A 144,179-nucleotide genomic window follows, 5' to 3' on the forward strand; every position below is an offset into this window, starting at 1 on the left:
GCATTTTGACAGAGTCCATCTTTCTCTCCAACGTTTCGAATTTACTGACGACGTAGACGGTGGTCCTGAGAACTCCCATCTGCTTAGAGTGCAGATTGAAATTCGTCGATCAAGTTCAAGGGCGGTCATTTTCTCGACTTGTATGTACTAAAGAGCTCAGGTTTTTTGGTTTTTTTATGCTTTAATATAACAAATTATGAATTAATTTCAATTACTCAACCTTAATTAATTATAGATTTAGTAAGTGTTCAGGTTTCAATGGACTACCTGGTAGAATAAATGTAACAATCGGAACAAATAAGAAAAAGTGGATTGAATTTGAAAAGCCGTTGTCAACTGAAGATCATTGAATCTTGAGCATAGCATTCTTACAAGCAACTAACACAGGATTAAGGGGATTATATAATTATATACAAAAATATAAGAAATTCCAAATCAAACTCAACATTTTAACAAAAAAAAAAGGATTATTCTATAAATGTTCTCTGAGTAAACCTTTTAAAACTTTAGGTGAATGGTATATTGAAAAACAGATTAGGATACAGGGTGTCCACGATAAATTGGAACTATTTTAAAACCTGCTGGATAAAAACGGAATTTGGAGTGTATTTGTGAATATGAAAAAGTTAGACATGATATTAAACAATAAATTTATTCAACATGTCCTCCCTCAGCATCCACCATCGTCTTGTGGCTGACCTGGTACACTGGAAGAGATGTGAAAATTGTCGAAATCCCCTTGAACATACTTTTTTTTAAAGTATAAGTAGGTTAACAGCAAGATATCAATGCTTTTTATTAATTACACAAGCCAACATAGAAATACCCACATACAATTCTAATATAAGTTTGTACATTGACTACGAATCTGTTATTAGTTCTTTCATATCTAATCGGTTTTTTAAGAGTTTTTAATTTGAATATTTCGGCCCATTATATTGGTTTGATGCAATTTTTGAGCATAAAAAAAATCTAAATTTAATTTAATTTAATCATTGCAAAATTTTGTTTCAACTTCAAATTTTTGCTTATATTTGATATGCAATTATTCAATCATGAGATAATTCACTTTAAAGGGTAAAAAGCACCATTGTGTAAAAGTTGTTTGTTTGAAAAGGAATAGCGACTAAGTTTTTCAAATTTTTTTACGCCAAATTAGTTCATTTGAAGCCTAACTAACATATTTAAGGTTTTATTTACATAAGAGTATTTTGTTCAAAGAAATCTAGTTCTGCAGCAATATTGATTTTATTTTTATAAAAAACTTTAAAATAAGGATTTTTTTTAATTTGAATTTTCTTATTGTTGCATATGAAAATATAAGAGTACATTACAAATCAACATACAATTATGGAAATAATAAAGTAATTATTGTGTAGATTATTGATCTTTTTCTCCCTCAAAGGTTGGCTTAAGCCAATAAAAAGCGTAAAAATACTTCAAAATCCTTGAAAACCAGATTTTATACGAAAAAACTCAATATTGATTGGTAATCAGAGCACAAGTACTACTAAAATTGAATATGGAATTTAAAAGTGTTTTTTATTGAAATTTTATTCCCTTGTATAAAATTATCAATGAAACTTAATAAATAAAAACCTCAGCCCATATAACATTATTTATTTATTTCCAATTCCAGAAGCAACATTAAAATGGATCTACAAACAAATACACAAGAAAATTATTCATTTTCTTATGTTCATTTTTGAAATAACGGGCTTAAACACAATTATCCTTTTTCATTTTAATTATTTATTAGCATTAAATATAATTAAATTAATTATCGGATTAGATCATGTCAAATGCATTGTATGTTTAATGAGCTCATTGTAAATATATCTTTCTCCTCCATTTAATGTTTTAAATGACAGTTGAAGGAGTGATAATGCCGGATTCCATGTTCACGTTTAATTGAAAATCAGCATGGCTTAATTTCTTGTTTGTAAATGATAACAAACATATTACATACATTTATATTCATACTTTTTACATTTTTTTTTAATCTATTGCAATTGCATTAAAAACTTTTTAAGTGTGCGTGCATGCGTAAGTAAAAAATGCATTTACTTCAAAATGATAAAAAGTTTATATTCATCCCAGTAGACAGATTTGCAACCGTAATGGATGTATCCATTTTCAAAATATAAGAAAACGAGATAAAAAGTTGGGGAACAAGGAGATTACATTTTTGTTAAAAATTAAAAAACAGACATACGGCTTTCTCCGTCTTTCTACATTCTTTAGTTGTATTAATAGCTACAAGTGGGATGAAAAATATGTACACTCTACCATTAATATAAGGCCAAATTCGAAAAAAAGAATTCACTAGAACAAGTGACTTAACAATTCCGTATGGAGCCATAAGGACTCATCTTAATTAACTTTTGGCCACCCCAGAGTCCAGACCTCACCCCTCAGGACTACAACTTCCGGTGGCAAGGGGAGTTCGAAGGCTACAAAGTCCATCACAGCAAATATTCCTTTGTGAATAAGGAGTTGATGAAGATGAGCAACATCTCACATGTGTTGATGGCCTTCCATCCCCACTGAGAGGCTGTATTTACGGCCAATAGAGGCCAGGTTCACAAATAATGTTCCTGTATATATGAATATTAAATAAATCTCTCTTTCATGTACCATGTTCGAGGTCAATTGACTTAATTCTGATTCAAAGAAAGTTCAGCCTGCAAGGAGGTGCAAGACCTGTCCACTACCCGGTAACATGTACATTATACCTATTCAATACCTATTTCTTGGACTTTCATATATTTTGGCATTTTTCCCCATACTTTAAGATGTGAAAAGCTCGAAAAACATTTTTTAGGGATCTAAATATGTCTTATACCCTACCTCAATGCCCTTAAAGATTTTCCAAAATGTCATTTTTGATGATTTTGAGTTGTTTTTGTACAAAAATATAGATGAAAAACGCGATTGAATGTCCAAAAACACAAAACACTAGAATAGGATTATTTATGAACAATACTTTCTATATATTTTATTATCCAACAATCAAAATTCCCCACCACAGTGAAGGTAAAGTACTAGATGCGTGGACCACAGTACTAAAAATGTATACTCCAATCTATCAATGTTCTTTGCGGTATTTCTTACTTTTTTATCATTTCCCAAATACAAATTTGAAAATCAGAATGGTTAATTAATTACAAATGTATCTAATAAACATCATAACAGTTAAGCTGATCACCACCCAAACATCCTTTAAACTGTCAGGGTTTCCAAGTTATTTTTCGATTGTTTTTTTGTTTGTTTGTTTTTTTACATAGAAGGAGGACATCTTTTAAAAAAGATAATGATTATCCAATTAATCAGCTTATATGTTGTAATTGACTGAATTAAACCGAATATTTTTAGACGGTTTATTCCATGGAATGATAACAAAATACAAATAGTGACTCATAATATTGTTGAATGTAAGGATAGAAATAAATGACTAAGGATCTATCTTGGAATAAATATATTCCAAGAAAATAGAAATAACGAGTAAATATTACGTCTATTACTCTAATATGGAATTAATATTTAATGAATCAATTCTGATTTTCAAATTTGTATTTGGAAAATTATCAAAAAGTAAGTAATTGAATTAAGTATCCAATCCTTCAAAATTATTTTTCTAAAATAAAATGGGTGGATATAATAGAAAATAACGTTGATAGTTGGGAATATGCATTTTTAGTGATATCGTTCGTGCACCTAGCTTGATCTCTTTACTTTCATTGTACAGTGCAATTTGTATACTTTGATAATAAAATATATAGCTAGAATTGGCACTGGATAGAGCGCAAAACATTTGTCTAAAATAAAATCGAATGATGTTTGTGTTAACTTGACCTCTCAAAATTTATTGGGCGTACCAAGTTTCATCAAAATCAATGAGTAATTTTTGTGATAATCCATGTGACTAACAAACAAGCTAACAGAGGTAAATACATTCAACTTAGTTCCGAAAGTAAAGGTATCACTCAAAAATATTAACAATAGAATTTTTGAGCTTTCCACTTCTTAAAGCATGGGTAACCGTGGGAATCCCTATTAAAATCAAAAAAAAAATGAAGTCAGCTTAGTGTTTTCACTATACCAATATAAATATCGGTAATTATGTACTTCTGCATACTTTTTGACTAAAAATGTAAAACAAATATGTCGTTAAAGGCAATTGACATGTACTTACAGAGACGTTCTCAGGATTTTTGTTTGGAATGGGAGCGAGCTCAGAAATTTGGCAATTGTTTTGGAGTGTAGGGGATTTTATTGAGGTCAGAAAATTTAAGAGATTGAGTCATTAACAGGCCAAATTTGTTTATGACATATTGGAGCTACAAGTACTAGTTTAATATAATACTGTTTTAAATGTGGCAGGACCCATAGTATAACGAACACCCCTAGTACATACAGTTATAACCAGAGGTGGGAAAAGTCAATATACTGCGTCTCCAAGCCGAGTCTAAAATCTTTTCTCACAAGTCCAAGTCCTTGAATATTTTCTTCGGCTGAATTTCGAGTCCTTTAATATTTTCTTGGAATCCAGTTCAAGTATATAAAATATAATGGTGGGTTGCATCCTGTTTTGGGAATCGGTGGTACCCGAAAACACCACCAACATTCGGGGTAGAATTGGAGGGTTGTAAGGGATTTTTAGTAGTTTTTTTCATTTTGATCTAAGGAGTATTAATGTTTTCATATTAATAAAATATCACAGGCGTCTATTATGTAGCATCAAACTTGTTTACAGAGTGCATTGGACGAGTTTTGTTAAACAATTAAGGTGACTTTGTATTTTTAGGGGGAAATATTTATTTATTCATCAATATTTATGTTGTCCGCTTCAAAGTAATCCCCCCTCAGATACAATACACTTGTGCCAACGCTTTTTTCAATTCTCAAAGTACTTCTCACAAGTAATTTTCGGTATACCCTTGAGCTCTTTCTACAATAATCGTTGCAAATCTCCGTCCTTTCATAGGTTTCTTCGATTTTAGGAACAAGAAAAAGTTGCATGGGCCAAATCCGGTAAATATGGTGGCCGAGGCATGATTGTGTTGTATTTTGTCCAAAAAGATATCACAAGCAAAGATGAGTTGGAAGGGGAATTATCGTGATGCAAAAGCCATGATTTTTTTTGCCCACGATTCCGTAGATTTTCTTCGTATTGCTCTCGCAATACGACGCAATACTTCAATATAAGACTCTCTATTGACAGTATGGGCATATGGTAAAAACTCCTCATGCACTACGCCCCAGTAATCCAAAAAAAACAGTGACCAAACTTTTAGATTTGAGGGTCTTCATTGGCATCTTTCCGGCCATTTTGGAAGAGTTTGTGTAGTGTACCAAGAACGCTACCGGAGTATGGAAGTAACGGATAGAAGGAATAAAGTAGACAATAACAATCATACAGTAAGTTATATTTGTCAGGGATTACTATTTAAAAGAATGTATATTAAACTATTATAATAAAATATATACAAGTAGACACTTCCCCTAAAAAGTTACATTGATTTACTATGCCATTTCAAGTGTTTTGGAGCGCTTAATTTCATTTTTTACATAAAATTTTATGCACAGTATTTTATCCATGCTTTTCAATAGCAAGAAATTCCCAAATACGACAATATTTCTAACAGTTATGCTTTTAACGAACAAACTAAACATATTATGTAGCGAAACAGTAAATATATGCTCATAGCAAGAGTACCAACATAAAAAAAATCGAGTGTACCAAATGTATGTAACCCAAGAAATTTGAAAAGTTTCCTTACTTTTTGAACACACCTCGTATATAGTCTACTCTGATGTATATTCCATACCTCTTTTATATAAGAAATAACAGTGTATTGATGAAATATCGCAGGCGTTTTGTATTTAGCATCGAATTTGTAGGTATAGCTAAGGCACAGGCAGGTAGAGCTATAGAGATGGAAGTAATCTCTAGCTCATTAGTCATAACATCATATTACTATTATTGTTTCATGCTATTAATATTAGTTCATTCTTGAAGAGAGAACATCTAAGTACTGAGTAACTACGTATGAGAGTATTGATAAAAACGGTGATTAACACTGAGGATTTGTTTGTGGAGTTATTGCTATATTATAAAGGAAAATATGCTTTTTAATCGACGCTTTATTAGTTTGTGCAATACCAGTTGTTACTGTTAGCTGAGTAATAATTTCATAGAATTTGCTAACCTCTGCAAACTGATATTAGACCCTTTTTTGTTTTTTTTAAAGGAAGGTGTCGAAGATACAATAAAATAGGTTGTGAAGTTCAACACGACAAAACGAGTAAGATTAGGGCTCTCTGATACACAAAATACTCGTAAGTACAGTGCTATAAGCATACCGTTTGTCATAGTAATATTTTATTCAACTCTATCAAAAACAACATGTTCAATCTACAAAGCATAAAGAATATTGTTTTATTATAATTATACCTTATAATATCAACAATTATATCTCAAAATATCATCCTTCTGCAGCCACTATGGTCTCCAGTCTAGGCATGATGGCCTTGTACACCTTGATGACGTAACCATTGGACATATCAGCCCACTCTTTTTCAACAGAGGCCTTTAGTGAATCAACGTTGCAGTGGTGTACTTTGAAGGCATTACTCTCCACGAACCCCATATTCCTTAGTCCAGTGTCAAGCAGAACCGGTGATGAGGGGCCCAAAAGTTTGGAGGCCAAAAATGAATGTGGTTTTCCTTACACCAAGCTTGAGTTGTTATGGGCTTATGGTCATATACTGAGTATTGTTACTGTTCATCAGTCTCCTGGCCTTATGGACTAGCTCAACAGAGCAATTCACAGTGTCCACGACCTCCTTTATAGAGTGATGGCTGTGGAAAGATATGCAGTCTGTTCCTGTTTTGCCTCCACTGCCGTTGTTTGTTGACGTATTCCTATCAATAAATCAGTGTAGGAAAGCTGATAAATTTTGGAACAGTTTTCGTTTAATAACTCAATATTGGTTTCAAGTAATAATGGCTCTATGGAGCTCTAATTGATGTGGTGAGATTTGCTTTACGCCCACTTTACTTAAGTTTTAATTGCCCTGATATATCTAAATGGGTACATTTGTAAGAGAAACGTTTACATACATAGGAGAAAATCTAGTATCAAAACGATATACAAAACAGAGTAGGAATAGAAGTTGTACAAGAGTGGCTATAGATATCTCAATATTCAAATATTTTCAATTTATATGCTAATCTTATTATAACATATACGTATGTGTATATATATTTAAAGACGAAATAAGAAGGAGAGGGACTATTAGATAGAAGTTGAAGCAACAGAATCTCAATAGAGGCCATTGCATGCAATTAGTATTATTTTTCTTTAAAAGGAAATGTATACATACATATATTTCCATCCTTTAGAATATGTACGACTATATTTATCATATATTTTTTGTTTTCTCTGACCCAAATGACAAATTGTTAAATGAATTTCCATTCGCTAACTTTTCATAGTTACATCATGACTTTTTTTAGATTTCTATTATTGATACATACTATATACATACACACACTCAAATGGGTCAAAAGATATGTATTTAGAAAAAGTTATAAGAGATTAAGGTAGGGATAAGTTTTATTATTTATTACATAAGCAGTATATATATATATCTATTTGTACAACTTTGAATTAGTCAAATCCTCTTGTCTACAATCATAATCAATAGAGTTGTTACTTTTAAGCAATGCCGGTATGTAAAAAAAAGGTAAAAAGACATGGGACCCTTACAATTTGAAGAATGTTTAGGAGGAGAGAACACAGAGAATATACAGTAGTGGAGTTTGTTCGCCTGTCAAAAAATGGGAGATGAAAAATGATTGGCACGGCTATTTTGAAAATGTGTCGAGTGAGTATTTTACTTTTGTGGAACAATAGACAATGGTACGAACTTTCTGAGCAATAAAATGTTATAATCGTTACGGATCGGACAAGGTTTCAATAAAACAAATTTCATTTCATCGAATAGGGCATCAATTAAGAATTCAATGGTTACGGGCAGCTCGTTATCAAAATTTGAAACATTATACTTAATACTTAGATGATATTAAAAAATAATGAAAACAGCTTTGGAAAGTAAGGAACACGGCTGAGATTGCAACTACAAAAAAAACTTGTTAGCTAGAAAATTTATAATTCAAATTATCAAACATTAGATTTTGATCAGATTAAAATATTTACAGACATATCTATTTAACTTTTTTCATATTTTGCAAATGAAAATGGCTGTGGTTATAAGGTATATTTATAGGTACCTATACAACATAGAAAATGCAATAACTATCAAAACTTTGATATTTATGAGTGCAAACATTTCTTATCTTGTTTTCCTAACCAAAATGCTTTGTTTCGTTTATGTTTCTTCTTACACATTATATATGATAAGTGGGGCTTTATGCATTTGTCTATCTTGTTTGTCTGCTATGAGACTTAATCAAATCAATTTTTATTTGGATAATTTTTTTGAAGAAAAAAAACCCACAATAAACGCGGTAACCCTGATCATTCCAAGAATGTTTTAGAGGAGAAAAAATGAGCTGTCATGTCGTTTTATTAGATTACCTTAAAAAAGCAGTTATAAGAGTAACGAAGTATAGAAAACCTTAATTCGATCCTTAATTCTACTCTGAAAAATTTAGCCCCTAGCACACAGATGAAAATATACTTGTATTTATAAAAAATTGATCACTTGGTTGTCACTTCTTCACTTAGTTTTAACTTTAGCCCCGGATTAAAGATATCTTTGGAACACGAAAAAAAAAGGCTAAATGAATGGCATTCGTAGTTATTTTTCCATTAATTGTTGAGTTTTTTCTCCGTTCAGGTGCGCAAAAATGAATTAAAATCATTTCCACTAAATTTCACCTATTTATCATCATTTTCTTAATCCTAAAAATAATTACTCATAACATTCTTAATGATGAACTTTAGAAATAAAAGCAAATACTAATTAAGGTAAGGCAATGAGGAGATTTTAATTACTGCAATTCCGTAGTTTGCAAAACCACTAAATGCTAATAAATCATTAGCCCTATTAAAAATTAATTATTCCTCCTAGGGTTATATTTAATTTTATTACACTAATTGCAAAAGGTTCACTTATGCATATATAGTGTATACACATATGTACCCACGTATGAAGAAACAAATTTTAGCATTAAAGATGAATGCAACAAAAGCTATATATGTATATGCATTATTTTCATTTGCATCCCTTCATTTTTTATTTATATTTGCCTCCCATTTTGCAATGCATAGTTAGCTTTGCAAAGAATGTCATTTAAACCCTCATTATGTAGTAGATCAAGTATTTGTAGTAAATACAAATAATTAAGATTTTGTTGAGTTCTAACATATACAAACTTTACCATCAAGGATTTAACTACGTGTTTTTACACTCGCAAACACAACTTTCAAATATTATATTAGGATAAACTTAATAAAAACTTATGGTACCTATATGGACTTTTGTCATGTTTAGATATCCTTGGCCACCCAAACCCTTTTGAATTCATGAATACATAAAGTCAACAGGTGCTTTTAATCAGTAAGGTTCAACTGACGAAAACAGCTGAAGAGACTTTTGTTTATTCCAAAAAGCGAGAAATTTTGACAAAATTGTCAAAAAATCAAACATTCCACCTCTCCCCCCCACATAAAAATTAATACCCAAAAAATAAACTTTTTTCACCCTGATAACGTCATCATTCTATAATTTGTCCCCAACCCCACTTGCAAATAAAGGGTATTTCATTAGGGACGTTTCAATTTTTTATTTAGTCTACAAGAACGCTACTCTAAGTAATAATTACTTAAAAAATAAATAAGATTATAATTAGCCATGGGATTTTTATAAGAGCGCAAAGAAAATGTGGGATTGAGGCATATGGTATTACTGAACCAACACTTTTGTAAATATCAGCTGCGTTTTACATGATTTTTGGGGGGAAAACGAATTAGAGCTATTCAGAGGACAACCTTTTACATTTAAAATCACATTATTGGATCAAAAATATTATGATTTTATTTAAATTTATTTACGGCGTGGTTCATTGAAATATGAACACTTACTAACTCAATAATTTATGAAGGTATAGTGATTAAAATTAATTCATATTTGGATATATTAAAGCATAAACAATTAGTTACAAAACAGAAAATAGCCTGGGCCAATGCCATCAAGTCCATGCAAGAGATCTCAGGGTTTCACGCCAGACTATCAAAAAAGTGGTTGGAATGAGCATTGTGAGGGTGGAGAGGCCCCTTTTAACACCAGCTATGAAAGAAAGCTATATCAATCCCTGATGCCGACCCCCTCGACTACATCTTTTCAGTACATGTCGAGGGAGTAGACCTTCAGTGTCCATCATCGAAATACCTCGGCATTCAAAGCCAATGTCAGTCATAACAGAGGACTACATCCTCTGCAGATACCAGGCCTTCCACCGCCACTTGGAAGCCATCATTGCCGCTAAGGGTGGCTACATTAATGATTAAGAGATAAATTTACATATATTTGTTACATAATATTTATTTTTTTTGAAATTATATTTTGTTGAATTTTAACATTCAAAGAGTTCATATTTTAAAGAACCACTCGGAATATTTATGTCATTGTGCATTTTAAATCAACTTTTTATCAAAGATAAGTGAGAATGCTTACTATAGAGGGGGAAGTGAACACCACGACAACCTATTAAATAATGAACAAAAAAGAAGAAAGTGCACGCGCAACATCTGTTTTTCCTTTTTTTAAATTTCTATACTTAGTTTTTTCTTTACACAGATCCCTTCTTTGATTACAATATATAACAAATATATGTACCACATACAAATTTCATTTAAAACAGTGCTGTTAAAGCAAATTACGATCAAATTAAGCGTCTTAATATTATAATCACACTTTAGTCAGAACTATTTTTAGTTCCCTTTATCGACGTTCAAGATATCATACCTCTACAACGCCATAAGTATCAAATTTCATAAAGGAGTTTTGGAATTTTCCATTTGAGCTGCTTGACGATTTTTTCGCTCAAAAACTTCATGGATACATTGGGCAATAGATAATCAATGGATCATTATTAAACATAAAAAATGGAAATTACATACTAATGACCTACTAGTTTTAATAACGTATTGCCTCATCAAAAAAGAGATACTTGATGTAAAAAAAAAAATACTTATTCAATTTTGAAGAAGTTCTTTCTGTAGAGAATTTTTTTTTCTTTTTTTTTTTAAATATTAGGAAGAACAGTTACTTTTCATACAAAATTCTCGATTTCTAACCAATAAACCAATAACTCAAAAACCTTCCATTTTAAGTGATTTAAAAAATGCACCCATTTTTTTTTTTTTTTTTTTTTTTTTAGAAATGGATAAGGACTCTAATTTTTTTAATAAGAAAATTATGGCTATTCGTTAACCTATTGGACCCATAAAAATACTTATTTATATGTAAGAGATGTTAACTGTACTAATATTTGGAAATTTTATTGTAAATAAATTCACTTGGATTCAATGCCTATGTGACTTTATTAAAAGATTAATTATTTTCTATGCTGATTTTCATAGTGCAAAGAGAATTTACTCAGAATGAATTATTTTATATTAAAAGAAAAGAAAACTCAATTGACAAATCAGATTATTGACAAGATTGTAATTAAGGCTCAAGAAAAGATATTATAAAATGATTTTTGTTTCTTAAATAAATCCACGTTCTTATAAACTAAAATGGTTAAAAGAAACTTTATAACCATCAAAAGTTTCTAACAGAAAAATTTGGTTCGATTTGATTTGAGATATTCAAACGATTGTTGAGGTATTTCTACTAAAGTAACTTCTTGGTGGAATTATGTCTAAGACACATATCTCATTAACAGGTTTGGAGTTGTTATAAAAATAATTTTAAGTACAGTTGTGTAAGTTTCAGGTTAAAAAATCCACGGATAGAACCTAGCTTAAAAGGATTGGTCAAATTGCATTGTATTCGGGATATAGATTTAGGAACTTACGTCCCTCTCCCTAAATCAAAAATGTTGATAATGGTAAACCAGTGGCAAGTTGTTTATGCCCCTTCGTTTATTATTTTAAATACCACACATCCCAGAAGAAAAAAAAATGATTTTTTCTGTTTTAAGATTTAAAATTTATGTTCCAAAAAGAACAATAAGAATCGAAATTAAGGTTGACAAAAATATTTTAGCCTTAAAAAAGTCTTAGAAACGGCTTAATATGTTCTGAAGGAAAAAGATATAATTTAGTGGCTCAACGGAAAGAATATCTAAAATCTATTTTATAAAAAAATACAATATCCGAAATCCCTCTGTAAAACTTTTTTTTTTTTAAATACACTATTGTAAATCTTTAGCGTATGGGTGGTTATATTTTCAACTAACCCCCCTTGTAAAAGTCGTTCCACTTTACCATTATTAGCTACCATATGATTTAGGAACTTGAAGGAATAGTCAAGAATGGAACCTTGTTACATCGTCCCTGAGCCGGTGCTAGATTTTTTCTTTGGGAGGAGAAGATTGTGATTTTTTTTTTTTTTTTTTTTTTTTTTTTTTTTTTTTTAAATTTTGTGGCTGACATCTCATTTTATCCCACTCTCATACGAAATGACTTTTTTGGAACCTAAAATACCCTTTCTTCATAATCTTTCTGATAATATAACTAGGCTTGTGCCAGTCCTTATTTATTCAGGAAAGTACAGTTTAATATTAATACCGGCTCTATCATTCCTTCGAACTGTTTAAAAAAGGAGAAATAAAGTTAAGCCACGTCATCAAGAATCTAATTTTATCAGTTTTAGGACTGATATGCATGACTGAATTTGACCGGTTCGAGACTGGACGGGACTGCAGTCTTCAGAACGGGATCCATACGATACTAAATATTTATAAAAGGACTGTTTTTTTTTTGTTTTTTTAGAATTTTTTTTTACTTTTATTATTTATAAAAAGGCAAGCCTTTAGTGACCATTTTAAAATAAGCTGAGTTTCAAGATTTCAATTTAAAAAGTTTTAGTAAAGTAATATTTTTTTTTATTTCTTAAAAATCCATATGTTTTTGTTTCTTTCACTCAAATATGAAAAAAAATAAAATTATTTAGAACTCAGACAATGCATGGGGTTGCTTTAAATGTTGTGTTGGTAATAATTTATTCGGTACATTCCAGTCTGAGGAACGGTCCTAAATTGTCGGTCCTTGGAATTTTTCCAAAAAATGTCGATGGTTTATTAAGCCATATAAGATATGTACTAAGGGTATTACGCAAAAATTATTTTGCAAAAAATATTCATGTTTTCATTATGATGTAATCTAATGCGAATAAATTATTGTTTTTATTTAGTTATAATTTATTTTATTGTATTGTATTATAATTAAAAAATGGAAAAAGGCCTTCATTGACGTAACGAGGGATCGATTTTACCTTTCTTTAAGTACTAACAAGTAGGACTGAACTGCAGTTCTCAGTTCTAAATAAGGACCGATACAACATTAGGTGATATCCCCACCCCCTTGTGTCAGAAGCCTTGTATTGAGGTAAAGACTTTTATACATTATATATGGTGATGTAAATCGTGTGTATTTTTTTGCTAGTCCACTTTTTTGGAATTGTTAATCTGAAGAATGCATTTTCTTTACCCCAAGCTTTTGTCATTATTATTTAACTTCTGAGTAGTAAACTTCCTTTCCTATTGCATTCAAAACCTGATTGAAGATTCGCATGTGTTGACAAAAGACGGAGAATAACCCTGAGGCGTGTTGGTCTCCGAGTAGAATTGATGATGGACATCGGAATAATTATTTCTTTGTTTCCTTCTCCCCTCCCCCTCCTCAGCTGATCTAATGAAACGTCATAACAGCTAACTGACATAGTTATATAAGTCGTTTTATTATAATATAATGGAAAAATTAAAATTAAAAAAAGACCCTGAATAACGTTACGAGGGATCGATTTTACCTTTTTGAAGGACCAACAAGTGGGACTAGACTGGAGACTGCAGTCTTTGGTGCTAAATAAGGACCGATACAACACTAGATGTTAAGTCACACGCCCCTTGTGGCAGAGGCCTTACATCGAGGTAAAGAGTCCATATATTGAGAAAATTCTTATATCATATAGGATTGAATTAATACAAACTATTATAGTCGTAGCGAGCAACCAGTGATTTATGACTATGTAACAGAGGGTAAATATTTACATACTAAGAGCCCCTTTTTGAAAGAAATGTATTTAATAATAAAAAGAAATGAAGGAAAGGACACACAACATCCTTAGTATATAAATGTATATGTACAAGCCCATAAAGAAATATTCTCTTAATGAGGCTTTGTAAAAAAAAGAAACCTCACAAATATATATATAAATGGTTACAAAAGGTACATATCCTTTCAAAAAAATAGTATTTTTAGGAGGTTCATTGTTTGTGTTCATAGATATTGAGAGTCCATTACCTTTCATTTTTTTTTTTTTTCCTTTGAGCTAAAAAGGTAGAACAAGACCCTGAATGATTTATTAGTACCAAGTAGTATTTTACCAGTATGTAGTACTGTTGGTATAGGTATATTTTAATAGATATTGTTTTCGTTAAGAAGGAGGAGTAGAAAACAAAAACAAAATATCAGAACATAAATATTGTTAAAAAGATAGATAAAAAACAACACTCCACACTTCTTTTGTTTGATTAGCCATTCTGAGGATTTCATGAGGAAAGATAGTAATAATGAGAATCTTTGACCTAAGGACAACATCGGAACTCTAGAGATTTTTCCTTAATATATATTTATTTTCAAATATGTACAAGCATCTTGACCTACAAAACGATTTGCTTTGTAATTATATATATTAAATACCAAATAACGAAAAGAAAGAGTTATTGGTTGATAAAGAGTCCTGATTGAGAAAAAAATATCTAAGGCAAGTTTTCACATCTATCGGACTTGTATGCGTTAACATTTTTGGAACGGAACAACGGATAATAAATATATTTTTAAGAAACCTTCATATTCACATAGTTATTTTTTAAAGGCCCAAAATCAGTTGGTATCATTTATTTCATTTTAACCAACTATGGAATTACTATTCAATAACTGTTCCCAACTTAACAATAACTCATTATAAACTCAACCAGTCAACATTCAGAACACTGAGTAGGTAGGGGGAATGAGAAATCGACAGTTGACAATAAAATATTCTGGAATAACATCCCATAATGACATCACAGGGAACAAATCATTCAATGAATTATTATCTTCATTTTTATTTCCAATATTATGAAATGAATACTTCATACTTTTATAGAATTTCTGAAATTGAGACATAACAAAAATGGGACGGAATAACGGGTCTATCTCTGGAGGTATAATTTTAAACTTCAATGTTTATTTATATTGTTATAATGTAATTCCTCCAGTTATGTTATTTAATTATTAATTAACCCTTCATTGTATTACTTAAATGTAACAGTCAATAAAAAAATCATTAAATGAAAAATGGAAAAACTGTTAAAAATTGAATTCGAGTAAGGCTTGGTGGTTGTATCTAACAGATGGTTATTTAAAAAATGAATATTTAACATTCTTTTCAGTTAATAAAACGTCTTCATATGAGTTATAGGGGAAAGTTTAGTGAAAAGGCATCTTCAAAATATTTGTAAAAAAACACGTGGTTCAAAAGAGGGGTGTTGAAAAGAACATTTAAGTCCACATGGGGGGGAGGAGTTGTGAATCATATGACCTGCAGGTTTATTCATTCCTCTCATAGCAGCTTTTAGTTTATCTAAGGAAATATGATCAGGTTGAACGTTGGTAAAGAACTGATTTTATTCTCTCTCGTTGATCTTTAAGAAGATGATCTTCAATCTGGTATATATATGTCAGTACATTATATCACATTAAAACTACAAATGAATAGAGTCCCCACAAGTTAAAAATCAATTACTGACGCTTAAAAAAAGTTCATTTGGCTTAATAACACAGAAAAAATTCAGGGGTTATTAATTTCCTAACAAATCCTTTCAAATCTGTGTTTTTTTTTATCCTTAAACTTTATTTTCACAAGATGGAATCTCCCAATATGAAATTAAAGCCGATATTAGAAATCAAAATATAATTTTGTTGATAATATATATTTATTTTCATTTGATTTATTAATTATTTTCTCACTCAAAAGTAGGGTCGAACCTACCGAATGGATAAAAATTCTCAAAAACCAGATTTGATACCGAAAAAAAAAAAATACAAATCGTGATTCGTCAAGCCCTACTCCTAAAATTAGATGTAGAACTTGAATTATTTTTGAAGTACCAAAAAAAACCCCATATTGGTCGAGTATTAACTGAGGTGGGAATTTGGACTCAAGACAGGGAACTTAAGTCCATATTTTGAAGACTTGCAACTCTCCTTGATCTCACACTCTTGAAACTCGACCCAATATCCCAACGACGCCCCTGGATTTCAGACCATATTTAATAACTTATTTATACTAACTTCACGAAAAGCCTGAACAGTAAATATAACCTATATGATAATTATGGGCTTGAAATGAACTCAGATGAAATCTGAGGACTTGAAATGGAATCAATGAAAATATTCCAAGGCTTGGACTTGATTATGACTTGTGAGGAAAGACTTAAGACTCAAGTTGGACTTGACTAAGACTTGTGAGCAAAGACTTGGACTTTCAGTATTAGGACCTTTTCTTACCTTTAGTATGTATAAATTAATTTTTGATACTCACTTCTAGGAGAAAAGTATTACTATATGGACATGAGTAGATATTGTTTCTTATCATTTTCTGCTAAACTTTTCGGATTTTCCTCCATTTAATTGCTAATTGTATATTTATAGAATACATTTGCAAACCCTTTTCCATTGTACGTCAGAGAACTTTAAATTAGTGATGGGACGATTTAAAAAAATGTCAATTCTCAAAAATATTTATTTTTTTGGAGAAAAATTTCAAAAATCCGCAACAGCCACCAAAAATAAAATGTTTTCGAAAAAAATTTCAAATATTGAATTTGATGGAAAAAAAATTAATTAAATTTCGAATAGTTGAATTTTTGAAAAAAAAATTCAAATATTAAATTTTCTTGTAAAAGCAAATATTCCTTCATTTTGGAGGTAGTTATTATTTATTTTTTTATTTTTTTCATAGCTTAGTAAAGTCATAAATAAGAATTGCAAATGAAACATTATTTTCGCCATTCCGATTCCAGAAAAAATCAGTTGATACACCAATCCCCGATTAATTATCCAATCACTACTTTAAATACATTTCACGTGTCTTTTTTGGGTCTAAACATAAACGCTTATAGCTCTTTGAAGCATGAGTAACATACTGAAGAATAGGAAACCTCATTTTAATAATGAAGGATTTCAATTCATCACCCTTATCTCCAAAGGAAGTAATATTTTGATGAGTCTGTTCAAAATGATGAAGAGCTCAATTAACAGATCCATGTAGAAATTCACTGTTTGTTCTTTGTATAAGAAAACAAAACGATCATACAAACTTAAGGTGTAAAGTGATTCATTGAAGCTGTCTTGTTTATTTTACTCATTGTGTCCTCATTCTCAACTTCTCATGAATTAAATAATGATCCTTTATGTGATCTAGCATTGTGTTCATTCTCTCGATACGAATATTCAGTCTGTGTGAAATTAACAAACCCGAGTTTGTTTTGAAACAATGAAAGAATATTTGACGATACAAAGTCCTATTTTTTTTCTTTTTTTTTCAAATCTCACGTAAAAGGATCATAAAAATCCAATGAAGAAATTTAATTACTCATCTTTACGATTTCCTTTTACAATTATCCAATAATCACTAATTAATTCAAATGAAACAGTTCAGAGTTGAATAACGATTACATCAAAGACTCACTCTTGTATTAGAAACATTAATTACGTCCAGAGAAGGAAGAGTCCCCCCCCCCCCCCCCAATTAAGCAATTTTTGTTTTTTATTTGAAAAGTTAATATTTGAAATTTTATTAAATTTTCTATACAAAAATTTAATATATTAAACATTCTTTTCAAAAAATTTAATATTCAAACTTTTTTTTTCAAAAAATTTAATTTTCTGAAATATTTTTCAAAAAATTTTATAATTGTAATTTATTGTGGATTTTGAATCTTTTCCCCTAAAAACATTATTTTTGAAAATTTACAATGACGATTGAAATTTTTTGCTAAATAATTTTTTTTTTTGAAAATAGCTATGGATTTTTGAATTTATTTTTAAATAACTGTGGTTTTTTGAATTTTTTTTTTCGAAAAGCTTATTATTTTGAAAGTTTCTACGAAAAAAAAAATTCTAAAAAAATTAATTTTCGAATTTCTTTCAAAAAAAATCCAAAAACCAAGCCCTCCCGAAAAAAAACCTGCGGACACCCACGTGATTGAAGCTATAAATAGCCTAATGGACATTCAATTTTTATTGTATATTTGAAATTTTGGAATTATGTAAAATATAGATTATTGTGTATAATTACAATTTATTCTCTTTAAAAAGAGTTTAATATTAAGCATGACCCAATCAGAGTTTGGGACTTAAACTCGAATTTAGTGAAGCTCCTGTGACGCTATAAACAATTTCCAACAATTACTTAAAAGTTACACAGGTGGGAAGAACTGACTAACTCCAACTAACTGATTTTGGCGCTTTTTTCTATTTCTTTTTATATATACACAAGGGCGTCCGCAAAGTTATATTTTAGGGTGAGCTTGATTTTCGTATTTTTTTTTTTAATTTGAAAATTTAAATTTATAAAAAAAATTCCTTAATTAAATCTTACATATTAATTTTTTTGGAAAAAAAATTCAAAAATCCACAGCCATTCAATATAAACTATATTTTTGGAGAAAAAAAAATCAAATATTGAATTTCGTGGAAAAAATTTCAAAAATCCACAGCTGTTCACAAAAAATTACATTTTTTAGAACTAATTTCAAAAATCCACACCTATTCACAAAAAATTAAATTTTTTATATAAAAAATTTCCAAAATGATTTTATAAATATAAAATTTTATTGTAAAGAAAACTATTTATATTTAATTTTTCGGAGAAAAATTTAAAAACCCCTATTTATTCATAGAAAATTAAGTTTTGCAAAAGAAAATGGAAAAATTGAATGAAATGTTAGACATTTCATTATATTAAAAAAAAAAAATGAATTGTAAAATTTTCTAGTTAAAAGTACAAATTCCTTACTTTTGTGGTCTACAGCCGCTCCAGCCCACCCCCTGCAGACGCCCCTGAATATTAAAAGTAATTAAGTGTTCAGACTCAAAGTAAAAAGACACAGGAATCGAATTGGACTTGAGTACAAAGACTCGGGACTTTACTCAGACTTGTAAAAAAGGATTCGCAAACAGCTCTCCTAAATGATCTTTCAATATTGATTAAGGATTCATAATAGTGCATATTTTTAGATTTGCAAGGTCTAGTCAAAGAATGGTGTGGAGTGCCTTATAAAACACACTGTATTTTGTCAACAGCTATCGATGTTTCTGCATCTATTACCATTCGTATCAGTTTCGATTGGTTGAATTAGAAATAGCTCTTGCTAAGCTGTGAACAAGTGAATAATTTTTGAGTAATTGTCCCACATAATTGATTAACCAGAAACAGAGTTTGGGCCTTTTTCTGTTACTTTTTTTTGTAAAAAGGTTGCGATATACAGGAAAGGTAAGATCGTGTTAGCAAGATCAGGCAGAAGTTTTCATGGGACGGTATATAATTAAACTTTTGAAATAAAATGGTTTAGATTATATGCAAGGGCCAAAGAGTCAATTCTCCTAGAATAAAAGAAAATAGAATCCAATATTCTTCCCTCCCTCCCCCTTAGGGCCATTTTATAGCCACATAATATCCCAGGTTTTCAAATGTACCAATTAAAAAAAAAAAAAAAAAAGTAAAAGCATAAGTGATTATCTATTAATAAATAAATATATATGCGACGCAAACACTCATTTTAGTGACCGTAAACTGTTTACACAACATGCTTAAGACTCCTCAAAACATATTAAGCTTTGATTAACATATTAATAAAATATACATAATATATTGTATACTCGTATGTACAGGTATAAAACTTTTATTATTTTTATTTTTCTGTCTATAGAGAGAAAAACCCCTTTTTAGACAGAATTCATAATTTTCACATAACATGAAGAAGAACTCATAAACTCCAGAATATATTTCTTTTCTTTTGTTGCAATATATCCATGCATATACTTAATAATATAGCCTATGGGCACATATCTGTTTGTAATTTGTTTCTTGATATAGGAACACGTACGTACATACATTGCAATCGGTAGTTATTGATAAGATAATGTTTTGAATCGGAGAGGTTGTATTGAATTTTTAGCACCATATGTATATGTTGAGATGGAATTTGTTTAATAGTGCGAGGAGACGGTGTGAGCGAGACATATGGCATTACTGAATTAATACAACTGTTAATATCAGCTGCCTGTTTTATTCTATTTTTTTTTAATGAAGGAGGGGATGAATTATAAATATAAAGAGATACTAATAGTATTAGTACCAGCAAAATATTGTAATTCTATTTGGACTCCAATATATTTATTTTATTATGGATTTGTAAATCAATTTACAGCAAAAATAGGCGATAATTCTTCTTTTAGAAGGAGATGCTAACACCACCACGACTTATTAAATAATGAAGAAGAAAGAGAACACGCATCAACCGTCATTTTTTTTCTAAACGCTAAATTTAGTTTTTCTTTATACAGATCCCTTCTTTATATAAAACATTACATCACACGGTGTAAATTCGACTTTGTTTCCCATCTCTAAATTATAAATCTATATAATACTGTCGATGTTTTTGCTCTTTTCCCTTTATCAGTGCTCTGAATGTTAGTGGATGGAATTTGAATAAGCTCATGTTCAGCTGTAAACAATTCCTAATACCAATTGAATAATAAAACCATGGCTAGGAAGAATTATTAAGTAAAAGGGCATTTTCTTTATTTTTTTGGAGGAAAAGTAGCGAGATGCAAAAAAAAAAAAAAAAAGTAACGACGTCACATGTAACTGGTATAGAGCATTTTTATCGACACTATCAATTGCATACTAATTATTGAAGGAAACACCATTTTGAGGCTCAAATTTGATATTTTTACTACATAAGAAGGACGAATTTCCAATAAATTGAATAAACTCCATCAAATGGATCTAAGAATATAAAAGATGTAACACTTGCATTAAATACTACTTTATGCCTATTAGGGCTGCTATGGTACGATGTTGTACCGCCGTTTGGTTCGGTACGTATTTAACTTTGGTACGGTACTTATATACGTAATCACATATTAAATATTTTGATATTAAAAAGTCATTTTTTTTAATTAATAGATTTAGAAAGTTAGGTAAGATTTTAATCCATAAGCAACTTTTATATAAGACATAATTTATGTGTTTGCTTACACAAAAAAGAGATGATGCCCTACAAAATGATAAAATACATCCCAGTTGATGAAAACCCAGTGGTATGGTGGAGGGATAATTTAAGTAAATTTCCCCATGTTTTCAAATTAACTTGCCGATACTTCGCTACTACTGGTACATCTGTATGGAGCAAAAATATTTTTATCGACAGCTTGCGATATAGTGACAGCTAATCGAACTTGTTTATTACCGAAAAATATAAACAAGCTCATTCTTTAGCAATTTTTTTTATAAATAATAGTATTATATAACACGTGTAAATTTTATATAAACCATTATTTTGTATAAAAGTATATTTAAGAATAATTTATTTGTACAGAAAATAAATTATTAAAAAATAAAATATTGAAAAAACTTGAAAAACTACATTAATTCCATTTTGATTGAATATTTTACCGTAACGAACCAATAATCACTGATATTTGAATTAAATCAAAGTAATATGTACAGAAAATCCTTATGATATATCTAAATTTGTATAATTTTTTTTAATCGATTAGGGAAAAAAAAGTGGGATGATTAGGGAAAAATATCTTATTATATAAATTCTATTAGTAAATTTTTAACTACAATATAGAAATAAGATTGATTAACAATGTACTAACATATGAATGTTCTGACCGTTGATTAGTTGGTTTTGAATTAGTTCTCAGGAGCGTTCCAGGATTATATATATATATATATATATTTTTAAATCCAAAAATCCATAGTTATTTACAAAATAATAACTTTTTGGAAAAAATATCAAAAATTCACAGTTATTAAAAAGTAAATTCTTATATTATTTTTTTTGGAAAAAAAAATTCAAAGAAAATTTAATTTCATGGATAAAAATTTCAAAAATCCAGAGTTATTTACAGAAAATTTAATTTCATGGAGAAAAATTTCAAAAATCCATAGCTATTTACAAAAATTAAATTTTTACGAATATTGCTCCAATACTAGATACCTAAATAACACTATTCAAGAAAAATGAACTTTTTGACCCTTGGAATAAAATGATGAGTTATTGATTGTTTTTACCTCGAGAAAAATGAAAATGACCTTATTGACCATAAATACTTTTGTAGCCATCGGAGTGTTATTGTTTTTTAAATATATTTAACAACATTTTCATAATTTTGTGTTATTTTTCCCTTTGAAAGATTAAATAAAAGAAAAAATCATAAATGATAGTTTGTAGTTACATTTTTTCAAATTCAATTTTTGAATGTATCATTTTTTGAATCGGAGAAAATGCTTTGTAAGTACAATATATAAGTCATAGTTTTTTGTAAATTAAAAACATACTACTTCAAAAAGAAAGTAAATTAAAAAATTAATCTTTTCAAAAGCAATATAAAAAACTTATTTATTTAGCTATCAAGGCTTATTGAAATATATAAAATGTTGCTTTCCAAAGACCACAATGACAGAAACGTTGGATTATAAGTGTTATTTTTATAGTTGTGACGGTAAAAGCAACCAAGACAATATCATCTCATTCCAAGGGATTATTTTTTTATTGACTGTTAAACACTCTAGTAATGTGAGTCATATTTCTAGAACCACACTCAAAAGGAGAGTAAAAAACATACCACAGAACCTCATTTATGATTTAATTAATTGTTGAGGTATTAAGAGTGAAGAAATCCCACTACATATTATGTGTAAATTCTCAAACTCAAGCAAACTCCAAAGTGGGTAAATTGTCCTAAGCCCACGAACTTGGTCATCTCAACCATTGGTAATATGACTCTACTCGACGCAAAACTCAAAAACTGGAACTCATCCGAACTCAAATTTTTTGACTCGAATAGTAGTTATATAAAATGAAATTTTATAAGTACATACAATTTACAAAAGAAAGTAAATACTTTCTCGATGAATTTATGACTTGAGATAAGAGATATTATTGCGTATATTATGCAGTGTATGTACAATATACCAGATATATAACTTAAAAGTATTTTATCACATCAAAAAATTATAATTGTAAAAACTCCCATGTTATTTATGGGACGATTCACAATTTGTTATTTTTGGATTTTAAAATGTAGGATTAAAGCCTTGGATTAATTTTTCTATAAAATAGCAGAGTATAATAGAGTAATAATGATGTATTAATTTTTTGGAGAGTTAGTGTCCATTTTTATATATATTGATAATAATTAATCCGTTTTTGACTGTCAAACCAAGAGATTTGGGGGTAGACAATTAGTCTCTTTCATCCAATTAGTCTTCTTTTGAGTTTCCATTCTTTATGATAGAAAATAGGTTCGTTCTTTAGCCAACGAAAACGACTCCAAAGAGTCTAGCAAAGAACTCGATGATTTCTTCTCTATAGCTCTATGTAATTAATTCCCTTAACAAAACAATCAATAATTACATGTCGCTATGTCTTTGTCTGTTGATAATAAAAATAATTACGCTCCTTTGTACATCAATGTCATCGCCATTGACAGGACGCCGCAATGTCTGGTTGTTAAGGTTACTTATACCTATTTTAAAGAACAATAATAATAGTAATAAAAACCTCATTGTTTTTAAAAAAGTAGCCTCAAGATTTACGATGATTGGGAATTGAGCGCTCGCAATTTTGTTTTTTGTTTCTAGTTTACTTACTCCTAGAAGACGACTCCAAAGAGTCTGGCCATTGGTAGGTAATTAAAAAAGAAAGAAGGAGAAACCCCATTCTCTCCAGGTGGTGTCATCGAAAATAAAAAACAAAAATTTACTCATTCTTGTCAGACGAATTGGGATTTCAGTTTAATTTGAGAGTTTTAAAAATGCAGAGTTGTTCCTGGCTGTTTTTTCTTCTATTATTCTTAAGCATTGGAGCCATTCTGTCTGTGTCCTCTCCTATTGACATTCTTGAAGAGGAGGAGTTGCTGGAAGAAGAGACATCTGGTGGGAATGAATACTATGACGATGATGAGGATCACCATGTCGTCGTCCTTCAGGATCAAGCATCAGCAACAATTGACGAATATTCGGTTCAGACCGGTAAGAAGGATGAGCCGGCTCAGAAACGCTCTCTTAGTTTCGAGGAGCGTAAACGTAAATACCTAAGCATGAGTCCTGAAGAGCGAAAAAAGTTCCTCGACAAAGTGAGGCGATTTCGTGAAAATAAACTCAAGCGTAGTCAAGCCTCAGCCTCTGTTTCAACTACAACAACAGCGCCAGAGGATGTGCAAATGACCTTACACGAGGAAAAAGAGGTAGTTGACTCTCTATACGGGCTGCCCGAAGAGATTAAGGCTGAGATTCTAGAAAAGGAACGACAGCAAGTTGTCAAAGGCGGAGCTCCAAAACGGGACAAAAAGGAAAGACGGAAACTACGAAAAAGAAAGGAATTTCGTAAATTATTCCGTGAGTTTATGGAATGGCAAGAGGTTCGAGAAAGGAGACGAAGGCAGCGCCGTCGAAGGAGGAGAAAGAACAAAAAGAAGCAAAGAGGTCGGCTTAATCAGAATGGTAATGCCAGGAGAAGGAATGCGAATTTACTTAAAGAAACCATTGAAAATCTCATGAGACTTTCCTCTGTGGAGGAAGAAGAGGTTCAGTACATCTCATAAGTCATAAGCGTGATTTTATTTTAATATATCATGAAAAAATGAAAATCCATTCTGGTCAGATCGAATTCATTATTTTATTATTAGTTAACTATTTACCGTATCCAATTTGCCAATGTATTTTACATTATGTATATTGTTAAATCCTATGTATTTATTACACCTGTCAATTTGACACTTTGTCCTAGTCTGTTTTTATGTTTACATTTGTAACTAATTCCTGGTTCATCTATATATATATAATTTATTTGAAAAATACGTATCCCAAAAAAGAAAGTCATTATATTTCGTAACTTGAGGTAAAGCTTTATACCTTGCTGCTTTCACGCATGTAAAAGAACAACGAAAAGGATCCCATTCTTACAAGAGTAGCATGAAAAAGTCTCCGTTAGATCGTCTCGGAAATGAAATTGTTTCCTCACTCCCCCTACAAATGTCTCTATTTTTCAACGTTATTTATTTCCCTTTCTGGTTTCTTATCTCACTCCTTTCAACCATCGTGAAATACACGTATCTCAATTACCTATACAAATTCATCCTCCTTACAGTCTTAATAGCCGTTGTCATCATCGAAGTCATTCGACTCTATCTGGGCTATCTTGGAAATTTACAAGAAAAAGTTCCAGAACTTGCTGGATTTTGGCTCTTGAGCATTATTCTTCAACTTCCTCTTCAAGGATTTCTTCTTTTGAATGAAGATCTGATCATACTTCCTATTGAAAGGGCTGGTAATATCGTTATGATATTACTTCTCATTTCACAACTATTAGCGGGTTTATTGGCACTAAAACGGATCACGCGACATCAGGCAAAAAAGTTCCATCTCCATCAATTTCAATTGGACAAGGAATAAACAACTTACTCGGCGAATTTGGAAGAATAAAAGTTCTGTGATAACTACCCAATGTTTTGTTTTTAAAGAAATATGTATACATTTGTTTTTTTAAAATACACTTACAATGGAACTTTTTGTTCTAGCTATCTTTAGAAACCATCAAGAGTGTCTTGAAAAAAAAGTAGTATACAATTAAGATCCTTTTATTATTGTAGAGTCTTATTTATCCAAATGTACTAAAAATAAATGAAAATATTTTATTCTAAAAATATTTTGACAAATAAGAGCATTTTAAAATAAAAAAACTAGTTACAAAAATACACCCACCTCCATTTTAGAGGATCCTGATAGAATTCATAGTTTGTTAAGGATAATTACACAAAACAACAATATATTTCAAGATACATATGGTTTCATTATCAAATTACAAAATAAATCTATGGGTAATTAATAATAATTAGATAATATTCGAATAAAAAAAATAACAATCACGTATTCTTGTATTTTGAACATATAAATTTATCCAGAATATCCATGAATACTAATCAAGTTTTTTTGTGATAGAAAAAACAAATGGAATCAGTAGAGGGCAAGATATCAAAAACAGGTTGATGGGTTGCAAAATCGTTCCAAGATTCCATTTCATATTTTGATTCTGTAATTTGAAGATATTTCGATAATATAATTGATTAAGGCATAAATATTTATATAAATATCATTGTGAAACTTGACCCAATGTTCCCCTCTAAATAACTAGGATCCATTGTTGAGGACTATTGCGCAAAAATAAATGCAAATACAATTAACTTACATGATTTTGACTTTTAAAATCCTTTACGATTGATAGCAACTCATCTATTTTCACCTCTATTCGTTCTAAGCGATCCCTCAACATTTGGATATCCTCTGGCAACTTAGTTTGGAAAGATTCGGATTCCTCTTCATTATTTACTATTGGATCTTTTTGATCAATTTGTACAACGGATGAACCATCGAAAAATTCTCGATCTTTTCCGTAATGTGGTTTAATCGACTCCTCAGGGGCATTAAATAAGAATGCCCGTCTATCAACTACCTAAAATAATATATATATAAATCAATTATTATAGTAGATAGTGTTAGCAGATGTCTAATATCTGCTTATAAAAAAGGTTGATAATAATTCAGTATTATTTAATCCAATATTCTGATAAGACATGAAATTCTTCCGATCCTACTAGTATTTTTAACTTTGGATCAACTCCATCTCATTATTGCCCCTAAATAATTTAAAAAAAACCTAATGTATTCATTCTTTTCAAAAATCATTTTTGTAAAAGTTAATTATTTTATTACAATGCAATATTTCAAACCAAGATTTAGATAACTTTTATTAGACAAATTATGTGATACATTCAACTGCAAAATCAAAAGAGTTCAGCCCAACAACTAACTCCATCTATTAATTAATTGTAGAAAATTTATTTGCCAATACCTCATTAAAACAATATTTCCAATATCATGAATAGAAACTCTAAATATTACAATATTTGTGTTATATAATTATTTTTTAAAAATTTCATATCCTGGTTTATTTTTAAATGTCTACTATTAATGTGTGTACGTGTAGCGAATAATGATAGAATAATTAGCTATTACTTTTTAGACTTTTTTATATTGAGAAAGAGAGGTTGTGATAGTATTTCTTAGATTAAAAAGTTCCGTAACTGGTATATTTTTATGTAGAGATAGACAGAATTGCCAAAGGAAAGACGAGGTTCTTCGGAATACCAAGTTTTTTTTCGGGAGCTCCTCCGGTGCGCTGAAGTTGAATAGCCGTAGTCGATTATGAAATATGTACGAGTATATCGTAAAAAATATCATTCCGTTTATCTTTGTATCAATAGAAATATTAAAATATCGAAGCTCTTATTTCCCTTTTTACTAAATAAGTTGTGTGTCCAGTTTATATTCAGATCTGTGGTACTTAGTCAAAACTAAAATAATCTAGTTACTCATTTGATCTGTTTTGATGATCGTAAGCAAATCAAAGTTGAGAAGAAAAATATTGCACTTCTTTAATCATCACTCTTTCTTTCTTTCGTATAGCTTTATTTTTGTTAAAGAAAAGGGCTATTTGCAGTCTAATTATGGTTCTGAGTCCAGTTTGGGAGCACTTTGATATCGACTATGTAGACGAATGTTTAACAAAATATAAGATCTGCTGGAAAAAGCTTTATATCGGGGAAAAAATCTGTTCCATTTCTCCACTACCCCATAAAGGGATCTTCTCCAGTCGAAGCATAAAATTGAATTCTTGGCTATGATTCAACAAGAAACGAGAAAATCAGAAAGTATATCCCTGTTGTGTTCCATACTTATCAAACTGTTGATGAAGATATTAGACGATTGCCGATTTACCATACAAATGTTATGATGAGCGTGGGAGAAACTTTTGCATTGATTTGTCTTGATAGCATAGATGATTGTGATGAGAGGGATACTTTTGTAACGAATCTGAAGAATGATGGAAAGGAAAATCATTCAAATCAACAAGTATCAAGCGGGAAAGTTTGCTGGAAACATGCTTCAAGTACATAACAGTCAAGGAACAAGATATTTAGTTATGAGCTTAACTGCCTACAAATCCCTGTCACCACAACAAATCTTGGCTATTGAAAAATTCCCCTCTCCCAAAATTTCCTCTTCTTATTTTTCGGATTTTCTTTTCTATTTCGCCTTTTCTTCCATGATGTCTTTAATGCGATGACGAAGAAGATCCTTAGCCTTCTCCCGACTTGAATTATCTGGGAAACTATGAGCTTTGAACCTGTATTACAATATTACTTAATTACATTAATTAGAAAACTCTTTTTCTTCAGCTGACTATACAGTCAGCTTTTTGACCTGACTCTTCTTGTATGGCTTTGATCACCAACACATTTAAGTGGTAGATTAAGTTGTACTGATATTGAACTATCATAAAACCCTACATTAAGCATTTGACTCCTTACCTTGGATCTACAGCAGTAGAAAGGAGGAGTTTCTCATTTACGAAGTTTAAGTTTTGCTTAAGAATCCGGACTCCTGTATCATCGGTTTCGCATAACGAATAAATATATTTCTTGAGCGCTTTGATGGTTGGCAAAATCTCAGATATCATAAGACTTCGAATTGCTAATTAAAAGAGTGGCTTCTTTGAAAATAGCCAAGACGCTTATCACCCTTGACATTCATCTCCATTGATAGGGAGAGAGTGATGTCAAAGTTAACTCAGTCTCATAGGTGATTTATATTATGTCACCTTCGACTCCGGCTTCATCCGAAAGTAAGTCTGAACTTCAACCTTCGGCCCTACTTCGGTTCACCCTCCTTCGGTCTATCTTTATTTTTATGCAGCATTGCCTTAATAACTATATTATGGATTTTTTGATAAAAAATGGAGACAATTTTTTTTATTGCAATGAAAATGGTTGATATTTGTACAAATTTATCTCAAATATATTACATTAGGTTTGTTTGGAAATAAACAATTCTGCCATCATACATCGGGCGCTTCCCCCACCACATGCCTCAATAGTACTCAAATCACTTGATATAATTTGACAATGTTTTTCAATAGCCAAGATTTGTTGTGGTGACAGGGATTTGTAGGCAGTTAAGCTCATAACTAAATATCTTGTTCCTTGACTGTTATGTACTTGAAGCATGTTTCCAGCAAACTTTCCCGCTTGATACTCGTTGATTTGAATGATTTCCTTTCCATCATTCTTCAGATTCGTTACAACAGTCTCCCTCTCATCACAATCATCTATGCTATCAAGACAAATCAATGCAAAAGTTTCTCCCACGCTCATCATAACATTTGTATGGTAAATCGGCAATCGTCTAACATCTTCACCAACCGTTTGATAAGCATGGAACACAACAGGTTTGAAAATGAAGTCTTCACAGAACTGAAGGAATAATTCCTCGTTTGTTCTCGGAGAAAGAGAAGCATATGCTTTTTTGTTCCGTCTATCAAGAACCATGCTTCCAGTGCCCTCCAAAAAAGAATTTTTATCCTCTCCATATGTGTAGTCAATAACTTTATCAATGGTGTATCCTTTTTCCATCAACATGTCAAGTATGTCTGTTCTTCGTTCAAGACGTCTGTTCTTTGCAAACATAGGATAAAGTGCCACAAATCCATTTTGATGAAAGGATATCCAATTATTCGGAAAGACGGAGTCAGGAGTATCAGGGTTCTCTCTGTCTTGAAATACAACCACATGGATTTCATGATCTCTCAATTTAGCCACAAATGAATCAAACTCTTTAAGAGATTTTTCTTTAACGTTGAGATTGGAACATGATTTTTGATAATAGTTATTCTTTGAGGTCTCCTCATTCATTCGAAAATTGGAGGGTCGGATCATGAGAATATGATTAGTTGTTTGCTTCATGATGAGTGTGTATTTGCCAATTTTGGATTTGGGTATAACTTGTACAGTAATTGAACTGGGCAATGCTATATCAAAGAAGAAACTTTTTTTTCAATTACAAAAACAAGTTTTCATAAAAAAAATTATGTGAAGCAAGTTATCTTATAATAACACTTATTATTAAATCTGGGAAATCAATAACATAGAATTATGTTTTTCTTATAATTAAATCATGTTTGATATCCAAATGATACATTATGATGATAATGAATACTACACATTTATTTTAATAGGTTACTGAATACTCATGGAGTTTGAATCTTTGGTTATTTAAATAAATATGGCCGTTAAGAATATCAGTAGGTATTTGTTTATGAGAAAAAATTACTTACAATGTTATGAGGGGAGTTAACATTTTCATCCTCGGAGGAATCAGACTCGTCACACGTTGATGAAACGGAATGTTCTGTAGAATCTGTTGGAATCATTTGGAGTTCCTTCATTTTTAAAAATACCAGTGACATAACATTAAAATATATCACCTTCAAGAAAGTAGTCTATCTGTAAATTTTTGATTGAGTAATCTGATAGGGATGATTCATTGCCTTGAATTGAAGTAGAATCCTCGTCCACAAATTCATAGAAAGGTCCACACATCTTCAAAAAACCTGCAGTCTCCTTGTTAAGGCTCATTGTTTCTAAAATCAATTTGATTTCCTCAATGTAGCACTTCATTGCCTCGGAGCGAGACATAGAACCCAGGCATTTCCATGCTATACGCTCTTGCATATTCGATCCCAACAGGAATTGTATAATTTTACCGTCATAGGGACCGAATTTAGACTGCATGGAATAGGAATAGAGGCGTAAGCTCATTTCTTCTGAGGGTTGAAAGGGTCCATCTATGGGAAGGAACTCTATGATGCGAATAGCAGCCTCGAATTGCTTTTCCAATTCCATTTCTATACAATTATGGTAAAGTTCAATTTTGAAAGAAGTTTATGTTTTGCACCTTACGAAATAACGAGCACTATTAATACATATTATTGCTTCATTGCCTACACAAAAATATACCTACTATTTTGGCAGCAGCTATTGATGTATTTGCTTCTTTTCTTCTCATCAGTGCTCTGAACGTTGATTGATCTAATCAGAATAAGCTCTTGTTAAGCTGTAGCAATCCTCAACAATTATTGAATCATAGTTCCATAGTTAGGAAGATTTTGCTAAAGACCAACTGATTCTTTCTGTTTCTTTTTTGACATAAAAGGTTGCGTGATACAATAAAAGTAACAACATAAAATAGAAACAGCTCTTGAAGAGGGATCTGATAACAGTTCTAAAATTTGTATTCTATCTGGATAAATTATCAATAAATTAATACAGCCTATATACCTATTACTCAGCCCACTCCAACATGAATATGTCCATTGATTCTCAAGTGTCCTTATAAAGTCTTATGTAACTCATCCTATGATATCTTTTGAACCCTGAACGGAGTATATATATATGGGATATGTATACTATATAATATTATTTAAAAACATGAGATTCTCTCAAAAAAATATTTTATAATATTAATAATGATAATATAGCAAACATTTCGTAACTGAGTTACCAAAATACTTACAAAATTATGTACTTCGCGTCAGAATATACATAACATTCAAAATGCAAGTTAAAAACATTTTATTTGACTACGTCATAATAATTATAAACACGTTGAATAAATTCTTCAAAACAACATCAAATCAACAATTACAAAGTAGCTAAAATGGGTCGATCCTCTAAGGATAAGCGGGATATTTACTATCGACTTGCAAAGGAAGAAGGATGGAGAGCACGAAGTGCTTTCAAATTAATTCAAATCAACGACGAATTTAATTTAATCAATTCTGATGTGCAGAATGTCGTTGATCTTTGTGCAGCCCCTGGCTCTTGGTCTCAAGTTCTTGCTAAGAAAATTACTGGCAAATCCGTGATTGTTGCTGTGGATTTACAGGCTATGGCCCCAATCCCAGGGGTCATTACTCTTCAAGGGGATATTACAAAAGTGAGTTCTGTTGGGTTTTTTAATTTCAAATTTCTTCATATAAATTATACATCTTTTTTTATCTGTTGCCTTTAGTTGTCCACTGCTGAAAAAATAATATCCTACTTTGATGGATCCCTAGCGGAACTCGTGGTCTGTGACGGAGCTCCTGATGTCACGGGTCTTCACGATATTGATGAATATATTCAAGGACATTTACTTCTTGCTGCACTCAATATCACCACTCACATTTTAAAACCAGGAGGTTCCTTTGTAGCCAAAATCTTTCGTGGCAAAGATGTTTCCACAATCTATTCACAACTTCGACTTTTCTTTGACTCAGTGTATGTGGCAAAGCCACCCAGTTCTAGAAACTCGAGTAAAGAGTCCTTTGTTGTATGTCAAAATTATAATCCTCCTCCGGGCTTTGTACCCTGCATGATTAATCCATTCTCAAATAGCCTTACCCTTGATTTTAATAAGGATGCATCAGATGTAAATCGAATTATTATACCTTTTATTGCTTGTGGGGACTTGAGTGGCTATGATGCAGACAAAAGCTATTCTTTAGAGGAGTCCTACTCTTACAAAAGCCCCGTTCAACCCCCAATAAATCCGCCGTATAAAAGCGCCCTTGCCAAAAGAAGAAACAAAGCCGATGAAGAAATAGGTGATAAGATGGAGGACATGAATTTAAGGGACGCATCTTGAATAAATGTTAAATATGCTTATATCGTCATTTGATCCCATTAGGTATATTAGTAAGCATTTGTAATCATCAAACTTTGGATTATATGTTTCTGAATATATACGTATTTGCTATTGCTACCGATTTTAGATCTGTGTTGTAGCTTGTAGATATAGCTTGAACGGATATTATCAACAAATAGCAAAAAATATATATATTGGAACAAATTATAGACATCAGGCAAACAGTAAAATATATTTCTTATATTCGTATCACTATTAATAAGAATTTCTTGGTAGTGCAAACAGAGGATATCAAACTAAATACAGTACAAAACATGAATGACATGATAGGTTCAATGAAAAGAGGCGCCCTTTTCAATCAAGTATATCATTATAAGGAATATATTATAGTGAATTAATTATTCATTGCTTCTATTCAAAAAGTCTTAGTTCTTCAACGCCTTCAATTATATTGTTATCACAGAATATATAGAAGCCAAAAGTTAAACGTTATATTCATCAAAAATTAGAGGTCATCCTTTGGTCTATAAATATTTGAATCCTTGTTGAGAGGGGGCTCATTATTCTGTATGGACTCATCCTTTGAACTACCTTGATGGTTTTTTGTTTCCTCTCTTTTTAGCAAATCTGGATCCGTAACGATATTTTTATTCCCCAAGGATTTAAAGTCTGGTTGTTGCTTGTGCCTCAATTTGTGTGTATCGCCAAGCTGACTAGTTTTCTGTGCCCAATTATTATCGATTTTCTGGTCAGAAACATCATGAATAGCAGTGTTTTCTGATTCGTTCACCTCCTTAGACTCATCACTAGAAATACTACTACTACTCGACGATTCATCATCCTCCAATTGATCAGATATTGAAAAGAGGTAGCCTTCACGATCTCTTCGTAGTTTCTCAATTTCATAGTAAGCCATGCCGTTCTCAATCTGTAAGTACAAACTTTTTTAAAACAACAAAACCTAAAACAAACATAAAAGTATTCATTACCACCAACACACGAAGCATTTGATTGTTATCTTCAACCTCAGAAGGAGAAAGATCTGGAAAAAAACCTTCTATATTTTTGTTGGTATTCGATTGAACGGAGGGTAGGGTCTCATCAAATGTTCCTTGTTTCTCTAATACATCAATGTTTTCTTCCGTTGAGCCTATTTCGCCTTCATCAGGATCTTCATATTCTCCTTGCTGTGATAAGTCTTTTTTAACAGACAATTTTCCATCATGTTTACCAGGAAATACACCCCAGTGATTTAAATCTTCTCCCATATCTATAACCCCGTTATCTTCCTTATGGCCGATATATTCTCGATTTTTTTTTAGCTTCGGATTCAATAGAAGCAGGCTGTTTTTTAATGGATGGATAAACTTGCTCAGATATTACAGGATCTTCCTTATTTGTTTCTTCTCCTACCTTCTTTTCCTCATTTTCCAATGACTCTTCAAGATTACCGAGCAACTCCTTATCCTCTTTGATAATTTCCTCAATATCCTGAATACCTTTGTCGACATCTTTTATTGCTGTTTTGATTCTACCCATCAAAGAATCAACTGAATTTGTCAACATTTGAGCAGCTTCTGACTTTTGAAGTGGTTTTAAATGCAATTTCAGATCGTCGGCAGCTTCTTTGATAATATCATCTACACTTTGTTTGGCACTACCCTCGATTTTATTGATAATCTTCGACAGATCCTCGGGAGAGTAGATCTTTGATATTTTTTTCATAAGATCAGAACTTATGTTAATTAAATCTTCAACATCATCTTCTTCCTTGGGAGTAGTAGGAGCTTCCTCCTCTTGAGAAGACAATTTTGAATCTGTTGTCGATGGTGGTGAAGAAATGGTGTCAATAAATTCATTCATATCTTTTTGGGCATTTATCACAGTAAATAAGGAATTCCCAAGATTTGTTTTACTTGAAACAGATTTTTGAACTAGAGCTACTATTTCATCAAAGAATTTATCGGATAATTTATCATTTCTGAGAACATTCATTATTTTTTTCGAGGATCCCGGAACACTTCCATATTTGTCTTCTTTATTGTTCTTGCTCTCCATATACTTTGAGAATTGAGTAGAAGAAAGTAAGGGGAAACAATTGATAGACTTTTTCTTTGCTTTGGGAGTGGGCCTCATTTGAGGCAAGGAACAGGTTCTGGATGTTTTAACAGTCAAAACATATTCACAAAGAGCAGGTTCTTCCACATTCGTCATTATTTCTGAGGGAGTTGCCGGATCACACACATACTAGCAAAATAACAACATATATAAAAAACGACTAGGAGATTTATATTGTAGAGTACATACCCGAACTTCCGCTTTCCGGGGTGTCCCAAGATCCTCACAAACACTTCCGTTAATATAATATTGACTAAAGTGTCGCAGTAGCTTGTTTTTGTACTGCTCTTTCTCCGAGTATTCAAAATCGTAGTTTCCTAAAAAAAGGATGTCTCCGGCGGGTTCGTTATCTGAGGGGAAAACAAATCAATTTATTTATATATTGATTTGCATGATCTAATATTCATTTACTTTCTGTATGATACTGTTTGATATATTGACCGTAACAAAGTTCATAGACCCAGTATCCCTCTGCTCTTTTCAAACAGGGGTGGTCTTTGAGGGGCTCAAGAAGCGTCATAACGTCCTTTACCAAATCTGGAGAAAAATCCGGAGTTGGAGGCTTCTCTGTTTTCTCAGATGCTATTAGTTGGGGAGAGGGGAGAAGGCAAAGAAAGGGTTGACCCATGTTGTTCCGCATAGAAAAGTTAATCCAGTCTGTTGGGGGGTCCTACACAAAAACAAATTAGAAACACGAATAACCTTGAATAAAGAATTAAATTACTGGAATCATTTCTTCATTTAGAGGATCGCTCAGGAAGTTGATGGAATAATGAAATCCTTCCACCTCATCTAAATCGAAAAAAGAACTCCCGTTCCCATATTTAAAAAGGAGGAAGAAAAGCCAAATCACAAAGCATCGGTCTTGCATTTTGACTTGCTGATGGACCGAGATCGATGAGGATGTCTGACTTCTGGAATAATGGCGCACTTAAAGCTTTGGCATGCGTACAGTACGGCACAGCTTCAGTTGAATCGAGTGGTTGCGAGTGCGTCGTATTGCTTGAATTTAATTTTAATAATAGGATTCAGGAATACTTTGGGATGTTTGGTGATTGAAGTGATGAAATATGACGTTGCATACGTTCTGACATCATCTCACACCAAAAACCTACAATGTTAAATATTGAATTGACATCATGGAGTAGAAAAATACAGACAAGGGCACATTTTGCCACAATGCAACCTCTCAAAAACTATTTCAGACTACATGAAGATCAGATGAAGATAATATAAAATGAGTGATTGGTTATACATATTTTTTTACAATGAATCTTTGACTCTTGAGTCCTTTAAGAAAAATAAGCTGAATGCGTGATTATTCCAGGTGTCTAGAATTCATTGATTAAACTAAGTTTGAAGGTTGCACTACATTTATGTGACACCAGTCATGATCACGAATATTTTTAGATGACATGCTCCAGAATTCATATCAATATTTGTATAAAAACTATTTTCATTTGATGATGCATGCAGAATCATGCTATTCAGTTTCCCACATCGAATATTGAAAGGTTTCTCGAATCAGGCTTCACCAGATAATAATGCCTTTTTCCTAAAGGTCCTATCCCGTTTCCCTAAGTCACACCCTTTGAGCTTTGCCTATGGCTCAGGTGTATTTCAACAGTCAGGAAATGCGGGAGGAATGACGGATCTTATTTTTACGGTGAGGGATGCAGAGTCTTGGCATAAAGAACACATGAAAAATTACCCTGATGATTATTCCGGATTTGCAAGGGTGATACTAGGTTGAGTTTTACTAATTCCTAGCTTATTCAATGCTTGATTTTTTATAAATGCTTTCAGGACCTCAAGGAGTGGCAAATATTCAAGAAAATAGGGGCGCTAAAGTTTATTTCAATACGCATGTACCCTGGGGGCCGTCTGGTCTATTAAAATATGGCGTTGTGTCTCGTAAGGATCTTATTAGAGATCTTTTAGATTGGGAAACATTATACGTGAGCGGTCGTCTTCATAAACCCGTCAAACTCATGGAGCTTACACAATCCGATCCTGAACTAAATCAAGCCATTCGGTAGTCATATTTAAAAAAAGAAAAATGATTACTATTTACCTAATATCTTGTTGTGATACTTTTGGGAGACATATTGTTAATTTATAATCATATAGATAAATAGTAATCAACTTTTTCTGCAGTATGAACCTCAAATCTGCCCTACACACCTCACTCCTCCTTTTACCTGAAGTTTTTCTAGAAGAGGATCTCTATCTAACACTTGCAGGGTTATCATACACAGGAGATTTTCGTATGATTGTGGGAGAGGATAAAAACAAAGTTGCAAACATCGTTGAACCCCAAAAGGAACGCTTTCGATCCCTTTACGCAAAGCATTTGAACCATTTATCTGACTTTGTGGAAAAGACTTCGGAAGAGTCTCATATATTTCATCAAGATATTTCCCAGTCTGGCAAACATTATCATTTAAGCCTTTTACCGCGACATTTACAATGGTATTTAGTACGTGCAAGAAATTTGCGGGATGGTCGTCGTTGGGACGTTGAGGATGTCCTAAGAACGGCTGCGAATGATGATGAAGAAGAAATTGCGAGTCTTATACGTATGGGGCTTCGCTCCATTGTCCAACGTCATTCCATTACTCAGGCCCTCAAAGGTATAGTATCAGCTGGACCCCTTACGTCAATCAAATATAGCGGTGCTAAACTTAAGAAAATGATAAAGTCAATCCAGTGAAATCAGTGTTTTTATCATATCATTTGTAAAATTTAAATATGTTTAATTCCTACGACCCAAATAAGTCATTCGTTTTAATATAAAACTCAATTTTTAATCTATAAAATGATATTTTACTAACTAAAGGGATTATGAGTTATGATGCGTAGGACTGAGAGTAAAGTTAAGAAATAATTATATACTTGATAAATGTATCTGCATATGGATAATGCAAGGCTCAACAGGGGCGTCCGCTGATTATATATTTTTTTTTTTTGGAGGGGGTTGGGGGGAATTATAGCTATTTACAAAAAAAAAAAAAAATTTGGGGGGGGAAAAAAATCTAATGTTAAAGCTCTGTTGCATAAGTTGGCCGAATGACCTTTTCTTAACAAAAGAGAAATCTTTTAAAGAAAATAACCTAATTTCTGCTTAAAATAGTCCTTGTTCAATTGGCTAGTGTTAAAACCATAGAGAAAGAATCTTTCTCTATGGTTAAAACAATTACAATTATGAAAATATACATCACACAGTAAATGTATCATTGAATATGTTGAGTTAATGTGACCAACCGCAATCTTTTTTTCAGTCATATCCTCTTTGTGCATCCTGTTCGGGGATTATTATTTTTTTTTTTATGAATTAATGAAATTGAAAATAAATAAGCTTCAAAATAAAATAAAATATCCAAAATATATTTTCCAAAAAAGAATCAAAATTTATTAATATTTCACTTTAAATTTTCTAAATATAAATACTATATTTTGATTTAATCGTTAAGAAAAATATATATGAAGACGAGCATTGTGTTCTAGTTCGGTTTTAATCATTAATATAATAATCATCTATTGTACCATAGAAGAAATATAAACTAATAATAATAGTTTATATTTACTAAATTTTAATTTGTAACCTTTACCATAAATATATATTACACAATCCGATCCTGAACTAAATCAAACCATTCAGTAGATATATATGAAGAAAGACAAATTAAATCAGTGAGAATTTTAAACTTTTTTTTTTCTACAAATTTGGTGTCAGGCCGGGTTGTACTTATTAAAATTACTTTAAATCCTTTTTTCTAAATACTTATTTCTATTAACCTTGAGATCTAATTTGATTTGTTTCAACTTGTACAATTTGTTGGTACAAGTAGCAATTTGTAATAAAAGAGAGGTTTCGTGATTGACAAAACAACTTGGTTGCACAATAGGAGATGACATCAAATTGTAAAAAGAGGAGTAAACATATTTACATTGCCAAAGCAGAAAAAGGGGTGGTGAGAAGTGAGAACGTGATCCAAAACAATCGATGATAATAGTTCATGCCTCCACACAGAGTTTTGATCCTACCCTACTACTACAACTATTATATTCCAATGTCAAATGTGAGAAAGGGCTACACTCATGTTCCGTAGAGCCTTTTTATTCACCAAGGCTAAAATCCTCTTCTTTCTTCTATCATTAACCGCTGTTCTGATCATCCTGCATGTACCATCTATCAAACATTCTGAAAAGAAAGGTAATTTACACGAATTATGCATATTAATGCAATGACCCAGTTATTTATTGATTCACGCTAGTTATGGTGCCCATTTGGCCAATGAATCAAAGCCGAGATGTGGATACCTATGTCAAGTCGAATTTCCTTCTTGAGCCAGATGATGTGTGTAGTAAATCCAAAGAACTGATTGTATTTATCACTTCTTCCCCTAGAAATTTCGAAAAGCGTGAGTCTATCAGATCCTCATGGGCCAAAGATGCTCCCTCTAATGTGGGCGTTATTTTTGTACTTGGACAATATCAAGGTAATCAAACTGTTACTCTCAATATCACTCTAGAATCTGAAAAGTACAAAGATATTCTACAAGGGGATTTTATGGACTCTTATATATATTTGAGCATCAAGTCTTTGATCATACTTCAATGGTTCGTGGATAAATGTCCCAAATCTCGATACCTATTGAAAACGGATGATGACGTTTATATTAATATTAAGAATCTTTTGGATCTAACTCGTACGAATCAGGAAAAGGATCTATTGATTGGATCTCTAATTTGCAATGCAATCCCTATCAGAGATCCCTATAACAAATATTACTCCCCTCGCTTCATGTTCAGTGCTCGTAAATATCCAACCTACTTATCGGGTACGGGATATGTTTTATCAAGCTCAGCCGTAGAAAAACTATATAATGCTTCCTTAACTACACCAATTTTTCATTTAGAAGACGTCTACATCACAGGCATTCTTGCAACCAGTCTTTCCCTGAAGAGAGTAGATCACTTGGGATTTTCATATGTTAAAAGATCGTTAAATAATCCTTGCAACTATAATTCTTCAATATCCTCTCATGAACTCTCACCTCAAGAAATGACTTCCATCCATGAAAAAATCTTGAATCTCACTAAAAAATGTCTTAAAGTGAAGAAAAAGTTTTTAAGACCCTATGGGCATCCACTTTGTTCCAAGAAAAAGTTTTCTAAGACATAAATACATATTCATTCATTATTGTGGTATATTATATGAATATCATTATTGTTATTTACCTATGTAGTTGGACAATTAATATAGTCATTTGTCGTCCTATTTAAAATTATCAAACCTATAACAACTTCCACTTAGATTTGATCCCTATTTGGGATTGAGTAACCTTAGATTTCTCAAATACATCCGTCCACTTTCACCCTTGACAATATATGACCTATGATTCTTACGAGTATAATCGATAATCCCAAAAATATTGCATTCTGCCTTAATAGGATTTCAAACTCGGACATGTTGTCCAACTTCAAACATTAGTAAATCTCGAGCACCCATAGAATTCATATCTCCAATCCACTTTCGTTTTCTCCCCGCGATCTTAATTTTAGAGTCAGATATTCTTCTGTTATGTATTTTATCAAGGGGCTTCCACTGAAGCGACCCTCAAGCAATTATTCTCGTGGTTCACAAGGTTTGGAGTTCCTCGAATTGTCCACTCAAATAATGGGCCTCAGCTCAGCGCTTCATGGTGCAAACTTAAGTTGACCGAATGCGGAGTAAAGCACACTCTCTCTCCCCCATATCACCCAGAATTGAATGGTCAGGGAAAAAGAGCAGTCAGAATTATAAAGGACAAGGTGAAAAAGAACCCCAATAGCTCCCTAGATGAACTGTATTTTCATATCGCTCTTCACCGCTCAATAGAGGGTGAACTTCTTTAAACTCGTCCAATAAGAACCCGTCTAGATGGTTTCATTGGTCCCATGTACCACCTCTATCGAAACCGGTATCAAGTTCCTCTATTGTAAATAATAAAGGCTACACCAAAGGAATGAAGGTCTGGTGTAAAAGTTACAATAAACGTGAGGACAAATGAGTCCCGGTTACTCTATTGGGCAAGATTGGCTAACCAACCTGGACCGTGAAAATCCGAGACCAAATCAAGATATAATAATTAACTTTGCCCACGGCTCAATAGTCTTGTCTGAGGTGTCTAAACGTAGTAATTGCCGTTTTCTTGGCATCACCATTGGTCGTTGGTAATAGGCCTGTCTGAGGTCTACTTTAGAGAAAAACTTGCTTCCCCCAATAGCTCTTCAGAAATAATGAATATGAGGCATTGGATAACGGGATTGTCGAATATTAAATTGTCTTAATCTCCACCATATGTCAGGAGCCATACTTCTTCTCAACGAAATTGATTGGTGACGACCAATTGGACTTTGATCACTGGATTATTCCTGCCGAGAGTAACTTCGACATTTCCTTTCTAACACATTTCTTCCTTCTCATGTTTAGACTATGCAAACAGGTGAAGCAAGGAGATCCTGCAGTACACATTATATAGATGACTACATGACTGGGTCATTGTGAAGTTCATACTCTGACTGAGGAGCGGGGAATTGAGAAACTAGTTCGTTAACAATGTTACAACTCACTCCAATTGAAGATGATAGTGATGCACTCTTCTCTAACGAGCCGAGCTCCATATTCACACAGAGTCTAAAGGGACTCCTAAAATCCGCTCCGATGATACTATAACTAGCATCGGCGACAATAAACTACCATTGTACCTCTCTAAAGGGTCGAGCCTAATACAGAGATTTATCAATCCACCCATTTCTATTGGAGCGCCATTGGCCGCTATGAGTTCATTGAAAATTACTTTATCAGGATCTGGAGTAAATTATGTTGGAAGTATAGACCACTGTGATTCCGTATCAATGAGAAATTTGATTATGTTATAAGTCACAAACATGAGTTTACTGGGAGAATTATATATTTAATGTCAGGACGATTGCCCGACGCCATATTAGCTTTTTTGAAGCAGGAGTTTGGACACTTATGTGGGATCTCATATTTTGATGCCCACTTTTTATTATAGAAACATTATTTTTCTTTGCGGCTTCTGGTTATCTCTGAGCGTATATAACATACTGGAGGTCTCCGGCATGGTTGAAATGAACTTTATAATTTGTCTAAGCTCTATAGACTGCACCGAGAGTCAACTTCCTTGGGTACCTGGAAGACTCCTCACGACAATTTGTTTGATTATAGTTTCCCACAGATTGCTTATGTTCTAGAGATAATTTATCGGACGACTAACAATCTCAGTCACAGAGTGAGCACGAGGATTCTCAATTAGTTTAAAAAGTATTTCCATCTTATCCTGAGTTGATATTTCGTATTCTTTGAGTTTCGGACTTTGGGTTGAGTAAGGAGTATCCCTAAACTCTCCTTCTCATCGTCGAAGACATCAAGAACTTCCGATAGCAAATGGTAATATTTTTCAGTATCTTCTTGCACAATGCAAATTGAGCCCCAAGTTGGCAAAACTAGGACTTTCGTTTGTCCGGCTAAAACGGGATAATTTTAACTTGCCCTACCACTTAAGCGACTTTTACAACTCTACCGGTTCTAGCCATCACGTCGGAGTCACCCAAATTGGGAGTTTTAATATGTACTCTTACTCCATTAGATTCATAAAAATTAACTAACTTTATTCTTGTAAAATCTACAAATATTATCGTTGAACCCTAAAGTCCTTAAAAGGAGAATCTGTCATATTTACTGGTGTAGCTAATCGCTACATATATCATATGAATATTATTCTAGTGACGCAATTAATGTAATGTATCGCTCTATTTACAATTTTCAAACCTATAACAATTTTAATATCTAGGTCAGGGAAAAACCAGAACCAATACTCAAATTACAAATCATATTTTTATATTGTTAATAATACTATGAATTTAATTATTAATATATCCTATATTTACATATATTTCTTTGTATGACAAAATCATTTTTCCAAATTTATTTGAATATAAATTATGTATCAATATAACCTTTGAAAAGGGTTTAATGGTCGTCTAGTTATGCGTTACTCTAAGAAGCAAAGTGTACTCAGAGCAATTATAATTTTCTAGGAGTTCCTTAGAAATATTTATTAAAGTAATTTGGTAGGGTTCCAAGACTTTCTTTCTTGCAGATACGTCAGAATAAAAATCTTTTCAATTACATTTATGAACGTGCATTTTTTTCCCTGTTCATAAAAAATGAAGAACGTAGCTTTGAAACATGGAGACATGCTAGCTTATATTTTTATGCTTCTTCAGAATTACACCTTCCAATCCTCCTAAAAATAAGCTTATCTTGGCTATATAAAGGGAGTCCCAGAAAAATAGTACCTTATTGAGTCATTTAAGACATTAAATTTGTCTATAAAAAATGAACAATATTAGGTTTGCCTCAATATTGTTGATCTCTTTTTCTAAATTATATCATCATTGAGATATCATTATATTGGTTATATTTAGGGCAGTTGTGCCAGAACCATAGAGGCCCACTTTTTTAGACTCTAGTAATAATAGTTATCTAATATAATATAATTGTAAGGTTACGTCACTATGACATGACTATTATATAATTTGGTCCCACGTGCAAATTCATTACTAGAGAGGGGTGTCTGCGGGAGTTTAAATTTATTCAAATGTTTAGAAAAAACGAGAATTTGATAAAATTTTCGCAATTTTGGGGATGAGGGACTACATCCCATCGCTAGTACAGGGAATCTTGTGTATTTAGCATATTAAGTTCATTTAAGTCTAAATTGTATATACGTTAATGTACCTTCACCATAGAGAAAGAAAAATATGACCTCCACTAAGGTATGACGAATGAGAATATGCAATAGTGAATCATCAAATAGGACCTCTTATTTTCTTAGATAGATCATTAGTGTCAAAAAAAAATGGCAGGAGAAAAAAAAGTAAAAGTTTTTAATTCAAAAAAATGGCAAGATCCTTTTAAACTGATATAAATTAGTATACCTATCGACAATATAAAATTTATTAAGATGAAATAAAATAAACAAATGCGCCAGCGGTTCGAATGGAAGAAGAGTTAATCATTTAATTATCCCACTACTGATGGATTGACGAACAAGCATTAGCAAAATATTAGGCAAGAGCAGGGATTTCCACTTCGTTATGATCTTGCCATTTTTTCCTAAAATCATGATAATTCCAAGGGAACCGAAATTTTGATTTCCAGAAAAAAAGACACCCAAATGATAATCCATGTTTAATCAATTATCGATTAATTTAAATATATTTTAAGAAAAACTCACAAGTATGAATGTGAAGTTAATTTTTAATTACTAAATAATTGTGTAATATCTTTATGATCAAATATAGACAAATAATGATTATCATATTAACTTTAGGGGGACAATTTCAATTTTACCCGAATATTACTAAATTATTTAGTTTTAAACTTTTTTGATCTATTCGTCTTGAAACGATGTACCTCTGAATAAAAAGCACCATTTTTCCTCTTTAAACAAACATAATTCAAGTTATAAGTGTGATGCACATATTTTATAATGATTTTAGAATTTTTTAACATCCCAATTTTCAACACCGAGGGCTTATAACAGCTTTGAACCTTAAAAATAGCCAAGAATAATATGGCCTTTTTCCAACGGCTACGAGTTTCTGAGATAAAAAACAGGCCATTTTTGGAATCAGGGATCAAACTTTATTAAATCGAGTATATACTTCTTTCCCCCATTTTTACTGTTGGACAGTGTTATCAGTGATCATCACCATACTCACCATTACTCATAGCTATAGACTTCCTTGAATTACTAGACTTACGATTTTAGAGCGACTTAATATCAAAATTGAGCTATTTTAATTTAAAGAAAAATAAAAATTTATAAGGATGATTCAAATTAATTAAGAGTTGTTTTACATTTATAATTTTGCTATATCAAGATTTTTGAAGGATTTTCTTCGTTTAATTTTGCCATCAGTATTGGTTGTTTTAAACATACCTAAAGACCTTTAAACGTCCACATTTTTAGTTGGAGCAAAGTTCAAGTTGAAAAGATCTTCGGGAGTCTAGTTAGAAAGAGACATCTCATTATCACCACTATTGATTTTACGTCCAATCTTTTGCATAAATGGAAGTTCATGATTTCGCAACTTGGTGCAAAAGTATTTTTCCTTTGTTGGAAGATTCAAGAGGGATTATTCAACTGTCAATTTGGGACTAGTGATCCATGATTTTTACAATGAACAAAATTATGGGGGAAAAAATGTCATATCAGTTTGAGGGAGTTATCACATTACCTAAACATCTATCAAGAGTCAGTTCGTACCATTCTGACTGAAAATTTGGGCATGAGACATATCGCTGCACGGCTTCTTCCAAATAACTGAATCTTCTGCAAAAACAGTACCGTGAGCAAGTCTCTTCGGACATGCTTCATCGTGGGAATTCCAACCCGACGTTCATGGAACGCATCATAACTGGTGAAGAGACGTGGTTCATCAGAATGGTGATTGAGTAAAAAATATAGTGGTGAGTTTTGGGGGAAATTGTCTCAACTTTTTGATATTGCTTTATGTGGTTGCTATAATAGTAAGAAAATAAGTTATATTAAAATTAAAAACTGTACTTGTGAGGCATTCAGAAAAATTCCATAAGATGAATTTATTTCCTACATGAGCTCCAAGAATGAACCCAAATTATATTAATTACTTTCCATTGGTTTAGATGCAGCATATGGCAATGCATTATTAAGGGATCTGAGGTTGAAACGTGTAACCTGCTCTAAAAAGCCTGAAATTATGGGGAAACATAACAGTGATTGTAAAACCTGGAGCTAAATACCTAAATTATTTCTTACTTATTTATGGAAAAGCTGAGAAACCTGTAAATGAATTGTTTTCATTAATAGATGAATCTGGAAGTATTGATTCAATCAGAGCTATTAATAGTAATGGGCCCACACTTAATATAAGGCACAGGGGTGGTATTATTAGACTTCTGGAACAAAAATTGAATACTCCATTGGGATTGATAATTTCATATTGTCTTCTTCATTTCAATTAATTTTATTATGGAAACTTAACTTTTAAAAGAGTATTAGGAATCCTAGTATCAAACTTGTCATAAAGATCCAATAAAGTTTCAGGCAATAAAAGGATAAAAAATACTTCATGAAAATTTGCTTAATTTGAGGATTTACATCCAAAAAAGAAATCCATCAAAAGAACGTACAAAAATGGTTGTCAAGATTCTTAATAGTATGCTCCAACATTTTTTCAAATAAAGGAGTATCCTTATATTAGGTATGGTTCTAAACACTTTTTCTTTGCTTTAAGTCAAGCAAAGAAACATCCTAAAAAAAATACAAAAGGATGTTGCTGAAACTTCATTCAATTTGAACAGCACACCCCAAAAAATATAAGTTTAAATGCTTTATATGGTTCGCATGAAGATACTAGAAGGAATGTTCCCAACATCATCATAAAGGATAGAAAAAGAAGAGAGCCGGAATCAATAAGGCAATATATACGACCCAAGGATCACTTGAACTTAAATGCAAATAGTTATTTGGAGTTAGTAGACTTATATACAATTTCAAAAAGTTTTGTAATTGAACCTCCATTAACCTTTGACATAACGAATGAAGAACTTCTGAGAAAATTTGGATCTTCCAGATATCCCATGCCATTAAAAAAATGCAGAAAAATATGTTACAATAACAAATCAAGACGCCAGAGTAATAGTTGATAAACTGTAAAGACACCAAAGATTTCTAATGATTCATGGTCTAAATTATTTAAGAACTTTCAAAAGTCAGACTTGAAAACCATAGCTCAATATGAGTAAATCTTACTATAGCTAATTTGTTTTAATTGTATACACATTTAAGTAAGGCACTTTTTTTTATTCATATATTATTGATATGTTATGGAAGTTTATAACAGAATAAGTATATATATTTTTTTTAAATCTATAATAATACATATATTATGGTTCTAGGTAATTTGTCGCTAACATTTTTGCCCCCTGCATTTTTCCGAACTACATTTTTGCGGCTGGTTATTTTTCCTAGAGAAGATTTTGTGGCATGACATCTTCGCCGTCTTTTTATGTTTTTATATTATCAGTTCGAACTTTAATGTTGTATGTCAATCAGATGAATTAATTATATAGCTAGGAGAAGAATCAAAAAGGAATAATGATAAAGATGTAATAATTTGTAATCTTGTGTTGTTTATATATTTAATATTATAAGGAAAAGTAGTAAGGAATCACGGAGGGATGCTGAGTCTATTTCGAAAGGACTCATTGACTTGTGGCGCGTTAATGAATCATAGTTGTGGTCTTAGTTGATTTTTAATTGTATAAATCTTCCTAAATTTATAAAGGAGTTCTGTTTTTTCTTAAAAGAGCGAAGATGTTACATATTTCATAGTATAGATTACTTCTTTAATTAAAAGATATACATTTCCAAGGGTTTTTGTTCCATTTTGTATTTTTTAACTGATCACAATTTGAAATATTAAAATTCGAATGATTTTATGCATCATTAACTTAAATACTTTAGACGAAAATGTGTTTGTAGGTTGAGCAAATTTCGGCATTTTTATTCTTATACTAAATTGTATACTCGAATATCCTTGGTTTATAGTTTGTAATAACAGAGTTGGGCAAGTAAATACAACTTAACTTAGCTTAGATAAGTTAAGTTATTTAACTTTTAACTCAACTAGTTAATTATTTAAACAGTGTTATTTTCCCTATGACTTAACTAGTTTTTTTAAACTGTATTATCTTAATATTAACTTAACTTGATGAAGTTAAATTAATTTTGTTATTCAAAGTTGAAATACTAAAATACTGTCTTTAACTAACCGTTAGTTCTCGGATAATTTAGTTAAGCACTGTGTCGACACTATTTGTTTTATTAAACTTTTCAACTAGGTCATTCCACATCAAATCGATAAAAATGATATTCACTGGAGAGACCGATGTAATAATCTTTATTATGAAGCCTTGATAAATCTCTCAATGGACTAACTTAAATAGTCATTTTTTAATATCGAAATAAATTTTATCTTAACCAAGGTTGGGTGAGTTCATTTAACTTAAATTACTCTAAAGTGAATTAACTTAAACTTAACTAGTTAAAAATAAATAAATTAGAAATTAAGTTTAACTTAAATGGTTAACTTTCATAGAAATCGAAAATAACTTTAATTCAACTAGTTATAAAATACAACAAAAGAATAAAAGATCTATCTACTAAATGGGTTTTAAAGTAGATTGATATATTCAAATGCATTCAAAATACAACGATTTAAAAATAGGGTAGGTGGTGTAAAGGCCGAAACTTTAAAGGCCTCTACGGGAAGACAACAAAAGGGCTGAAATTTTGGATTTTTGAGTTTTTAACTAATATTAAAATATGTGCCAAATTAAAAAAAAAAAGAGAAGATGGTGCTGTTTGGAATGACCCATATATTCAGAATTTTGCTCTACCTACGTACACATTTTCATCCATAGTATTAAAATGGAATCGAATGCATCTCGATTCTTTAATTTCAACGGTATCGGTCTTGCTTCAGCTTTATCAGTCTCGGTTCTGAGTGTTTACTATCCCAAATTTTCCTCAGGAGCCCCAAAACCAATAGAGAATTGAGGATTACTTTTAGTCTACAAATACATAGACCCACATGTTCCGTATAAAGGAGGCCTCAGCTAATAATATATTAGTGAGCCTTGGCATAGTAAAGTTTGGGAAACCCTTGCTTAAAAAATATTATAGTTATCATTTTTAAGGCCCTGACAAGCTTAGTAGTGGACCTGGATCCATAATCTAACCCACCCTTTCCTTCTTTCTTTACAGCGTTTGGTGCCTAAAACTACTTTTTAGATCCATAAGAACCCCTTAGCTATGTAGAACTCAGATACAACTGTATAACCCTGGTAACGTAAAAAAAAATCATTGAAAAATGTTGAAATTGCACAAAAGAAACTCATAAAATTGACTTGTTGATAAAAGTTAATTTATTTTTTATAGTATGTGTAATGTATTTTCCTTATACATTCTACATAGGAACAAAAGTACAAGAACCAAGACTGGTAATCAATATATTGCAATGTCGGATCCGGTTCTACCGGTTCAAGAACCGGAACAACTTGAAACATTAGACCGGTAAGGGCACAACCTTGCAAATTAGCATATAAAAATTTGAATTTATATTAATTTGGACATGTTTGATTTTTTTTAGGTAAAAATATTGAACTCGTGACCTTATGGGTAAAAACTCATTTTGTTGAATGACACAATTATCTATTAAGTTGTTTTTTAAAGTAGATCGATTTCTTCAAAAACATTAAAAAGAAAGCGATTTAAAAATAGAGTAGATGGTGTGGTGTCCGAAACTTTAGAAGCTTCTAAATCCTGAACCGAAGGACAAAAAGGCTCAAATTTTGGGATTTTAACTAATATTAAAATATGTGCCAAATTTGAAAAAAAATACATCGAAGATGCTATTGTGAAAATGCCCTATCGTGTAAACTTGTTAGAATATTGAAGATATTAATTTTTAGAATGGAATGTGTTTAGATAAAAATTTATAGCCATATTCAAAAATATAAAGTTTAGATTCACTTTTAGTTAAAATTTTCCGATTATGTAAACATAGTCCTAGCCTCTGTGGGCAGTTGGAAAAAGTTATCAGACGGGAAGTTGAACCCCAAATCTGAAATTATTTGAATTGCTTTATCTAAAGTCTCAAAATCAAAAATATTCCTAAATGAGGAATAAATCAAGAAGGTGTACTTCTGTATCCGCCTCTTGGAGGCCCCATAATATTCTTAGATAGAGTGTTGACCCCAAAGAAGGGTTAAGATTTGAAGGCATGTTAGCCGTTGTCAAACCAAAATGTATCTTTCGATACCCTGAATCCTTCCAGGACGCATTAGACAATGCTCGATCATTCCAAACATTGTCCAACATCATCTTGATTGAGCAAGAGACAAATATATGATGGCTTGGAGCCGAGCCTAGTGATTCCTCCTCCAGGATTGCTATTTTTAGGGGCTCTTTTAAAGTAGAGACTACAAGTATCTTTCTAGTGTCCTTAGAGCTTTTCCATTCTTCTCAGGCATTGCACGGAGTAAAAACATAGCCTTTCAGTATTCAGTACTTTTTTAGTATTCTATAAGTTAATTTATATAATAATGTAGTGCCATGCATGTAGCTATGTCCAGCTTATATATCCATGATGATTTAACCGGAAATGAAGTTCCATTTAAGAAAACTCTCGGGACTCATAGTGCATAAGTGTGATACAATCCTCAACTCTTAAGTATTTATATAACCATAAACAGTTATCATCTTATGAAATATATTGAAAAATATGAATAAACAGTACCTAACTTTTACATTTATAATAATTTATTGCACATTCCAATCAGTTAGTTCTATGTATAATATTGAATCCCTTTAGTTTAACAAACCCATATGTCTTAGCCTTATTCTAATATATCTACTTAAAAAATCATTTCAGATCTTCACAGAATGAATTTGGCTCTTGATATCGGAACATAAATCATACGTTTTTCAAAATCGATGAACATAATCGCATATCGGCTATGACGTCACGCTCCATCGACAAAGGAAAAAGCGTGGTGAAAGACAAACATTAGAGCAAATATGTGTAATTAACATACCTTGTATTTCAAGTTACCTTGGTAATATTTACAAATTATATTTCTACTCAATATTAAATTTATTATGACATCAATTCTAATCCATTAACACTACAAATCATATCTGTGTAAAATTTAACTACCAGTCACGGTTGGATTTATATCTAAATTGTTTTTTTCTTCTTCTTTTTTTGCAGAAAATGAAAACATTTAAAAATACAAGTACGCATCTAATCATTGTCTCTTTTATCCGATTATCCAACCTTACGCTGCAGATTTGACATAAAGTAAAGCAGGTTTTTTGAATGGCGATTATACTACATGGCACATGCCTTGTTTTTAGATATTTACGTAATATGTCATTGCCCTCGGTGCCTCGATCAAGTCAAAGAAATGATGGGAATTAACTAATATATTATATATTTATTTATTTGAATATAATTATAATAATTGCTTAATGAAAATAAATTAATGTTCTCAATCATAACATATAATAGTTCTATGAATGTCTCAAATCCAAAAACCAATGATAACTACAACATACATACGATTAAAGGCCACTTTTCATTCTGGTTCAACCCTCCCTTCGTAAGCAAATCATTATTGTACCTTGGACAATAAGATCGACAAAGGAAAGCAATTGCAAGAAGTATTGTTTAAAAAATATCGTGTAAATATTATGTATGAAGGTAATATATAATTTTTGCCATCAAAAGGTAACTGCACGAATATCATTACTTTAAACAAGCTCTCCCCATGTTGATTTTTAAGTCGTATTATTATAATTACTGCATTAATTAGCACCACCGCATTATTTGAGCTGATGAACGAATTAAAATATGTGAATGTAAAAGTAGGGAGAGAAAGGATGAACAAAACTAAATAAATAGGTAAGAGATGAGACTCATAGAATTTAACAATCTTATTTCATATTGTGTTTATATATAAATATATGTATATGCATAGTTTTTTATAAGACCAAAACATAACTGGACTTTTATCTTGTCATAAAAATGCAATATGTAATTCAAAATTAATCTCTTCACAACAAAAACGACAACAATAACATCTCATCAATCTTATTTCTCGGTTTGTCGGAATGGTAAATATATATGTAGGTAAGGCGTGTGTAGTCTTCTGTCTGTCCGTATTTTTTTTCTTCCTCGTAGTTTAATATTATTTGTATATCCATTGTTTGTTTTAAAAATTCCTTTTTTTTTTAAGCACTACAAATAAGATGTTGACTAGACATCAATAACGACTAACTTCAACTGTTGTTGTTCATGATTTCAATATTGTCCGGTGGACTACCTCTAAGACTAATATACAATGAGTCACTTGGCACTAATTTTTTACTCACATTAATAGAAGGTTTATTGAGTAGGGGAGTGTTCGAAATAGATGAACACTTGGTAGAGGATAAAGGCTCCTTCACCTCATAGAGCGGAGATAGATGAAATTTAATATCATCTATTAGGTTATTTGCAGGGGGCTCTGAAAGTTCTCGCTCAACAGATGAACGTCCACTTGGAGGAAGTCTTTTTCCTATACTTTTAACAGATATACTTCCGAATGAGGATCTTCTAGAAGAACATGCAGATGGTGCTCGAAAAAGTTCAGCCTCCATATCTAGCTCCAGACCAGAGCAGAAACTACTAGAAACAAATTCGTCATCGTGAACAGGGTGTGTCTCACTTATCTCAGCATCCCATTCCAATTCCTGATCAGATTCAGGTGGTATGGACATTTTATACTTTGACTCCCTTACATCATGCCATCCCTGTGTAGGAGACTCCCATTCCAACGAATTGACGCCTGAGGAAGAAGTTGGATCAAAATCAAGACTAGATAGTGCTATCATGGAGTAGAAATTCTTATTCAGGCTTTGATTAATTCGTAGAGAATGTGGGACTTGATCCTCTTCTGTTCCTTCATCGTTCTCATTTTCTTGCTGTTTACAATGGTTTACACTAATGGATGGAACAACTCGTGACTCGGATTGAAAACTTAGCTCTGAGGTCAAAGAATCGAATGAAGCTTCTCGAATAAGTTTACGAACTTCTCGAGCTCCTTTAATCAATTCTACCATGGACCCCGTTGCGCTAATAATAGAGTCAACAGATTCCTCACGTTCATATCGACCATAGGTAATACACTCAGAACAGTCACATGCATCTCCACTGCTCAAAGATGAAGGACCATAAGTGGCACCACATAAATGATCTCGACCATCCCCTGGAGACCGTTTAGTAGCTGTAAATAATTTTACGGAGGGATAATACATATTGGACCCATTGAGTGAGGGATCCGACATGCCTTCACCCTCCGATCTATCTGCAATGAAGGATCCATTATTGCTAAGCCAACTCCCGCTTCGTCTCCGTCTAGGATGGTTAAAGTTGGAGTTTAATTGTAAGTAAATAAAATCCTCTGAGTCAGAGTTCTCATCATCTGCAGAGTCAGGACTTGAAGTGGGAGGGAGACGAGATTCAGTTCCTCTTTTTAAAATAGGAGAATTACAATTAGACGACACATTACTATAATGAACCCCTGCTTGTTGATTCATATATTGATGCTTTCGAAGACGACAGGTCCCTCGCTGACAATTGGGACATGGGGCGATGGTTCCCTGTCTCTTTCGGAGAAGAGATGTGGGAGAAAGACTGAAATTGTTCGGCTCCTCTTTAAGTAGAAAAAAATCTTTTTCTCCTTCAGAGAAGAGCCACCGAAGCCATGACACATGTTTACCGGGAAGATTTGAATTATCATCAGATCTTTTTTGAGAGCTCTGCTGTTTTTCCTCCTTTTTTCGAAATAGTATCCATAAGGAAATCCCTCCAGACCCCAACAAGAGGAGAAGAGCTCGGGGTTTGGTTAGGGTGGAGCAAATGTAACCCTCAATGTCTGAGCAAAGTTTATAGATTTGAAATGATGCAGCCCCAGCAAAAGATATTAAGTCCGTTTCAGACGCACCATGATAAAGGCATGTTTGTGACCAAGTGAATCTAGGTAAGCAGAGAGATGATGCCCGGTCCATCTTGCTTTATTAGTTGACAAAGTCTTTTTCATTGACACCAGTGCATTGCCTGAAAATATATAGAGAGAAGTGGTGAGTAAAAGTCAATACCTTGCAACAAAAGTATCAAATAGTAACTAACAAGGAAAAAATAAGTAATCATACTAATGCGATAATTGTAATATAAAAAATAAAAACCCTGCCCAACTTCATACAAAGTATAAAGGAAAGTTTTGCCAAGAAAAAATACTACATAATATATTATAATATGCATTTCAATTAGGCCTGCCTTAGTTGAAATTTGTATTTTATAGAACATAACTATCAACACAACTTACACATTTTATGTCCTATGTGTAGTCGTTCAAAAAAAGTTCATACTCATAATCGCAACACTTATTATTCCCTAATTTATTTGTCAACCAAATATTATGTATTCAGACTCACTGAAGCAATCAGTAAGAGTTAATGAATGGATAATACTTATCGTCAGTTTCTAGTCCAAAAATATGAATTCAAGTATAATATTCTACCGATAGAGTGTTGATTTTGTGGTCTACTTGTTTTATCAAGATTATTTCAATGGCTCTATTTTATATCTTTTTTAAAGTACAACTAATGTTTCTGACACATATGTCAAAATTATATGAAATGATACTTTTTCCATCACAATTCCATTCCTACGATAATAATAGCAACTATAAATGCATCATATTTGGCAAACATCTTGAGGAAAAAGAAACAAAGATTTGTTTCACATGACTTAAGTATATGTACGTTAGCTACGTAACAAACATATTACTCCATAATGAAAGTCTATTAATTTAAAAATTCCATCTATTAGTATGATTATATTATTATTCAATTATAATTTAGAAAGTTCTCATCATCATTATTTAAAAAAATTGTGAGTGAAATGGGATGGGGAAGGTCAAAATCAGTTAGTACAAGTGTTGGATAGGTCTAAAAAAACTAAAGAGACTGCATTCCGGTCCTTATAAAATGTGTCTGTTCTAGGACCGGTCTCTTAAGGGAACTACAACAGCTGACACGACATAGTTACTTACTAAACCATTTCAGTTGTTCATCATTGCATCTTTCAAAGAGTCAAGATACATGAAGTTTGAAGTATAAGGTGTACGGGTAGAACTTATTTTTATACTTTCTAACTATATTTCATTATTTTCTTCCTTGATACATTCTTCAATCCCAGCTAAGATTGAAGGACCGACTAATCGGTCCTTAGGATCGTTGAATGGTAGAAAAGAAAGGATAAAAAAAGAGACTGATTGGACATTTTTTATATATAAATGGACATGTGGGATTACGATTTGAATTTCGATCCATGTTATGGATTGAAATATTGATCTAGAAAAATAACTTAAAACTGATCCGATATAAAAAAATTGGTCTCAGACTGGGTCTCAAAACTAGTAGTTATCAAATTATATATTATAATTGTTCATAGCTTAACAAGAGCTAATTCCAATTCAACACATCAACTTTCAGAACACTGGAAGGGGGTTGTGGGTGGAGGAGAAAAATTGATAGCTAACAAGATAAGAGAGCGTAAATTTGTATGCTAGTGAGAGAGGTAACGCCGTGTTTCATCATTGACATACATATATTTTCCCCTTGTTCCTAATAAGATCTTTCTAAGAAAGAAAAACGTCAAAAGAAAATATGAATAAAGAAGGAAAGGCATGAATTATTATAATCATATGTCAATGACGAAGTCAAAAAAGCGAGAGATTTGACTTGATAGTATGTAAATCATTGTATCAGTGGAAGTTTATTAGATTTGTCATGATTATATATAGTGTACAAGTAGATTATACAAGTTGATATTTGTGTAGTCTCGATTTACAAATTCGAAAAAATTTAAATTTTCATAACCAAACCTCATCAAATGTTTGAAGTTGTGTGGCGCAGTTCTTAGATGATTTTCTAATCAATCATAACTTCTTATGAGATTTTCTAATTTCTAAGGAGACATGTACCACAGCTTTTATAACGAATTGCATGGTCTCATTATCAAAGTACACATTGCAATATAAATTAATCAATGTGGGGAGTGGGATACGTACTTCCAAGGACCTCTTATTTCCTGGGAAATAAAACAATTATTAATAAAACGGAGATGCAGTCATGTCTATTTATAAAAACATCAACTCTTGCTTATTTCAATTTAAAAGTATGTTCTATTTAGAGAATTAGGTTATTTCATTATGTGACCATGAGAGTATTCAGTGAGTTGATTTAATTTGACATAATTGAGTTAATCATCTGGCTTTTTTTGGAAATTAAGAATTTTCGAGACCAGGACAAAAACCTTTTTATTTCTTAAATTAGTAGAGATATTTACAAATCCATTTAATTACAAAGGTAGGGAGCCTCCAGAAACCTAATTATTTAATCTAACCACCCTAAGCCTCAACCACAGCCTCCAACCTGGCACGGAACCTGCTGCACGCCTTGATCAGGTGATCTTTATTCATATCGTCCATTATTGAGGCTCTCAGAGAAGCCAAATTGTTGTGATCACGCTAGTTGGACTCCTTTTCCAAGACGCCCCACACGAAATAGTCCAAAGGATTGTAGCCCGGGGAGTTAAGGGCCACATTTCCTTAGGCCAGAACATCTCCAAATTGTTCGAAAGCCAATTTTGTACCAGATGGCTGGTATGAGCGGGTGCGCCGTCTTGCTGGTAGAGATATGGTCTTCCGGTTGCTACCTGCAAAACTCCTTTGTGACTTTGTACACGGTGGCAGAGGACAACTTGAGAAAGACGATGATCTCTTTGGGCGCACAGCCTAGACGGAGGGCAACTATGATCGCTGCACGATGGACCTACTCGGAGGATATTTTCAACGTTTTATAGATAGAACTTGTACAAAATTGTCTGCTGAATCTGATAAACTGGTTTTTAAAGCTGTGTCACTAAGGGTTCCCAAGAAATAATTGTTCCAAAAAGTTCTTAATTGTAAAATCTCCCAGGCGTTTAGATAAACTCATATTAATAAAGAAAAAAAAGAAGCGGGAAGTACTTTATGTAAAATTTAAAAAAAAGGAATGTGACCTTAGATATTTAGCAACGAGCTAATGTACAATTATGTATCGGTTATTATTATTTTTATTATTCGCGAGGAGATAATGTCTAAGTATTGAGTGAGTAGCTATGTGTGAGTGTGCTCATGAAAAACAGAGGGCAACACCAAGAATTTGTAGGGAGTGTTACTTTATATATTATTAAAGCAAAATATGTCATTTAGCCGACACCTAATAACTCCAGTCAATGCCAAGTACTTTCGCTAGTAATAAAAATGAACCAGAATTTGTGCTCATCCTTTTGACCCTTATTGTTTGATAATTTATGAAATTTAAAAACTTAGTTTTGGCATTATATTTAGTAAAATATCGAGTAAGCACAAATTTTTACTTTGATGTATTATTAATAGTCAAGACTCGTCCCAATGACGTGATCAGAAATAGAAAGAGAGAGATTTATTTTATAAATCTTGTTGCCAAACATTATTCTAGCAACATTGCTTTGAACATTGCTAATATGCTACATAAGTCATAATCCTTAATAACCTATATTTTCTATCAAATTAAATATTAATTATTGTATTATATATGAAGGATGCTAGTATTGCTAACTATTCATTTAAATTATTTTTTTGGTTGTAATTTGTAGAAGTTACGACTTGTTCACGGTATATACATTAATCATTGTACATCTATTAGAAGGGAAAATCCAGACATCCCGCTGCGGGAGAGAACTGATGCACTTATTAAATAATAGTTAAGATTTAAATCTTAAAATAGATGAACAAATATACACCGCAATACTCCATTTAGTCTGGATTCGATCCGTCTAGTTATCGTGAAAATTCAGTTTTCTCTTTACAAAACTCTTTAAGTAACAATATCCACTATTTATATACACGCTAAATGAATATAATATCATGTAGTTAGTTGCACAGATAACCTCAAATAATTCAGTATACCCGCAGAATCCCGTTAACATGCATACATACATAAATTAAAACATATATTGAGCTGTGGACAATACAATTCTATCAGCATGAACTCATTTTCAATTGTGTAGACTCAAAGGCTGGGTAGGACATAAATACAATGACAAAAAACATATCTATGAATTCCTACTCAATGATTCCAACAATGGAGAAATTACATATATATTGGCTCTTTTCCAAAATGTCTGGACATCCTAATGAAGTAATAACTCCTCCTTGACTAAACATTTATCTTGTTTAAGAGTTTGCAAAAAAAAAAAAAACTGAATATATGAAGAAATATGTACGAGGGTGGTCTGAAAAGTTTCCAGCCTATACATAAAGATGGCAGCACTCGTAAATCAAAGCTAGTGACAACCTAGTTTCCACCATTTTTGACGCTCAGTTGTTATGTAACCGTCGTTTGCGTTAGTTGATGCGAGTGTTTTTGAGAAAAAAAATTGCATTTTTATTTTACAAAAAAGTATCCTTGAGAGTCTACACACTTCTCCCAGCGATGCTCCCCCTCTGTAACCCGTGTCCTGTCTGTAACTTTGCTCGGAAAAGTGTGTAGAATTACAAGGAGACTATGTTGAAAAATAAAATATAAATCCGATTTTTTTTTGCAAAATCACTCACATCAACTCACTCAAACGACGGTTACAAAACAACTGTACGTCCAAAATAACTGCAAATTTAGTCAGTAACTGCCAACAGATGCTATATAGATGTGACTAACTTTTATTTACAAATGCTGCCATCTCCAAGTTGCAGTAGAAAACTTCTCATAGCCCCCGACTATCCATGAGTATAATTAATTAAAACAAAAGTACAAAACAACAAACTTTGAGAAGAAGGTACATTGTACATACATACAAGAGATGCCTTAAACTTATCACATTAATTCACTTGACTGTATACACATCAACTATACATTGATATATAAATAGGAAGCAGTCAAATTAGATAAGAGTAGCAACAAAAACGAAAATCCTTAGTATAAGCCAGAAATAAACAAATGTAGTTATGTAGTATACACTATACACATTCAGAAAGGGTCAATCAGGAAAGGATTTGCCTTACTTTTTCAAGAGGAACAGTCAACTGACGTAGGCAATTCCTTCTTCCACTAAATAACATAATACCTTTGTACGCACGCTCCAATATTGCATCATACTATTGAATTTTAAAAGGTCTCCCTAATTCACGAGTGTTTATTTTCCTAGCTCCAAGAAATGGAGTGGATCCCTGATAATGTTCACATCCCATTTGAAAATATTTATATGCTGGTATATATTAGAGTTAAGACTCTATCAGAAACAGAATTTCCCCTCAGTTTGGTCTTTAGTGATTTTTTTTTCCTATACCGTTCTGGAAATTGTTAAACACATAAAAAAAATTATCTTTCCAAAAGAAAAATAAAAGTCATTTGTCAATTTTTGTGGGGCAGGATCAAAGCGATTTTTTTGTAGACCAAATTCTACTCATCGAAGTTGGATCGAATTTGCTAAAATTATAACAGATTTCCAGATCCAAACTCAACACTTGTATATATTATACTGTTTACAAGTTAAACAATTTTATAAGCAAATATACAAATTGCAGGCAAAAAATGGGGTAGAATATTCAAAATGAAGAATGTACTGTACTTGTGGTGATGATAATGCAATGTTTGAATATTTTTTAGATTATAAATGGGGTAATACATGACGGTTTAATAAAAATTATTAATTGATTATAAGTATTCTATGGCATCTAAGGGTCCACATTTCCATAATCTCTAATAATTATTTATATACATTATTCCATACTAGCAATAGTACCCGGCATTGCCCAGAGTAATTAAGCGTCGGCTAAAAGACAAATTTTGTTTAAATAAATAGAAAGTAACTCCCTAATAAATTTTGAGTGTTACTCTTCGTTTTCATGAGCACACTCACACGTAACTACTCAATACTTCATCAGTTCATATGTGTTCTACTCTCAAGAATGAGAGGATAATAACAAGGGATTGATAATATTGAAATAGGGACGACTAAGAGTACTTTAATACTCTAGAGCGCTCACTAACAAAAACAAAGACAGACAGTGTTCACGTATGCTATATACAAAGCACCTGCGATAGTTATTTCATTTTTACGGACCAGCATATATATATTTTATTCAAATCTTAACTTATACTAAAAAATGCATATGAATTATGAACCACATACATAAGAGCGCAATAACAAAACAAACAGAAACAGTGGGGCATCTACGATGCTACATTCACACGCCTGCAATATTTCATTAACACGACTACATTGTTTATTCATTAGATCAAAAATATGTGGATGATATACATCAGGGATCACTATATACAGTCCACCGTGGATACACGCTCGATGCTACATGCACACCCCTGCACTATTTCATTAATACGACTACATTGTTATTTCTTAGATCAAAAATATGTTTATGATATACATCAGGCGGGACTATATGTATATATACCGTGACTATTTTTCATACAGACATTGCTTTATTAATATATAGAAATGTATATTAAGTAAGTAGTTTACATAGATCAAAATGAAATGATAGCATCAATGCACACTTGATAATTAAAATAATACAGTTTATTAAATAAAGCAGTGGTTCTCAAACTCCCCCTAGCCTCCAGATAAGGGGTCGGGTAGATGGTACTTAGTGTTGAGACTCGTTTTTCCAGGTTTGTTCTTAAATGTTATGTTTTTTCCTAGACCGATCTGAAACCGGAGTCTCACACCTTGGACCACCAAAAATGAAATTGTAAACTGAAATTAAAATTGCGCGGACAGATACAAAATAAAATAGGAAGTTCCTTTTCTAAAAAAAAAAAAAATTGTCAGACAATTCAAGACCATTTTTTATTGCAGACAGAATTTACTTCAATACCAGTCCAAATCGAAGTTGGACTGAATTAATTTAAAAATTATAAGGTGGCCCAAGGATTTCTCAAACAGACACGTGCGTAGTAGTACGCAATGTAAACGTTTGAGAGCCACTGAAATAATGCATTATGAGACATACAAATTGTAACTTGTACAAAATCGTAACTAAAATATATTTCCACCATCCGAATAAAAAATAAAAGAACTATGTGTATACAAACAAAGAAATATGAGACAAGTTTGAAAAAATCATCACTGTGAGTCGTTTTAATGCTTCATCAAATAAGAATTTTAATTTACTGTAGGCATCTAGCGAGAGAAATAAAGGATGAGGAAATGATTATGGATTATGTATACGTCTCGTACACCTATTGGATATAATATGTACATATAAGGCCAAATCCTAAATGAAAATATGTGAAAATTGCCCAGTCAATTACATAAGTTTTACTAATATATGAGCCTGTATGTACAAAGAGAAAAGTATTAACGCAATATCAAAATAAAATGAAATGCAATTGCAAGAAGGATTAAGCATAATCTTTTCAATATCGTATCTTGACCCGTACATTTATAAATTATAATAGTATACTGTTATTATCACGAGTTGAAATGACTCGTTATATCCCTAATATTCCCCCTTCAAGATATATGCTATGAATCATTTCGCAAGGGTGTATATACAATAGAATATTTACTGTAGAAAGTGAATCATTTCCTCTCTTTCGTTTCCACAAATATGAATTTTAAACGCAATGGATTCATTAAAACTAACGTAATTTCCCTAGTCATTTAGTTAATTCTTTCTATGGAATTAGGGATATATCGTAACCAAAAAAAAAAAAAATATCATACTTCATCTTATCAACGCATCCCAATAGGACACAAAATCCGTTTGCTAAATCAATTCAGACTCAAAGAATCTCAATCATCCAAGATCCAATCGAGGTCGGTGTTAGGGCATAGGGGGCAAGTGCCTCAAGCCCAGCTCTTGACTGGATTCCCCCTACGCTATGCAGAATTTAAAAAAATGTAAAATATACAGCGAAAATATTTTTTTAAAGGGCATAAAAAGAAATGAATTGAAATTGAATATTATTAAAATAATAAGAAGTCAAAGAGGTTTGTTTTAGAGACCATTCTTAATACACATCATCAAAAATTCCGAATGAAAAGCGTTGTAGAAATATTATTAATAATCTCAAACACGATGGTGACTGTGTGATTTTCTTCTCTGTCGAATAATTTACGGAATGTATAATTAATTCATGAATAAATAATCTATTATTCATAATTGCAATATAGGGCAATTTATTGTAGAAAAAAATAAATGTATATATTTGATGTTTAAAGAATTGTGGTAGTTTCCTGATTGTTTTAAAATGGTTCGCTATATTTGAAGGGTTGAGAACCAATGCTCTTGAACAGGAATGTCCATCCCGTAGTCTGCTTAATATTAAGTGCGGCCCACAATCCATTTTCACTTCAAGTTGTATTTTATAGCAAAATAGTCAACATATCGTCAAAATGGATAGACCACCCATAATACATAAAACTAAGCAAATAAAGGAATCTAAAAAAAAATTAATAAGAGAACCGAAGGATTTTTTTTCTAAAAAAAGTACAGCAAATTTTTAATTTTTTCAAAAACTAAAATGAAAATTGGATGATAAAACCATTAGGCAGTATTAAATTTTTCTGATGAAATAATTTTCGATGATTGTATCATAAATCAGTATAAAAGGGTTCAGGAAACACCACAGGATGTTAGTTGAAATTCAATATTCGAAATGGTGAGAAAGCACTCTTTGGAGACTAGAGCCATGGCTGTTGGCATGATAGAGGGTGGATCAAGCCAGAGAAATGTTGCTCTAAGGTTACAGATTCCTCTCAGGACCATAAAGAATTGGTGTAAGAAAAGGAAGGATGGACAAACCCATGCAAATCAGAAGGGTCGAGGAAGGAATTTTTTTAGCAAAGTTCCCAAACTGGTGAATTCAAAGTCTTTGACCAAAAAGAGGCAATCCACAAGAAAACTTGCAGCAAGATTGACTTCAAAGGGCTATCCAATATCCAAACCATCTGTCAACAAACTACCTGAGGCACTCTTTGAATGATTTGCCATACAAACCTCGCATGCACCCCAAACTTTCAGAAAACCAAAGGAAGGCCCGGCTTCAATTCTGTTGTGAGCAGAAACACTGGACTACAGATGACTGGAAATGTATTCTCATCAGTGATGAAAGTCCGTTTGAGCTATTTCACACCCCAAATCCCCAAACAGATCGGGGTCGGCCAAGAGATAAGGGAGATGTGGAACACACTCCAACTTTAAAATTTCCTCTGAAAATTCAGGTTTGGCCCGTTATCAGCCACCAGGCAGTGTCAGATCTTCCCATGATTCCACGAAATCAAACTGTGACGGCCGAGTACCACGTAACGGAGATCATCAGCAAGTATCTGATGTCAGCTTTGTTTTGTACTGAAGAAACTGGACCTCCTTTGAAGAGGAAAATGTTGTCTGACACATCAAGAGCCATTTTCCAGAAGGATAGTGCCCAGCTCACCACTCCAAAAAGACAAAAAAGTGGTGTTCAGATAGCTTGAATTCCTGCCAACAGTCCTGATTGGTCTCCTATTGAAAATTTGTGAGCCTAGGTTCAGAGGGAACTCAATGAAAATGTGCCAGCAACTTCAGAGGAGGAATTTAAAAAAAACCTGGCAAAAGCTTGATAGAAAATTTCTCCAGATACTTTGAATAATCTGTATGAAGGGATGCCAAAACGCATAAAATAATGTATTAAGCTTAAAAGCCGTCAAATTGGGAAGTAAATAAAGTTTTTCGCCAAAAAAAAAAAAACTTGTTTAGGTTATTTCATGATTTTTTTTTAAACCACCATCAATTTTTAGACATACTGTAGTATCACTTGAGCAGCCAGGGAGTACTTTAGCTCTTCTAAATAACCTCATCTAATGTCACATTTATTTTTTTAAATTTTATATGAAGTACTTCCCGATTTTTTTCTTTATTAATATGACTAACTAAGCCCCTGCGAGATTTAATTCATTTTATACAGTGCTCCCTGATTATAATAATCCTTTTTTTTTTACTTTAACCTATATTGGTACTGGGTGCGGCGAAAAAATCTTTAAATTTTCAATTTAGATCTTTATCTAGATGTATTTCAGTAACCAGTTGTAATAGGGTATGTCAATAAAATAAAAATAACTAATATGATGTCTTGGCTACCCTAATCATCGAGGTAGCCCCCCTTAACAGCAATGATGACTTCTAGTAGGCCACAGAAGTCCTTGGACCCATTGTGGATATAGTCCTTAGACATGGCATCACACTGCTGGTTAACGGTGACGGGTGACGGTCGGAGCAGGCCACATTTTCTTTGGTAAGAAAGGAAACCCATGTTAACAAATTATCCTACGTTGGCTTCTTGGCAGTGTCCAAAAGTGCACAGACCGAAATTCGTTAGTCTCGTTCAGATGGCATTTTCTCGGGTTCTAGGAACCTCAGGAATATCCACACACTGGCTGTGTGCCTAACTGGAGGAACATGCAGCAGCTTCTAATTTTAAGGCAATGAGAATTGAGAACTACTAAATCCTACCTTCCTTGCCTTGAGTGTCCATTTTTGTCTAGAATCCTTTAGGAAGATCTAGTTTTTTTGTTTATTTTTAATATATGACCGGAACAATTTTACCACATTCACAAAAACATTGATTGATGTAGCAAAAACGAAGTGTAAAGATTTTTCCCCCGCATCTGGTATAGGAATTAGGGAGCAGCATAAAAAGTGCACCCGGTGACGTTTGCTTATAAATAAATTATTTTTACTCGCTATCTGGCTCGTAAATGTTACTTTTTAAACCCTTTTTCACGATAATTAGCAAGATCATTTGCAAAAGAAATCAATTAAGTTAAATTGTATCGCTAGCAAGAGTTGATGTCATTACTAATACCCAGAAGTACAACAAAGTTAAATTAATAATATTAAAGGAGATAATTAGTTCAAATTGACATCTATAAAAAATAATGGTAATCTAGTATCCTGGATTAAAAACATACCTAAAGTTTCACTAAGTTAGTTCAATTTGGAAAAGGAGTAATGCACTCAACTATAATATTAGTGAAAATGATGCCTTGTGAAGCGGCGCTGTATAATTCAGACCTTTTTAAGGACGGCTCACACAGGACTGATTTTAAATTCACTCTACATATAATCACTTAGGTAATCATGAGAAAAAAATATCATATTTAGTTAGATTAGAAACTCATTGCAACGTCAACGATAATTATTTTCCAGAGAATCATACTATTAAACTGCATATCAATGAAAAATGTTCTTAGAAATGCCATAGATAAGTATGATTAAAAAAAATAAAAATAATAATCTCATGTAACATGAGGCGTATTGTTCTTCAATTTATCAAATGAGTTGCCATATCAAGACAGACTCTACAAAATACAAACTAATTAGAATAAAAAGGAAAGAGGAGACAAGATGGTTGAAATAAAAAGAAAAGAAAAACGATGTATATGAATTATGTTCAGAGTTCACGTAACCTCGATCAAAAAATATAAAATATAAATACCCTTCGAGGATGATAAGGGCTATGCATTTTTGTTTTAAAATAACTTTAACCATTTTTTAGAGTATAATCATGATTCAGATACTAGTAATAGTTCATGTTTCTGGTTTGTTCTTAAGAAAAATACATGACCCTATCGGAAACGTTGACTTGAATGAAATAATTTTAGATGAATCTTAGTCAAAAGACTTTATAAGAATGATCTGCACAAAGTCATGAAAATAGCACATATACAAAATTTTAGACGAATCGGAATTAGACAAAAACATTCATGATTGATATACTTGATGCCTCTTTCCCTTATATTCTCTATAGTAAAAACTACTTACTACATTAACAATTACTACTGTGTGCCCATAGAAAGCAAAATTGAACGATGAGTGCGTATGTAGGTAAGAGTCTCATGAAAGAAAGCTGCTCATCATATGATGTAATCAAAGGGTATTTATTTACGTGGTCAATTTCCTTAAATCAATATATCATCACTATATTGTACAATTGAGCCCAAAAGTATTCGTGCCCCTTTCAATATTTGCCATATCTATATTGGAAATCCTTAACAATTGTTTTTAATTTCCTTTTAGTAATATTTTTGATAAAAATAACTATTTATTGACTAAAAATATCAACTTCTTATAATAAATATTTTTTAAGCCTCAAAAACAATTTTTGCTTTTTTCGAAAAAACAACTACTTCCAAAAGATAAAAATAAAGACACACATTTTCTGGGTTTTTTTATCATGGTGAAGTCTGGAAAGATTAAAAGACTTCTATAAAATACTCGAGAGATCAAGAATTTCCTTGAACTATCTACTGAAGTATAAAACTGTGATGAACCAATTTCTTGCTTCAGTCTTATTCAACACTCAATATTACACAGACCAAGGAGTACAGTGAGGAAATCCGCCACCTTATAGTCAATTGCCATAATGAATGTGACAGCTAACAAGACATTTCCATCAAGTTTTCCATACGAAAATCATATGTCCTAAGCAGCATCACCAAATTTTAAAAAAATAGGCCATGTCAAGAATCTTCCTTGACATGGTGGGAAGTCCAAGCTGAGTTCCACACAAGTGAGAAATGCAGTCCGAGAAGTTGCCAAGTATCCGACAACAACTCTCAAATCCACCCTGCAGGGGTTGAAAGAAACAGGAACTTTGGTTATACAATCAACTGCACAAAATGGTTTTGCACACAAGAATGGGTTCCGGGGTTGTGTACCAAGAAAGACTCCACTCCTAAAGAGTAGACACGTACAGGCCAGGATGAAGTATCCCAATGAACACAAAGATGATCAACTCAACTTTTGGCGCACTTTGCTGTGGTCAGATGAGACAAAAGTGGAGTTGTTTGGCCACAATCAGTATCGGCACATTTGGTGACAGAAGGGCCAAAGCCTTCAACCCCAAGACCGCTATTCTAATAGTGAAACACGGTGATAGAAGTATCATGATTTGGGTTTTTTTTTTTGCTGTCAATGGAACTCGAAAACTTTACAAGATTGATGTCACCAAGAAAAAGGAAGACTAAATATATTGAGATTTTTGAAATGAATCTGCACCAATCAGCAAAGATGCTTACGCATGGAAGACATTGGTAATTCCAGCAAGACAATGACCCAAAGAACACATCTAAAAAAGTTCAAAAATGGCTTAATAGGCATAAGGTTATGGTCATAGACTGGCCAGCCCAAAATCCTGATATTAACCCTATTGACAATCTATGAACTACATTGAAAAAGCAGTGTGGAAAATATATCCAACAAATCTTAATGAAAGAGAGTCTGTCAAGAAGAGTGGGCCAAAATCGATTCCAGTTTTTGGCTGAAATTGGTAAGGACTTATCTCAAGCAGATTTAATATTTGAAGAAAGCCAGAGGCCATGTCATAAAGTATCAAGTCATTTTGCTCTTTGGGTATGAATACTTATGAAACTCCAAAAATGATATTTTATTAATTTACTCCGAAAAATGGTAAAAATATTATAATTTTTTTAGTTAAAAGTATTTTTTGATTGACTAGGGATATTTTAAATGAGTTTGTAGATCCAACATGAACATCCAATTGTGTTTTCTTGCTATTTTCAGAGTGTACAAACTGTAAATTGCATAAGCAAATTGTTCAAGTTGTGAATCAAGCATGAGATATATGATTTTAAATGAAGAATTTAGAGTAGATACTGGTGATGAGGATAGTCCAATAAGGGATAAATGAATGATGTAATCTTTGACTTTTGAATGAAAATTACTAATTAATCAGGCATATTCTACGGGACATTATGATATTCAAATGCTCACTGTAATATTACACGTCCATACATTATAACCAAGTAATTTTAATAAATCAATATGAATGATGGTGTAGTTAAACAAGGCGTTATAGGACGTAGAAACTGTAACTTTAACAAGTAACACTTGTATAGAAATCGCAACATGTATACAACATAATATATACGGTAAACATCACTACCTTGAAAGAGGTAAAATGCAATATCATGTTGAATACAAGGCATAGAAGGATTGTATATTTATTTATTTGTATGTCACGATAGCCTTAGCAGGATCTAATCCCGTGTGATCGAATTGGTTGTTTTTTTTTGGCTATACAATTGAACATTGCATGTAATTGTAGCACTTTCATACCAATGTCATTTCACAAAAAGGTTGAACAAAGATGTTAAGTTTACAATCTTTTTTTAAATTTTTGAAATGGTCATTACTGATTTTGATAATTTTTAGTGAGTGTGTTTATCCCAAACAAAGAACACTGTCTGAAATTTAAGACTTATACGAGCATGTGGTCCCATTTCGGAGTCCCTCAAAGTTTGACCCTTTTCGAAGGATACTCGAACTTCAGCGGGACAAAACTCTGCTCAGAATCAACAAATTTTATAAATGTTTGTATTGAAATACACAAAAGAACAAGTTATTTAATTGACTTTAAATTAAAAAATAATATTTATGGCAAAAATATCATTAAAAAATTGAAGTGAAATGTTAAAAATGCTACAAGTTTTATTTTGCCCACTCATATACTATGACTATGTAAAAAATTAGAGTGGGATCTCTATGGAATAATCTTCTTTTAGGCCTATATTTGGATGATGAGGTCATATTTGTCATAAAAGTAAATTGTTTATTTTTCTTGAATTAAAAATTGATGATTTTTTTTTTTTTTTTTTTGTATACCGAAGGTGAATACAAAAAATGATAATTTTTGTAATTACTCATGCATTACTATCTTCAACAAAAACTGTCATTATATAATCACAGAACATTTATTCCAGGGCCAACTAATTATATATTTGAAGGCCACATTCAGAAATCATAAAATGACCTCTAACTTTTTAGACGACCATGCTGGTGAATACCAACACTGTAAAACCTTCGTAAGCCCAGCAGGCCACAAAGGGAACATTCACATTGCTCAAGTTGTTAAATATTTTTATCGCCACTAGTCATGTAGTTAAGAGCCAGCAAACAGAGTTCAGGTGAAAAAAAATTATTATTTTTGTATACGCAGGCAAACTACGAAAGTGAACAGAAGCTTTTAAAAGGGAGTTTGACAATTGAAACCATTGAGGAGTACCTGACAATTTCATACATGTATACAGGAAACTGATGTATTACTTAGAGTTCATAAATAAAGCGATGCAGTGTAGTCGAAAATTGTATTAGTGGTTCATAAGAAATCATTTATCTACTCTGGATTACTCATGGGTTATGTAACAGTGAGATATGATGGTCCATTAATGAGGACTTTATATAAGAAAGTAAAGAAATAATTGTGCCAGGTATAAAGGAAATATTTGGAATATAAGATATTTAACAAAGTGGAACAACAAATGAATCAAAAGCTATTTATTACTAATACATTCATAATTTTCTGAACATAATTTATGCACTCTGAACAACAATAAATATAACTTCTCACTGCAATATTACTCTTTAACCTGATGACAATCACTATTCACAAATCTAAGTAAATGAACTAGCATGACTAGTGGCTATGCTCTACCCAACATAATAATTTAGACTTTAGAGATGTTCGGAAATTTTGATTGTATAGACTATAGATCAAGTTGTAAATTTGTGAAGTAAACTTATAAATTAGTTAATTTAATTAGTTTCATAAATTAATAGTATTTAATACCAATAATTGATAACCATTTAGAAGAAAACTTTATGAACATTCAATGTAAGTTTTAGATTATAAATAAGTTTTATTTACATAAATTTTATAAGCGGAGTCGGTACAGATTTTCTCACGCCTGACTCCACCAAAAAATTCACTGACTCGGACTCTACGATATTGATAAAATAATGAAATACTTCATTTTAAAAGAGAAGGCTGTATGATGAATTATAAAAATACATATATGTGACATGATAATGTATATTTATAAGATGGAAGGGTTAGAAAAGAAGGACAGAACATGGAATTAAATATTTTTAATAGAAAAATTGGGAATATATTATAATGGTAAATATGACCTTTTTCAATTATAGGCATAAAATGAAGATGATTCCATTGAGATCCCCCTCTATTTTTTTTATTGGTATAGTGTATAAGTAGGTTAAACTTTAAACAAAAATTGGCAAAATCAAACTTGAAACTTTGCTGCAGTGCCATTTTTAATATTTGTAATGGTGTTTAAATTGTATTTTTTACATAAATTAAATTAAAGAACTTGCTCTTGTGAGTATTTTAAAGTAAACATTTTTGGAATTGGTTGAGTTTGAGTGGAGTGATGCCTCACTGAAGTTTGTGTATCCTTCGAAAAGGCCAAACTTTAAGGGACTCCGAAACGGGTCCTCGTGCTCACTTAGTTATAAAATTTCAGACATAGTGTTCTTTTGTTGATATAAACACCCTCACCAAAAATTATAAAAATCGGTGAAGATGATGTCGTGAGAGTGACATGGAATGCCCCACGGTTAAGTAATTTTAATAGATCAAAATGACTGATGATGAAATTAAATAGGACGTAATAATACGTAAAAATTGTAACTTTGTCAATCTGCTTACACAAGTAACGCTTCTATAGAAATCGCAACACGTATACATAATATTTATTATGTATTAATAAGGTAAACATCACTACCTTCAAAGGGGTAAAATGTAATATCATGTTGAATAGAAGGATTGTATATTTATTTATTTGTATGTTACGATAGTCTTAGCAGGATCTAATCCCATGTGATCGACTCGGTTGATTCTTTTTGTTGTACAATTGAACATTGTATGTAATTGTGGTAGTTTTCATACCATTGTCATTTCACAAAAAGGTCGAACAAAGGGGAGCTATTAAATATAATTTCTCTCTTATAACTTCATAATTAAAATAAAAGCCCCATTCTTTATTTCGAAGCATTCATGTAAAACATTAAATTATTGATAATATTTTAAACTAGTTTGTAATAATAAGAAAGAAATAAACTCAACAAGACTATAATAATTATTTCATTAAATATCTCTTATCTGTAGATATCTAATATGTATCATATTTCAATAAATCATTATATAAAGAGTATTTAAAGTATTTCTTAACAAACGAACTCTATTTCAATTTTTTTTTCCCACATGTGGTTTTCATTTAAAATAACTCTGTACTCAAACAGATATTGTACAAATAATGTATCATTTATACATAAAAAAAAGAAGGATTAAACACCTTTATTCCATTTCTAATCAAAAAGAAATTATGACCATATGTTTATATATAAATATATAGTCAAATTCAAATAATAGCTGTATCTTATATCCATCAAAAATGTTGCCAATCTTATCTCAACACAATTTTATTTACAAAAATATGCATACCCTCCTACATAAAAGCAAGCTAGAATGATTTTTCTTACTATTTCGAGGGAGATCGAATGATTATATATGCATATATATTATTAGTTTTTTTAAGGGGGGTGCTTTGTTTTTGGAAAAAAATTTAAAGATTAAAATTTTTTTTTGAAAAAAGTTTAATTTTTGGGATTAAAGTTTCAAAAATCAACAATCATTAACAAAAAAATTAAATTTTACGGAAAACAATTTAAAATATGAAATTTTTTGGAAAATTATTTAAGATATGTAAAGGTATAAAAAAATTCAAAAACCCAAAGCTATTCACAAAAAATTCAAAAATTATTTTTCAAATATAATTTTTTTTTAAACATTTCAAATATTATATTTTATTTGAAAAGAGTCATATGATTAGGCTAAAATTAAGTATCCATAACTATAGCTATTAATATGATGTTCTCAAACCATCCTAAAAAATTGAGTAGAATGGAATGAAATATGTCTTTAAATTTGATGTCAAAAAATAATGGACATATTTTCTCCTTTTCTTGATTTCGATTCAAGATTGTTTTTGTGTTAACTCAGCAAATGTATACATAGATAATAGTTATTTAGAAACCACCATTACCTTTTAGGTGTATTCAGATAATTAAATAAGTAATTTCTACTTGTTTTTGACAATAAAGTTTGATTACAGACATGAACGGTCTAACTCATCCCCGTGCAGTATGATTATTCGGTGCATCAATCACGATTTGAGTGACTATGGAATACTCAACAATATTAAGGGTAATAAATACTACTACTGGCAACATTTATGGCCTCCCTAACATCCAATAATTGCGGCAAAGTTATTATGCCCAAAAAGTAAAGTAAAGGAATGCTCTAAAAAATAATTTTCGAATCTTTGAATTTGATGATTAATTTTCTTTCTATACATGTAGATATTTTTTTAAAACGAATGAACAGTTACAATATTAATACTTAATTGCGACTTCAGTTTGTATAAGTTTGAATGTTGTACGTCATAGGTTCCTAGTTCAAATTTAGTTGTTACGACTAGGTCTAAAAGTGACTTTTATTCGGAAGAACTTATATTAATGTTACTTTTATGCAAAGTCATTTATGAGGAAGTAAAAATTATATTTTTATTTTATTTTAAATCTGCTCTTTAAAAAAATTATTATGTACACGTCTCATAACTATAATTGATCCTCTTCGTTGAGCTAATTTTGTCCGTTATGCATACGATTTGTGCATGCAATAATAAAGAATTTAGAGTACTTGTAATGAGTATAGTACAATAATAGATGTAAATATAGATGGTGAATATATGACTTTGATGATGTATACTTATTGTATGGCACATTAGGGGCATTTGCAGGATTATATTTAGAAGGGGCCTTGGTTTTTGGAATTTTTTCGAAAAAATTTCAAAAAAAATTCCTCTGCTGCATATTTTGGTCGAATGACCTGATATTTTTATCGCTATTAAAGCGTAAATTTTTTTCATTCTGACGAAATATTTTTCTTTTAGTACAAAGCTAAAAATTCTATTGCCCCTCCAGGCTTCCCTTTGCTCACAGTTATATTACACGTAAATCCCCATTAAATACACTAATTTTACATGATCAAAATGACACGGCAGCATCAATTTATAATTTGTACTACAAATCAAATTATATATACCGTGATAAAACATTGAAATTTTAATTTGTACAATCTGTTTATGCAAGTAAAAACTTTTACATAAATTGCAAAATATATACCATAAATACTATAAACTTGTTTCTAGTATTATATGTATATACTAGTATAGAATAGTATATATTTATTTAAAATATAATTTTGCAACATGGTGTGTGAATATTGAGTATGGCCTAAATATGTATCCTATACTTATACATACTTGATATAAAACATGTGTGTTAGTAATTAAAAAACTCTATGTAATAATATTTTAGTAGGATAAAACATACGTCATCTCTATGAAATTTATGATCATAATTCATCATTATCCTTATGCCAATGACTTTTCCAATCTCTACCTCGGTCTCTCTCTCTCTCTATGGATGGTAGATATAAGGGGGAAAAGAAGCCAAGGTACAGGGATGCCCAGCCCTATTTTGAATAGACAAAATATGTAAATTCACTCTACTTTTAGTATTAAAGTGAAGGTTATTATTATCAAAATAAACAAATAAATATAACTGAAATGTCAAGATAAAAAAGTCTGGGATGAGTGAAGACGCACCTTGTAGAGGAATAAATATGACAGTTCACAATATGAATAGGATAATGGATAGGATATGAAAGTAGTGAGAAAACTCTCTCTTCCTCTTACGCAGGGGCAGGAAACGGCAACAAGGTTGACGCCAATCGTCCCGCCACAACCTATGAACATCTGTCTCTCAATTTGTATCAACGGAAAAAATCCCCAACTTCAAATATTGATATACACATGATTTCCCTACCCTTTAATCACCCTCCAAATTCATAATATAAAATATAATATAAAGATAAGGCTGGATAAATATTAAATAATAAAAAGTGTCACATGATTCGTGGAATCCTTACCTATAGCTCCTTTGCTCTTTTTCTCTCGATCACTTGCTCGCTCGCTCGCTCAGACTCTCGAAACTTTGATGAACTTGAATCAAGACTAGATTCAGGTATCATTCCTCATTCAAATAAATAATATAATTAATAATTCAGTCAAAAAAACGTCAAAATGAAATCTGTTGTGCACCAGGCCGGACAAGAGGGGGAAAATCGAAATGAGAGGAGGAGTTGGAACGGGAAGATGTAAATCCCTTCTCTTCCTCAGCACTCACACACACTGAACTAAGAGTCAGAACTCTCCAACCAATATCAATACTCTAAAATAATTAATATTGTCTATTATTTACTATAATAAATGAACTCCTCACATTAGAAACAAAGAGTTGAATATTTAAAAGTTAATAGAAATAATAACAAAATCTACTTCTTCTTTTCTATGGAGCTGCTCCCCTGTAAGTTACATACCCTCCATATCCTCACGCTTTTCAATCTCTCAGGGAGCTAGCTGCTAGCAGATCTGAGAAGGATGGGAATCACAAGAAAGGCGTGCCTTTTATTTTGTTAGTGATACTGTGCAGAAATACGTCACGTGTTTTGTTTTGTACAAAGCACTAAAACAACCAGAGCACAGCTGATTGATGTTTATAACTTTTTTTATTTTGTACAACCTTTTGCTAAAATTGTATTATATAAATATATATATATATAACCATAAAAGAAAGTCGTTCGTTTAATATGCAAGAAAAGGAACTGCATGAATTTTTCCGTTATGAATATATCCTTTTTAGTTGTATACATTAAATAGGAGTCATGAAATGATATATATTTTTATAAATAAATTGCGCAATTTTGACTATTTATAAAATGTGTAGTCATGACGTCATAAAGTGGCTCAATCAAATCACAGAATAGTGAAATGTACTAAACATATTATTTTATTAACGTTACAAGTAATAAGTTAAAGTAGTGTCAAATTGAAATGATGTATGAACTCGGAGTGAAGCTTTAATAGATATTGAGTGTACATTCCTAATGAACTGTTGTGGCTCAGAAGCTCTAGTAGAAAAGAGTTTCTTCTCTATTTTAATTGCAGTTCTTGATGAATTGAAAAGTGTTCCTAAGGCGAATCCTATCCTAATGTAAAAACTATCTTTTCACATTTTCCATTTCTGGAGTCATCAAACCCTTTATAATTTATATTCATAGTATAACAACGTCAACGTGTCTATTCTTTGGAATGGTTGGAATATTATGGACTCTCCGTCGGAGTAGTTCATCCTGGATTAAGCGACAATCTAAGGATCTATATGTCAAAAAAGCTCAAAGGGAAATTAAATTATGTTTAAAATATATTAATGATAAATCATGGAATAGAGTAGTTCCTATTGACTTCTTCTCCATTCTATTATTATTCACCACTAAAGTTATACGTAGCCATTAAGCCTAAAAAGACCCTCTATCCATGATTTATAAAATATATTTAACATTTTAGGGAAGGATACAGAGCTAGAAGTGCCTATAAACTAATTGAAATCAATAACAAATTCAACTTTATCCATCCAAAAATGAAGGTAATGGAATGCGGAGGTGCTCCAGGAGCATGGACACAAGTTCTAACAGACAAAATACATTCTGGCCTCATTATTTCTTGTGACTTATTAGACTATGAGCCCCTTCAAGGTGCAATTATTCTACCCAGATCAGACTTTACACATTCCAAAACAAAAGAAGTTATACTTAGTCACTTGAAGGGTGGCAAATTAGATATGGTTCTCTCTGACATGGCTCCTAATGCCTCGGGTCAGTCAGAGATTAATCATCAGAAAATTTTGGAATTGAGCTATGAAGTTACAAAGTTTGCGTTGAGCCATTCTACTCCTGGTGCTTGCATGTTGACTAAATTATGGGACGGATATGGAACAAAACGTTTCATTGAGGATTTAAAACGATTTTATGTGGATGTATGTGTTGTAAAACCAAAGTCCTCCAGAAAGGAATCGTCAGAGATTTATGTTTATGCTTCAAGATTCAAAGGATTAGCTTGAATTGTCTCTGATTTCTTAATAAAGAATGATTAAAATATATATAAAATGATATAAATATAAAATATGATGTTCAATTTCAGACATTTATATCATTTTTTTAGAATGTCAATATTTCGACCAGGGCTCTTTAATGGAAAAGTGGCACTAGTTACTGGTGGAGGAACAGGAATTGGGAAGTCCATAACAAGGGAGTTGCTTTCCCTAGGTATTTGGCTTTAATGCGTTTATGTGTTTACTCATATACTATATCTTAATATTGTCTCAAGGTTGTAACGTTGCTATAGCATCCCGAAATATAGATAAATTAAATAAAACTTGTCAAGAATTTTCTAATAAGTTTCCTGGCAAAATACAAACATATGTCTGTAATATTCGCATGGAAAGCGACGCCAAGTATGCTATTGTTATAAATAATTCTCACTTTCATTGCAAAATAATTACTCATAATTATTCATTCAGAAATGTCATTGATAAGGTTGCATCGGAATTTGGAACTTTGGATTTCCTTGTCAATAATGGTGGGGGTCAGTTCCCTTCTCTTGCTGCTGATATGTCTCTGAAAGGATGGAATGCTGTTATAGAAACGAATTTGAATGGAACATATCTAATGTCGCGAGAAGGTACTTTCGTAATTAACCTCTGAATTAAATTATTGTTTTTATATCATTATTATTATTAAAGCATATAATCAAGTATTTAAAAAGTCTGGAGGTTCAATCGTTAATATCATTGCACAGACCTCTCGTGGGTTCCCGATGATGGCTCATACAGGAGCTGCAAGGGCTGCAGTTGAAAATTTAACAAAGTAAGATCGATTGTGGATACAAAGTAAATTATATAAATCTTTCTGCTGTTAGAACACTCGCATTGGAGTGGAGTGAAAATGGAATAAGGGTCAATTGTGTTGCTCCGGGTCCTGTTTTTTCTAAGACTGCTAGTGACAATTATTCTTATGATTTATTCTCATCACTAACGCCTAAGTTACCTACTAAAAGATGTGGTACTCCTGATGAGGTAATCAATACTAATATCAATCTTAATTAATATTTATAGATTGTTATATTTTTCTTTTCTCATTAGGTATCAAGTACCGTTTGCTTTCTATTATCTCCTGGTGCTTCATTTGTCAATGGAGCTACTTTGGTAGTTGATGGTGGAAGTGTACTATACTCTCCTCCGATGTACTCAATACCCGGTATTATTTGATTTGAATTTAAAAAAAAATTATTATATCATTTGATATTTTCTAAGCAAGAAAAATTAATTCGTTTTCATGTATTGCAGATCATAACAAGCAACCTCCTTACTCCTGGGAAAACGAAGATTAATATTTTTGTTTATTCGTTGTAATGGTGGTTAATAACTTAACGCCTAAATGGAAAGTTTTTGGCTTTATTATATGGCTGTTTCATAGGATATTTAAAAATTTTTTTTTTATTTATTTACAATAAATGACTACTGTTATGATTTTTTTTTAAAACTATCCTTTTATAAAAGTTATCATCTCTGAAATTGTATGTAATATATTTTTCTAATTCCTTTGTACATCTTATGAATTCTGAAGTGCTAAAGCAATTAAAAAATAAATTTATGAAATTACAAAAAAAACTTAAATTAATAATACCTTCATATTTATTGATTTCAAAGTATAGTAATTTTATATTTAAAAAGTAGATGTTTTAGTAAATTAAATTATTTTTCAAATATTATTGAGTAGTTAAATGCTACTACTCATCATATAAAATTTAGTTGTAAATTTATAAGCTACTTAAGTTAGTGATCTATTGGAATGTGTCAAAGTTTGTAATCGTCGTTTAATATATATATATATATATCAATATAAGAAGTTTCATCTTCTATTGTTGATGAAATTAGATTCATGTCCACTAAGTATATTTCTCTATTTTCGGAAGTAAGAGGTTCCAAATAAGGAGTAAAGTATCCATGATCCTGAAATTGTGGAGATCTTTTTTTACCTGAAATTCGAAGTAATACGTTGCATGAGATTTCCTTAATTATTAGATTTTCTTAGCATCAGCATTGTTCTCCCGAATGAAAATGGTATTGTTGGAGTTTTTGGTGAGCCTTGGAACTTTAGGTTTTACATATTTAAACAATGTTGGAATTGCTTGAGAGTTGGCATTCCTTATTTCTTCAAAATGTTTAGAGCACAATCGAGAATTATATTATGGTTTCTAAAGATTTCATGTCATTTTTAGGACCCATTGCCTTCCAAGGAATTTGTCCCTTGGGAAATGAAAAAAGTGTCATCCCCTCAGCTCAAGAACGATTCCTGTAATCCCTGACGCACGACAAGAGGGCATACTTGGGGTATTTTAACAAAATATATCGCCTTTGTAGAGTTCTTCACCTAAAATATAGTATTAAATTTTGAATATTTTGGGCCATAACTCAAGCACATGAGGAAGTCAGCTATCGTCAAAGCGGATAGTCGGGTGACGTAACTCTACTTATGGGGCTCTGTCGGGTACAACCTTGGTCATTGTACCTTCGCCCCACCCACTTTTTTGAAAAACACTATTATTATTTAGAAATCAATTATTTTAAAATTATATTAATTTATTCTAACTTAAAAACCCAATTTCAATTGTCATCTTGTTTAAATTTTATTAAAATATAACACCCTTACTCTTAATAATATTATAATTTAGTTTCTTAATTAAAAAAATAAATAAGATAAATTTCCGTAACCCTATAACGCCCACCAGGTTCATGCATGGTCAGAATTTTCTAAAATTAGAATTCATTTTCTAAGATTTTTTTTTTTTCAATAGGTCAAAATTGAAGATTTTCGATTTCAAAAAAATTAAGATTTTTGATTTTTTAATTAAATTAATTTTTTTTAAATATTCAAAGTAATTCAATCACTATTCTTCATAATTTTCATTAAAAAAAAATATAATACTTCTAAAATTAGATAAGTAGTTTTTCTAAAAGAAAAATTAAAACGCCTTGTTTTAGCATTTTTTCAAAGAGACAATACGTTTGCTACACTGAAAGGTCATAAGTAAGAAATTCATTTTTTTTTGTCTGTTCAATTATCCATTGAACATAATTTTGACATTGCATCCATGAATTTTTTTATCCAATTGTCAAAGTTTAATTTTTTTTTAAATATGTCCATGTTGTACATAAATTAACAACTATGCTTCAAACATCACGTTCACCAACATCGCCAACACAAGCATATAGAGAGTATTTGTTGTCAGCTGTCGATTATCTAATGTTAAGTTATGAATAACACTCAACAATGATTGAATAATAGTTCTATAGTCGTGAAGAGTTGGCCAAAAATTGGTTGACTACTAACTGATTTTTGGCCTTCCTTTCGTATGGAAGGTTATATGATACAGCAAAGTTAATGTCACGCATTACAGCCTTTTCGGTTGATGTATTGCATATACAATCTGTGACGTCAGTGAAAAGGGGTTGTTTTAACGTTCGGGACGACTTATCTGCAGATGCACAGCGCTAGTATCGTGGCAAAACTCAATAGTATTTCAGTGGATAATTATGACTGAAAGCATTATGAAATGTGAAAAATCAAAGCTCAAAAAAAAAGTTTATATAGCAAGAAAATCATGCAAATGAGTAACTTGATTTGTTGACAGAAATTTAACTTTCTCTTTCTTCTTAGTGCTTAAAATTGGAAATAATGTCATTTTTTGACTGGATAGAGAGCGCCCTAGTATCTAATCTTGTACATAAAACAGTCCTTAGAGCATGTCTAGATGGTTGGTAATTCATGTAGTATGTATTCTTTTATTTTGAGGTTGAGATATTTGTACATAATATGTAATTTACTTTTAGTTCGAGTACATTCGTATAACAAATAACATGAATGAGAAAACTTATTTTATAATATTACGTAAGGCTTCGTGGTAAACATACATTATGGATGATTTCTCAACTCAATTATCTTTTTAAATAAGTATGTACATAATTAAACAGATTTTGTCATAAAATATGGACAATTTTTCTTTCTCAATATTTTATCTATGATCTTATTTTAATAGAAATTTGATATTGATAGGGGTATAAATGTACAAGTAAATGACAAATTCCTATATGTAGCTTAGAATATTGACTTCTTCATCACCATATTTAATTACACTTAATCGTTTTATTAATGTGCTAATTTCTTTTTATTTCTTCTTAAAACTACTACAGTAGAGCCAAAATATCATGTCATCTGCCTCAAAGGAATAAAAAAAAAAAAAAAAGTGGATGAAAGTGTGAATTACAAGGGCCCATAAAAATTATAGTAGAGCTAAAGTGACAATATTCATGTGTATATACATAGAATTTAATGAGTATTCGTGAAATCTATCATAATAATATGTTGTGCAAACAGGAGGTCCTTTATTAGTAGAGCCAAAAACTCAAATTTGGGTTGCTCTTCCACTTTGTTATCTCTATTATATATTTTAACCTTTCCTCAAAAAAGAAACAGGAAAAAGGCCCAAAATTAGTAGGAATTTAGCCAATTTTTTCCGACTATAACATTATTATTTAATAATTGTTGGGAATTGTTCCCGTCTTCACAATAGCAAGTTTAAATTTAACCAATCAACGTTCAGAATACTAATCGGGGTAAAACAAGCTCAAATATTGACAGCTGACAAGAAAATATATAGTAATTTTTTAAGTGAGTGAGAGGTAACGTTGTATTTTATTAATCAAAAAATCCTTCATAAATTTGTAATATAATCATTCCAATGATCTTGAACTTTTCTTTATGTATCTGACTTGAAGGACGATATATCTTTGGACTCAAACGTCCTAAATACATTGTCAGTTTCAGTTGATATCATTGATTACAAAATTGTATAAATTATAGTTCAAATTTCTTACTCCCTAATCTTCAAATTTCCTTCCTTGAGGCTGTTTATTTACATCAAAAATGGCCGAGTAGTAGAATATGCGTCTTCAATCAAGAAGCACGGCATTACCTCGCTCAAACAAAAATACCTTATATATTTTGTTGTCAGCCGTCGATTCCCTCTTCTCCCTTGATATGTTATGGCCAGGGTAATAGAATATTCTATATACCTTGGGCATGGCTACCTAAAGGACTCTAGTGTAAGATCCGTTAAGAGAAAAATAAACAATTCAATCTAAAAACAAGGAAGACTATGGTCCTTTAAACAGATCTATAATATAGTGTTATTTTTGTGCCGTTGTTGCCCCAATTCTTCTTTTTTCGCAAGGGCTGTTCAAACTGGCTGCGTTCCTAGAGGAAAATGTAGCATCTTCTAATTTTAAGCCAGTTAGAATTTAGTACTACTAAATACTACCTTCCGTGCCTTGAGTGTCGACTCTTTGCCTAGAGTCCTTTATTTTTTGGTGATTTCTTCATAGAACTAATATAATAACTACTCTTTTAATAAAATATTGTAATACGGTATCGAATTAAAGATTTTAATAATATGTAATTTATTTTACAAATGGCGAAGAAATAATATGACAGTGATAGTTTGGGAGTATATAAGAGATAAATGCCAGTTGGTATGATTGACTTATTTGCCTAACTACTCTGTTTCTTTTTAGAGAAAAGGTTGCGTGGTACAATGAAAGTAACGGCACGGAAGTAATAAAAATGTATTTTTCTATATTAGTCTTAAGTAGTGTTGGATCAGTCTAAAAAGACTGCAGTACTATCAGTCTGATCCTAATAAAAATTTTTAGCCATAGAACCGGTCCTTATCTGTTTTTTTTCGAAATTACAGCAGCTGAAATAATTTGAATCGATGAAGTTACATCATAATTTATTACCTCTTTCAAAGAGACAAAATACCTATAGGAGATGTGTGACCAGAACGTATTATCATACGTTCAAGCTATCATTAATTGTGTAGTGTTTAACTATTTTATTTACGGAACACACTTCGGAGTAGTGAAAGTAAAAAGTACGAAGTTTTTAAAGTTGAATCAAGGACTATATTAAAAGAGCTTACTATACACACTGAATATAAAAACTGAGGTACACATAAAAGATTACTAAAAAGTATACGCATAAAATCACAAGTAAAACCGGGACATAGATCACATCTAGATTTACTAAGCATAAATACTATAATACACAACATCATCCCACAATCAATCAAGAAGACTGTCAAGGGCGAAGTTGATTTACGTTTTGAGTCATTTCGTCGTCGCCTGCTTTCACAATCCATACTGTGTTCCCTAATTGTTGATGTAACCGACTAGGTATCCATTTAGGACGTCCTTTACCAAAACATCTAGCCGATATATTCATAAATGGTATAAATTTATTGGGAGCTCTTTTATCCAATTTGGGTAACAAACCATCAAGGCGGATACACATAGGACGAGACATTAATAACTCAGCTGGAGATTTACCATTGGCCAGCAGAGTCGATCTATAACCGAACAACAGCTCGTCTAACAATAAAGTGGGGGTTTTTGTGCGAAGACCCTTTACTATTCTTACCGCTCTTTCAGCTTTGCTATTAATTTGAGGGTGATAAGGCGGAGACAATGAGAGAGTCAACCCCATTCAGATAATTTTGATCTGAATGCAGAGTTTGTAAATTGTTGACCATTGTCTGAGTGGATGACTTTAGGGAAACCAAATCGTGTGAACCATTTAAAAAGTAGATTCAGCGTTGCAAGTGTTGAAGTATCTTTCACAAATTTTGCTTCTATCCATTTTGATCCTGCATCCATCATAATTAAAATGAAACGACCCTTAAATTTAGGATAATCAATATGTGCTCTCTCCCCTCCTAGGCCGGAGGAAACGGTGTAAACTTGGGGTGAGTTCTTGGCACACTTTGCATGACAAGACAACGTCTTCATTATCTTGGTCCAATCCTGGCTACCATATAGAATTGCGTGCTATCATTTTCTTTTTAACTATTCCTCTGTGATTCAGGTGAAGCTCATCTAGGTACATTCTACGGAGGGAAGTCAGTACCATGAGTTGGATGCCCCAAAAAAATAGGCTACTTCTTATGGATATGCAATCCCGCTTCCGAACATAAACTATTTCAGACATAGCAGACCAAATACCAGTTTTTGACCCTTCAATGGATTTAGTTGATTATCCACTTCTACACCAGCCAGATTGTCGACTCTGGAGAATTCACCATAGACAAGGCTCTAACCATAAGTAAGTCAGTAGGATCTGTACATTCACCGGACTCATCAACGGGAAGGCGAGAAAAGCATCTGCTTGTGAGTTGTTAATTCCTTTTACATGTTCAATCATATACGTAAATGACGACAGGATCATAGCGAGACAGTCTAGCAGACACCACGCTAGGAAGTTCAATGATAGGTGTTATCGTGTGTGTAAAATTAGCACATTTCCGGACTTTACCAATGAGTAAGAATTATGCACTTTGCTCCATCGTGGTCTATATTAAAACTGTACACAATCATCTTGCATAACACATATATATAAAATAGGTACACATATTAACAATACAATATAGCTACAAGTATGATCCGTTTCTTCTCGTTGTATCATAATTTTATTTCACTAACAATATTTTCACATCCTTCTTTACTGTCTTTTTTTTCCTATTTTCCACCAAACAAACGAAGAACACTTCCTATTCCTCCAATAAGTTCTCCCATTATCGAGACGAATTTGATAAGTTATATTATTTTGTTTAATGTATTCTTTCAATATTGTTCCACTTTTTTGGAAGGGAACTTTGAATCCACACTCTCCTCCCAACCTCCAGAGCTGGTAAACACTTAGAATGTTTATTATAATATTTTTTTTTGTCTATCTCTCTCTCTAATTAAATTGATTCATCTACACCGTGATTGTCTAATTGTTTCATCCAATTATAATCGAGAGTAGGAAGATGGGATCTCAAATGCTTGCCATTAACTATTTGATCTGGTGAATACCCACACTGACGAGGTGTATTACGATATTCTAGTAATCGGTCACGAAATTAATCGGAGTTGATAGTTTGAGTGTTACATTTATCAAGTAAACTCTTCATATTTTTCACAGCTGCTTCTGGCATACCATTGCTTTGAGGATAATACGGGCTCGAGGGTGATCAAATAATTTCATTTTTGTAGAAATTTTTGAAATTTCTAAAATGTATAAACATTACCCTGATCCGATCTTAAATTCTTGGGATATCCAAAATCCCCGAACCACCTAGAAAACGTTTTAATAATTTGAACTGTATTAGGATCCTTTTTATACTCCTTTATAACTGTATAACCAGATAGAGCATCGACACACACAAGGTAAGACTTCCCATTTAATGAAAATAAATCCGTCGATTTTGATTCAAAAATCATTGAAGGAATTACATCTGTCAATAATTCCTCTTGCGTTGACTTGCTCTTTGAGTTTGACATTAATCACATTTCTCAATGATCATTTCGATTTCATTATTAATTCCAAGCCAGTAAATAGAGTCTTTCGCACGTCTCTTTGTCTTAGTGATTCCCCGATACGCTGAATGAAATTTTAGCAGGACGTCTTCTTGACATGCTTTTGGAATGATAATACGTGTTCCCGTTAGAACTAGTCCATCGTACACTGTCAAATCATTCCACTTTGTTTTGAATAACTTCACAAATGGATTTGAAAATATATTCTTCTGACAAAGACCGCTCTGAACAAATATTACTTATATTTGATAGGCTTTATCGAGCTTAGGTATTTTTCTAATATCTTCTATAATAGGATCTATAAATCCAATATTCCTGATATTTGTTTACATTAATGTCACTCTGGCTATGACTAAACGTATTAAATCTTTTGCTCCATCCTTGATGTCTTCTTCTTCTGGGTCTTCAACAGGTGCTCTAGATAAAACATCAGCAACTAAATGATCTTTTCCTTTCTTCAATGTAACATGAAGTTGGTAATGTCGGAGATCCATCCTTATCTTTTAGACTTTTGGGGGTTTCGATCTAATTTAGAGAATATTTATTGAATATTGTTGTGAGTGAATGATGATCAGTTCAAACTTTGCTAATCCACTCAGGTAAATGTGACACTTTTTAATTGCCCATTTAATCGCAAGAGATTCCAACTCTTCCATTGCGTACCGTGATTCTGCATCATTAACAAATCTTGAACCACATTCATCTAATCTCCATCTTTTTTTTCAGATTTTTGTAGTATATCGAATCCAAGACCTTTTAACCTGGATGTATCCGTTTCGAGGCGTGCTTCCTTCTTCGGATCGAAAATGGCGAGGACAGGGGTATTCGTCAATATGTCCTTTACTTCTTCCATAGCTTTGGTATGTATATTGTCCTATACAAATTCATTCTTTAATTTTATCAAATCTCTTAATGGTTCTGCTGCTTAGCTAAATTTTGATAAAAAGCCTGCAAGTTGATTTGCTAAGCCAATAAATGACCTAAACTCTGTTCTATTTGTAGGTGTCGGGAATTCATGGATCTCCTTCCACTTATTTCCATCCGATGCTATCCCATCTTTACAAATTCTATAGCCAACAAAATTGATTTCCTCACGTGAAAGTTGAAATTTATCCTTGCTCAGCGTAATACCATATACTCTACATCAAAATAATATTTTACGTACACTTTGGATATGAGATTCGAAATTTTCATCATTCACAAGAACGTCATCAATAACCTTATGAATTCCTTCTAAAACCGATCGCATCTACAATTATATGTATCTCCAGTAGAATTAAAACCAATTGGTACTCAGTTATAATAATATCTACCATATGGTTTTACAAATGTAGTAAGTTTCTGACTTTTTTCATCAAGAGGCATTCGCCAATATCCATTTCCTGCATCCAATTTGATAAAGTATCTTGATTTCGGGTTAATTTCCGAAAAAGCCTCTTTAGGTGTCTTTATAGGGTGAATTAATCCCTTTGCTCGATAATTTAATTTTGTAAGATCTATTGTTAACCGGATTTTTCCATTAAGTTTTGGTACAACATCAATTTGAATGACACCATTCTGTCACCTCATTGTCGATCTTCTTTATTACCTCTTTCTTCACCATGTCTTCTAACTTTTTTTTAACTAGATCTCTGTAGCAAAATGGAATTTGTCTTGATCCATAAAGAGCAAATAGCAAATGGCTTGGCATCATCTAAAAGTTCTTTTTCATTTGAGGGAATTTCATAGTCTAAAGTTCTTCACCACAGGTAAGTACATCTGAAAATTTGGCTATCAAGTCTTGTAAAAGATCCATTTTGACTTCTTCTGAATATTAAAATCTAGAGTTTAATTACATTAACTAACGATTGACTAATCCATTCTTCCTTTAATTGTCTAGGGAAATGTAGGTGTATAATTCCCAATCCCATACACACATGTGATAAAAACATAACCTTCTGACCAATATTCATCACAAAATAGATGATCTTTTTATGTTGACAATTACCGAGTCTAAATATTGTTTTAACACTATTAGTAACCTCCAATCTTGAGTTGTTCACTCCCACTATCTTGTGGCTAGCAGATGGATGCCATAGTTTCTTTGATGGTAAATCTAAATCTTTTTAAACTCTTATGCGCGCAATAGAAACCCTTGCGCCACTATCACATATTGAAATTTAATTCCCAATCAATTATCCATTTAAAATTAGAATATCAATTGGAATTTTATTCAGTTCACATTCACGAACTGTATTGATGAATAATACTGAACTTATGTTCTTAGACTAGCATACTTTTGCAAAATGACCTTTATTTCTACACTTTCGGCATTCCATTTCTTTAGAAAGACATGGTCTTCCGTTTTTATGTGGTTCAAATCCACATTGTCTACATATTAATTCTCACTTTCTCATCCATGGTTTTTCTTGACTCTTACTTCTTCTTCTTTCAAATCCACTTTTATCCTTATCGGCTTTTGAAATTCTATTAATAACCTTTAGTAATAAACCATTTAAACTTTCTTGATTAATCTTTGCAATTTCAACTTTTCTGCACAAGGTAATAGTCTACTACAAATTATATTGTTTATTCTTTTCAAGACAAGTTTTTGGCGAATATTATCGTCCCTGACTCCACATGTGACTAGTGTGTCCAACCAATCTTCGGATTTCATTTAATAAATTTCTGCCTCTTCCGCCAACATCTTTAATTCACAATAAAATTCGTCAAAATCCTCAAAATTAGGTTTTTTTCTTCTAACTAATTTATATCTTGCTACCGCAATTTCCTTTTTAACCCAAATTTAGAATTACTTCTTCCAATGTTTTGGTAGTACTAGCTGGAATTTCAACCAAATGGCGTACTTTGATAATGAATCCAGGCGAGTAACACGTCCATAATATTTCAATTTGATCTTCTCTGGTCTTTTCCTCCAAATTAGTCAACTTCACATAATTATCCAAGGTCTTAATCAATTTCAAGAATTCTGCGTGTTTGATATTTTCTTTAATATGGTTGGTAATTTTGCCTGAATACTTGGATGTCTTTCGCTCTTTTATGAAGGGCCCGTTGAATTGTTTGAACGTCTTTCCAAATATATATCTACTCGAGATTCAATTTCGAGGAGCTCTTCTCTCATTGTTATTATATTACTTTCCTCTTACATATTTTTTTCCGAAGATTCTTCCAAAAGACTAAAAACTTCTTCTATTTTTTCATTTTATTTAATAACTGCATTTATAAAGATATAAAAGTCCAATTGATTCTATGTGGGCACGAATTTTCTTCGTCAACTATTTTTTTTTTAATTTTTAGATTGTGACTCAAATAATCTTTTTTTGGCCCTTCGGGATCTTGTCACGTTCTTAGGAATCCACGGACCTGTCCACATAAATGTTCTTCTAAATCTACCGACTGTCCCATATAATAATCTTTAAGAGTAAGACTTATGCACCTTACTCCATTGTGGTCTATATTAAAACTGTACACTTTGTTATTCCTTTACACCATCATCTTGTATAAGTTATAACATATATATACATAATATAAGTAACATGTTAACAATACAATATCTACAAGTAAGAACTACATCAATATATAACAGTAGGTATGTTACAAAGTCTGAAGAAAGTCAAAATATGAATTTGAAATGGGGGGTTTCACATAAATACCTCCATTGTTAAAATCCATTTTCTATTCACTGAGGAATCCCGAGATTCGTGGTCGAAAATAAAATCTGTCTTCTCCTTGAATCGCACGTACTAAGAACTGGTTTCTTAAGACTGGCGTATTAAATATGACGCAAGGAGTTTGATATTATTATCTCCCTCAAATTATATCCTTCTACATTTAGGACTGTCGTAGTTTGAATCACGAAACCTAGACTTTCCTAGATGTGCATTGTACAAGGCTCAGTGACCAGAAAAGAATGAGCACAACACAAACTTGACACTTCTCTTATAATTTATAAGCTCCTACAAATTTCCAAATCTCATAAAAGCTCCCACCCAAATCTGCAATTCACGACATCCTCTATTCTTTAGCAAAAGAAAAATGTTCAAGCTTCCTTACGTTAAAAAAAATCTATATTGATTAGAAGTGTCATTTTTGGCCCAAAGCGCAGAAGCCAATTCAGAAGTAATTTTAAGTTATTAAATGAAGCTGTTTATTGCGACTTTTACTTGAATTTCTGCAATTCCAATATAGTTTAAACCCTCTAGAACATTATTAGGGTAAATTTTTTGTTATGTTTTAAGAAAAAGTCATCAAATTTATGATTTAAAAGATATCCATATTTACGGCGTTTTATGCGTCATGAAACTTCTTATCGATCAGTTGTTCGAGCAATTTAATACGTGGGGGAGAATAAAGATTAGAGCACTCCCTCTTTTGTAACATACCTACATTAGGTTTAAGGACATGCACTATAGGAGATGCCCACTTAGAAGACTCGAATATACTAAGTCTTCCTCTATCAACCATATCCCCAAGTTCATCATACGCTTACTCATATAGGGCAAGAGGTACAGGTCGCGCCTGTATATGTAACGTGAGCGTGCGCTCTTGCTAAGGTGTACTCTAACCTTGATATGTTTCATATGTGAAACGGAGTTTTTCTCCAAATCTTCTTCAAGGGAACGACATACATTAGGGCAGTTGGGTAAGGTTACGAAGCCCAGCCCGAGACAATCAGGAAAACCAAGTATAGGTTGACACATCTCTATAACAATGAAGCGTCTAGTTACAGGACTTACCCTATTAGGAGAAATATTAAGGTGGATAGAACCCATAGTTTTTATTTATCTACCTCCAAATACATGAATAGTTTAAAAACATGAAAATGCATTTAAAAATTTAAATACATGAAACATATTTTTTTGGAAAAATATTCACATTGGAGCCCAGATCCAATAAGAACTTAATTTTATGATTATCGACATAGCAGTACACATAAGCTCCATCATCTACTACATTAGATACTTGAAATGAGGTCAAAGAGGTTGACGACATCGAAGACTTGCAACAAATAGCAAAATGACCATTTTTTCCATAACAAGAGCAGTATCGTCCAGTTGCAGGGCACTTAGACTTTATGAAGATATGCTTCTTATTACAAAAACCTTTACTTCCTCTCTTCCGGCATATTATTAAACTTAGATGATAACTTCTTCTTGAAGGGGTTGTGCATACATTTGTGGCTTTTGTACTCAGAGAGCATCACGTTGTTTTTGGTCTCCATTTCTTTACATGGATTAATTGACGTTTCTATCGACCTAGCTACTTTGATTACTTAATCAAGGGGTGAGGAAACTTTTTCAAATACATTTTGTATATGGTTTAGAGTTAGAGGTGTTTTTTAGCACATTGCTTAGAATTACATCATCCTCAAATGACAAAGAGCCCCCTTTACATATAAATTTTCCAAATTTAGCTTGGCTTCTTAACCTTATAATAAAATTGTCAATGTGTTCCCCGATTGCTTGCTTAATTTAAGAAAGTCTAAAACGTTTGAACAATACAAAATGGTTACGAATTATTGCTATCAGCTTAGCCTTTTTCTTCCCTTCTATTCGCTCCACGTTCTTCACAAGTTCCATTATCACGCACGCATCACGGAACTCAGTGAACCTCAAGCTAGGTAGGAGTTTGACCATCTTCGTCGCCACATGTAGGATTTAATTACTTGATTTAGGGAACACACTACGGAGTAGTGAAAGGAAAAAGTACGAAGGTTTTAAAGGTGAATCAAGGACTATATTAAAAGAGCTTACTATACACACTGAATATAAAAACTGGGGTACACATAAAAGATTACTACAATGTATACATCTAAAATCACAAATAAAACCGGGACATAGATCCTGTCTAGTTCTATAAACACGATAATATATAACACATTCTTTTCTTAGTTCTTATATTCTTCAATCCTACCTATGAGTGAAGAACATAAAAAGTTAGACAGGAACCTAGGACTGAAAGACGGATGAATCAGTCCTTAGGACTGTTGAATGGTAAAAAAAATCGGACTGATAAAACAAATAATGAAAGGGGTGAGGAATAAAAGCTGATAAGGCGAGCAGCCCTAGGACTAATCCAACGCAAGTCTTAATTCATATCGATCGAAGAGCCAGCTCATTGCTTCTTCATGTTTTATTTTAAATTACAGTATATATAATGGGAGTGTGTTCTGTGTGTATTTAATTAACAATGTTTTTATAAAAAAAACACAATATTATATTTTAATGTCTTGAGATGTGCATCTTTATGGTATTAGTTACTAAAGGTGCGTTCATTGAAGTACTTACTCACAATTTAATACGCATTTATTCTTCTTTTTATTATTATCATCCTTGAGTTCATCTTTCCTGCAACAGCTCCTTTTTTTCTGAGGACATCTTGAGACAACCTCTCCTTTTCAATCAATTAAAGTATTTTTTACGGTATCTTATCCTAAATTCAAGTATTTTTTTCTGATTAAAAAAAAAAAAAAAAAAAAAAATAATAGGAAATTTGAAAAAAGCGAAGGTGCAGATTAGTGTTGGGTTTCGGTCTGGAAATCCTAGACCAGTCTGAGACTGTTATATTTTGGGTTGGGCCGAATTAGTTTGGACCGGTCTAATATAAAAGTTCAGTACAGATCGGTCCAAAGGAAAAATTCGGTCTAGTTCGGTCCCAAAAAAATCGGTAAAGACTGATTTCACAGATAAATTGTTTATAACATGAGATCTTATGTTTTTTCAAGTAGAATAACGTGTTACGAAGTTTAAACAGAGATAGCTTGGATTAATTTTGATCCTGCAATCTCTTACATGTATTTGTTCTAGAACTTATCGTGTACTTTTAAGATTTTTTAAAATGAAAGACAGTTGATCTAGAAAAAAAAATTGTCTTTCATAATCAGTGTCGTATGTCAGGAAGATTTTTCGGTCTGCTTTACAAGGGTGAACGGTTGATTTTCAGTGGTGAACGTGGGATATTTAAACAGGGCAAATGCTACAGCATAGATTAAATCTTGCAAGAATATCGTCCAATGGACTGTCTGACCATTATTTTCTTCAGGCAAACATTGGGAAAAATAAAATGAAAACGAAAAACTCTAGACGGAAAGTCAATGCCGACCTATTCATAAAGGAAGGAGTATAATGGAGTATAAAATGCATGGTGCAAGAATGAGATTCCCGTGATACATTTCTGATAATTAATAAATTACTGCAACAATCCACTCTAAAAAGTACATAACTATTATTTATGTCCCTTTTAAGTAGTAATAATTTAATTTATCTTGTATTCAATGAAGCAAATTCTCATGCTCTTAAATATTTCAAGAGTACTCCATACGAAAAATGTTGTGTGTGTCTTTTTTTTTTTTTTTTTTTTTTGGCTGTAAAGTACTTCACATTTGCAACCAGTAACGTTAAACGTAATATCTAACTCAAATATCCAGTCAATGTGAAGTACTTTAAATCCATACGAAAAATGTTGTGTGCGTCTTTGTTTTTTATTTTTGGATGTAAAGTACTCTTGAAATAATTGCAGTAATTTATTAATTATCAGAAATGTATCACGGGAAGCGGAAAACGCGTTTTATATTCAAAGGTTCAATCATTTATATTTATAAAATGACAGGCAATATTTGAAAGAGATATTACGGTAAATTACAGGATTTGAATTCAAATTTCTGCGATGAATTGAGATACCCAAGAGTCTTAACTGTAGTTTAAAACCTCCGTTTTATCTATTTGACTTAATTTGGCCCCAATATTGTCTTAGAGATATAATTTATTAATTTACTAATTCTATAAATGTGCCGGTGAATTTTGGCTACTTTAAGTACAATTTGTGGTGCCTCCAAAGGATTAATCAGAATCATTTTTTCATTTAAATGAAGTATAATTTGTTGGAAAATGTATTCCATGTTCAATTTTGAGAAAAATTATTTAACTTCCTTTTGGGTGGACGTGCTACAAATATATAATTTTATTATAATGACTCAGCACTATTATGAGTTGGTCATAAGTTACATATATATATAATAGATTTTAATAATTAATTATGACTTAATTCATCTATATTTACATACCTATATGATTGGTGGACGGTTGAGTAAGGTTTTTTTTTTTGGTCCGCTGAAGCGGACAAAGCGCAATACTGACGTACGGCCCTGCTCATAATTTATGAGACCGAAAAAAATGGTCCATAAAGTGAGACCGAATCAAAAACGGTCTACAAAGTGGAACCGAAAAAAATGATCCAAATCGGTCTAGAAAAAATCATTTAAGACCGAACCGAAAACAAAATTCGGTGTGGGACCGAGTCTCAACACTAAATACGGAAGAAATTGGGACGGTTTCATCGGTTTAATGTCACAAGTTTGAATTTTATCATTATAAGGCAATTAAATACATTTATTACCCCCGTTACGTCATATAAAAGATAAACAAAAACATTACTAATTACTTCAACCGATTGAAATTTAATTATGATTATTCGCCGGAAAATAGAGGAATATTTTCGTCGCTCTTAGTTACATCCATTCAAGGAGCACCATATAAATGGGGAATTCCTCCAATTTTGGGAAACACGTAGGTTGACATTAACAAATAACCAGGCTTGTGAGCTGACCACAAAATAGAACGGAGTTCCATGGAAAGTACGTTCAATGAACGGAACAGATTCTTTTTTGTACGCTGAACGCTAAAAATGAGATTTTAGCGCTCCGTTCTAATATGTCATAGTAATTTCAGAAGGTCTTAAGAGAGTGTAAGTGTACTTCTAAGAGTTGGTCATAAGCTATAAATAATAGATTTTAATAATTAATTATGACTTAATTAATCTATGTTTACAGGTTCTAGGACACATTGCCGAAAGCCATTTGGCCAAACGGACACTTTAGCGAACATACATTTTGCCAAAGGACCACTTTGCAGAATTTTATAATAAAGATATTTGATGATGATTTATGCTCCAATAGTATATAATTATGATTCCCATTCATGTTACTCCAAAATTAAAATATAATATGTTTAATTATTTGTCACAAATTGCAATAGTTAAGTCTTTATTAACTAATAATTTATTAATTCATGAGGATGCCTCAAAAGTTAAAATTCGTTATTGATCATTATATGAACACAACACAGTAGCATGGAGTTCGAATCTTTTACCGATATATTACTTTAAATAAATTAAGTAATAAACAAGCACAAAAGTGATTATTTCATAGAGACTTTATATCTCTATGGATTCGATTGAATGGAATAAATGCTATGAAGTAATAACCGTAATATATCCGTTATCTATTATAACTCAAGTGACTTATAAGTTAAAGGCTCTTTCTACAAATTTTTGTGTGTATTTTTTTGTTATGATACAATGACATTTGAATATGTAACTTCATTTCTAATAATTGTCCTTTGTGATCGTTAATTTCCATCAGTTAACTAATTAATTGAATAAATGTACATATTTAATTAATATAGAAACGTCTTTTAAAAAAATCATATTCGACACTTCTTGTAAATATCGAATTTAGTCCATAGGAGTACGTATGTACTGCAATAGAATGTATGTCTATATAATTATTTTATTTGGAGGATATTGTGGTCTAGAAGACCTTGCAATAGTTAAAAAAACAAACAAACTAGGATGCTATCGTACATTCAAATGTAGTCCATAAATATTTTATCAATTGTTCACCCTGGATATTGTCATTAATGAGACTAGTAGACCACGTTTGTTCGTTTTATTGTAGGGGAAATATAAAGATATTTATCTGAAGTTTTTTAACATCTTAAAGAGTCAACACCCAATATTGAGTCCACAAACATTAATGGATCATTTCGAAAAGGCAATAATAAATGTATTCAGTGAAACTTTCCCCAACTTCAAACATTGAAACAAATTACATTGGCAGAGTACAAGGTTATAGAGAAAACCCACCGAGTGTACAACCATCATTTCCAATTGAAATTTGGAATATGAACGAAAGGACTCAAGCTATGACGATTCGAACGAATAATAATGTAAAAGGATTTCAGAAAGCTTTAAAAAGTTCCGTTAGTAGTATTCCTCCCAACAAATGGAAAGTAATAGACGCTCTTAAGAAGGAAGTGAGCTTATCGAGAAAAAAAGAGTGATTTAGACAGGAGTTAAATAATACAAATATACAAAAAATATTCAAGTATAAACAGAAGGATCTACAACATTACTCTTAATGATAATCCAGACGAAAAGATGGAATATTTGAAACATAACTTGGAATTTTCATACGTTTTAAGATTTATTCATCGTTGTGCATTATTTATGTTAAATATAATATTTTGTAAAGTTCTTTTTTTGCTTTTATTAAATTTAAAAAAGGTTATAGAAATAAATCATTTGTTGGAATAACTTAGTTTCAGCAGGTATTGTTTTTTTGGAAATGTAGATAAATAATGCTGAATTTCGGACTCAGAATAGCTAGGTACTGAAATGTTTAAGAATTTTGATTATTTCAACATCCCGTAGGATTACTCCAGTCATCTTAGGGGTTCTCCAACAGCTTGAGAGACCCTGGACTAAGGCGGAGTAAATATAATTAACAACGAAAAGAGTAATGTCTTTATTTCGTAAGGTGTATCCCATAATAGGTGGGAATACTTTATAAAGAGATATGAAAAGTGAGTCAGTTGAGATAGACTACCGGGCCGTGCAGAATTATCTACCGATTTTTGTTCAGGACATATCGCGGACAATAATGACATTTCGAATGACTTGAGAAACAATTATTTATAGATTTTTAGAATAATAAAATAGTTTGTGATCAAATTTAATCAATGTAGCCAACATTTGACTCAATGACACTGGTCAGGCGACGTCTGAAGCTGCCACAGACTTGCTGGATGTAATCGGCGTCCATGGAGGCCCAGGCCTTGTTGACAGCAGCCCTTAAGGCATTTATGTTCTTGTGTCGTTTTTTGTAGGCCTTGGTCTCCACGTGCGCCTAGATAGAGAAGTCTAGTGGGTTCAGATCTGGGCTCTGAGCAGGGCAGTAGTCCTTGGGCCAAAAGTTCATGTTGTCCTGTTGTCCACGAGATCCAACATCATAGCCGAAGCAGGGTGCTTTGTTGTTGCCACATAGCGGTGCTTATCTTGCACATCTCCAAAGCTCACAACACGGTCATTTTGCCTGTTGAAAACAGGATCGACCGTAAAAGTTTTCTCATCTGGAAAAATGATGATTCGTCCAGATGAGCTCTTGATATCATTCAAGATTTTCTGGCACGCTCAAGTCTGACTTCACGCTGACGTTCAGTTAGCAGAGGGCCTTCAGTACGCCTCAGGGACTTTCCTCCAGCCCTTTTCAATGCCCTTGAAACAGTTGATCTCGACGTTCTCATCTTTCTGGCCATGTTGGCAATGGACCTGTTGGAAGTCCTCTTGAACACTGCCTTTACTTGCCTTGTTGAGACAGTGGGCTTCCTGCTAGCCCCAGGGGAATGCTTGAGATCACCCCCAGCCTCCAAGCGCTTGGAAACGTTGTAAATTGTCTTCAACGAGGCCCAACCTGTTCCTTAATGTTGTTATGAGGCACTCCCGCTCGGAGGAGGGCTGCAATTTCGATCCTCTTTGTTTCCTGATTGGACATGGTCTCACGTGTGGAAGATGTTACGCTCTCACAGGAAGGATTTTTGTTTATTTTAACAGTAACAATACGAAACAATTAGATTGGTTCCCACATAACCTCTTAAAAAGTATATTTACATCATCGGTAAATAATTTTGCACGGCCCGGTATAATGATTAAAAAGGGGAAAATGTTGGATTTACATTGGGAGCTGGACTAAAAATATTAATATGCCTTTAGTTGATATGTTTTCTGATGATCCAACTTTTCATTTCTTCCTGAAGCTTAGCCACAGACAACAACTTCTATGAAAAGATAAAAAAATCTTGATAATATACTTAGTAATAATAAATGATTACTTGTGCTCCTTGTGTAGTCTAAGCTGGATTCTACTCTAATGAAAAACATATACTGATAATTATTGAGACCCAGACGACCTCGAGAAAGTGGGTCATCTATCAGGACTTGACCAGGTACATAGGATCTCCAACACGTTTCATCCAAATTATTCTTCATTTGCATTGTCCATTGAATCTCAATCGACACTCATTGAGTCATTGATTAATCTTAATCCACACCCTCTCTTTTTTTAAACATATTTTCTCTTTCTTATTGATTGATTTATTTATTGGCGGTTGTCATGATTTTTGATAAAACGGTTCTAATTGAGGTTCGAACCAACTTTTGAGGCATCCTCATAATTAAGTGAATCAATTAATGAACACTTAATTATTGCAATTTGTGACAAATAATTGAACATATATTATCTTATAATTTTGGAGTAACATGAATGGGGATTATAATTTTTGTGCTTCTTATTTTACTAATTTGATTACTTATTTTGTTTCGAGTTCAAATTCAGTTACTTAGTGAGTTTTGTTTGGTGTATGCATCGAAATTTGTGGGTATAATTCCATCGTTTTTCTAAAAGAAAACAACAATTTAATCTCAAATATGTATATTAAAGGCGAAATGTCCTTGGCACAAAATTGCTTTAAGGTAAATTTCCTGAGGAGAAATGGTTTAAGAAAAAATAATTAAGCGGATATTACCTAGAGCCATATTTACTGCCTGTATATCCAGGATTTTATTATTTTAGTTTTTTTTTAAATTTTATGTTTCTAATTTCGGTACCCAAAGGAAATGTAAAGGATATTTTCCCTAAAAGGACCATTTGCACACATATGTTCCACTTCAAACAAAGTGGATATAAGCAGAAATAAATTGTTGAACGAAAGTTTCTAACAACTGGAGTAGTAGTTTACTATTTCATATGTTATCGTTCACTCAATTATTTTTCAAAAAGGCCTACATAGCATCTTTTATTATTGTTTACATTGCACGGATGGCAATTTGTTCAAGTGCATCTTATTCCCCTAATTTGTCAAATTACTCCACTTCTAGTTAAGCTATGGACAAGAAAAATTATAATAATATGTAATAGCATTTAATTTTTTTAGCCTGAGCTACTAATTGTTACGTATATGTGCCATTTGGAAGTTTTTTTTTCATATATTCACAAATTGGTATACATTAGGACTGGTACAAGAGTAGTACCACAGTTCCGTTCAGTACATATTTACCCTCGATGCAGTACGTAAATATACGAGATCACATGTATTTTGATCTATAAACATCCTTTTAAATAAGAAATAATATCTGTATTTGTGTATACAAAAAAAAAAAAAGTGATAAAATGCTCCTCAGTTGAAGAAAACCCAGTGGTATTGTGGATGCATAATTTAAATAAATTTCCCAATGTTTCCATGTGAGATTCACGATACCTCCGGTAACTACGGTACATATGTATCAAGCAAAATAAATTTTTCGCCAGGTGGCGATATTGTGACTGCTAATCAGTCTAGTTTATTACCCAAAAAATGTAGACAAGCTCATCTTTTTACAAAAAAAAAAATAATTAAAAAACCATAAATAATACTATGATATAAGCTGTGTATATTTAATATCCACTTTTTTTTTTTTTTTGAGTAGTTAAGTATATTTAGGAATAATATATTTGTACAGAAAATAAACTATTAAAGAATAAAATATCAAAAAAACTTGAAAAGCTACAGAAGTTCTATTTAAAAAACAAAAAACAACAACAACATTTTGCTGTTATACCGTACTTAACTGCGAACCCATGAAGGGTATACAGCGGTTCGTAAGCAAACGGGGTTGAGCATACCATCCCAACCCTAGTATACATAATTATTCATCCATAGAAATTATCTGACCTTCGTCCAATCCAATACTCATTCAAACCGATAAGATCTTTTCACTCTCTTCCTGAGTCGTTTCTTGGTCACTAAGGAAATATATTCTGAGGGTGAACTTCTTTTACATTAATATTTAAATGAAGATGAGGAGAGCCAGTCGAAACTCATCAAGGAACCCTTTCCGAAGAAACAGGAAAACTGAAGCAAGGAATCCCTATGGCAAATGAACGTTTCTTATGAATGCGTTAGATAGATTCCAAAGTATGAAATCGTTTGGTCGAATAATTAATTAAATCACTACCTATGCCCATAATCTGAGGAAATAAAATAGGGGTTTCAGCCACGTTGAAATACTAAAGAGAATTGCTATTTGCAGACTTGTAAGCGTTCCGTTCAATTTTTCGTTAATAGTTCAGCCATTATTTTCGTTCCGTTCAGTGTTCCAATTATAACGTAGTACCAGGCATGTACAGTAGGGTGTCCCAATAATATTTTAACCAATAATAAAAATAACTATATTTTAGTGCTTATTTACTTTTATATATTGAGGCGAAATATCCTTGATGCAAAAAGGGTTTAAGAGAAAATGTCCTAAGGCGAAATGGTTTAAGGGAAAAATACTATCAATATCAGTAAATATAATGCTTAAAAAAATCAGCAAGTAAAAAAAACAAATCAGTATCGGACCAAATCTCAACACCAATAGACACATCTCACCTTGGATTCAATAATAAACACATAGTAATGATTAAGAACTTTCATTATCACATTGTAGAAACATCCACATATCAGTATTAAATATTTGTAGTAAACTATTTTTAAATAAATAATTTGATATTTGCAATGTGTATACGTCCATAGGTAAATATATGACCTCAAATATTATATGTACTTCTTTCATATTTGACTGAGCAGATACATTATTGCGTCGATTGATGACGTTAAGATCATCAGATTTGTGTTTGATTGATAACATTCATTGACTCATACATAATTTGAAAATAACTCAATCGTTTAAAATAAGGATATTAATAAGAGACTGCTACCCAACGACTAGTTGCATATAATAGGATACACTATAAAAGGGATACAACTGGGAAAATAAATAAATACATTAGTCGTCATAACATACTACGTGCACTAAATAAATTATACCGGGCCGTGCAAAATTATTTACTGAGGATGTAAATATACTTTTTAAGAGGTTTTGTGGCAACCAATCTGATTGTTTCGTATTTTTATTGTAAAAATAAACAAAAATCCTTCCCGTGAGAGCGTAACAACTTCCACACGTGAGACCATGTCCAATCAGGAAACAAAGAGGATCGAAATTGCAGCCCTCCTCCGAGCGGGAGTGCCTCATAACAACATTAAGGAGCAGGTTAGGGCCTCGTTGAAGGCAATTTACAACGTTTCCAAGCGCTTGGAGGCTGGGGGTGATCTCAAGCATTCCCCTGGGGCTGGCAGGAAGCCCACTGTCTCAACAAGGCAAGTAAAGGCAATGTTCAAGAGGACTCCCAACAGGTCCATTGCCGACATGGCCAGAAAGATGGGAACGTCGAGATCAACTGTTTCAAGGGCATTGAAAAGGGCTAGAGGAAAGTCCCTGAGGCATACTGAACGCCCTCTGCTAACTGAACGTCAGCAAGAAGTCAGACTTGAGCGTGCCAAGAAAATCTTGAATGATATCAACAGCTCATCTGGACGCATCATCATTTTTTCTGATGAGAAAACTTTTACGGTCGATCCTGCTTTCAACAGGCAAAATGACCGTGTTGTGAGCTTTGAAGATGTTTGGGGATCCAACGGGAAGGCCATGAAGCCGGTATGGTTCCCCACTGGCTCAGATTAAGAGCGGAGGATTATGTGAAGATTCTGGCGTACAAGGTCCTTCCGTGGATCAAATCCATAGTCGGCAACTCTCCTTGGGGTTTTCAACAAGATGGAGCACCCGCCCACGCTTCCAAGAAAGCTCAGGAGTGGCTCAAGGACAACATGAACTTTTGGCCAAGGACTACTGGCCCCCTCAGAGCCCAGATCTGAACCCACTAGACTTCTCTATCTAGGCGCACGTGGAGACCAAGGCCTGCAAAAAACGACACAAGAACATAAATGCCTTAAAGGCTGCTGTCAACAAGGCCTGGGTCTCCATGGACGCCGATTACATCCAGCAAGTCTGTGGCAGCTTCAGACGTCGTCTTACCATTGTTATTGAGTCAAATGGTGGCTACATTGATTAAATTTGATCACAAACTATTTTATTATTCTAAAAATGTATGAATAAATGCTTCTCAAGTCATTAGAAATCTCATTATTGTCCGCAATATGTTCTGAACAAAAATCGGTAAATAATTCTGCACGGCCCGGTATAACTTCTTTTTCTATTTTGTGTTCCCCTTATTAGCATGAATTAGTAGGGTTAAAGCTGAAGGAGAAGGTAGAAGCATGACTTGAATTATTAAGACCATCCTATATGAGAACATGAATCTTCTACATTCGCATAGAGAAAATATTATAATTATATTTAAATACATATATATATTTACTTTACTATGTACTATGTAAATCAATTCCCCCCTCAGATTTAGATATTTTGAAAACTTTTCGGGATATAAAATTAATAATAAGTTCAATTATATGATTTGTAACAGATAAAGGAATATAAATGACTGAAAAACATTCATAGAAAAGATTTCATCAAATAAAATTATTCTTATCTTTCATATACTGTCATTAAAAAGTATTTATAATGCGCTATTGATAGTACAATCTTTTTTATCAAAGTATTTTCGCATATAACTTTGCCAACAAGGATACCTTTTTCTGTAACTAAATCAATTATGAATATAGAGCACATTCTCCCAGTGATGATCCTCTATATGAATAACTCATGTAATATTTTTTGATCTTGTTTCCCCCCTTATTGGTATGGATTAAAAGGGATTGCTTTTTTGTAGAGGTCGAGGAGAAGGCGGAAGCAAGACCTATGATATTACTGAATTAATACCCTTTGTTACGGAAATAATTAACAAATATGGTATTCTTCTTTGATACTATTTATTAAGTCATTCATCTCCATTTGCTGAGTAGTGGAAGTGTTCAATAAATAAAGATTGTTTTCCTAATTTAAATATAATTAATTTTCCGAGGATATCAATTTTTCCAAATTTCTTCATAAAATGGGCTTTATCTATTTATTTCTCTGACTATTTGAGATTCGATAGGAATTCATAATCGACGTTTTATATCCCGGAACAAAACAAGGGATGGCTCACAGATTAAATTCTAAAGTTAAGAATGGGATTGGCTGGTAGGGACTTTAATCACCCCTCAAATACATTTTTTTTAATTGCCAACAAAAATTAATGCAGGCTCTTGCAAAAAATAATAAAGTTTTTTGTCTCTGTACCAAAACCCCAGGATTTTAATTTGGTGTAGGGTAAGTAGAGACAAAAAAACTTTTTTATATTTTGCAAGAACCTGAATTTGTTTTTATTTGCAATGAAAAAACGTATTAAATGACAGCAACTGTATATTATGCAAAAAAAATATTTTCCTTGTTTAATCCATTTATATTGTTTTCATATTTTGATTGCGAAAAAGCAAGAAAATTAAGACTCAAGATCATGAACTCATTACAAGAAGACGAATAACATTTTTCATAGGAACCGTCAAATTTGATCTACAAATTTTAAATTTAATGACATGATTAAACTTGTCAAATAATTGGAGATATTGAAAAAAAATAAATTAACAGTTTATAATTAGCTAGATAATATTTAAAATGAAATTGTAGAGTTGTTTAAATTTCTGAAATTTAGAAATGAGCTTAAAAGCTTCTGATTCTTTTTAATGCTTTTACTTTAAATATATACAATTTTTAAAACCTCAAATATCCATTTGAAACTTCTCGTCGGTTGTGTTTGATAGTTATAGTAAAATAAAGATTTTTTGATTACTATATTTGTACTGTTATTATATAATACAAGACATACTTATTGCTTTCAATATGTTATGTAAATTGTATTATACCTACATTTTTGTTTGTTATGAAAAATTAAAATACATTTTTTCTTTTAGTTCAGATAAAGATGTCTGTTTTTGATGTTCTTGCGATGTTGAGCTTAATTATAGAAGTATTTTGAAGATTAAATGATGGATATAAATCTTAGTACAACAAAATGTATTTTATAGGTTTTTTCCGAGCATATATATTCAGTCCAAAAATCTTTGAAATGAAGTGAACGTGTAAGTTTCTTTTGAGAACGAACTAATTTTCTATTTGAAAAATATCACAACAAATACATGGGTGAGGTTTAAAAAAAAAATGAAAAAAAAAATATTTGTAAAATATCATTTCTTAAAATCAAATAAGTTTCAAATGAGTTTAGAAGATTTATACAGATACTGACAGTCAGACCTGTCGACAGATCATATTCTTCAAGGGGGGATGATTTATTCTATGTGTCCTTACCTATCATGTCAACGGGCTTAGTTATATTTATATTAATGTAATAATAGAAGTTACATTAATATTTTAAATCCAAAATATTCCAATGTATACTTGAACCTCCCTCCCAGCTTAAAGGTTCAAATAAAACTATTTTTTTATATCATTTATCCATGTTTTTATGAAAGACTACTATAGAGTTTACATAGTTGTCGTTCGTAATTATTATAGAAAAAAGTAAGCTTTTGAGGTTTCGTTGACTTTTAAAACTTCCGCTCTTATATAAATCCTGTAATTAATGTATCGGGTCAATTTTAATTATTGAATAGCTCCTCGACAAGTTTGTGTTGTGATGCCATTTGCTAAGTGTATTGTTATCCAAACTATCTTCTAGCATAAAATTTGAACTTAACTGTAAAAGCAATTAAACATAGAATTACTATTGATATTAAGTTATTAGTATAAGAAGAATTTCTTTGCAAACGAACGACTATTGACGTGTAAAATACCATATTTGAAAAGCTAAAGTTAGATCAGAGTATTATTGAAAGAGTATGTGTTTGCCTGGATATAAAAATAGATGAGTTATCGATCTGAATAAGAGTTAGGTTTGCCCATGTTGAAGATGAATTTATTATCCGGAAGGCCAATAGTCACTTCAAACCTGGCTGAAAGGCTATATTACATAGAGTGATAAAATTATTAAAGGGGAAATCAATGGAACACATGAAACCTAAGAAGCCTGCTTTAAACGAGGGTTACAACGTGGGCTCACGTACTAAGTCCGGATTCATGCCTAAGAGATGATTTGGAATTGTCTCCTAATAGTAAAGAAACGCCCATTAAAGTTCACACATAATGCTTAACTTAAAAAAAGTTAAATTGAATTTGCGCCGTTTGTTTCAAATCGAATATAATATAAATAAAGTTCCATCAAAAAGAAATTATCTTTCGAGGGGAATTTGGATTGCATTTGAAAATAAATTTGATTCCCAAATAAAAACACCAGATGGACAAGGGAATTAGTTATAATGACCCTGCATCTTGGAGGACAAAGGATAAAGATTATATTGATCTATGGACCCAACAATAACGATCTCCAATTTTTTGAATCACTCGATTCCAAATTCATGTCAGATGAAAATATGAAAAGTGAGGGAGAAGTGGTGCTGGGAGACATGAATTTTGTCATGGATCAGGTGGAGATACAACAAATTATTTGATTGAAAAAAAGAAATAATCTTGAAATGAATGTAAATAAATACTCTAAAAGAGAGACTCTAAAGAGAGGATTCTGCACCGTGGCTCAGGAAGAATCCTGGGCATAACTTTTTTATTAACAACAAGAATGGAGTGGTATTTCTATTAGCTTATTTGGCCCCAAATATTAGTCAGTGTAAGATAACACCACAAAAGCAATCTGACCATAAGCACGTATTGGTACCATTAATTCTCCTCCAAAACATATGAAAAAGACATGGAAAATGGATATCTTTCTATTAGAAGACCATCAAACAGATGTATGGTTTAGGAAATCATCATGGATGCACTCTCAAAACTACAATGTAAAATAGTTAAAACGGTGTTTCATGCCTTTAAATTAATCTTAGACTGTACTAGGTGAGAATGTCTTAAAATAGGTGATAGGAAAAGTGAAGAAAAAAGGATAAAGAAGACAAAATTGGAGGATCTGAACAAAAGGAAGTATAGTCCCACCATTAGCGAAAAGTTATTTGATTTAGTTAATACGTCAGTAGAAGTTGTATGATCCGAACTGGCATAAATAACATTGCAAAAGAGCTTTTAATATTTGAACGCATAAGAAAACTAGAAAATAATCGAATGCCATTAAAGATTATTAGCATATTATTCGATGAAAATGCTAAAACAAATCAAATGTATTTTAGCAAAGCAATAAGCTAATACTACCAGGAATAATGTTAAATCAAATTATCCATGTGAAAATAGTTTAAATAATGCCTTCGATTGCGATACCCCAAGCCTTCCCTAGTTATCGCAACCAATAATAAGTTTTTTTGGAAGAGAAGATAAGTGAAATTCAAGTATATATAAAGCTCTACAACAAAAAGAATGTATCTCCAGGACAATAAGGTTTCCAGATTGAATTTGATACGAAATATGTTCTTTATTAATTCTGTTGTTAAAAAAAAAAGGGAAACAATATCGCAAGGTTTTTTTTTTTTGGTAAACATATCACATAGGAAACTCTTACATTAATTCCTAAAAATGGAAAAGATCCAAGATATGTCCAAATCCTAAGGCCACCAGCAATTCTAAACACCTTTTATAAAATATACAGTGGTCTACCTAGTAAGATAATTCCAAAGGTCCTTCCTTATTTCCTTCACTATACTCAAAAAGGGTTTGTTGGAGGAAGATGCATAAAGGATGTGAATAGGATAATTATGGATTCAATAGAATCGGGGAAAGAAAGAGAGCACAACGTGGTATAATGTCGATTGATTAAAAAAAAAAGCCTTCGACACCCTTTCTTATAATTTAATATTGGAAAGCTAATTAGCTATGGTTTTGGCAATAACTACACGAGGATGATTGCCCTTTGCCTATGTACCATCTATACAAAATTACGTAAACAGTTTTGAAATTAAACGGTTGTTGCCAGGGAGATACCTTGTCTCCCAGCCTATTCATCTTAGTGATGGATCAACTAATCAGGAAAATTGAATTCGCAAATTCGTCCTTGGAAGCTTTCAGCACAAGGTTGAAGCTTATGCGGATGTTTCGACTGTTTTGTATTCAGAGAAATTAGAAGTAATTCTGAAATATGTGAGTTGTACTTTACGGATTCTTAAAACTTTCAAAAAATAATCTGGTTTCGGGATTAACTTTCCTAAGTCGAGAATTCTAACCAACATAGGAAATATCCTACTCGGTTGAGGAATACAGATAGCACCTAAAATAAAATTCCTTGGAGATAAAAAATATATGACAGGGGATTACTAGACAGAAAATTTGAGAGAAACCGAAGAAAAAATTAGGAAAACGTTCTGGTAGGGGTAGATATATTGGTGTGAGGAACCTGCCCAGGAGGATACATCTCTTATCATTCCTAAAGTAATTCATCTTTTAAGAATTACACTCTATAGCGATAGAAGAGTTGTGCGTGAGTTTTGTGCTGTAGATCGACCAGAAAAGGATCACGTGGAAGCAATTTACCTGTCCTAAAAAATATGGGGTATTGGGGCTGCTCTCAATTAAAATATTCTGGAAAACACTTTTATTTACATGGTTCAAAAGATTGATGAATGGAAGCTCCGCATGCTCTAAACTTTTGAGAAACAATATGGAAATCAAGAGATTAATGTTTACACATTTCGAGATAAACGAACAAGAGTAATACTTGAGATTTTGAAATCACTGGATATTTTTTGGAATGAAGTTTCGAAGTAAGGAATGCCAATTGTTCAAAAATCCTTCCCTTAACGACATGGCAGCAACCCATATTAAATAATCAACGCTTATCTGGTATGCCCATCAAGAAAAAGCTGGACTTCATTGGAGAAGTTTTTAATAGAGAACAAAAAATGTTTTTTACCGAGGAAATGGAATGGAAAATAATTTTAAAGAATATTAAAATTTGTAGAAGACAAATTGGTCCAATGTATTCTTTTTTCAACTATATAAAAGGAATGACCAACAAATCAATTCGAATTTTAGAGTGATGACAATGTTAAAAGTCAATACGTCAGACAAATAAATAAAAAAAGGGATTCATTCCGAGAGACAATTTTTAGGACTCTGTCAGACAATTTATTCAAATTTTCGGCATATTGGTTCCGATAGAGGGTGGTCATAAGCACACTTACTTTTGGAAGTATACATGGGAGTGCCCCTAAAGATAGATTTGATTTCTTTTGCAAAACTTCAAGGGAAACTGCTGATCATTTCTTTCCGAAATATTATCCCAGGAAAATATATATAGATAAAATAATAGAAGTTATATACCAAAAATATAAAATGATTTTTAGGCCAAGTCATTTCTTTACATTGGACCCTACCAAGACGAACTAAACTATTTTACCTCAGAAGTTTTTACAATGCTTTATAAATTTTAATTCAACACTAGACATGTTAAAATATGTAACAAACATTCTAGACTTTTGACTTTTCCGAGTGTTTTTATTTTATTTTCGTTATTGTTTATTTCGTTTTCGTTATCTATTGTTTTATTTCTCTTTGTTCTGAATTCATTTGGACATTTTTAGGATATTAGAATAAATTTCTTATATTTCGGTGAAGAAAAGAATAATAAGTTTATAATAATTGATCTATAACAAATTTAAAATATATAAATAGCATATTCTCGGAAAAATACTATGAAAATAAGATGATTATAAAATATTGAATTATTTAATATCTACTTATATTTAATATATGTACTAACTATTTACATTGCACCATTCAATTACGAATTTTTCTTTTGATCAGTGTATAATCTTGTTTATCAAGGTTTTTCCACTCATTAACTTCTGACCATGATCCTCCTTTCTGTAACTAATTTCTCAGGTAACATCTGTTATAATTTTTTTAGAAAATCAGCATTGATGGTTTCTGGGCATTTGAAGGAGAGGTCTAATAGTTCCTAACTTTTTCAATGGTCTTTATCTATTTCTCTCTCTCTCTCTTTGATATTCCATAGGAACTTGTATTCTATTTTATAAACAGAGACCTGTTTAACATTCCGGCATAATAAAATGGACTTTCATCATCCCATATATTTATATCTAATGTTTAATACATTTTAAGAATTAAGCAGCTCTTAAATATAATTTATCAATTCGTTATAGATTCAAGTTAGTAAGTATATTGAGATATGGAAAAGAAGAACAAAGTTTATGACGACTACTGTATATCACGCATTACAATATTATCCGATGTTCTTATCATTCTTTTTGTGCACTCCATGCTAGTAATAAAGGGGAAGCATGACGTAACTTTTATTTTATTTCCCAATCTTCTCTTAAAATATAATTAGAAAAATGGCCCAAAATCAGTTGGTAGTAGGGACCTAATTCGATTATTTTATTATTTAATAATTTTTGGCAATTTTTCACAGCTTAGTTAGAGTAACTCGAATTCAATCAATCAACGTTCAGAACAATGGTAATGGAAAAGAAGAAGACAAATCAACAGTCAACAAAAAAATAGTGGATCTATTTATATTGGGACTTTCATTTTCCTCGAAAAAATATTTTGCCCTTTTCTTAATCAAATTTTTGGTAATATTTATCAAATGACGTTATTTAGAAAGGAACTTTTTTTATTGTTTTAATGACCTTCTTTAAAAAAAATGACAAGGTTTTTTAATTTTTTTTCTATTTTTAAAATTTTTTTCGACTCAAGTATCAAATGAATTTTATTTGTAGCAACATAAAAAAAAAATTCCAAGTTATTAGATAAATAATAATCCCAATTTTCTGTCTGAAATACTTCCTATTTTTTAATTATTTAATGCACGGCCCCTATCAAATAATGAATACTATAAGATTAAAAAAATTAAGGAGATCTCGAGCTGTAAAAGTAGGATAGCAGAGAAGTTGACAGAAGGTGATCCTATCTGAAATGAAGAATTTAGAGCTATTTCTTATTTCGACAGCTGCAAGATACTCTGTATCGTCATATTATCTTTCGAACCGTCTAATACGCATCCACAGATAGTTTAAAAAGTTTTGGGTATCCGATGCTTAAATGTTATGATTTTTGTTTCCTTCCTACTTTTTTAGTGATATAATTTTGATAATTTTTATTCATTTCTTTTCTACCAGATCATTTTATTAATTTTATTCAAGATTTCATAGAAATCTTGAATAACTACTAAAGAGTGTTTTTATTATCTTTTGACTCACCGTGCTAATTAATTGTTGTATTGACTTATGTTTAGGGATTCAATTATAGACTAAGATGTTATTTATATATGTAACTTCTCTCCAAAGGAATAAAGGGTTTATGTGAAAAAAACAAACAAAAAACAAATGATTAAATAAAGTCACGCAGATTACTGTCCTTCTGTAATAAAAACTTGATTGGTTAATCCAAGAGCATAGAACACTGTTTTTGATGCCTACAATTTCTGGAAAGGATGGAGAACATATAAGAAAATTAATCAAGCCAAGATGTGACAAGAAAATGACTCCATATTTGTTATTGAACTAAAATAATTAATCCATTAGGTCAAATCCTGTAATCCCATCAATTCAGGTCAAAAGACCTGCAATTACAGTCCTTCAACTGGTCTTTAAGAGGACTTATACCAATGTTACATCTTTTCAAAAATTATAAATTTCTCAGGATCCCAAATGCTAAAACATTGTTCAACAAATTAGGTTCAATGGAAAAATAATCCCTTTCTTTAGCAATGAGATGAACTGGGCCGTAAAAAGACCTTCAAAATCATCGTTGGATCGGTGAAGTTAGATGTGATGTGTCTCACATGTTCAAAACAAAGTTTCCAGCCTTCATCATTACCTTGGGGGTCATTTGGGGGAGTGTTTGTTGGGACTGGGTTGCCATATTTCTTGCAGATGTGGAAAATGCCTATAAGTCTTTTTGATCTCGTATCGAGTGAATGATTACTACTGAAGGTCAACAAATCAAATAAATATATAATTTTAGGTCTAATCATGTCAATAATATTATATATATTTTTTTGGCACTATTTTATCAACACGTTGTTGGGCTAAGTATACGATTAAAATAGTCTGGAATAATCTAATCGACCTTGGAATTATATGTTTTAATTTTTGCTTTAATATATTTGTAAATTTTAGATATATTTATAATTCATCAAACAAATATATATGAATATTTGTATATTCATTCCCAGCAAAAGATAATTCAATCAAAATTAAAAAAATATAATTACTGTGAATTTGTCGATTATTGATATTGATATAGTTTGCTAATTCAAAATTAGGTCACTTACATTTGGTGTCAGTAGTGTTGTGTCAGTCCTAAATGAGGTCTGACACAACACTAGTTCTCAAAATTTCTTTTGAACTCATTTCAAGTCCACAATTATGATATGGGGTTCATAGTGTTAAGATTTCTCCTAAGTTCAGTATAAATTCGCTTTCGAGCCCAAATAGAGTCATCAGACTTAGCAATCGAGTGCAAGTCAAGTCTTTGATTGTGATATCTAGTCAAGTTGTCAAAATGTGAACACAAGTCCCAGTAGAGTTCAAGTCCACACCTCCGATATTCTCATCCAAACACCCATTCTGCACAGGACATTGTATTACCGTAATAATTATTATTGACATAGTTTGACTTGGAAGCAGGCTTGATCAAACGAACATCAAAGACTTGTGTAACATTAGACACAAAAAATATATATCCTGATAATTTTAATGTCTACAAATAATATAATGTATTATCCCTTATTGTTATACAAATTGAAAGTTCAAAGACGTCAATGGGATCAGCAGTAATTAATAATATTTATTGACTTAACTAAAATAGAAAAACATAACATAAGAAGCTTCTATGTTTATGCTTTATCACTCTTTGGTACAAAGATACCCAATTCCCACGAAAACTAAATAAGCTCTTATCAGGGGCGTCCGCAGGATTATATTTTGGAGTGGACATGGTTTTTATGATTTTTTTTTGGTTGCATTTAAATGACCTCTTTCAGAAAAGTTTGCACTTTTTTTTTGCTTTTTCCTAAAATTTGGTCCATTGACTTTTTTTATCCTTTTTTTGACATCAAAAACTAAATTTTTTTATTTCCTTCTATAAAAAGAAATCATACCATTATAATTTCTTCTTTGTCAAGACCAAAAATGTCTTAATTCATTTTTTTTGGGGGTGGGGGACACACCCCTGCTTATATAGAAGATAATAACTAAATACCTTCTCAATATTATATTCATTCTCGAATATAAGATTTTGATATTATTTTAAATTGATTGTAAAGTCTTTTGATATTTTAGGAATAATCCCATCACCCATTGACAGACTTTGAATTTTCTACTAGGTGCGTTCATTTTTTTATGCTCACACTGTAACTAGATTCTAGGACACTTTGCTGAATGCCCTTTCCCCTTCCCATTCGTGTATCTCATATTTTAAAAGATAAAGTGATTAATTATTTGCCACGAATTGCAATAATTAAGCTTTCATTTATTAATAATCATTATTGATTCATTTCATTATGAAGCTTTAATTATTGAGGGGTTCCGCTATAAGAACCGTTGTACCAAAAATCATTATACCATTATATTATATTTTGATCAATAAATAATTTAGAAAAAGAAAATAATGTGAAGGGAAGAGTCTGAAATGAATTAATCATTAATTAATGATTGTATTTCGTATCAAATAATTAAACCCTTTATCTTTTAATATAGGAGTAACGTGAATGGGAATCATAGTTACATGGAATTTTAGCATGAATCATCACCAAATATTTTGATTAGCTTTTTCTGCAAAATTTTCGTTCGGCAAAGTATTCGCACACGGTATAACATATATATAAAAAAGGGATCTGTGTGAAGAAGAAAACTAAGTAACGCGATTAGAAAAGGACAAATGTTGAATCGTGTGCTTTTTCTTCTTTTTTGTTCATTATTTAATAATCGTGTGTGTATGTTAACATCTCCTTCTAAAAGAAGAGTTCTCGCCTATTTTTGGTGTAAATTGATTTAAATACATATAACGAAATAAATATAAAAATTTTTTTTCCCTGCACTAATGCAATTTCCTTAACTCATTTTCTTCCCTCAAAATCATATAACTGGCAGCTGATATTAACATGGGTCTTAATTCAGTAGTACTATATGTCTCACTCTCTCCTTCTCCACCCACTCTTACACAAATCCCATCTCTAACTATAAATATTGAACATAGTTTTGGGGGATTTTTTTTTTTTTTTTTTTTTTTTTAGTGAGGGTGGTATTTCAATTTGACAGAGAATTTGCGATATCATTTATTTTTGACTTTTTGTTTGAACATACATTCCTTGATATAATTTTTTTTTTTGAAAAGCTAATTTCTTAATTTCCTTCCAAAAAAAAATTTTTTTTAATCACATTTTTTTAAAGAACAACATTTATTTAATTACAAAAAAAATCATCAAATATCTGTATACTGAATAAATCTTCGTCTTTATATATGTTGTGTATAAGTTGAAATGTCTTTACAAGCAACAACTAGTATAAGAAAATTGTACTGCTTTCTATTTCTTCGTCTTAAAATCCATTATTTAATTACAACATAGGCCATTCTAATTACTTTCTTTACATTGATACTATCCTGTCATGATAATCTATTAAAATTAAATGGTTATTATGTATTTATGAGTAATATAACTCTGGGCATTAGAACTTTATAATATCCCAAAAAATACTTATTTTTGTATTAAATAACCAAAAATTAAACCATTAATATATTTATATATAATGGAATATTGGATTATTACATTATACTCATCCCAAGTTCTGTAAGATCTTCATTTAAAATTATTTGTATCATATTTTTGGTCGCAACTTGTACAAAAATGTATGTAACACATGTACTGAAAAGTCCTATACACTTAGATGGAGCTATATTTTTTTAGCTCTGGATTTTTGAAAAAAAAATTAATTTTTCAAATGTTTCTCCAAATATATATATTACATCAAGTCCCTTCCAAAATATAATCCTGCGAACAAATACATATTTGCTGACATATACACACTATAGAGCTCCTTGCCCACTAATTCGTTTGAATATTCCAAATAGGGGGAGGAATTATAAAAACGTATTTTGCAGATTATTAACATATCTGTACTTTTTTAGACATTTGCTCACGAGGATTTCGAGAATTTCTACACCTCCACACATTATAAAATATAATGAATATTACTTAGGATGAGATATACCAAAGAATATGTGTACGCTCAGTGCCACAAATTCAAAAAGAAATATTTGGTTGTGAATTCCAAGCATTTTTTAACAGTCAAGTTTGGTTGTTGTTGGCAATGTTTTTTTTCTCCACAGGTTGTTTATCTCTATTATTTCATTCTTGAGAAGATAACATCTAAATATTGAGTAATTACTTGTGTGTGGTGTGTGTGCTCATGGAAAACGTTGAGTAAATTTGATTTTTTCTTGGGCAGTCATCTTATTATATTAATGAAACAAATCCATATTTTTGGGTTTGTCGAGGCCTAAAGACTCCATGCAATGCTGGGTACTACCGCTAGTACTAATTCGACCATACTTAGTTTTTTCAAAAAAAAAAAAAAAAAAAAAATCACGTGGACATCACTGTAAAATGAATCCATAATTTAAGAATGATTCTAGTACGTCTCCAAATCAAAGCAAATGCTGCTTTGCTATAGTAAAGATATAATTTTTTTAAATAGTCGGATTAGCCATGTTTTGACTTTTGAGCGATTTTTTTCTCTGGATTTTCAATGTTATTTTTAAGTCGCCCAATAAATCTGTATTCGGTCTAAGGAAGGAGGAGAAAGATTCGTTTGGAGACATTACTCTAATGACTTTTTAGTCTTCCATGGTTTGAAAAATATCCATTGCTCATACTCTTGGTCAATGTTTTAAATGGAAGGTTCCCAACCCCTGAGACAACCTCCCAAAAACATCTAAAATGTGTACTAATTAGAATTTTTTAACTAAAGTTGTGAAATTTTTGGTTAAGTTTAAATAGAAATTAATCATTCAAGTATATTTCGAAAGGGAGATTGTAGACAAAAAGGCTATTCTAATACCTTAAAAAAATTATTCGGTATTGCTGTAGGATTCAAAAAGTCATTTATTAAGGTAGGATGGATTCAACGTTTCGCGTTGGAAGACTTGTCCCAAGAAATAGAAGGAATTATTCAAATGTTTCTTGTTTGGTTGTAAGTATTATGGGACATTCACCAAACGTTTAGGAGAAGGGGGATTAAGGCCTAAAACTAAATCTATATTCGTTGTTGAGGGGTCAACTTACAACTCCGTTGAGCTGAATGATATGTGAAGATGACATATAAATGACGTTATAGGGAACCGAGGACAAAAACTTTGAAAATTGTAGTTCCAGTTTTTTTTCTTGAGTTAGAAAATAAAGTGACCTTAAAAATGTCAAGAAATTCTAAAAAAAATATCTTTCAAAAAGGCTATTATGAGGGATTTTTTAAAGTTTTGTTTAAAAAATAAGATAAAACAAACTTTTCTTTAAAACAAAAAAAAAAAAATCCAATGTGACTTGACACAGTGTTTTTGAAAGACAAAGAATTTTGTAACATTTTTTCTGAGTCACTTACGGAGACTGCAGGTAGTTTGAGATTTATAGATTTTGTATTATAAAAAACATTATTGTATGATCGAATTGAATATGAATTGAATATAACTACTAAATTATTTTAAATTATGCAAATATGATATGATTATTATGAGTACTATCAAAGTTCATATAGGGTGTTGTGTTGACAAGTACATATACTCTTGTAATTTAATTTTATAATTATTGATAGCAACTTTTTTGTTCATTGGTCACTTTTGATATTTTCGACATAAGTAATAATCGTTTACATTGATTTTAAAATAATATTTATTCTATGTATCACCTTCGGCCTTAAGAACGGCCTCTAATTTGGCTCTGAAAGCATTACAAGTACACGCAATGGACTTTTTGTTCATGCTCTACCACTGAGGATTAACGGCTTGCTTCATAGTGTTTATATCCTGATGACGTCGTCTACAGGCCTTGCAGTAGATATTCAGCCAAAAACCATAATCCAGGGGATTGTTCTGGGCTATAGGGGGACCTAGAACTTTTGGACCCAGAAGGTATAGTTACCTCCAGTCTATCCCGTCCTACATCAACTTCTACTCTCGACAATCTTACCTACCTAAGGAAGGAACTTATACCTTAATTTTTCGGATCTATTAAGGCGGTAACCATTGGGAAACGAGATTCAAGGGGTACCACGGTAATTTCTGGCTACAAATTCCATTGACATGGGGCTTACATGATGTTAAGTGACAGTTAGAGTAAGAGCCGATTGTACAATTTTCCCATCTCTAATAAAGTCACTATAGTTTCTTTTGTTGCACATTGTATCGATACTGTCCACGTTTATTCATCCAAAAAAATCCCTTCTCTCCCTTATGCTGACTTAAAGTTGTAATGTAGTACTTGGCAACGTCAAAGATGGGTCTCTTTAATGTTTGAAGTTCAAAGTACCCTCTCAGACTCTCAGACTCAGTGTTTCGTCTCAACTTGTTACCATTGTAAATTATCCGAGAATCTCATTTTCCAAACAATTTAATTGGACCATCACAAAACCTTCCAGTAAAGATTTTATTTGTGTATACTTTTCACAATTCAACAACCATTAATATGTGGCCCGTAAATTTAAAAGCAAGGAAGAATATTTTTTCTTAAAATTGAGTCCAAATTACAATTGTATTCTTGTTGTAATAATTATCCTCAACTTCAATCGACAAAATAGTCTGATCCTTTAAAGGCGTCGCAAATTTAACTTAATGTACTCATAATTAATTGTATCAATTAAAGAACTATAAATTGATAGGTTTTATTTGTTAGGTCTTAAAATTGGGGTTTAATTAAGGTTCATAAATCAAATGAAGGTCTTAATTTAATATTCTTGGGTATCTCAAGTCATTCCATAAATTTGAATACAAAGCCTTTAATTGACGGAAATTTGTCTATGAAATGTGAGCTGGTATAAATATGATGTAAGAGAATAAATTGGCCATATCTTTTTTTCTTGATTCTTGTATGAATTCACCAGATATACGATTCAGTATCAAGGGCAATACTTTTTTTATGTAGATGAAATTGAATGATTCTTTTTGTAGGTCAATAATGAAAGTTAGTTGATAATGAGTTAAAAATGTTAAAGTAACAATAACGGTAGACATATCTTTATCGATCTAAAGTGTGGAATGAGGGGGGTTGTTTTTCTACCCCTTGTTTGTGAGAGAACCTTTGTTCCAATTGTATGTAGAATTATTATTTACTCAGGAAAAAATGAATTTCTCTTTTGACTACTCAAGGGATCAAGCAACGAGATAGACTGAGGACCAAAAAAATATTAATTCTACGCATACACAATATACATACATATAAAGTAATTGATAAGATAAAAAAGCAACATATAGACTTTATTGCCTATTTAATATTTGAAATTAGTTATATAAAACGCAGTCTTGACTTCACATCTCTCAGAGAGGCATCAGAGAACTAAAACGAAGGAACAATACACAAAAAAATAAATAATCATGAGACTTCTTCTTTTCTCAAGTCTGTCTCTATTCCTCCTTGTCCAGTTCAATCAGTAAGAATTTTGAAAATTAACTCAAGATTTAAAATGTTAAATCCGAATAATTCCCAAATTCTTATTTTCAGCACCGAGTCCAAGGAGGATAAAGTAATTCTATGCTATTTCTCAAGTTGGGCCACTTATCGTTGGAGCAATGGTAAATTTGACGTGGAAAACATTGATCCATTCATTTGTACACATGTGGCTTATGGATTTGCTGGTCTGGATCCCAATTCTTATAAAATTCGACTCCTTGACCCTTACAATGACTTGGAAGAAAACTGGGGAAAAGGTGCCATGAAAAGATTCAATGATTTGAAAAAAAAGAATCCCAAGCTTGTTACTCTCCTCTCTGTTGGGGGGTGGAATGAAGGTAAGGGTGCAAGGAAGCATTACATTCAATTTGACAAAATTTAATATTTATTTGGGTGTTTATTTGTTTGTTATATATGAATAGGAGCAACCAGCTATTCGAAAATGGTATCAACTCGAGCTCGTCGTAAGATTTTTATTGAGAGCACAATGGAGCTCCTCAAGAAACATGGATTTGACGGATTAGACTTTGATTGGGAGTATCCTGGCGGTCGTGCAGACTCGCCCGGATCTCCTACAGATCGTAAAAACTATGTTAAATTGCTTCAGGAATTGAGAAAAGCTTTGGATACTGCTGGAGGACTCAAGCTAACAGCAGCAGTGTCTGCCGGAGAAAATACCATCAATAAAGCCTATAACATACCTGCTATGGGAAAATATATGGACTTGATCAACGTTATGACCTATGACTATCACGGATGGTAAATTTGTTAAATTTATGAACAATGTATAAATATACTTTTATGTATAACAGGTGGCCCGGACACACCTTCACTGGACACAACTCTCCCCTTTATGGCCTTCCAGAAGAAGAAACCAATATCACACATCCAGGATACCATTTCAATTCAAATTATTCTATGAACTACTATGTTCAAAATGGTGCTCCAAAAGAAAAGCTACTCATGGGTTTTGGTGCTTATGGAAGAGGATTTCAACTCGCTGATCCAAATGAAAATGGATTTTATGCTAAGGCCACCAATGGCATCAGTGCAGGGAAATATACTGGTATGTATGAGAATTTAAATTTTTTGTTTGACTTAAATATAAACTAATTCAATCTCTTATATTTAAAAAATATTTTTAGCCACTATTGGATATTGGGGATTTAACGAGTACTGTGAGCTGATGCAAACAGAGAATTCTCAATGGACTTTGGTCCGAGTAAGTTAATTTTATTAGTTCCTTTTTAAATAATTACATAAAAATGATTTTCACCAATAGGATCCTCGAGTAGTTGCTCCTTACATTTACAAAGGGAACCAATGGTTCTCGTTTGATGACATTCAAAGTATTAAAATCAAATCTGAGTACATATTGGAGCAGGGATTCCGTGGAGGTTTTGTTTGGAGCATTGACTCTGATGACTTTTTGGGCCTCTGTGGAGAGGGAAAATTTCCATTGCTCACAACCATGAATAACGTTTTAAATGGAGGCATCCCAACCCCTGAACCTACACCAGAACCCACAACCAGGGATCCATGTAAGTATCTCTTTAAATACTTCTTATCCTCAGAAATAAACATTTAATTATTTATATCTCTAGCAATGCCCACGGACACGACAACACCTTCAGAACCTTCAAGTGGCACCTCGGAGGAACCAAATACTTTTAGACCTACTTCTATCGATCCAGGTGTTTGTACATCTGCTGGTCTATCATCCGATCCTAAGGACTGCAACAAATACTATATGTGTATACCAAATGTAGAAGGTGGCTTTGATAGCTTGCACCAGAGATGTGATCCAAATCTTGTCTATAATCCAGAAGCTAAATATTGTGACTGGTTGGAAAATGTTCCAATGTGTAGCTAGTGGTAGATTATAAGATATTCAATAGTAAAAAAACATTCCAAAAAATTATCTCAAATATTTGATTTCATTATCATGTTTTGATTAAACACTATTATTGTTAAAACTATTCAAATTTGTTTAATGCGAGTGAATTTTGAATAAACACTAATTAGATACAATTTTTTCCTTCATTTTGTTGAAATTACATAAATATAAGTAGATGATATGGGACTTTCATCGGCAATTGGAACAGGCCCTTTTTTTACAACATCAAATCGCTACAGGCCCAAAGCTTATATTATAATAGTAAAATATTATGTTCATTATTTTGAAAAAACTAAATAGTTTTTTTCACCTTTCTTTGAGATAAATTAATAATAATTGATTTTGAGGTCTAATATTAATTTTTAATTTTGAAATAATATTGTCAGTTTTTAACTCTTTTTTTTTTTTTGCTGTAAGTTGTATGATTATATTTATTGATTATTTTACTATCAGTTGAAACTTTGATCATAATTTAATTCCCACTCACTAAGGAGGAAATTGGATGACTTGATATACGAATTAACATATATATGACGTAGTTAGCCTTCGTAAAAATTTATTTAACTATGCGTTAAAATATAAATTAGAATTTTAATTTAACTATTCGTATGAAAGATTGAAGGATTTTTAACTTTATTACGCCCATAAGTCTTATGCGTGCATAGAATTCTCTGACTTTTTGAAATTAGAACCCGTGTCTATTTTTAGGAACAAGAATTTCATTTGTAATTTTTCAAAAACATGTGATTTTAGCATTGTTGTATCATTCCTTATTTATTCGGTCAGTCCAGTCTTATAATCGGCCCTATATGTCCTTGGCACCAGTCTTTAGGACTGTCAGTACTAGAAATGATTAAAAAAAGAGGTTGATGAACGTCATCAATGACCAAACCTTGTAAGTCTTTAGGAGTGAAATTCAGGACTGAATTGGACCGAACTGAGCCTTAACTGGACTGCAGTCTTCACTCATAAATAATAACGGACAATATATTCAATTTTCAAACTTTTGGATGAGGTAATAAGCATGCAATGCGTCAAATATAAGAAATTCGATTTTTTTTCTGGTTAATGGTAAATTGATTATATGTATTTGCAATTGTATCCTTGAAGTTATTAAGTCCAAAACTCTCAAACTACTCAATATAATAAGTATGACGCTATAGGATTAAAAGTATATTCTATTTCAGACGGATCATAGTAAATATAAAAATTCAAATTTAACACATAATATATTAACGTTATAGAAAGATTTAATGCAAATGCCCCCGAAGTGGCGAAACGATGACCACATAATCAATTTCTGTTTAAACTTTGTTGGCTACAAGGATATTTTTTCCCGCTAGGGGGCGCTGATTGTATCATAGATTATTATAAAAGTAACCGCACCACCTTCATGAAGGTCCTACAAAGGGAAGAAAAGACTGTGTAGGTCAAATGATTCAGTGATGTTATTTGGGTAAGCAGTTAAGCTTGTTCAAAAATTGATCACGTGCCCGTCGTTTTGTGTAAGTAAAAAATTAAAGTAAATTGAAAGAAATTAACCAATGAGCGCCTAAACGTAATTCTTTAAATACATAAACGGTTGAACAAAAAAGTGTGAGACCAGCATATCAGGGAGTACTAAACATTTTGTACGAGATTTGAGTTAGACAAAGTGTATCTTTTTGCTAATGATTAATCTAATCTATTAATTTATTCTAATGAATCATACAATAAAAATAAATACATTGTTATCATCCAATTTAGTTGAACGCACTGTTTCGCTTATATTAGTTGTACCTACCTATATATTTGTGTACATGAAAATTATCATGAAGGAAACGTGTCTGACATCTATGTATTTACAGAAAGTTTAAGACTGTATAATACTTGAATATATATATACATACATTGATTAAGTAATCAGTTTCAATACATTTGCATTACATTTGCTTTTGTGGTGGAGTTGAAAATGCAAAACTAGATAATTAGCTTCATTTTTCTTTGTTAGACTTTGTCTGGTTCTTCACAGATGAGAAAAATTTCTGTAAAACCCACAAGTATAACTCGAGGAACAATAGATGGTTGGCAGAAAGTCCTTATTAAGTCTCTAGGATCATGAAGGCTATGTACCTTAACTCAGTTATGGTTCTTAACGTTGTTAGTAACGAAGGTTACGTTATGCCGGCCTTCATCTATAAGCAAGACCCTTAAGGTAACGCCAAACTCTACATCAAAAGAGCTTTCATTTAAAAAAAAATGGACAATCGTAAATATAGATGAATTATGTCTAAATGAATTATTCAAACTTATAACCAACTCTTAATAGTACTGGGTCATAATAACAAAATTGGATGTTTGTAGCACGTCAACCCAAAAGAAAGATAGAATAATTTTTCTCAAAATTGAACATAGAAGACATTTTCCAACAAATTATAATTCATTTCAATGAACAAATGATTTCAGAGGCACCGCTAATTGTACTTAAAGTAGCCAAAACTCACCGCCACATTTATAGAATGAGGAAATTTATGAATTATTTTTCTAGGACAATATTTGGCCAAATTAACTACACTTAACACTCTCGGGTATTTAAATTCATCCCAGAAATTTGAATTCAACGCCTTTAATTGATCGCAACATCTCTTTGAAATAATGCCTGTCATTTGATAAATATAAATGATTGAACCTTTGTATAAATCATTTTTGCATTTTTCATAAAAATAAATATATTTTTTAAAACTAAACCCTGACATGTAGGCGATATTGAAAAAATACATTGCAGCCTAGATTAATAGAAATACTATTAACCTTGATTGCAACCAGTAACGTTAAACATCTTAACGAACTCAAATATCCACTCAATATATTTTAAATCCAAACGAAAAATTTCAGCCAAAAATAAAAAACATATAGCGTGAGAATGTGTTTCATTGAGTACAAGATACATTAAATCATTACTTTGTAAAAGGGACATAAATAATAGTTATTTACTTTTTAGAGTGGTTAATTCACATTTACTTGAATATTAATATCAGGGGCGTCTGCAGGGGCGGATGCTTTAGGTACCCCTTCAATTTCAACAATTGCCCCTGAATTTGCATTTTTGTGTTTCTAGGATACTTATCCCGTGGACAACTACACGCTAAAACAAAATTTTTAGCGTTAAAAAAAAATCCGTTCCGTTCAGCATTCTGTTCATTGAAAGGACGTTCCATGGAACGGTGTTCAATTTTTCGTTCCATCCACAAGTCTGCACACTAGGAAAAAAACACTCAATTTTCTTGATTCTGTGAATATGGTGTATGTCCTGCCGAGTTTTTGGCCTCCTAACTCGACAGAATTCAACTATTTAGACTATTTTGTCTAAAAAATGTTAAACAGGTTTCCAATGAAGGTCCCTACAGCACCACAAGATCCCTGAGAACTGGGATAACTTAACCCACTGGAACGTTCAAAAATGTAGTGAGACATTTCCGGGGACGTTGTGAACATATGGTCTGAGCTAACGTCGATTTTATTGATTGAATGTCAAATTTTTGTTATGAAGTTGATTTTTGTGAAAACATCAATAATACCAGTTAAGAAATAAAGTCACTGGAGCATTTATCTTTTTTTCTCGGCTTGTGAACGTTTGTGAACTCTTTAGTTTTATAGCATGATACTTATTAAAAAAATTACATGGTTCTTCAAGTCTAGTATTCTCAGCATGACGACTATTAAGCTTAACAAATCAACGATTACAAGACAAGAAAGTGAGAGGGTAGAATAGAAATAAACGTTTAACAATAATGCTAATGCTAATGATTTTAGGCCATTACTCTCTGGTAACTTGTTTTGAATCTTAAAAACACGTCCAAATCAGATGGAAAAACGACCTAGAGAATAATACTTACTAAATGATTTAACGTGTGCTAAACGATGAGAAAATTTGTATGCAATCAATAACAACTTTAGTTTAATTTGTCAAAATAACTGTTTGTATACCATACATGCAACCAAACTCGTTTTTCTACCACTAACTCCTTTTCTCAACCATGATTGTGTTTTCCAATTTCCTTCAATATTTATGCAGATACACTTCCTCGAAATATAATCGTAGGTGGAACGCCATATTGGTATATGAGTTGAATTCCTATTTAAAAAAAAAGAATATGACTCATGATTTAGTAATGGATGAAGAATTAATGATGGTGTCTAGTTTGTATCTGCAATTAGTCTACTTAGATCTGCAACAAGTCTCCAAAACAATTGCTCATATTAACGAAGTAATTATCATTTGGAGTGTCCCGATTATATACTTTATAATGACGAGCTATATACATCTAAGATATTCTATATATACAATCTATTATCCACTCTAACTCTGTTTCCTTCCAATGCAGTAGATACTTGTGCTAGCTCACCTTCCATACACTCTAGAATAGGTATTCTCAATCTTTTTTTGGCATTAGCCCAAAATTAATGAAGAGATTGGATAGGAATTGAATGTTTGTCTAACAAAGTTCTTATTTTTTATTTTTCCAAAAATATTCTCAACAATTGTAGTTCCTTACAGAGGCAACATCGCGGGAATTTCATCTTTCATGGATGAAAAATCAACATTGAACGAATATTTCTAGTTTTGAATTGTCCTTATTATTCACAGAAGCATCGAAACAAATAAATAAATTATCCTTGTCTTCCAATCTGGAATTATTTTATGTCCTGATCAAGATTTTTTGTCGGCGTGTATTTATATCATTCGACAAGGAAATCTTTTTTAATAGGTCTGGTATTTTGTCAATTGTAAAAATGGTCTCCACGGCCATAACCATGCATTCTTTCAATTTCTCGCTCTTGATAAAAGGCATCTTGTTCTTGTTGATACTCCATGCTTCAGAAGCACTTCCACAGGGTGTTTTTTTTCACTTCACTTAGCATGAACAAATTGTACTATGACGTTTTAAAATATTATTCTTCACCACTACTAGATTATTATTGCACATCACAAAACCTGGGTTCGCTTGCTTCTTCCTTTCGTAAGAAAGACCTCTAATTTCAATTCGTTCTTAAGCTAGGCTTGGGCTGCGGGCCCTCCTGTTGTGAATGCCACCTATGTATGAAAAATGCGTAGTTATCAATTACTCTATAATGAGAGTAATTCATGATACTCTCATCCTCTTAACGGACAAAAACTATTCTCGTAGCCCACTTAATTTTTACAAAAGATACTCATTTATTTTTAAACCTGAAGTAAAAATTATTTGGAGAACAATAAGAAAGGCTTGAAGAAATTAATTGCTAAATGAACGGTTCTCATTTTTGACGCAATTTATAGTGCTGCTTTTACATCGATTCATACTACATTACAAAATGAATAATCCAAGTAAAGATGCTATACACGAAGAGATCTTTATTATATCTCTCAATCTGTCTTCTAAAAATACAATGGTCGTGAATAGCTGTAGATTTTTAAATTTTTTTTCCAAAAAATTAAATATTTGAATTTTTTTTAAAGAAAATTAATTAATTGTAAATAGCTGTGGATTTTTTTCCTAAAAATGTGATATTTGAAACACATAACGATGTGTACCAAGTGACCCAATAAAATATGAAAACTTTGAATTTTCAAAAAGGTATTATTTATTAAGTAACAATAGAATTTCAACAAAATTTATACAATAAATAGATTTAGTGGCTTTGATGGCCTTGGTGTTTGGATGACAGACACTGCTGACCTTCCCCTCGAAATGCACCCCGAAGTTGTAGTCGAGGGGGTTGGCATTTTGGTTGTAAGGGGGGGGGGAGTGTCAAAAATAGTTCGAAAGACTCATTCAAAAGAGTCTTGTAACGGAAGAGATGGGTTTCTTTCATTTCTGGTGTCAAAAGTGGCCTCTCTGCCTTCACAAGGCTCTTTCACCCAACTATTTTGACAGCTCTCCGGACATTATGTATGGGTTGAAAGCCCAAGGTGTCTTACATGGACCCTCATGGACTTGAAGGATTGGCTTGTATTATTTTCTTTAACTCTTTAACTTTAAGTTCTTCTTCTTCTCCAACGTTCAGAATTGCTAACGGTGCAACGGTGGCCCTGGAGAGGCCCAGTGTCCAAGAGTGCGCGAATTGAAATTTGTCGATCACTTTCAAGTGTCCTTCTCTCGACTTGTGCGTCACTATATAAATGGAAGTTAATGGGAATAACAATTCATAAAAACGTTATAGCAACCCCAAGATAAATTATATTTTATGTTATCTTGAATATATGTAGTTACCCATAAAAAAATTTGCCGCACAAAAAAGTTAAATTTTGATTGATTTATTTAATTTAACTTTTAATTATCTAATATATTATTTACTAGATAACAAAGGTTATGTGAAAAAGTTCCGAAATTAAGTAAAAACAAGTGGATTAGATAAAATAAATTACTCCTGAAGTTCATTTTAAATTAAGCAACTTTAAATTGGGGTTTATGTTCTTGTCTCTTAAACATTAACTGATTATTAAAATTAATTTACTTAATTATATTTAATATCAGAATTTTTTCACGTGACCTTATATTGCTAATAGTCCGAGAGCTTGGTGGGAAGATTTCACCATGTAAGGTACAGAAAGTTTGATCCCTTGAAATTGCTTATGTCACCTAGAACATAGATTTGTCAACCTGACCCCCCCCACCTGCTGGGTCTCGCCTATCGGAAAAGTGAGTTGAGATCCCCCTCCCCAAAGTCGGCCGAAAAAGGTTTTATTTGCGGTTTATTTTACCCCATAAATTACATAACCAAAAGTTGCATCAATGTATTATAGTTCTATCTCAAGGCATTATAAAAAAGCAAGATTGACCATCAATTTCTGTTTTGTAAAATTAAGTCTGACCTCACAAAAGTACCCCCCTAATTTTAAATTATCAATATCTTGATAATGCTTTATCAAGACATTATAACAGTCCCAATCTCAACATATTTTCAGTTACACATTGTATTATAAACTTTATAAATGCATATTTAAATAAAAATTACCTAGACATTTGCCATGGATAGTGTGGATTTGATATCTCCTCGTCACTGTCTTCACTTTCCTCACTAGTATCGCCATCTTCGTCAACATGCACTTAAAGAAAAAACACAAAATACACAATTTCATTAAGATCATTTTTTAAATAATGTTATCTATTTACCAGATTTCAAATTGAGATAAAATATAATTTTGATGTATGTAGCATTAATTGGGAGCACACTTTCTCAGTTTCTAACACTTTCAGTTTTTCTTGAAAATTTTTGTACCCACAAAATTTTGTTAGGCAAACATGCAATTCGTAACTTACGTTCTGCATCATCCTTCTGCAAGAGATCTGGCTCTGTGCAAACAATATCTAATGATTTTGAGGAAGAATTGTTCTCAAACCACACCAACCGGTAGCAACAATTTACATACTTCCATCCATTCTCTTAGGAAGATAATTCTGCTAGTGTCGATCTAGTTTCAGGTAGCCACCGTCTTGAAACTAAATGAGTGTGACGTATCTTTTCGAGTAGTGATATTGAACATGGTAGTATAAAACACCCTACAACTTTTGCACACATTTGATTGGTTCCTCATCTTTCTTTGGTGTGTACTTGTCCAAAACAACTGGAACCGCACTTCAATTTCACCAACAAACTTTTCAACTGTGTCAATAGTGGATGCTGACTCCATCTGACACAAGCTGACTGTGGTTCTTTGTTTTTCTGGAGGAACTTTAGTGGTCCTACTTTCCACTTTCCAGTCACAATCCGTGAAGGTATAATAGGCAGGTAGTGATTTGCTGCGTGTATCTGATTTATGCTTATATATCGGTGAGTGTTGTTGGTTTGTAATCCGGCTTATATCCATATCTTCAATCAAGGATCGTAAGAGGAACAGCAGCCTAGATCAATTTTGTGTCGGATGTGCGGATAACAAAGTTTTTGGAGTGAGTATGTTCGAAAGATAATAAAGCATACGACAATCAGCTCCTTCCTGATCGCTGCACAGCCCCTCTTCTCCACTTTCAACGACTCTTCCTTTGTCAACTTTGTAGCTGTAGCATGTACATCGTGAATAAGGTTTTAGTTAAAATATAAGAAAATTGATGAAATATGAAAAAAATGTAAGTTTCGATTTATGATCCTTCATTACGCTTGGTTTTTGTAGGTTTAAGCACATTTTATTAATAACTGTATTCAAGGTAACTTAATAGATATTCATCTTTTGATTGTTGGAATGTTGTTTATAAATTGTTATTCCCTTTATGTTTCATCTACAGAGTGAGGCCCCAAAACTTGCAGTAGGCTTTAATTAAGATTTCATCCTCTTTTTTTTTTTTAATTACTGGCCTTTATCACGGAACTAAACGACAGCTGAATAAAAAAAAGTTTTGTTTTCATCCCATGCTATAAGTGTAAAAATGCGCGACAATGTCAGTGCCGAGAGGACTGCCGATACCGTTAGCATCTTTATCAGAACTCCCAACAACATCGTGGAGTCTATTACAGCCCTATACAACCAAGAAAAATCAACAATTCTACAGCAAAAATTTGGCAGAATTTTAGCCTCCCTTTATGTAGCCCTTCTCCAGCTCTGACCTCAACCCCTACATTTTGCAGTTTAGGGGCGTCTTAAAGGATAATTTCTGCTTCGCTTTTTTTTCCAAACTTGGATTTGCTCCAACCTACCATCATGATAGAGTGATCCGCGATGGGCACATCCTTTATCATCAAGATTTGCCAATCTGTTCGCCGGAGTGTTGAGGATGTTATTGCTTGTGAATGAGGACATAGTGAATAAAAAATATATTTTTATACAGTATTTAAATCACAAATTGCTTTAGAGTTGTCCTTTATTGAATATTAATGTTGTTGCAATTGATTCATAATCACTTTTGTGTTCTACGGCTTGATTAAAAAATAACAAATGTTTGTTTTAGGCAGTGGGAGTTACAAGACCTGAATTTTGTTACATACTCTTATAGTTGGATACCAAGTTAATTTGTTTAATTGACCATAATTCATAGGATACATATCCCTTCCGCTCTCTTCCTATATTATAACATGTGAAATTGCATGACAACCCTCGAGCTTATTTAAGTTCTAATTTAGAATTTAATTGAAGGAACATAATTTGAACTAAAAGATCGAAATTCATTTCCTATCATTTTTATTTATTTATTATTTTTTTAAAGAATATATTGAGCAGAGAATTAATGAACCAATAAAGGACATTTAAGATATGATTTAAACTCTTTTCATGTGTTATTTATTCGCTTGTTATATTTACACTCTATTTATTTTCCAAATAAGTCCTTTAACATCAAAGACGGCTGTATTTCACTGATTTTAGGACTTATTCTGTTTGCTTTTTTTTTTTTAAGAAAAAAGGTTTCCGAGATACAATAAAAGTCACTACATGCAAAACGAATGAAAAAAAAATACCTTCCATATCATCATAAAATAATGAAATGATTTTTTTATTACATAAATTCGATCAACGAAAGCTCGCCTACTGAACATTTGTATAGGGAAAGTTTATCCTGGGATTACTTCCCAATTAAAAATTGGTAAAGGATAAAAACTCGCCTGCGGAAGACTCGTCTTCCTTGATATAATGTAAATAATAATGTCCCTTATGTAATGACGGATGTGTTCGAACCAGAGAAAAGAAAAATAAACAAACACGATAGCAATTTGATGGAAAAAGTGCTAATCACTTAATTATCAGTTATCAATTATTATTAAAATGTATAAATGACGGACTATTCATATTGGAAGATACTCATGGATGGACAAACAAATATAACATCAGATTAGGCAAGAGCAGTGATTTCCTCTTCGTTATGAGCGAAGATATATCAATTGAACAGGTTGCTGGATGTGGTGATCCCGGTATCTCATTCCCGAGAGAGGAGTCCACTCTACTCCCTTATGCACTCTGGTAGTTTTCCTAGGATGAACTCTCCTCCCGTCGTTCTCGTGGAATTTAGAATCCAAATTCGAACATCTCTTGAAATGGATGATCATGTTAGAAGTATATCCCTTAGATTGCTTTGATCTTCCTTTTACGAGGCATGACGTCATGAAATTGGCATTGGAATCAGGAAAAAACATTATGATAATGTTGACTATGTGCAAGTACACCCCGCATAAAAATGGGATCACTCGAAAAATATAAAATTGAACAAAAATTCTTGGAGATGCATATTTTGTAAATAGATCTTTTATAAAATTATACATTGAATATTTTTCTATAATATAAGCTATGATATTCCTCATCCCTCTGTATTATGAATAAGTTATATGGGTCTAAATAAGAGTCTCCTTTTTCAGCCCATAAATGGAATATAACGAGCTCAGAACAAGACACAAACTCAATAAAAACACTATATAATAATAAAAAACACTTTTACATAAGTTTTATTAATGCTATTTTAAATTTGGGGATTCTTAGATTAAGGGTAAAAAATGGCTCTGAACGATAATGTTCCTGAATTACTATAATCCCCGATATTTTAGAATTCAGATGGCCACAGGAGGGTGTGACAGAGAATCTCTTAAGACTCTACCCTGAAGACTTCGGGAGGACCCTACAACCTCCATGATCTCCTCGAAACTCACTTGGGCGTGGAGTTTTTTCAGACATCTTTTGCCTTTCGCCTTCATGCCGACAAGGTTAATTTTTGAATATTAACTGGAATAGTGCTTACTCTTAATAATGAAACCTTTTATTTTAAAATATTCACCCTAAAATAATCCCGATTTGTTTAAAGTCAAGTCTACAATTTTACCTTGCCCACTATAGCGTTCCCAGAATTTTGGGAACCCTTAAAATCCTGTCTTAATTCTTAAAGTCACGGTCAAAATGGTATGCAAATTCCTCTTCACAGAACAATTTTGCTTAATGACGTCATTATAAATCAATCTTTTCATTTTGTATCGTAATAATAAATACTTTGATTAGGCCAGAATAAAGAATAATGAAAATCTATTCTTTTATGTGAAAAGTATTTAAAGTTTTACTAAATTGATAAATTGAGGTACTAAAATTAAGGAAAATAATGTCTTTTGGAGGGTGTTTTAAAATTAAGGACTTTTCAAGGAGGGATAAAATAGAATGAACCAATTTTTTTTCCCATATTAAGGACTAATTCAACCCCTACTAAAAAGTAATACATACATAGTAATAAAAATCGTGTGAATTTTGGGCATGCTTAAAAAAATGAAAACAAAAATTAACATGGTCACCTGTCAATTTGATTTTTGTTTGTTATGTTAATAAAGAAGTATGTGAAAACGCCTCAATGTTGTTCTCCTTTTCATTAATGCAAAGGATTGTCCCATTTGTTCGTTATCAAAAAGTCCACGAGGTTAGCATGGACATTATATATCCCTAGTGGAAATTATAGTTTCTTGTGAAGTTGAATGAATCAGTTGGACTGAGAAATATATACAATTTATATACTAAAGAACGTTAGAACATACTAGATTTGATCAATTTATACGTAAAGGTATGTTCATTGTACATGTAATAGGAAAGGACTGACGTTCAAATATTAGTTCAATTCATATTTGTTATTGGCAATGATCTATTTTTTATTTATTCAACTAAATTTATCTAATTTGTAAAGTATGTACAATATTTCCAAATGTTGCTAAGTATATTCAGTCATCAAATAATATGACTCAACAATAGTGTACTGTAAATATTCAAAAGAAGAGTAATAAATTAGGGAAAAGGAAAAGGAAAAAATCCATATAAAATAAATTTACAGTTTTTTAAAAAGGACATTTTTGTATATTTGAAATATACAGGGTAGGGCAGCAAAACGTGTACTCGAGAGATAGATTTGTAAATACATCAATAACTTTATATTTTCAATAATAGGAAAAAAAACTATATTAACAAATAATGTAGACAAGATTTTTGCAAAGCTTTTTTTTCACACAATATGACGACCTTCATTATCAATCACAGCCTTTACACGTCACCTGAAGACCATGCCAGAGTTAATGACAAATTCCTCTGACAAGTTGTCTCATGCAGCCACTATGAATGACTTCAGTGAGTACACATTTGGGTGTGAGGTCCTGTTGGTTTATGTCTACAAAGTGCCCCATATAGAAAAGTCCAGTGGGTTTAAATCTGGTGAGGAAGGGGATCATATCTCTTAGGACCAGAATCGAGTCATGTTATTTCCACAGAACTTTTGGCACTTGACGGAAGTGTGAGAAGGGACATCATCCTGAAAAAAATTACTCTCCGGTTAGTCGGTCTTCAACCTTGGGAAGATGGTTTACCTAAGCACCTTATAAAAGGCCTCCTGACCGATTTTCTGCCCAGCCTTGAGAAAGAACAGAACCGTTTTCTTTCCATCCGAGGCCACATCGCTGGAAGAAATTGTTTGGGCTGAGTGGTTCACCCCCGGAACCTTTTTTGTACAAGCCAGAGGTCGTTCTGTTGGTAATTGAATTGATCAATTGTGAAAATTTACTTGTTTTCACGATTAGACCCATTTGCCTTGATCCATGTAAGGAGTTTCTTGTACCTCTAGAGCCTCCTGGCTATCATGGCTGGCGTGGGGTTCTTGTGAAAGAAGCTAATCCCAAGTTGTACTTTATACCCTTTCTCCTGGTCCTATAAGCCACAAAGAAGTCGTTGCTGAGACTATTCATCGACATAGTTGGATCTTCCTATATATTCTTTTTAAAACTTAACAAGAACTTCGTATCCCTTTTTAAATTATGCCCTCAACTTCCTGACATCCTAGAGAGGCTTTTCCATTTTTTTAAAATTCTTGTCAACTTAAAACCAGACTTTTAGAACACTTAGCAATGTTCGTAATCTTCATCACATCAACTGCAGCATCTAGAAGATCTGAGATGCGCTACCTTTTTGTTTGCTGCTCGGTCATGATGATGCAAAGACTAAATGATTAGTTTATTTATTTTATGTAAAAAAGGACGGCAGAAACATAATATCAAAAAAGAATCGCTAAACCTTTTCACAGTAACAATAAAATAACATTTACTAACAGTCCATGTTTTGCTGACCTGCCTGTTAGTCAGTAAGTTATTCTAAGGGAAATTTTTATTAGACTTCATTTTTGATCATAAATTTTTCAAGGTGTTTGATTCAATAAAAAAAATGAAAAAAGTAAGTTTATATAGGTAACACCCTTCAAAAAATGTCGAGTAGACAATTCATTTACGAATAATGGTATAATTTATAACGATCAAAACTTGATTTATATTAGTAAAAAAACACGTTTTATTGATTATACCCTTATATGAAAATATTAGCAAAAGTTACCAGGCGTTGCTCTGGGCAAGAATGTAGCGGGGGAAATCTCATTGACGATGATTTTTATAAATTGCTAGTCCAATATTCACCAAAATATTAATTTCTTTATTTTTAAGGCTTCAGTAGTTAAACGGACATAGAGTTACAAAATTTCATTTTGAAGCTGATCTACTGTCAATAATCATCCGTAGGACAAATCTCTCCAGTCCACCCCTGCGGACCCTCTTGATAATGAAACATACAACATTTTAGTCAAATTAGTTGCATCTGTAAAATTTATCATGGAATAACCAAAATATATTTTTTAAAGTCATTTAAGTAATAGAATTTTATTTAATAAGGTCTTTAAGTTTCTGTGTAAAAAATGTGGGAGGGAATATCAATTTTATCATTCAGAATTTGGATAATTTAGGTATTAATATTAAGAACCTCAGAACTAGGACCTAATTTGTGTTTTTTAAATGTAGGAATACTTTTTATGATATGGTTAATTAGGTCCCACCCACACGGAAGCATCTTCAGGTAAACGTAAAATATTTATCTGTTTTGGGCTTGTATCCACATAAAGCCGGAGCTCCGTTTCCCCTAAAATGATATTTTTGGAAAACGGGGTTTACAGTGAAATCATCTGGCAACGCTGTTTACACGTTATATAATTAGGGCTGGGCATCGAGTGAGGTGTGTAAAAAGCGGGAGCAAGACATATGGTATTATTGATTAAAAGTTACGGTTTTGGAGGATAGAATATCACGTGATGCTGGTATTAAAATAAGAATCTTCTATATATCATACTACACTACAAGAGTTTAATATGACAAGTATTTGGAATTTTCAAATTCAGGAATACCTGAATTACTTCATAAAAATCATGAAAAAACTTCCAAATTTCTATATATTGATTTATTAACAAATATTAACTAAATTAGCTAATATGATATGCCATACAATGAGTAGTCAAAAACTTATGATTATCACTTAACCCGTAGCAGTAGATTCCCAGTAAATTTAGACATTCCGTCTCCAGCCTCTCCAGTTTTTTAATCAATCCTGACTAAACAATGCACCGCCCCTAGAACATCTTCAGAATGGAATCCAGTAGGATGCCTAATCCGGCAAACTATTGCTAGGGCATTTTAACGTATATTTGTGATATTAAGTTAAAGTAGTATGGGTAAATTAAAAACACAAATAAAAAACGATTAATTATAACGAAAAATATTAATTAGAAAATATAGTAGCTATACACAGAAAGTGAAACAAATTCCTAATAACAAACTACACTAAATATTAGAAATGTATTCAAAAAAAATTATCAGGGACAAATGATTCGAAATTGAAATTATTAACACTAAATATTACAAATGTATTCAATAAATTATTAGGGACAAATGATACGAAATTGAAGTTATTTAAATTAAATATTAGGAATTGATTCAACAAATTATTAGGTACAAATGTAGTAAAATATATATATACTATAATAATGAGTCATTTTTATACAGAAAAAAATATACTAATTATAAGTAGAAATAAAATCCGTCTTTTTCCTATCATACTTCAAATTCTATGTAGAATCCTCATTTTTCGTCATCTAAGTAATTTGTAAAGCTTATCTCCAATTTTCCCTTTAATTCTGGAGATTACATCCTTGCTGACAACCTTCGTTAATCTATGTAGAGTCCTACTAGGGACGGTTCTATCGGCATATTTCTTCATAAATATGAGAAAATGGAGTTCTCCAAGGTGAAAAAGGTATATTACAGGAAACTAGCATCTTTAAGAGGTCTGTGCTAAAGTTGTCAGAATCGTCATGAGTCAAATGTTGTTCGTATGCATTCATACAGGTATACGCGTCTAAAACTGAACACTCTTTTAAATTTTACGACTTGAGGGCTTAGCGAGGGGTTTGCTTGTAGACCTTAAGGCCAAAATCTTTCTTAACTAGCCGGTCCATGGTCCTTCTGCAGACATTGAACTCCCTGGAAAGGCGGCTGATGGTGACCTTGCCTCTCTTGTCATCGACATACTTTTTCACGGTAGCAACCATTTCGTCCAACATTCGAGGCCTTGACTTAGATCTTGTGGTTGCCTCAGGAGTCCCTGTGGCTACCATGCTGTAAACGGTGGTGCGGCTGCAGTTCAGAACCTTGGCAATTTCAATGGGAGTTTATCCCCGCATGGAAAGTTCCAAAATTGCGACTCGACGTCTCTCCATATTATCAGCTGTTGTTTCACTGTTGCTATTAAGATTTTGCTGAAGTTTTGAAGTCAAGACCCTTGCCTCAAAGTATAAACCGGTTTCAACTCAATAAAATCACGAATATGTGCATGGCGTAAAATTTAAATGAGTATTCAGTTTTAGACGCGCACACCTGTATTCTTGAATGCATACATAAGGGCATTAAGTCTCGTTTGACTCTGGATGGGACCTCTAAGAGCACTTACATCAGCATATTTGATTAAATATTTTATTGTCGTCTGGAAGGTATTTCCAAATTTCATGGCCTCCATTAATTTCAATCCAGACGTAGGGAGAATTTTTTTTTCGGCATTTCACTAATTTTATTGTGCAAACTCAAAGGTACTCGGTGAACAATAGATTCTTTGAGGAGAAGTTAGCACAACAATAATTCGAGAAAGAATGAATAAATAAGAAAAAAGGGAGATTCTACCAACTGTTTTCCTTTTCTAATCTCAGAACAGTAATTTATTTGACCAAACAGCGCAGTTTCAAATATAATTAATAACAAGCACTACCATCTACAGCTCTTATCTATTATTAAAGAAGAAGGAAAAATGAGCATTTAGCGTGTACAAATTTTTCTGAATTTGTACAATTTGCTTGTACAAGCGGACTGTATAAATTATTCCAAAAGAAAACGGGGGTTCAGTTTCTCCCATTCTAGGAGCTGTTTTCCAAAATATCGTTTTAGGTAAAACTTCGTCTTTATGATGACAGGTGCATCCTTTGGAAGGAAGGCCAACCACCAGTTGTACTGGTGGTTGATTTTCTGGTCATCGCAAAAAAAAAAAATCACGTCCGAGAAAAACCAGGGCATGCCCTGATGAAGTGGGTGCTTTGTGGCGGTTTGATGAACTTTTGGAAGTATTTTAAGCGCTTTTTCTTGGCATGTTTTATCAAGATACGGCCCTCCCTCATCTTGTATGGGTAGTAACAAAGGTTTTAGTTTTATGTAGAGCCGTCTCAGTGACTCTGATCTGCCAACTTCTCCAGCAATTGCCCTGATAGACTACCCTGGGCCACAAATTCCGGCGTCTGGACACGGTTACTTCGACCTTTGAAGTCAGTTCACATTGCTGTTGCCTCATAATCACTTTTACAGTAATCAAATCCCCTCCTAACCTTCTGAAAGATCATCTCTCTGAGTTCCAGTGTTCGAACAATTCTAATGTTGTCGTCCCCGATGTGAATTCCTAGGAGGGGTCCGTGCCTTTTCCAAATATTTGGGATAACGAATTCGTCAATTGGTTCTATTTTTTTAACTGGTGTAAGTTTGATCAAGTAAGTTTGAACTCAATTATTAAACTAACGTAGATACTTTAATATAATATTTGTGATAATGATACCAAGCGTTTTATTTTTCAAATACCGATTATTCAGAACAATTTTGAGTTCCATATAGCTACTTTTTTCACTCTTAAGCTCAACTGTCAAAAGGAAAATTGAACAACATATGGTATTGAATGTATCCCCCATTAAAAACCTTGACCTTCTATATTTTTCTGTTCTGTTAATTAGCATTTAGAGAGTAGTTATTAATTTTCATATACATTTAATTGATAATCTTATCAATGACAGAATATAAAATGACACCAATTGTAAACAAAGGCCTTTGATTGATATAAAATAATATATAAATTCAAATCCCGTGTAATTCCTTTTTTGAGTTTGAATCATACAAGAGTCAATTTATATGAAAATTATTGAAAACAGCTGATATGATAACACATTACATCATTGTTTATTTAAGAAAATGAGCCGTGACGGACCGATGCCTTCATACTAAAATGTAAAACACTTACGTTCTACATACTCGTATACAAAAAGGTAGAAATGTTTCTCAAACTTATTGCAATACGTTTTTAATGGGAGATACATTCAAGGTGATATCCTATTAACATGTAAATTAACTACGACTTTATTTAATTGTCTGCTATTGATATTTATAGTCAAGTATTTTATAAGGGATTGTCTTGTACGTTGATTTATTTAACTCAAATTAAAGCATGTTGAACAATGATAATATCTCCACAACTTTAAAAATAGGATATATACCTCATCCCTTGTTTTTTCCTCAAACCTATTGATGCTTGGTGTACGATTAATAAGATTAATTTTTTTCCCAATAATACTATCTCCAAAACGAATTGATATATATATATAAAAGTTTAAAAAATGAAAAATTTGGATTATAAAAATATATTTTATCTTTTAAAGAGAGTGCATTAATTGAGAACATTCTTAATCTTACTTAATCATACATTTGGTCATTTTCAACTGCTTATTTGGATCTTGACTCTGACACAATCTAGGAAACTATTTCTACAGGATCATTTGTATAATTAATGCAGTTGCTTCAGTTGTGTAGGCTACTTTCAAATATTCATTGTTCAGTCAAGTATTTAAATTTACTTTTAAAAATGTCATATTCAAATGAAAAAAATTTACTATTAGCTGAAAAATCAGTAAAGATTGTCCTTTCTTGGTCATTTTTGGAAAAGCAGGGCCGCTTGCAGGTGTATATATATTTTTTAGCTAATTTATATCTATTCACAAAAAATTAAAGTTTTTGAAAAAAAATTCAAAATTAAATTTAAAATATCAAATTTTATGTAAAAATTTCAAAAATTAAATTTAAAATATCGAACTTTATGAAAAAAAATTCAAAAACTCATAGTTTCAGACAAACAATTCAAAATTCACACCTGTTCACAAAAAATTAAGTTTCAAATATTGAATTTTTTGAACAAAAAAAAAAAAAAAAAAGATAAACTTCTGGTAAAAATAATTTAAAAAATGGATTATCTAGCAATTGATATATTTTTAATTAAGTTATAAATGAGTGATTCTTAGAAATTAAGTTTCAAATCCACAACTATTTACAAAAAAAATAAATTTTTCTAAAACAATGTCAAATATTAAAGTTTTTGGAAATAAATTTCAAATATTAAATTTTTCGAAATACATTTCAAATATTAAATTTTTTGATTTGTTGTATAATTTGCAATTTTTTTTATTTAAAAGCAAAAAATACTTAATTTGGACTGAAAGGGCCGCCGCCCCTCCAACCAACCCTCTGTGGACTCCCCTTAAAGGATGATACAGAATAGCTAGAATAATTGTAGTGCATTATAGTTATTTTTGTAAAAATATATTATCCCTACTCGACCCCAAAAAAAGAATGATTATTAACCAACTACCAACTAATTTCCAAATATTTTTTATTTTCTTTTTTAAGAAGATAGTTTGAGAGGTACAGTGAAAATATGTATTCACTAGTATATGCTAAATACCTATTGATGAAGCTTGGGTGTATTTCTTAGCTGGCCCTATCTTTTTGGGTATTGGTAATAGCTAAATCGGGGTGTTATAATTGGAAGACTTTGTTGGACTCAGAGTAGAATCAAGGATCAACATCGAAGTAATTCTTGCCAAAGTCCTACAAAGTCCGACATACACCCAAAAGATGTTCTCAAGGGGGTTGGCATCGTGGCTGTAGGAGGCCGAAAAAAAGTATTGAAAAGAGTCTTGCAACGGAAAACATGGTTTTTTTTTATTTCTGGTGTCAAAAGTACCCTCTCATCTCTCACAAGGCTCTTTTCACAAACTTTTTTGATTGCTCTCTAGACAGTCTGTTGTGAAATCCCGAGATTTCATGCATGGACCATCATGGACTTGAGGGGATTAGCCTGGGTGGTTTTATTTAACATATCCGAATCCAGTTTGGCCTTTTTGACATAACCCTTCTTCCACTCCAACGTTGTGGACTTGCTGCATGCGTAGGCGGTGGTCATTGAGACCCCCAATTGCGTGGAGTGAGAAAATGGAAATTCTTCAATCACGTTCACGTGTCATTTTCTCGACTGTTACTTAAGCTGGAGAGCTGGGGTTGTTTTGGGTTTCTAACCTATTGTTTATACTTTAATATACCAAAATAAGAATTAATTTCAATTACTCTACCTTCATTAATTATTGAATTAGTAAGTGATCAGATTTCAATCGACCAACCGGTGAACTCCAAAAACATTCTTCATTCTTGTGAGGGTTACCGTTTTGATTTTTGGTTTCTTTTTTTTAAACATATCCAAAATACTCAAAATTTCCATTACTATATACAACCTGGATTACACAAAAGAAAAATAGGGGGAGGATACTTTTAATTTCTGCGTGCAATATCATAACATTCCCTTATTTTTTCCTATAACATAATGTATATATTATTATTTTTTAGAATTTTTTCACTCTGAACATTGATGAAACTTTAGATTCTAATTTGGGTGAAGACGCAAGGTAAAACATGTCATCCGAGTTATACCCATTAAATCTTAAAAAGAGGAAGAAATGGATAACGCCCATCGAAAAAGTTTGGAGTTATTAGACTTATCCATCAAATAACTATAAACCTCCAATGCTGAATTCCTTAATATTTATAATAAATGTGACCTGGCTGGCTATATCATAATTTTATTAGTTTAATATTCGATATCTTCTGAAAATTAGTAATATATTACTTCGGAGAGCAATCCATCTTTATTTGCTTCCGCCACAACTACCCAAAAAGATGCATAAGACTTAATATATCAAAAAATAATAGAAATTTGTCAATGGTTTCTGAAAAAAAGCGAACATCATTGTTCGAAAAATGTTACCTACGTTCATAAAAAACTTTGCTACAGAAAAGATGGATCATGATCGGCAAAGTTATAAGCGAAACACACTTGGATAAAAAAGATAGCGGTCCTAATCTAAGGAAGTTATCAAAATTGAATGTTGAATTGTAAACATTCATCTATACATACATGAAAGATAAATTCAATATTTTTTAATAAAATATTTTATATTTATTTTGTTTACACAGTTTTTTTCTCTTCATTTATGAGTCTATTCCAAATCCATTATTGACCTAATTATTGCAAACTCTTAAATATATCCAAATTTCGAAATAATCTATATGATTTATTGAGTGCGCTTAGCTATATTTGTAATGACGACTAATGTATTTGTTTATTTTTCCAATTCTATACCTTTATAGTGAATACAATCTATGTTATATATCTTAGAATGAAATATTCGAGAGTGTCTCTGTATATATGTATTTGCATCTAGTTTTTTGATGAATACTTTTTTATCCTACAGTAGGACTTTTTTACTGTGTTAATAAAAAAACCTACTTTTGCGAAGTTTGAGGCATTGCAGGGCATATTTGGTGTAGAGCATGCTATTTAAATTTAGAAAAAGGGGGTTTGAGTCAAAATTGGTAATTTTGAAGCCTCTTATTCCGTCCTAATTATGACGCATAAATTGCCCTTCTCATATTTTTATTATTTAGTTTGTCGGTAAAAACATTGTCTTTTTTCATTCCCAGAAAATTAATTCCCTGCAAAATTCATCCCCAGAGATTTAGTTCCCACTTTGAAGGGGGATATTTAGCGACGTCATCCGGTTTTTGTATCTAAACTATTTAGTAGTTTTTGTATAGGGCTGTAGAGGGAGGGCTGAGAAGTCGGTAATGGAGATGAGCCGTGACTAGTGATAGATTGGAGACGGATATGAATGATGAACACTTTTTATGGGTTTTAAATGACGTCATGATAAATATTAATAGTAAGTAGGAATAGAATCCCGATCCATGGATAATATTTATACCTTGGAAAATGGAAGTAAATCGCGTAAATACTCTTCTTCTTCTTGTATTTTCCAAGGTATACACACCATAAGTGATCTCCTATCCATCACTCATCTCTAGTTCCGACTGTCCAGTCCTCCCTCTACAGCCATGCACAAAAATTAATAAGTAGCTTAGAAAAATTAACCGTATGTACTCACTAAATATCCTCTTCAAAGTGGGAATGAAATCTACGGGGATGTATTTCACTGGGAATGAATTTACTAGGAATGAAATCACAGAGCTTTGTTTTTAACAAATGAAGGAGTCTAATATGTGCTTAATGAATTGAGATACCCTGTTTCATCAATTATAATAGTTTTCTTTATGTCTATCAATTATCACTGCAATTAGGATTATTTTTGCGATGTGATGTTTAATTAATAGAGCAAAGTTTAACAGTTTGGATTGTTTGGATATTTGTATGAAAATATATTTGATATTCATATTTTTGTTAATGAAATCTCACAGATATTTTGCATGTAACATTGTCGTATATACAGGATGTACTTGAGATAGTGTTCCTGATCATATTCGGATACATATTTTTGAACTAAAAATAACATTTTAGTTACATTAATGAAATGTTGCAGGCGTTTTGCATGTAGTATTGAGCGTGTATACAGGATGCACTGTATATAATGCTCCCTGATATATATCATATACATGTTTTTGATCTCAAGAATAACATTGTAGTCATATTCATGAAATCTTCTGGGGTTTTGTATGTAGGATAAGACTCACCCAGATAGCGCTCATCAGTCATTAATAAAGAAGGGATATGTCTTTAAAAAAACAACTAAATTCAAGAATGTGAAAAGACGGTTGATCCGTACGCTCTTTTTTCTTCTTTGTTCATTATTTAGTAAGTCGTGGATGTGTTAACAATGCCCTCTAAAAGAAGAATTATCTCTTATCTTTGATATAGATTTATTTAAAAATCCACTTTTAAATAAATATATATGAAAAATCATATAACAGGCAGCTGACATTGAAAAGGTTCTTAATTCAATATGTCTCGCTCATGCTTTCTCCTTGAGCTCTTACGCAAATCCCATCTCCTAGTCAAAACGTCATATTTTTTTTTCTCTAGCTGTTGTTATTATCGATTCATTCTAGAGGAGAATACATATATCATCTATGTATTGAGTAGCTACGTGTGGGCGTGCCCTTGAAAAACGGTGAGTAAGAATGAGGATTTCTTAGGTAGTTATCCTCTATATATTTTTACAAAGTATGTCTGAAGGACGATGCCTAATGACTCCGGGGAATACCGGGCACTACTGCTAGTGATGGATACAATAGGGAAAATGTCCCCCTACCCTGTTTTTTTTCTAATTAAAATCGCCAAAACCACGTCAAAAATGGCTAGAGAGGCCTCAAATTTTCCTAAAGTTACTTTTATAATGGTCTTTATCAGAAAATATCATTGTGCAAAGAAATAATATTAACCCAAACACAGGACAGTCTAATATGCTTCTCACATGGTTTTGTGTACCTATAGGGAAGTTCCTTCAAGGTTATCAAAATCCTACCTTATATAATCTGGAACAAACCAAATAAATATCTACTGGTATAATTCCTGTTTTGCTATATTTATGCTTGTGTGAAATAAAATTTTCATCCTTTATAAAACAAAAAAAATCATACATAAAAGGCGGAAAATATAAACGTAAATAAAATTTGAACTTTGATTGTTCGTCTTGTAGGGAATTACCAAAACATAAATGGACATATGTCATACAATTACAAAAGATTCATTTTATATAGTGGGTGTGGATTATTAGACCTACTAAACATTATGTAGTTCCCACCTTTACTTTTATTGTATTTCGAATCCAATTCTTCCAAACTATCGAATTAATAATTATTCATAGCTCAGCAAGAACTAATTCGAGTTCAACAAATCAATGTTCAGGACACTAATGAGGGGGGGGGTCGGATTGGGTAACTTAATTTAAAAAAGCGGATCCTGTAATGGTTAAAAAAATATAATAACCGTTACACGTTATTTATTATTTACCAACGGGATCCCAATTTTCCCCGGCATCTCATAATTGAAAAAAAGGTTGACCGGTATCCTGCTGAAAAACAATTCTCTAAAGCTGTTCAATATTTCTATAAAAATTATTTCCCATTATACATCGAAATCCGTTGCTTCAGATTTACGGCTTTACCCGGTATATATGATGACAAAATTGTGTAATGATTTTTGTAGTATAATATAAATATAAACGTTTCACATAGTAGACAAAACCCCATTATTGAGTAAACAACAGAAGATTTAAAGCTTAATACATTATCAAAGGCAGAATGCAGGTGCGCTGCTGTGAGTATTTTGGTGAATATTGATCTGATGTCTCATAGATGACATGGATCCGGAGAAAAAAAGGGTTGCAGTTTTGAGGAAGGTCCTGGAAGACCCCGGACCCCAGGGGATTGATCACAGGGAAAGAAGTGCTCAAGCACAGCAGCAGATCGTGTAGACCAATGAGTTTATCAGCCATATGAAGAAAATGATTGATGCTGAATAGAGGTCCTTATACCACTTAAAAGGCCTTGATCGACTCCATCGTCCTGGAATTCGGAAATTTAGATTGTCCTCTAGTTTTCAAGTCCTGTGTATGGTCCAGGACACAAATCCAGGCAGTTTTTGTGGACAACAGAGGCTTCATTGAGTGAGATATATTTTCAATGATTGTATTTACTGCTCAGTTTTTTGTTTTTTTGAAAAAAATATTAAAAAATGAGAATTTTATATCGATTTAAAGTAGATGATTAAAAGAGCTGAATTTTGTCGTTATACCATGTAAATAGTTTTTAGACATGGCATTTGATATAATGAGGCAAAAATGGATCAAAAATATTTTAATCGAACAACATTTGCAGAGGGAATGTCATATATAATAACCAAATTCTTACAAAATAATCACGAAATGGTAGTATTATACAATATACCCTTCAGTTCATATTCCAGGTATTTTAATTTTGCTATACATGGATTTATTCTTTTAACAATACAAATATATTTTTAGTTCCTCAAATAAGTTATTAGTCTGTATATAAACTGTTACACACCTTTTTAAAGTCTAAACTCAACTCCGTAAAGATGAGTAAACACATAAAACGTTCCCATTATGTCATCATGAAAGATCAATGGTCTTTTGTCGTCAGATGTGCATCTATAGGTGCGGCAAAACACATGACGTAATAAAATATGCTGTAAATTAAATATATAAGATCTACGAAGTACAATATTATTTAGGATTGCTGATTTTTATGTAAGCTGTGATAATCCTTTTCATTTTGTATAAGGAAGAGTGTCATGGACTGTCATTAAATGTTTTCATTAAAATAATATTTATTGGTCTCATCTCAAAAAATAACACGATCTTATTGTATGGCCTATCAAGTTTTGAAATCCGTTTGGCGTGAGATTCCAAATTTTCTACGTGATAATGTCATTAAAGCATGCCCTTAAGTATTTCAATAAGTTCTGATAAACAAAGAATAGTGTAAATACGCTGGTATGTAAAATGAATTTTGTTTATTTTTATTAAGACTAAAGTACTCATCAGACATCCCAACATATTTAATTTATTTTCACAAAACCTCATCAATTGGTATTTTATACTTGAGAAAAGAACTCCTCATAATGATGTAAGTTGTGATGAAAATCGTTTGTATAATGAGTTTGTTAAAAAATAGAAACCAAAAATTAACATGGTAACACTGAAAATTTAAAAATGTTTTCTAGATCAGCTACAATCAGCTGTGACAAGGGAGGAGAGGAAGAAGGAAATAAACAAGGACATTGGCAAGAATGACTCCGATGTGGATCCCCAATTCTACTCTGAGTCCAACTAGGGCCTACAATAATAACTTTGCTACTAATCCTCGAGATTACTCTCTGTCTTGTATGAACACACGCGAATGTTCAATCAGGGGTTGATTATATTTTAATATATTTAGGAAAGGAAGTTTATTACTCAAGAATGAAATGAAATGACGACAGCTAATGGACGGAAAATTCATCCTTCAGTTTACCAATTCCAAAAAAAAAACCGTCCCAGCTAAAAATTAACTCAATTTATCTCACTAGATATAAGTATTATCATAATTGTAAATCAGGTGTGTTTTTTAGCTGGCACGTTCATTTGTAATTGGTAGTATAAAAAACGTCATTCTTATTTAATTTCTGAGTAGTCCTTTTCCAAATACATTCAATTATTTTCAAAACCTGTTTGAACGTTCGTGTGTGCTCATAAAAGACGGTGAGTAACCCTGAGGGTTTGTTGCGGAGATATAATTATAAGTTCGTGTTGGACTCAGAGTAGAATTGGGGTTCGGAGTAATTCTAGCATATGTTCTAGTTTATATCCCTTTTTCCTTCCTCTTTTGTCACAGCGGAGTGTAGCTGATTTAATGAACCATCATGAGCATTATTCTTTCTCTTCTCCTAAATATTCTTCAAATTGCTAGGGTTACAATGTTGATTTTTGGTTTCTTTTTTCTTTAACATCTCCCTTCCACACTGGATTTTCACCTTTGAGTATTTTTGTATTGAGTAATTACGTGTATTTGTGCTCATGAAAAACGAAGAGTAACACTCAAGATTTCTTGGGAAGTTAACTTCTTTATTATTTATTTATTTATCTACATTATTCATTGATTACCATTTTGCTTAACAAGTTATTTGAACAAATAATTAATTAATATATCAGTAAAAAAATTAAAATACACCTATTTAAATATATTTTGTATCGTTAACGTTTTTTACGTGGATTCATCCCATGAAAATATGTGGTTAGCTTACAGTTATCAGTGACAAAATGATATGTAACTATTATTAATCAAACAATCTGTTGAACTATATATCACAAAAATACTTCACCACTATTTTTATATGTGTAATTAATATATCAACCTATATTTGGTAATATAAATACTCTTAGAGTCAAATCCGGGTAAAATCAACTTTTATTCGGGAACAATCTTTTTTAACTGCAAAATGTCTTAATTGAAAATGCATCAAATTTAGAAATATGTATTTATAAAAAAAGTTATAGAGCATATTTCTATCATACTGTTATCTCCTGGTCTAAAAAATTATTAGTAAAAATAAATTATTGATTTTATGTACTAAATATTTATTTATTAAATATAATTATAGGTGGTAGGACAAAATTCTCTGTGGACAACACTCCCCTAGGAATATCCCCCCTCCCCATAAAAAAACTCCAATG

At 32.0% G+C, this 144,179-nt stretch overlaps 10 protein-coding genes and 3 long non-coding RNA genes across 31 annotated transcripts; 9 read left to right on the top strand and 4 right to left on the bottom strand.

The window, feature by feature from the left end:
• The first annotated feature begins 25,461 nt into the window (after positions 1-25,461).
• LOC121120012 (transmembrane protein 17) lies at positions 25,462-25,941 on the top strand. The gene has a single exon (XM_040714862.1). The coding sequence runs from the start codon at positions 25,462-25,464 to the stop codon at positions 25,939-25,941; it is 480 nt and encodes a 159-aa protein (XP_040570796.1).
• Positions 25,942-26,110: 169 nt separating this feature from the next.
• LOC121120780 (uncharacterized) lies at positions 26,111-31,597 on the bottom strand. Of its 9 annotated transcripts, XM_040715651.2 has the most exons (6): positions 31,405-31,597; positions 31,344-31,356; positions 30,869-31,288; positions 30,719-30,801; positions 26,735-26,998; positions 26,111-26,578 (listed from the first exon to the last, which is right to left on the bottom strand). In XM_040715651.2, the coding sequence occupies exons 1-6, from the start codon at positions 31,447-31,449 to the stop codon at positions 26,465-26,467; spliced, it is 939 nt and encodes a 312-aa protein (XP_040571585.1). In that variant the 5' UTR covers positions 31,450-31,597; the 3' UTR covers positions 26,111-26,464. The 9 variants fall into 9 exon arrangements, with proteins under 9 accessions (XP_040571585.1, XP_040571587.1, XP_040571586.1 ...); XM_040715653.2 differs by lacking the exon at positions 31,344-31,356 and having other exon boundaries at positions 30,869-31,338; positions 31,405-31,581; XM_040715652.2 differs by lacking the exon at positions 31,344-31,356 and having other exon boundaries at positions 30,869-31,338; positions 31,401-31,574.
• Positions 31,598-31,622: 25 nt separating this feature from the next.
• On the top strand, positions 31,623-33,318 carry LOC121120781 (tRNA (cytidine(32)/guanosine(34)-2'-O)-methyltransferase). The gene is made up of 2 exons (XM_040715658.2): positions 31,623-32,379; positions 32,455-33,318. Exons 1-2 carry the CDS (start codon positions 32,101-32,103, stop codon positions 33,067-33,069), a joined length of 894 nt encoding a protein of 297 aa, XP_040571592.1. The 5' UTR covers positions 31,623-32,100; the 3' UTR covers positions 33,070-33,318.
• On the bottom strand, positions 33,282-36,525 carry LOC121120779 (uncharacterized). Its single transcript, XM_040715650.2, has 5 exons — positions 35,912-36,525; positions 35,599-35,857; positions 35,377-35,537; positions 34,059-35,316; positions 33,282-33,997 (listed from the first exon to the last, which is right to left on the bottom strand). The coding sequence occupies exons 1-4, from the start codon at positions 36,056-36,058 to the stop codon at positions 34,360-34,362; spliced, it is 1,524 nt and encodes a 507-aa protein (XP_040571584.1). The 5' UTR covers positions 36,059-36,525; the 3' UTR covers positions 33,282-33,997; positions 34,059-34,359.
• Positions 36,526-36,667: 142 nt separating this feature from the next.
• Positions 36,668-38,006, top strand: LOC121120282 (phosphatidate cytidylyltransferase, mitochondrial). The gene is made up of 3 exons (XM_040715130.2): positions 36,668-36,935; positions 36,994-37,222; positions 37,345-38,006. The coding sequence occupies exons 1-3, from the start codon at positions 36,668-36,670 to the stop codon at positions 37,898-37,900; spliced, it is 1,053 nt and encodes a 350-aa protein (XP_040571064.1). The 3' UTR covers positions 37,901-38,006.
• Positions 38,007-38,157: 151 nt separating this feature from the next.
• LOC121120283 (beta-1,3-galactosyltransferase 1) lies at positions 38,158-43,149 on the top strand. 2 transcript variants are annotated; one of them, XM_040715132.2, is made up of 3 exons: positions 38,203-39,403; positions 39,465-39,689; positions 39,753-43,149. In XM_040715132.2, the coding sequence occupies exons 1-3, from the start codon at positions 39,289-39,291 to the stop codon at positions 40,373-40,375; spliced, it is 963 nt and encodes a 320-aa protein (XP_040571066.1). In that variant the 5' UTR covers positions 38,203-39,288; the 3' UTR covers positions 40,376-43,149. The 2 variants fall into 2 exon arrangements, with proteins under 2 accessions (XP_040571065.1, XP_040571066.1); XM_040715131.2 differs by having other exon boundaries at positions 38,158-39,403; positions 39,465-43,149.
• Positions 43,150-45,045: 1,896 nt separating this feature from the next.
• Positions 45,046-52,107, top strand: LOC139904742 (uncharacterized). Its single transcript, XR_011780975.1, has 3 exons — positions 45,046-49,385; positions 50,746-50,929; positions 51,085-52,107. It is a non-coding gene; the product is annotated as an uncharacterized lncRNA (long non-coding RNA).
• On the bottom strand, positions 51,291-74,297 carry LOC121120281 (uncharacterized). Of its 7 annotated transcripts, none has more exons than XM_040715126.2 (2): positions 73,815-74,297; positions 51,291-53,973 (listed from the first exon to the last, which is right to left on the bottom strand). In XM_040715126.2, exon 2 carries the CDS (start codon positions 53,922-53,924, stop codon positions 52,155-52,157), a length of 1,770 nt encoding a protein of 589 aa, XP_040571060.1. In that variant the 5' UTR covers positions 53,925-53,973; positions 73,815-74,297; the 3' UTR covers positions 51,291-52,154. The 7 variants fall into 7 exon arrangements, with proteins under 7 accessions (XP_040571060.1, XP_071745757.1, XP_071745758.1 ...); XM_071889656.1 differs by lacking the exon at positions 73,815-74,297 and adding an exon at positions 73,217-73,421; XM_071889657.1 differs by lacking the exon at positions 73,815-74,297 and adding an exon at positions 70,132-70,744.
• Positions 74,298-74,641: 344 nt separating this feature from the next.
• On the top strand, positions 74,642-75,923 carry Mrm2 (Mitochondrial rRNA methyltransferase 2). The gene is made up of 3 exons (XM_071889207.1): positions 74,642-74,938; positions 75,006-75,123; positions 75,290-75,923. The coding sequence occupies exons 1-3, from the start codon at positions 74,832-74,834 to the stop codon at positions 75,842-75,844; spliced, it is 780 nt and encodes a 259-aa protein (XP_071745308.1). The 5' UTR covers positions 74,642-74,831; the 3' UTR covers positions 75,845-75,923.
• Positions 75,240-77,452, top strand: LOC121120171 (peroxisomal trans-2-enoyl-CoA reductase-like). The gene is made up of 7 exons (XM_040715018.2): positions 75,240-76,049; positions 76,111-76,237; positions 76,304-76,464; positions 76,526-76,649; positions 76,702-76,858; positions 76,925-77,039; positions 77,129-77,452. Exons 1-7 carry the CDS (start codon positions 75,908-75,910, stop codon positions 77,170-77,172), a joined length of 870 nt encoding a protein of 289 aa, XP_040570952.1. The 5' UTR covers positions 75,240-75,907; the 3' UTR covers positions 77,173-77,452.
• Positions 77,453-83,253: 5,801 nt separating this feature from the next.
• On the top strand, positions 83,254-88,203 carry LOC121120456 (uncharacterized). 4 transcript variants are annotated; one of them, XR_011780643.1, is made up of 4 exons: positions 83,254-84,855; positions 84,983-85,116; positions 85,259-86,004; positions 87,554-88,203. It is a non-coding gene; the product is annotated as an uncharacterized lncRNA (long non-coding RNA). The 4 variants fall into 4 exon arrangements; XR_005865063.2 differs by having other exon boundaries at positions 85,259-85,589; XR_005865061.2 differs by lacking the exon at positions 87,554-88,203 and having other exon boundaries at positions 83,254-84,106; positions 85,259-85,589.
• A 27,451-nt stretch (positions 88,204-115,654) lies between these two features.
• LOC121119888 (acidic mammalian chitinase) lies at positions 115,655-117,890 on the top strand. Its single transcript, XM_040714709.2, has 7 exons — positions 115,655-115,839; positions 115,911-116,197; positions 116,282-116,618; positions 116,672-116,925; positions 117,005-117,081; positions 117,142-117,400; positions 117,464-117,890. The coding sequence occupies exons 1-7, from the start codon at positions 115,784-115,786 to the stop codon at positions 117,730-117,732; spliced, it is 1,539 nt and encodes a 512-aa protein (XP_040570643.1). The 5' UTR covers positions 115,655-115,783; the 3' UTR covers positions 117,733-117,890.
• A 5,452-nt stretch (positions 117,891-123,342) lies between these two features.
• LOC139905832 (uncharacterized) lies at positions 123,343-124,951 on the bottom strand. Its single transcript, XR_011780906.1, has 2 exons — positions 124,735-124,951; positions 123,343-123,890 (listed from the first exon to the last, which is right to left on the bottom strand). It is a non-coding gene; the product is annotated as an uncharacterized lncRNA (long non-coding RNA).
• Positions 124,952-144,179: the final 19,228 nt, after the last annotated feature.

The sequence above is a fragment of the Lepeophtheirus salmonis genome, chromosome 6, assembly GCF_016086655.4.
Source record: "Lepeophtheirus salmonis chromosome 6, UVic_Lsal_1.4, whole genome shotgun sequence".
Lineage (NCBI taxonomy): Eukaryota > Metazoa > Arthropoda > Copepoda > Siphonostomatoida > Caligidae > Lepeophtheirus > Lepeophtheirus salmonis.

Bases quoted from the DNA above. Each gene is read 5' to 3' on its own strand.
- LOC121120012 (XM_040714862.1), top strand. From the start codon at position 25,462: ATGAAAAAGTCTCCGTTAGATCGTCTCGGAAATGAAATTGTTTCCTCA.
- LOC121120780 (XM_071889658.1), bottom strand. From the start codon at position 30,747: ATGAAAATGTTAACTCCCCTCATAACATT. The intron at 30,430-30,718 runs GTAAGTAATTTT...TTGAAAAAAAAG, and splicing joins TTAACTCCCCTCATAACATT to TTTCTTCTTTGATATAGCAT.
- LOC121120781 (XM_040715658.2), top strand. From the start codon at position 32,101: ATGGGTCGATCCTCTAAGGATAAGCGGGATATTTACTATCGACTTGCA. The intron at 32,380-32,454 runs GTGAGTTCTGTT...TGTTGCCTTTAG, and splicing joins TTCAAGGGGATATTACAAAA to TTGTCCACTGCTGAAAAAAT.
- LOC121120779 (XM_040715650.2), bottom strand. From the start codon at position 36,058: ATGCAAGACCGATGCTTTGTGATTTGGCTTTTCTTCCTCCTTTTTAAA. The intron at 35,858-35,911 runs GTAATTTAATTC...GTTTTTGTGTAG, and splicing joins TAAATGAAGAAATGATTCCA to GACCCCCCAACAGACTGGAT. The intron at 35,317-35,376 runs GTATGTACTCTA...TTATTTTGCTAG, and splicing joins CCCGGAAAGCGGAAGTTCGG to TATGTGTGTGATCCGGCAAC.
- LOC121120282 (XM_040715130.2), top strand. From the start codon at position 36,668: ATGCTATTCAGTTTCCCACATCGAATATTGAAAGGTTTCTCGAATCAG. The intron at 36,936-36,993 runs GTTGAGTTTTAC...AAATGCTTTCAG, and splicing joins ATTTGCAAGGGTGATACTAG to GACCTCAAGGAGTGGCAAAT. The intron at 37,223-37,344 runs GTAGTCATATTT...CTTTTTCTGCAG, and splicing joins GAACTAAATCAAGCCATTCG to TATGAACCTCAAATCTGCCC.
- LOC121120283 (XM_040715131.2), top strand. From the start codon at position 39,289: ATGTTCCGTAGAGCCTTTTTATTCACCAAGGCTAAAATCCTCTTCTTT. The intron at 39,404-39,464 runs GTAATTTACACG...GATTCACGCTAG, and splicing joins CAAACATTCTGAAAAGAAAG to TTATGGTGCCCATTTGGCCA.
- LOC121120281 (XM_040715126.2), bottom strand. From the start codon at position 53,924: ATGGACCGGGCATCATCTCTCTGCTTACCTAGATTCACTTGGTCACAA.
- Mrm2 (XM_071889207.1), top strand. From the start codon at position 74,832: ATGAACTGTTGTGGCTCAGAAGCTCTAGTAGAAAAGAGTTTCTTCTCT. The intron at 74,939-75,005 runs GTAAAAACTATC...TTATATTCATAG, and splicing joins AAGGCGAATCCTATCCTAAT to TATAACAACGTCAACGTGTC. The intron at 75,124-75,289 runs AGGGAAATTAAA...ATTTAACATTTT, and splicing joins TATATGTCAAAAAAGCTCAA to AGGGAAGGATACAGAGCTAG.
- LOC121120171 (XM_040715018.2), top strand. From the start codon at position 75,908: ATGATGTTCAATTTCAGACATTTATATCATTTTTTTAGAATGTCAATA. The intron at 76,238-76,303 runs GTATGCTATTGT...TTATTCATTCAG, and splicing joins CGCATGGAAAGCGACGCCAA to AAATGTCATTGATAAGGTTG. The intron at 77,040-77,128 runs GTATTATTTGAT...CATGTATTGCAG, and splicing joins TCCGATGTACTCAATACCCG to ATCATAACAAGCAACCTCCT.
- LOC121119888 (XM_040714709.2), top strand. From the start codon at position 115,784: ATGAGACTTCTTCTTTTCTCAAGTCTGTCTCTATTCCTCCTTGTCCAG. The intron at 116,619-116,671 runs GTAAATTTGTTA...TATGTATAACAG, and splicing joins ACCTATGACTATCACGGATG to GTGGCCCGGACACACCTTCA. The intron at 116,926-117,004 runs GTATGTATGAGA...AAATATTTTTAG, and splicing joins CAGTGCAGGGAAATATACTG to CCACTATTGGATATTGGGGA.